At 39.7% G+C, this 144,179-nt stretch overlaps 1 protein-coding gene across 1 annotated transcript; it reads right to left on the minus strand.

The window, feature by feature from the left end:
• Window positions 1-25,549: 25,549 nt before the first annotated feature.
• LOC118675623 (phospholipid scramblase 1-like) lies at window positions 25,550-115,372 on the minus strand. Its single transcript, XM_036348491.1, has 9 exons — window positions 115,357-115,372; window positions 114,049-114,272; window positions 111,665-111,707; window positions 71,372-71,592; window positions 68,744-68,905; window positions 32,628-32,789; window positions 29,651-29,669; window positions 28,335-28,361; window positions 25,550-25,581 (listed from the first exon to the last, which is right to left on the minus strand). The coding sequence occupies exons 1-9, from the start codon at window positions 115,370-115,372 to the stop codon at window positions 25,550-25,552; spliced, it is 906 nt and encodes a 301-aa protein (XP_036204384.1).
• Window positions 115,373-144,179: the final 28,807 nt, after the last annotated feature.

Genomic DNA, 144,179 nt, shown 5'->3' on the forward strand with positions numbered 1-144,179 from the left:
ACCACACTTTTAAGGTCTCTTAAGAACTGTCTAGAAGCCGCCGATAAATGTAGTGAGATCCTCAAGAAAACTAATGAGACCCTCGATGTTATGATAAAGAACCAACTGAAATTAAGCATACACGGACTGAAATAACAAATACTATACAGACTCCCAACAGCAGACCAGAGGAGCGCAAGAATCAAGGCAAAGATTTGAAATGTGAAGAAGCAAAAAACACCCAACCAGAAAAGCAAAATGAAAAAAGAATCCGAAAATACGAAGATAGTGTAAGGAGCCTCTGGGACAGCTTCAAGCGTACCAACATCAGAATTATAGGGGTGCCAGAAGATGAGAGAGAGCAAGATATTGAAAACCTATTTGAAGAAATAATGACAGAAAACTTCCCCTACCTGGTGAAAGAAATAGACTTACAAGTCCAGGAAGCGCAGAGAACCCCAAACAAAAGGAATCCAAAGAGGACCACACCAAGACACATCATAATTAAAATGCCAAGAGCAAAAGACAAAGAGAGAATCTTAAAAGCAACAAGAGAAAGACACTCAGTTACCTACAAGGGAATACCCATACGACTGTCAGCTGATTTCTCAACAGAAACTTTGCAGGCCAGAATGGAATGGCAAGAAATATTCAAAGCGATGAATACCAAGAACCTACAACCAAGATTACTTTATCCAGCAAAGCTATCATTCAGAACTGAAGGTCAGATAAAGAGCTTCACAGATAAGGAAAAGCTAAAGGAGTTCATCCCCACCAAACCAGTATTATATGAAATGCTGAAAGGTATCCTTTAAGAAGAGGAAGAAGAAGAAAAAGGTAAAGATACAAATTATGAACAACAAACATGCATCTATCAACAAGTGAATCTAAGAATCAAGTGAATAAATAATCTGTTGATCATAATAGAATCAGGGACATAGAAAGGGAATGGACTGACTATTCTTGGGGGGGAAAGGGGTGTGGGAGATTCAGGAAGAGACTGGACAAAAAATCGTGCACCTATGGATGAGGAAAGTGGGTGGGGAGTGAGGGCGTAGGGTGGGGCGGGAACTGGGAGGAGGGGAGTTATGGGGGGAAAAAAGAGGAACAAATGGAATAATCTGAACAATAAAAATTTAATTTAAAAAAAAAGGAATTTGAAACAAGATGAACCCAAAAAGACCTACACCAAAACATATTGTAATTGAATTGGCAAACGTCAATGATAAAGTAAAAATTTTAAGGCTACCAGAGAGAGACAATAAGTTACTTAAAAGGGATCTCCCGTTAGACCAGCGGTCACCAACTGGTGGTCTGTGGACCACTAGTGGTCCATGAGGTTTGAAAGGTTGACAACTGCTGGTTTAAGGAAACCTTGGGAGCAGTGGTCACCAACCACTGGTGGTTCGTGAGGTCCAAAAAGTTGGCAACCACTGCATTAAACTGATTTCTCAACAGAAAAAATCAAGCAAAAAGGGAATAGAATGAAGTATACAAAGTGATGCAAAGCAAGGAACTGAATCTAAGAATACTCTATCCAGTAAGGCTATCATTCAAAATTGAAAGTGAAATCTGGAACAACACAAACAAAAAAGGCTAAGGGAGTTTATTAACACAAAGCCTGAAATGCTAAAGGTACAGCTCTAAAAAGGGTAAATAGAACAAGAAGAAGGAACGCAGGCATAAAGAATAAAAATGGAAACAAACGAGTACCTATCAATAAAAACCTTAAATGTAAATGGATTAAATGCTCCAATCTAAAGACATAAGGTGGTTGAATTGATAAGAACACACACACACACACGCACACACACACACACACACACACACACATATATATATATATATATATATATATATATATATATATATATATATATATATATACACTAGAGGCCCGGTGCACAAAAATTTGTGCACTTGGGGGAAGGGGGGGTCCCTCAGCCTGGCCTGTGCCCTCTCGCAGTCTGGGACTCCTTGGGAGATAATGCCCTGCTGGCTTAGGCCTGCTCCCGGGTGGCAGAAGGCAGGCCCAATCCCTAGGTGCAGCCCCTGGTCGGGCTCAGAGCAGGGCCGATTTAGGAGTTGGGGTGCCGCCCCCTGTCATGCACAGAGCAGGGCGGATTGGGAGGTTGCGATGCCACCCTCAGTCACGCTCAGGGTAGGGCCGATTGGGGGGTTGGGGCACCACCCCCTATCACACTCAAGGCAGGGTTGATGGGGAGGTTGCAGCGCCACCCCCTGTCACGCACAGAGCAGGGCCAACCCGGGGATTGGGGCGCTGCCCCCTGTCACTCACAGAGCAGGGCCCATCAGGGGGGTTGAGGTCCCTTACCCTGTCATGCACAGAGCAGGGTCGATCAGGGATTTGAGGAGCTCCCCCCTGTCATGCACAGAGCAGGGCCCATCAGGGGATTGAGGAGCTCCCTCCTGTCACTCACAGATTAGGGCCGATAGGGGAGTTGGGGTACTGCCACCTGTCACACACAGAGCAGGGCAGATCAGGGGGTAGGGGCGCCACCCTCTATCACCCACAGAGCAGGGCCGATCAGGGGGTTGGGGTGCCAACACTGTCACACTCAGGGCAGGGCCAATGGGGAGGTTATGGCTCTACCCCATCACACACAGAGCAGGGCCCATGGGGGGGGGGGTTTGGGGCGCTGCCCTCTATCACCCACAGAGCAGGGCGATCAGGGGGTTAGGGAGCTCCCCCATATCAGGCACAGAGCAGGGCTGATCAGGAGTTTGGGGTGCCTTCCCCTGTCTCGAACAGAGCAGGGTGGATAGGGAGGTTGTGGCCCCTCTCCCTGACACAAACATAGTGGAAGGGCGGTCAGGGGTTTTGGGCGCTGCCACCTGTCACGCTGATCCCAGTGCCGGGAGACCTCTCAGCTCCGCTCATCCCGGTGCTGGGAGGCATATTACCCTTTTACTATATAGGATAAAGGCCTGGTGCATGGGTGGGGCTGGCTGGTTTGCCCTGAAGGATGTCCTGGATCAGGGTGGGGGTCCCCACTGGTGTACCTGGCCTGCCTGGGTGAGGGGATGATGGCTGTTTGCAGCTGGTCACACCCCTTCAGGGTGGGGTTCCCCACTGGTGTACCTGGACAGCCTGGGTGAGGGGATGATGGCTGCTTGCAGCTGGTCACACACCATTCAGGGTGGGGGTCCCCACTGGGGTGCCAGGCCTGTCTGGGTGAGGGGCTGAGGGCTGAAGATTCCAACTGCTCCTTTTTTTTTTTTTATTCTTATTCTGGGCCAGCTTTAGCTCTGGCTCCAGCTCTGAGGCCTCTGCTGCTGAAAGCAGGTATCTGGTGTGTTTGGGTTCTATAATCGAAACAATGTATAACTCCAGCTCTGAGATCCCGGCTCTCTGAAAACAGGTTTCTGGGGTTTTGTTTAGCTTCTATATTTGTTACAATGTTTCCAACTGTAGGCTCAGAGGCTGGCAAGGCAGGTGGGGAACGTTGGTTTCCTCTGTCACTGAAGCAAGCAAGCCTCATGTTAGTTTCAAGCTGCCTGGCTGCCGGCCGCCATCTTGGCTGGCAGTTAATTTGCATATCTCCCTGATTAGCCAATGGGAAGGGTAGCGGTCGTATGCTAATTACCATGTTTCTCTTTTGTTAGATAGGATAGTTTTCAGGAGGCCCACCTCAAAACAAGGGACTCACATAGACTGAAAGCGAAGGACTGCTAAATTTTTTCAAAAAAATGGAAATGAAAGAAAAAACAAAACTGGTATAGTAATACTTATATCTGACAAAATTGACCTCAAAGTGAAGGTCATAACAAGAGATAAGAAGGCCAATTCATGATACTAAAGGGATCAATTCAACAAGAGGATATAACTCTGATAAACATATATGCAGCTAATACAGAAGTACCCAAATACATTTAAAAAAAAAAACTTTTGGAAGATATCAAGGGAGAGATTGAGAGCAATACAATCATAATAGGGGACTTCAATACCCCATTGACACCACTGGATAAATCCTCTAGACAAAATATCAGCAAAGAAATAGCAATCCTAAATGACTCACTAGATCTGAGGGAATTAATTGACATCTTTAGAACATTCCACCCCATAGCTAAGGAATATGCATTCTTCTCAAGTGCACATGGAACATTTGTAAAGATCACATATTAGGACACAGGATAAGTCTCTACAAATTCAAGAAGATTGAAATCATATCAAGCATCTTCTCAGATCACAATGGCATAAAATTAGTTCTCAACTACAATAAAAACAATAAAAAACAATAAAATATGTGGAGGCTAAATTGCATGCTATTAAACAATTAATGGGTTACCAAAGAGATCAAAGAATAAACAAAAAACATTCTGGAAACAAATGAAAGGGAAAACAGAACAATCCAAAATCTATGGGACACAATGAAAGCAGTCCTGAGAGGAAAGTTCTTAGCAGTACAGGCCTAACTCAAAAAACTGATAATAATTTAGCTAACTCAACAACTGAAAAACCTAGAAAGAAAACAACAATAAAAGCCCAGAGTAAGTAGAAAGAAGGAAACAATAAAGATCAGAGCAGACATAAATGAAATAGAGACCAAAGAAACAATACAAAAGATCAATAAAAACAAGAGCTGGTTTTTTGAAAGGAAAAACAACCATGATAAGCCTCTAGCCAGGCTCACCAAGTAACAAAGGGAGAGGACCCAAATAAAGAAAATCGGAAATGAAAGAGGTGAAATAATAACTGACCCCACAGACATACAAAGGATTGTAAAAAAAATACCAATGGCATATTTCAAAGACCTAGAACAAACTCTCCAAAAATTCATCTGGAGTAAAAAAAGACCCCGAATAGCCAGAGCAACCCTGAGAAAGAGAACAAAATTGGAGGGATCACAATACCAGATATCAAGCTATATTTCAAAACAACTCTTCTGAAAACTGCCTGGTACTATCATAAGAACAGACATATAGACCAATGGAATAGAACAGAGAACCCAGAAATTAACTAAAGCCATTATGCTCAAATAATATATATTTTTAAAATTATGTTTTATGGATTTCAGAGAGAAAGTGAGAGGGAGAGAGAGATAAAAACATCAATGATGAGAGAAAATCATTGATGGGTTGCCCCCTGCACACCTCCTACTGGGGATTAAGCCTGCAACTGGGGCATGTGCCCTTTACTGGAATCGAACTTGGGACCCCTCAGTCCCTAGGCCAATACTCTATCCACTGAGCCAAACTAGCTAGGGCATGCTCAATTAATATTTGACAAAGGAGGCAAGAGCATACAATAGAGTTAAGACAGTCTCTTCAATAAATGTTGTTGGGAGAATTGGACAGATACATGCAAAAAAAAAATGAAATTAGATCACCAACTTACACCATACATAAAAATAAACTCAAAATGGATAAAAGCCTTAAAACATAATATGGGAAACTATAAATATATTAGAAGAATCCATAGGCAGCAAAATATCAGACATATGTAGTAGTAATATCTTTACCGATACAGCTCCTAGGACAATGGAAATTAAGGAGAAAATAAACAAATGAGAATACATCAAAATAAAAAGCTTCTGCACAGCAAAATACATCATCAACAAAACAAAAAGGGAGTCCACTTCACGGGAGAATATATTTTCCAATGTTACATCTGATAAGGGCTTAATCTCCACAATTTATAGGGAACTCATACAACCTTAACAAAAGGAAGATAAACAATCCAATCAAAACATGGGTAACGGACCTAAATAGAGACTTCTCAAAAGTGAACATACAGAAGACCAAGAGACATATGAAAACATGCTCCAAGTCACTAATCATCGGAGAGATGCAAATAAAAATGACAACAAGGTAACATCTCACACCTGTCAGAATGGCTATCATCAACAAATCAACAAACAACTGCTGGCCAGGATGTGGAGAAAAAGGAACCTTCTTTGCACTGCTGGTGAGAATGCAGACTGGTACAGCCACTGTGGAAAACAGTATGGAGTTTCCTCAAAAATTAAAAATGGAATTCCCATTTTATATAGTACTGCCACTTCTAGAAATATATCCCAAAAAATCAGAAACACCAGTCAGAAAGGACATATGCACCCCTGTGTTTATAACAGCACAATATACAGTTGTTAATATTTGGAAACAGCCTTAAGTTCCCATCAGCAGATAAATGGATTAAAAAACTATGGTACATCTATACAATGGAATACTATGATGCTGTAAAAAAGAAATAACTCTTACAATTTGCAATAGCTTGGATGGATCTGGAGAGCATTTATGCTAAGCGAAATAAGCCAGTCAGTGAAAGATAAATATCATATGATCTCACTCATTTGTGGAATTTAATGAACAACATAAACTAATGAACAAAAATAGATCTAGAGACATAGAAGCATGGAACAGACTGAGTGAATGCAGGGGAGGGTGGGAGAGGATAAGAGATGAACCAAAGTACTCGTATCCATGGATATGATGAACATAGACAATTGGTGGGTAGGAGAGGGAGAGGAGAGGTCAATGTGGGGGGGAGGGGAGGAGACATATGTAAAATTTTCAACAATAAAGAATTTTTTAAAAATGAAAGATCTTCCTTGGCTGGTGTGGCTTAGTTTGTTGGGCATTGTCCTGTGCACCAAAAAACTCTCCAAGAAAAAAAGAAATAAAACAAAAGAGGAAATGCAAGGGGAGATATTATAACTAATATCACAGAAATACAAAAACTAATGAAACTACAATGAACTACTGTATACTATAGAAGTGGATAAATCCCTAAAGCATACAAACTACCGTGCCTAAATCATGAAGAAATAGAAAATCTGAGCAGATTAATTTCTAGTGAGCAGACTGAGTCAGTTAACAACCTCTCAACATACAAAAGTCTAGGACCAAATGGTTTCACTGTTGAATTCTACCAAACATACAAAGAATAATGAATACACATACTTCTAAAAAAAAAAAAAGGAAGAAAGAAAGAAAGAAGGAAAGGAGAAAGAAAGAAGAAAGAAAGAAAGAAAGAAAGAAAGAAAGAAAGAAAGAAAGAGAGAGAGAAAGAAAGAGAGAAAGAGAGAAACAACCCAAAACAATTACCAACAACAACAAAACCCCCTGGAAGATATGGAATACATACAAACTCATTTTATATAGAAAGCATTACCATGATACCAAAACCAGATAAAAACACTACAAGAAAAGAAAGTTACAAGTCAATATATCGAATGAACATAGACATAACAGTTATGAAAAAAATATTAGCAAACCAAATTCAATAATACATTAAAAATTATACACCATGATCAAGTAAGATTTATTCCAGGGATACAAGGATAATTCAAAATCCACATGTCATCTGGCTGGCGTAGCTTAGTGGTTGAGCATCAACCCATTAGCCAACAGGTTACTGGTTAGATTCCTGGGCAGGGCACATGTCCGGGTTTTGGTTTCAATCCCCAGTAGGGAGTGTGTAGGAAGCACCTGATGAATGTCACTCTCTGATCCATGTTTCTATTTCTCTAACTCTATCCCTTCCCCTCTCTCTCTAAAAAAAAGAAAAGCAATAACAATCTGAAAATTAATCCATATGATACACACATTAATAAAATAAAGGGTGAAAACTTTGTGATAATCTCAATAGATGTAAAAAGCATTTGACAAAATTCAATATCCACTCCTGGTGAAAACTCTCACATATAGAGGAGATGTACCTCAACATAACAAAGGCCATAATGGCAAACCCATAGCTAATATACTCAATGGTGAAAAACTTAAAGCATTTCCTTTAATATCAGGAACAGGACAAGGATGTCCACTCTTGCCACTTTTATTCAAAATAGACTGGAAATTAGAACAATTTAGGTAAGATAATAAAAGGCATTTAAATCAAAGAAAGAAGTAAAACAGTCTCTATTTGCAGATGACATGATTATCATAAGGAAAACCTAACACTACATAACTGAAATGTTATAACACTATTCAATGAAAAGGTTAAATTGCAGGATTCAAAATCAACATGCAAAAATCACTTTCATTTCTATATACTAATAAAAAACTATCAGAATGAGCAGTTAAAAAACAATCCATTTACAATTGAATAAAAAAATACCTAAATTAGATTTAACCAAGGAGGTGAAATACCTGCACACTGAAAACTATAAGATACTGAAAAAAGAAACAGAGAAAGACAGAAAAATGGAAAGATTTTCTTATGAATTGGAAGAATTGATATTGTTCAAATGTCACCATACTACACAAAACAATGCAACCCCTATCACAATACCAATGGCACTTTTCACTGAAAGAAAAAAAATCCTAAAATTTGTATGGAACCACAGAGGATACCAATAGCCAAAGCAATCTGAAGAAAGAAGAACAAAACTGGAGGCATTACCTTTTCAAATTTCAAACTATATTACAAAGCCATAGTAATCAAAAGAGTATGGTGTTGGCATAAAATCAAACACATAGATTAATGGAACACAATAGAGAGCCCATAAATAAACCCACACATATATATTCATTTGATATATGACAAGGGAGCCAAGAATATATAATGAGAAAAGGACAGTCTCTTCAATAAATGGTGCTGGGAAGACTGTATTACAACATTCAAAAGAATGAAACTAGACCTCTATCTTATACCATATACCAAAATCAACTAAAAATGGATTAAAGACTTGAATGTAAGACCTGAAACCATAAAACCCCTAGAAGAAAACACAGGAGGTAAGCTTCTTGACATAGGTATTGGCAATAAATTTTTGGATTTGACACCAAAAGAAAAAAAAAATTAAATAGTATTTTATCCAACTAGAAGTTTCATAAAGGAAACCATTGATAAAATAAAAATACAATGTACTAAATGGGAGAAAATATTTTCAAATCATATATATGATAAGGTGTTAATACCCAAAATATATAAAGAAATCCTGCAACTCAGTAAGAAAAAACAATTGATTAAAAAATGGGCAGAGAAGGAGAGGAACCAAGATGGCAGCATAGGTAAACGCCTGTACTTGCTGCCTCCCACAACCACATCAAAATTACAACTAAAATACAGAAACAACTATCATCCAGAACCACGGGAAAGCTGGATGAGTGGAAGTACTACAACTACAGAGGTAAAGAAGAAAATGCATTGAGACTGGTAGGAGGTGCAGAGGCGCAGAATGAGCTGGTCCGGCACCCATGTGTCGCTTTGCTTTTTTTAATTGGGAGGGAGATTGCCTCTTTGGAAACCAGCCTCACACCAGACCCCCAGCCCAGGGTTCTAGAGTTGGGGAAGAAGACCCTATGGGCAGTAAGAACTATGGACTGTAAAAACAAGTGTGGATTATGGCTGAGTGACACACAGGCTGTCGGAGACCCAGCTGCTCCTCTTAAAAGGCCAGCACTGACACCTGAATTTAAATGCTCCCACTTGCTTTGAGCTCTATGCCTGGCAAGACGCTGGGGGACCCAGAAACATATGGGGAGAAACTGGACTGTCTGGCATCAGGGCAGGAATGTGGGGGCAACTTTCTTCCTGACGGAGGTACTCTCAGTGGTCATTGTTCCCATGCTGGGACCTCCCCAGTTCTGACTTTGCACCTCCTTGGAGATACAAGAGCTAGTGCACCCATTAGTCAGTGTGAGACCATACAAGATTACAACTCTTCACATCCATAAGTGACACACTCAAGGGGAAGACTCAGTGAGCACCAAAGCCCCACTGAAGCAATCCTGCTCCATAAGGATGTCTCCTTCATAGCAGCTCTCCCACTGTATTCACAGCTGCCCTCCACATCCAATTGGCCTAGAGGTTAATTCTTCCCGGTTATACCAACAGCAATCAAGGCTCAAGTATAAGACTGAGCACACAGCCCACAAAGGAGTGCCCCAAGAGTGGCCACCTCAGGTGACTGGGGCAGCTGATTAACTGGACCCTATAGGGCACCTACTACACAAGGCCACTCTATCAATTCAAGGAGACTTAGCAGCTACCCAATACGTAGAAACAAACACAGGGAAGTATCCAAAATGTGGAGACAAAGAAACATGTCACAAATGAAAGAAATGGAAGCAAGCAAACTACTGGATATAGAGTTCAAAACCACAGTTATAAGGTTACTCAAGAATTTTCTGGAAATCTCTGAGGAACTTAGTGAGACCTTCAAGGATCTTAGTGAGAATGCCAAAAAAAAAAAAAAAAAAAAAAAAAAAAAAAAAAAAAAAAAGGAAAAGGAAAAGGACCAGTCAGCAATTAAGCATACACTGACTGAAATAAAGAATAATATACAGGGATTCAACAGTAGACTAGAGGATCCCAAGAATAAAGTCAATGATTTGAAATATGAGGAAGAAAAAAAATCCAACAAGAAGAGCAAAAACAAAAAGAATAAAAAAATATGAAGATAGGACAACTTCAATGTACCAACATCCGAATTATGGGGGTGCCAGAAGAAGAGAGAGAACAAGATATTGAAAACCTATTTGAAGAAATAATGACAGAAAACCTCCCCTACCTGGTGAAAGAGACTTACAAGTCCAAAAAGTGCAGAGAACCCCAAACAAGAGGAATCCAAAGAGGACCACACCAAGACACATCATAATTAAAATGCCAATGGCAAAAGACAAAGAGAGAATCTTAAAAGCAGCAAGAAAAAAACAGTCAGTTACCTACAAGGGAGTACCTATATGACTATCAGCTGATTTCTCAACAGAAACTGTGCAGGCCAGAAGGGAGTGGCAAGAAATATTCAAAGTGATGAATAGCAAGAACCTACAACCAAGATTACTCTACCCTGCAAAGCTGTTATTTAGAATTGAAGGTCAGATAAAGAGCTTCACAGACAAGAAAATGCTAAAGGAGTTCATCACCACCAAACCAGTATTATATAAAATGCTGAAGGGTATTCTTTTTTTAAAAAATATATTTTATTGATTTTTTACAGAGAGGAAGGGAGAGGGATAGTTAGAAACATCGATGAGAGAGAAACATCGATCAGCTGTCTCCTGCACACTCCCTACCTGGGATGTGCCCGCAACCAAGGTACATGCCCTTGTCCAGAATCGAACCTGGAACCCTTCAGTCCACAGGTTGACACTCTATCCACTGAGCCAAACCGGTTAGGGCTGAAGGATATTCTTTAAGAAGAGGGAGAAGAAAAAAGTAAAGATAAAAAATTATGAACAACAAAGTGACAACAAATACATATCTTATCAACAAGTGAATCTAAAAATCAAATGAATAAAGAATCTGATGAACAGGATAAACTGGTGAATGGAATAGAATCAGGGGCATGGAAATGGAACAGACTGGCGATTCTAAGAGGGAAGGGGGTGCGGGGAGTGTGCGGGAGGAGATTAGACAAAGATCTTATATGCATGTATGCAGTGCCTATGGACACAGACAATAGGGTGGTGAGGGCCTGGGGTGGGGTGGGAACCGGGTGGAGAGGAGCTATGGGGGTGGGGGGAAGATGGACATCTATAATAATCTCAACAATAAAGATTTTTTTTTAAAAAAGGGCAGAGTATCTGTATAAACATTTTTCCAGATAACACATACAAATGGTCAACAGGCATATGAAAATCTACTCAGCATCACTAATCAAGTAGATGCACATCATAACCACAATGAGATATCACCTCATACCTATTAGAATGGGCAATTCAAAAAGACAAGAAATAACATGTTAGCAAGGATATGGAAAAAAGGAAACCCTTGTGCACTGTTATTTGGAATGTAAATTGGTATGACCGCAAGGAAAAACAGTATGGAGATTACTCAAAAAAAAAAAAAATACCATATCACCTAGCAATTCCAGTTCTGGGTTGTTGTTTTTTCTTTTAAAAAAAAAATTATTATCACCATATATTTTGAAATTTAGCTTATTTTAAATTTACCAAATGATACAAGAATACACTGCTAAAAAATTCCAGGTACACTAATAAACCTGAAGTTCCCTTTAGAAAATCCTAATTTCAGTCTCCTTCCAATGTAAGTACACAATACTAGCCAGATTTTTATTATTTTCATTTTTTTGTTAATCCTTACCCAAGGGTATTTTTTCCATTGATTTTTAGAGAGAGTAGAAATGTGGGAGGGAGAAACATCAATGTGAAAAAGACATATCAATTGATTGCTTCCTGCATGTTCCCCAAATGAGCTGGGCATCAAACCTGCAACCCAGGTACCCCAGAACAACGATCTAACCACTTAGCAACACCAGCCAGGGCACTAGCCATATTTTTAGATGTGTGTATTTTATACAACTACAAAACAGTTCTGGATATTTATCCAAAGGAACACATCATTATCTTGAAAAGATATAGGCATGCCCATGTTTATTGCAGTGCTACTTAAAATAGCCAAGACATGAAAGCAACCTAAGTATCCATGGACAGATGAATGGGTATGAATGTTATATGTATGCAGGGTGGGGTAAAAGTAGGTTTATACTTTGTGAGTTCTGTGAGTATATTAAACACAGAGTTTACTCTTTTATTATTATTTATTACCACATTATTTTTCATATGAACAACTATAAGTTTACTTTTGCGTCACCGTGTGCGTGTGTGTGTGTGTGTGTGTGTGTAATTATTCAGCCATAAAAAAGAAGGCAATCCTACTATTTGCAACAACATGGATGAACCCTGAGTGCATTATGCTAAATGAAATGAGATAGAGAAAGGCAAATACTATATGCTCTCACTTTCATGTGGAATCTAAACAAAAATAGAATTTATGCATTGATAAAGAAAACAGATTTTTGATTTCCAGAGGTCATGGTTAGGGGATTGAACAAATAGGCGAAGGTGGACTGATGGTACAAACTTCAAGTTATAAAATAAATAAGTCCCGGGGATGTAATGTACATCATGGTGAGTATAGTTAACAATACCGTATTGTGTATACGAAAGTTCCTACTTTTCAGAGTAAGTCTGGAAAGTTCTCATCACAAAGAAAAGAATTGTAATTTTATGAGGTGATGGATGTTGATTGAATATTGTGATAAACTTTTTGCAATATATACACACTAGAGGCCTGATGTATGAAATTCGTGCAAGGGGCTCGGCCCCCTGCCCCGCTGGCAGCTGCCTCTGCCTTGGCCCTGCCGCTGTGGCTTAGTCCTGAAGGTTTTCTGGTCTAATTAGCATATTACACTTTGATTATTTAGATATAAATCATATTTATACTAAATCTAATAAAATATTATTTATTAATTATGTTTCAATAAAACTTGGAACACATTACTTCACCAAGTGCTGTCCTAAAGGATGTGTCAAGATTCTGGTGATGCTGTGACTTACTGCATCCTATCAGATGGTACTCAGTTACACTTTTCCCACTACTGAAGATGAACACTTCAATCACCTGATCACTAGGCTCTGCTGTAAAAGTTACTCTTTCACCTGGCCGGTGTGAATCAGTGGTTGAGCATCCACCCATGAACCAGGAAGTCACAGTTGAATTCCCAGTCAGTGCACATGCCTGGGTTGCATCCCGCCCCTGAATCCCCAGTAGGGGGCGAGCAGAAGGCAGCCGATCAATGATTATCTCTCATCATTGATGTTTCTTTCCCTACCTCCCTTTCCCTTCTCTCTGAAACTAATAAAAACATATATTTTTTTAAAAGTTTCTCTTTCCCTCTTTAAAATTAAAAGGATATTGTGAGGATGTAATTTGAAATTATATGTATGTTTTACTCATCAATCTTTTAATTTATGCATTTCTATCAGTAGGGATGTGTGGTGTCCTAATTTATTCAATAGGTAATGATCTCTTCCTATAAATATTTTGCTGCTCATATTTCCTTAATTTTCCTGATGGGAGCCCTTTCAATTTGGTATCTTCACCCCTTTAATACCCCACCATTATTCCTTGAACATCTCCTTGGCTTTTCCATAAGTTTTTCGAGATTCATCTTATACTTGTGCCTGACTCATTTCTGAGTATGACCAGAGAGTCCAATTCTAGTGGAGAATGGTATTTAGACCCAAGATCTAGGACTTGGTGGGCAGACAATGATTTGAGATATGCTTTTTCTTTATTCTCTTCAGGGTAGAAAAGACAGGGAAATGGAACCCCTGTTCTGAGTGAGTCCATGACACCACATCTCTATATGTCACATCATTCTGAGGTAAGACTCCCCTCAAAGGCAGGCGTAGACAATGGGAGCAAGGCATTAAGCACTGTTGTAGGATTTACCTTTTTTGTTTCACATCATTTGGTCCTTTTAAATGCCTGTGATTACAGTACTAAATTGATTAAGCACTTTTGGTAAGGTAAGAAAAAATGAGCTAGTCTGGGGACAATCATGGACATTAGGCCGTAGAAACCATTCTACTAAGGCCTAACAGTGTCTGCATAGGGAAGGCATGTAGTAATTGTTTTATAAAAAATAATCATAAATAGGCATTTTAATGAATTTTTCTGATATATGCTAAATCTATTCACCTAGAGAGTATAGTCTGTCCTTTTTGCAAATAAGTTTTCTTACTTTTTATTTTATTATTATTCTCTTGGCTCCATTGATTTCTGCTTCTGGAATTCCTGCTCTGCGTAAATTGAAGTTGATGTATTTGTTCATCCAGAATTACCTTTCTCTTTGTACATTGTGTTTATCTGACTTCTGGAAGAATTTTGAAAATATTTTACTTTCTTGTGTTATCTTTATATATTATGCAATAATTTTTCTTCATTACAATTTGAAATGTGGTAATAATATTTTTCAAATTCATTAAAATGGTATTACAGCAGAGCATTCCTTTTTCTGAATAGCCTGTTCCAGAAACAAATATGCAATGTTCCCTCAAACCTCATTGAGATTATTAATTTTCAGATATCTGTGGCAATTCATGATAGATAATTTTTTCATTTAAATTCTAATTTCTCATGTTTGAGGATTTTTCTCTTTGTAAATATTTAATGAGATTTGTTGAATATTTGAACTTAAATGGGTTCTGAAGAAACTATGTAGCTCAGATCTTCTTCACATAGTTGAAGAAGGGTGCACCTGTTTATATTGGTTGCAGTTTTATTTTGCTAAATAAGAGTTGCTGGATCCAATACAAAGAGGGTGAATGCGGGAGGGAGTGAATGAAAGCAAGCTGTAGCTGTCACAGAGATAATCTCAATACCTTTCGTCTTATTTTGAGTATGTGTGGTACCAGATAGATACCCTGGAAAGCCCTCTCCTTCTTCAACTGGCATAAATAATGCCACTAGGATCCTGCTATGCAAGGACCTCACTTTACTTGGCATGCTTGTCTGTACCAACTACAAACACAATGTGAGTGCATGGTAACTTCTCACTGGCGTTTGTCATCTGGTGAATTATTTGACTAATTAAACTTAGCTTTTCCTATAGCGCCCCTGACATCCCAATGTTCTCAACATTAGGAGCTAGTGGTGTTGGTTGTATGTTGTTGTTGCTGATGTTTACCATTAAGAGTGGTGCCTATTAGTGGAGTTCTGCTAAAGATGAAAGGGAATCTCTCCCCAAGGCTCTGATTTTCTAAGCACACTTTTCCTTTGCATGAGGGAAATTGTGGGTTGGACTTCTCTCTTAATGCAATCTTCCACACAAAATAGATTACAAAATTTCCTTTAATTTTTGATAGGTAGAAACCCTAGCTTCTAGTACTGGTATTGGTTTTACTAAGTGGTATCACAAGTTTTCCTCTCTTAAAGAAAGTTTGAAAGGGAAAAGGAGGTAAATATGCAGGGTTCATAACACCACCTGAATTGATTGTTCATTTTTTTTTCCAATCAAAAAATACAAGATGGAGAACAAGACAGGGATGTCTGGTTTCACCACTTATTTTTTTTTAACTTTGTAAAGTATTTTACTATATTTTATTGTTGACAGCATTACAGATGTCCCTCAATACCCACCCCCCTTAGGACTCCTCCTCCCAGGCCCTGGCCCACCCCAGGCCTTCACCACACTACTTGTTTTCATCACTCTTATTCAACATACTACTGGAAGTTCTAGCCTCAGCAATCAGGCAAGAAGAAGAAATAAAAGCATCCAAATTGGAAAGGAAGAAATAAAACTATCATTATTTGCAGATGACATGATACTGTATATAGAATACCCTAAAGATTCTTCCCCAAAATTACTAGAACTGATTAATGAATTCAGTAAAGTAGCTGGATACAAAATAAATATCCAAAAATAAGTTGCATTTCTATACAACAATGAACTATCAGAAAGGAAAACTAAGATAATGATCCTATTCATAATTGCTTCAAAAATAATAAAATACCTAGGAATAAATTTAACAAAGGATGTAGAAGACCTGTACTCAGAAAATTATAAGACACTGAAGAAAGAAATTGAAAATGATGCAAATAACTGGAAGCACATACTGTTTTCATGAATAGGAAGAATTAATATCATTAAAATGTCCTTACTAACCAAAGCAATCTAGCCAAAGCTACCGATGGCATATTTCACAGAACTAGAACAAATATTCTAAAAATTTATGGAACACAAAAGACGCTGAATAGCAACAGTGATCTTGAGAAAGAAGAATAAAGTTGGAGGAATCATACTACCTGATATCAAGCTATAATACAAGGCCTAAGTAATCAAAACAGGATAGTACTGGCATAAAAACAGACATATAAATCAATGGGACATAATAGAGAGCCCAAAAATAAACCAATGCCTCTATGGTCAATTAATATTTGATACAAAAGGCTAGAATGTACACTGGAGAAGATGGCGACCGGCAGGAAGGTAGGGAGGGAAAGAGTGTGAGAGTGCGAGGGAGTGATAGAGGAGTGTGTGGACATGTGTGGTGTGTGTGTGTATGAGCTAGGGACAGTTAGATGCTGGGGTCCAACCCCAGGAGGTCCAGGGGTCCCCAAAGGTGTGGACGGAGTCGGCGAGGAAGGAATGACACGGAGACAGCGTTCAGTTGTTCAGCAGCCTAGCCAGGATCTCTAGCCAGGATCTCCAGCCAAGTTCTGGTCTGTATCTCCAGCGAAGTTCTGGTCTGGATCTCCAGCCAGGTTCTGTGTCCATGTTCTCTTGCTAGGTTCTCCAGGTTCTCCAGCCAGGTTCAGTCACCAGGTTCTAGTCAGGTTCTCTTGCCAATTTCTGTAGTCAGGTTCAGTACAGGATCTTTTACCATGTTCTCTCGCTAGGTTCTGTCTCTAGATTCTGAGGCCAGTTTCTGTCCAGGATCTTTTGCCATGTTCTCTCCAGCAAAGTTCTTCTGTCTCTAGAGAATGTTCTTTGTAGGTTCTGTCTCTCTTGGTTCTGTCTTCCAAGTCTGTCTTCTAAGTTCTGGGTCTTGCTGTCTTGTTGCATCTGTATTTATACCAGTTGATTCAATCCTATCAATCTCTATTACAAAGGTTAGGGCATTTCTTATCTTCATTCCAGGGAGTAAAGATTATGTAGCTTAAGCACGATTGTTCGTAGTTAAAGTGATTAATTACCCGCCTGGCACTTAGTTAAGAGGTTTTATTCCCTCCCTAACTTCAGGGGAAAATCCCTACCTGGGGAAACAACCTTTCTCAGAGAGGAGACCTTGGTTAAAACACATAGTGCCAAGAAGGTGAGCAAACATATTAAGAACAATATGCCATATATGCCAGGTCCCTTGAAACAGCAAGGATGGACCGGCTCCCGGCAGTTAGATTCTGCAGGTCTTCTAAGGGGCTGCTAAACCAGGCAGTCTTAGACAGTGGAGCCCTGCTCCAAGCTTGGACACTCCTGGGAGGCCAGCGTGGGCACAGAGATCATGCCATCTTGAGAAACAGAGCTGCTTAATACTAGGATCCTGGCCTCAGAACCACCCAGTCTGGTCTCAGATGCAAACCAGGACCCTGCAGCCACTGGGGACAAAGACCTGTGACCACAGCTACAGACCCACGGACAACAAGAATCCAGACATCCCCCGGCAGATCTCTGTGAGTAACAGAGCCCAACCCCTCCCTGCAGGCTCGCAGGCAGTGCCATAGTAACTGATAGACCCACCCCTTGCCAGGCCTTAGTGCTGCTACAGGAACTTTAGCCTGGAAACACGCAAACACCAGGAACTTGTCCCGCACAACAAGGGCTACAGGAACCTTAGCCTGGGAGCTAACGCGTGAACACCAGGAACTTGTTCCCCGCAACACCGGTCCTGGGACCCCGATTCTTTGAGCAGGAGGCAGCACCAAGCATCAGTGACTTCACTGTGTTTCTTCTAACCTGCGCCTGGGATTCCTGATTCCCTGTGCATTCACACTAAGAGCCAGTGACTCCAATTCTTGGTACATGTGCATACAGGAACCCTGATTCTCAATGTGAGGCCATGTGAAGCAACAAAGACTCTGATACTGAATTCTTGGGGAACTCTGACTCCAGGCTCACACTAGGGGGCTCTGATTTTCAACACACCCCAGGGGGGTTTCTGTTTCAGCATGGTGCAGGCAGGGTCCCTGATTCTAAGTTCGCACATGAGCTCATATTGAGCACTGGTAACTCTGACTCTGAGCGAGCCTGGTTCCCACCAACCCACAACAACAACACATCTTTGTGTCAGAGCTCTTCAGTGACACTAGGGTGGTGTGAAGCTTCCACTGCACACGGCCCAGGCCCATGCAACTCGACGTTTGAACCATCTGGAGATAGTCAGAATGGGGAGACGACCCAACCCCCAGAGGAAAGAAAATGAGGAGTCGCCAAGAAAGGAAATTAATGAAATTGAAGCATGCAACATGACAGAAAAAGAATTCAGAGCAATGGTTGTACAATTCATTCACCAGATGGATGAGAAAATCAACAACTTATGCTAGAATCAGGAAAAAATGAAAAGTGATATAGCTACAATCAAAAACACGATGGGAGGTTTCAACAGTAGACTAGAAGAAGCAGAGGACCAAATTACTGAGTTAGATGATAAGGTAGAGAAAGCAGCTCAATCTGAAAAGCAACTGGATAAAAAATTAAAAAGCAGGAGGAGAGCCTAAGGGAGCTTTGCGACAACATGAAACAAAGTAACATACACATAATAGGGCTGCCAGAAGGACAAGAAGAGCAGCAAGGATTAGAAAATCTATTTGAAGAAATAATGACAGAAAACTTCCCAGATATTGGGAAGAAAAAAGTTACACAAATACAGAGAGTCCCAAGCAAGATGAACCCCAGAAGACCAACACCAAGACACATCATAACAATGATGGCAAATGTACACAACAAAGAGAGAATCTTAAAGGCTGCAAGAGAGAGACAGAGAGTTACCTCCAAAGGATCCCCCTCAGATTTTCAAATTATTTCTCAACAGAAACACATCAAGCTAGAAGGGAATGGAAGGAGGTACACAAAGTGTTGCAAAGCAAAGGTCTGAATCCAAGAATACTATACCCAGCAACACTATCAATCAAAATTGAAGGGGAAATCAGGATCTTTGCAGACAAAAAAAGGCTAAGGGAGTTTATCACTACCAAGCCAGCAATGCAATAAATGCTAAAGGGAATGCTGTAAAAAGAAGAAATATAAAGGTAAGAAAGAACACAGGCACAACAATAGAAATGACTACAAGCAAATACCTTTCAATAATAACTTTAAATGTAAATGGACTAAATGCTCCAATCAAAAGACATTGAACGGCTGAATGGATAAAAAGACATGACCCATATATATATATATTGTCTACAAGAGACCCACCACAGAACAAGGGACTCACACAAACTGAAAGTGAAGGGATGGAAAAATATCTTTCAGGAAAATGGAAGAAAAGAAAACCTGGGATACCAATACTTATATCAGGCAAAAAAGACCTGAAAGTGAAGGCCATAACAAGAGATAAGGAAGGCCACTTCATAATACTAAAGGGATCGATACAACAAGAGGATATAACCCTGATAAACATATATGCACCCAATGCAGGAGCACCCAAATACATAAAAAACCTCCTGGAAGATAACAAGGGAGAGATCAACAACAACACAATCATAGTAGGGTATTTAACACACCACTGGCATCACTGGATAAATCCTCTAGAAAAAAAAATCAGCAAAGAAACAGCAATCCTAAATGACTCACTAGATCAGATGGACTTACTTGACATCTTCAGAATATTTCTCCCCAAAGCCATGGAATATACGTTCTTCTCAAGTGCACATGGGTCATTTTCAAAAATAGACCACATATTGGGTCACAAGCAAAGTCTCCCCAAGCTAAAGAAGAAGGAAATCATACCAAGCATCTTCTCAGACCACAATAGCATAATATTAGAAATAAACTGCAATAAAAACAATCCTAAAAACTCAAACACTTGGAAGCTGAATAGAATGCTACTACATAATGATTGAGTTACCAATGAGATCAAAGAAGAAATTAAAAACACCCTGGAAACTAATGACAATAAAAGCACAATAATCCAAACTCTATGGGACACAAGGAAAGCAGTCCTGAGAAGGAAGTTTATAGCACTACAGGCCTACCTGAAAAAAAACAAGAAAAAATGGTAGTAAATCATCTAACTCTACAACTCAAAGAATTAGAAAGAGAGCAACAAGAAAAGCCCGGAGTGAGCACAAAGAAGGAGATAATAAAGATCAGAGCAGAAATAAATGACATAGAGACCAAAAAAAACAATACAAAAGTTCAATGAAACAAAGAGTTGGTTCTTTGAAAGGATAAACAAGATTGATGAACCTCTAGCCAGACTCACCAAGAAGCAAAGATAGAGGACTCAAATAAACAAAATCAGAAATGAAAGAGGCAAAATATCAACAGACCCCAAAGAAATTCCAGGAATTGTTAAAAAAAATACTATGAACAACTCTACTATAACAAACTAGACAACCGGGAGGAAATGGACATATTCCTAGAAAAATACAATCTTCCAAATCTCAATCTGGAAGATTTAAAAAATCTCAATAGGCCAATAACTATGGAAGAAATTGAAGCCATCAACAAAAAGCTCCCAGCAAACAAAAGCCCGGGGCCTGACAGCTTCACAGGGTAATTTTACCGAACATTCAAGGAAGAACTGAAACCTATCCTCCTCAGACTGTTCCAAAAAATTCAAGAAGAAGGAACACTTCCAAGCTCATTCTATGAAGCCAGCGTCGCCCTAATACCAAAACCAGATACAGACAACACAATGAAAGAGAATTATAGGCCAATATCCGTCATGAACATAGAAGCCAAAATACTCAACAAAATACTAGCAAATCAGATCCAGCAATACATCAGAGAGATCATACACCATGACCAAGTAGGATTTATCCCGCGATGCAAGGATGGTACAATATCTGAAAATCAATAAACGTGATACATCACATAAACAAATTGAGACATAAAAATCACATAGTCATATCAATTGATGCAGAAAAAAGCATTTAACAAAATTCAACCCCCTTTCTTGATAAAAACTCTCAGCAAGGTGAGAATAGAAGGATCATACCTCAACATAATAAAAGTCATATATGACAAACCCACAGCCAACATTATACTCAATGGGCCAAAACTAAAACAATTTCCCCTAAGAACAAGAACAAGTCAGAGATGCCCCCTCTCACCACTCCTGTTCAACATACTACTGGAAGTACTAGCCATTGCGATCAGACAAGAAGAAGAAATCAAAGGCATCCAAATTGGAAAAGAAGTAAAACTGTCCTTATTTGCAGATGACATGATACTGTACATACAGAACCCTAAAGACTACATCAAAAAAATTATTAGATTTAATAAATGAATTCAGCAATGTAGCAGGATACAAAATTAATGCCAAGAAATCTAAGGCATTTCTTTACACTAAGAGTGAACTTACAGAAAGAGAGACTAAAAAATCAATCCCATTTACCATCGCACCAAAAAAATTAAGATACCTAGGAATAAAAACTAAGGAGGTAAAAGACTTATATGCAAAAAACTACAGGACACTGAAAAAAGAGATAGAGGAAGACATAAACAGATGGAAGAACATACCGTGTTCATGGGTTGGTAGAATCAACATCATCAAAATGTCCATACTACCCAAACCAATCTATAGATTCAATGCAATCCCCAATATATTACCAATGGCATATTTCACAGATCTATAATGAACGTTTCAAAAATTTATCTGGAATAAACAAAAACCTTGAATAGCTGCAGCAATCCTGAGAAAGAAGAACAAAGTAGGTGGGATCTCAATAACAGATATCAAGCTGTATTACAAAGCCACTGTTCTTAAAACAGCTTGGTACTGGCACAAGAACAGACATACAGATCAATGGAATAGAATAGAGAACCCAAAAATCGACCCAAACCACTATGCCCAATTAATGTTCTACAAAGCAGGCAAGAGTATACAATGGAGTCAAGACAGTCTCTTCAATAAATGGTGTTGGGAAAATTGGACAAATGCATGTAAAAAGATGAAACTAGACCACCAACTCACACCATACACAAAAATAAACTCAAAATGGATAAAGGACTTAAACATAAGACAGGAAACCATAAAAATACTAGAGGAATGCACAGGTAGTGAAATCGCAAACATATGCCAAAGGAATTTCTTCTCTGATACTGCTCCTAAGGCAATGGAAACTAAAAAGAAAATAAACAAATGGAACTATTTCAAAATAAAAAGCTTTTGCACAGCAAAGGAAACCATCAACAAAACAACAAGAAAGCCCACTGCATGGGGGAACATATTTGCCAATGATATCACCAATAAGGGTTTAATCTCCAACATTTACAGGGAACTCATGCAACTTAACAAAAGGAAGATAAACAGTCCAATCAACAAATGGGCAACGGACCTAAATAGACACTTTTCTAAAGAGGACATACAGAAGGCCAAAAGACATATTATGACTTGCTCAAAGTCACTAATTATACAAGAGATGCAAATCAAAATGACAATTCAGTATCATCTCCTCCTGTCAGAATGGCTATCATCAACAAATCAACAAACACAAGTGTTGGAGAGGATGTGGAGAAAAAGGAACCCTTCTGCACTGCTGGTGGGAATGCAGACTGGTGCAGCCACTGTGGAGAAGAGTATGGAGTTTCCTCAAAAAACTAAAAGTGGAACTCCCATTTGACCCAGTTATCCCACTTCTAGGAATATATCCCAAGAAACCAGAAACACCAATCAGGAAGGATATATGCACCTCTATGTTCGTAGCAGCACAATTCACCATAGCTAAGATCTGGAAACAGCCTAAGTGCCCATCAGCAGATGAGTGGATTAAAAAACTGTGGTACATCTACACAATGGAATACTACGCTTCAGTAAAAAAGAAGGAACTCTTGCCATTTGCAACAGCATGGATGGAACTGGAGAGCATTATGCTAAGTGAAATAAGCCAGTCAGAGAAAGATAAATACCACATGATCTCACTCATTTGTGGAATATAGAGAACAACATAGACTGATGAACAGGGACAGATCCAAAGACAGTGAAACAGTGATCAGACTATGAATCCCCAGAGGGAAAGTAGGGGAGGATGGGGGTAAGGGGAAGAGATCAACCAAAGGACTTGTATGCATGCATATAAGCCAAACCAATGGACATGGACAACAGGGGGATGAGAGCATGAGTCGGTGGGGGGGAGGGATGTTGGGGGTTAGTGGGGGGAGGAGGACACATTTGTAATACCTTAACTAATAAAGAAATTTAAAAAAAGAATGTAACAAATGCAGACACAGGAGAAAATGAAGTGAGCTTATTGTAAACAAGGCCTTTTCCCACTTAAAAAAGATAATAGTTCATTATTTTGATTATTGTAGAGTGGGAGATGCAGATAAGCCTTTCATGTCTCTGAAATAGAATTTTTCTGACCCATATCTCCCTCATTGCTTGCCCTCAATTCTTTAAAAAGAAAAAAAAAACCCTTCCTACCTTTTCTTCTGGAATAATTGTAATAATAACTGTAATAATAATGTAATGTGATAAACAGTCCAAGTAACTTTAAAAAAAGAATGTACACTGGAGTAAAGATAGTCTATTCAATAAATAGTTTTGGAAAAATTGGACAGATATATGCAAAAAATGAAACTAGACCACTGTCTTACACCATACACAAGAATAAAGTAAAAATGGATTAAAGACTTAAATGTTAGACTCAAAACCATAACAATCCTAGAAGAAACATATGCGTTAAAATCTTGGACTTTTTTGTAGCATTTTTTTTTTCTCATATATCTTCTCAAGCAAGGGAAACAAAATAAAAAAAAATGGAGTATGCCTGGGTTTTGCTCAGTTGGTTGAGTGTCGACCCATGTAGCAAGACATCACTGGTTTGATTCCTGGTGAAGATACGTGCCTGGATTATGGGCTCAATCCCCAGTAGGGGGCATGTAGGAGGCAGCCAACAGATCATCCATGTTTCGATCTCTGTCTCCCTCTTCCTTCCTCTCTCTCTGAAATCAATAATAATAAATAATATAGAAAATAAATGAGCAAAGGACCTTAATAAAACACATCTCTAAAGAGGATATACAGATGTCCAATAGACATAAGAGGAGATGTTCAGCAAACCCAAGGAATCAGCCAAAGTGCAGAGATAAATAAACAAGTTACAAATGAAAGAACAGAAGAAATCTCCAGACAAAGAACTAAGTGAAATGGAAACAAGCAAACTACTACTAGATACAGAGTTCAAAACAATGCTTATAAGGTTGCTCAAGGATCTTAATGAGAGCTTCAAGGGACTTAGTGAGAATTTCAAGGAAATAAGTCAGAACATCAAATACATGAAAAAGTACCAGTCAGAAATGAAGGACATACTAACTGAAATGAAGAATAATTTACAGGGAATCAACAGTAGAATAGTGGATACCAAGAATCAAATCAGTGATTAGGAATATGAAGAAGTAAAAAACACCCAACCAGAAGAGCAAAAAGAAAAAGGAATTAAAAAAAAGTGAGGCTAGTGTAAGGAACTTCTTAGACAACTTCAAGCATACCAACATTTGCAACATGGGGGTGCCAGAAGGAGAAGAGAGAGAGCTAAATATTAAAAATCTATCTGAAGATATAATGACAGAAAACTTCCCCTACCTAGTGAAAGAAATAGACCTACAAGTCCAGGAAGCAGAGTCCCAAACAAGAGGAACCCAAAGAAGCCCACATCAAGACACATCACAATTAAAATGCCAAGGGCTAAAGACAAAGAGAAAATCTTTTTTTTTTTTTTTTTTTTTTTTTAGGTAATCATTAAAATAATGAAATTTTTATTTTTATGTACTGGTGTGAAATAAATGTAAAGCTATATTATTCAGTGACAAAAGCAAAGTATATACAAAGATATACACATAGTATGCTTCCATCTTACCTAATAATAAACAAACATGTAAATTGACCATACCTTCGTTATGCTAACAAGCCAATCAGGAGAGCATGCAAATTAACCTAACAAAGATGGTGGTTAATTTGCATACGTAGGCTCCAAGAGGTGGAGTGAAGCCTGATGGCTCAGGGGCCAGAGCAGCGATGGTCCCGGGGTTGGCAGAGCAGCAAAAGTCTCATGGCCCCAAGGCGGGCTCTGGCTGGAGGCCGGCCAGAGCGAAGGCCTGGGTGCTGGGTGCTGGAGGAAAACCGGCGCCAGAAGCCAGGGTAAAGGAAGGCCTATTACATGAATCTCTTCATGCAACAGGCCTCTAGTGTATTAATAAAAGTTATCTCTGACAAAGAGAAAATCTTAAACACAGCAAGAGAAAAACAGTTAGTTACCTACAGGGAGTGCCCTTACAACCAGCAGCTGATTTCTCAACAAAAATTTTGCAGGTCAGAAGGGAGTGGCAAGAAATATTCAAAGTGATGAATAGCAAAGAACCAAGATTACTGTACCCAGCAAAGCTCTCATTTAGAATTGAAGGACAGATAAAGAGCTTCACAGACAAGAAAAAGCTAAAGGAGTTCATCACCACCAAACCAGTATTACATTAAATGTTGAAGGTATTTTTTAGGAAGAGGGAAAAGAAGATAAAAAATATGAGCCATAAAATGGCAATAAATACATATCTATCAATGATTGAATCTAAAAATCAAAATAGGCCTGGCTAAGTGTCGGCTCACAAACTGAATGGTCCTGGGTTCAATTCCAGTCAAGGGCATATACCTTGGTTGCAAGCTTGATTCCCCGGGCGCCCTGGTCCAGGCATGTGTGGGGGGCAACCAATTGATGTGTCTCTTTCACATAGATGTTTCTATTTCTCTGTCTCTCCGTCTCCCTTCCACTTTCTCCAAAAATCAATGGAAAATTATCCTTAGGTGAGGATTAACAACAACAAAAATAAAAAATAAATGAACAAGCAATGTAATGAACAAAATAAACTAATGAATAAAATAGAACCAGAGGCATGTAAACATGCAATAGATTAATAAATCACAGAGGGAGGATGGGATGGTGGGAAGGAATTAAATAAAGAATTTATCTGCATAAATGCATTACCCATGGACACAAACAATAGGGTGGTGAAGACCTGGGGTGTGGCAGGAACCTGGTGGAGAAGGGCAATGGGAGGGAGGGAAGCCTCTATAATACTCTCAATCATAAAGATTTTGGGGGAAAAACAAAAAATAGAAATGCAAAATAAAACCACAATGAGATATCACCTCACACCTGTCAGCAATATATATATAAGCCTAATATGCAAATTGTTCCTGTGGGAGTTCAACTGGGAGACTGATCGCTTGCTATGACATGCGCTGACCACCAGAGGGTGGCGCAGAATGAAGGAAGGCCCCGGCCGGCAGCCAGAAGTCCCCCATCGGCCCTGATCACCGGCCATGTCTAGGGACCCTACCCATGCATGAATTTTGTGCTCTGGGCCTCTTGTCATCAATAAATCAACAAACAACAAATATTGGTAAGGATGTGGAGAAAAAGGAACTCAAGTGCACTGTTGGTGGGAATGCAGACTGGTATAACCACTGTGGAAAGCATTGTGGAGTTACCTCAAAAAATTAAAAATGGAACTGTCTTATCATCCAGTGATTCCACTTCTGGGAATATATCCAAAGAAACCTGAAACACTAATTCAAAAAATATATACCCACCCCTATGTTCACTGCAGTGTTATGTATAAGAGCCAAGATTTGGAAGCAGCCCAAGTGTCCATCAGTAGATAAATAGTTAAAAAAGCTGTGACCCTGGCTGGTGTGTCTCAGTTGGTTGTGCATGGTCCTATGCTCCAAAGAGACACCAGTTCAATTCCTGCTCAGGGCACATACCCAGGTTTCAGGTTGAATCCCCAGTGGTGTGCCTGCGGGAGATAACTGATCAGTGTTTCTCTTTCATATTGATGTTTCTCTCTTTCTGTCTCCCTCTCCCTCCCAGTCACTTTAAAATCAACACACACACACACACACACACACACACACACACACACACACACAATTTTTTTAAGCGTTGGTACATTAATATAATGGAAAGGAAATCTGACCCTTTGTGATAGCATGGATGGACCTGGAGAGCATAATGCTAAGTGAAATAAGCCAGTCAGAGAAAGACAAGTAGCATATGATTTCATTCATATGGTGGAATCTAATGAAAAAAATAAATAAATAAACTAGCAAGCACAGTAAAAACAGACTCATAGATAGAAGGCAGTCTGAAGCTGTTGAGAAGAGGTTGTGGGGGTAGGTATAGGGGATGGGATTGAGCAAAAAAGAAAAATAAAAGAGAAAAAAAACTCATGGACAAGGACAAGTCTGGTGATTGCCTGGGGCAGGGGTCCTCAAACTATGGCCTGCTGGCCACATGCAAATACAAATATTGTATTTGTTCCCGTTTTGTTTTTTTACTTCAAAATAAGATATGTGCAGTGTGCATAGGAATTTGTTCATAGTTTTTTTTTTAAACTATAGTCTGGCCCTCCAATGGTCTGAGAGACAGTGAACTGGCCCCCTGTTTAAAAAGTTTGAGGACCCCTGGGGGGGAAGGAGTGAGGTGGAAGAAGGTTATAGGGGGAATAAATAGTCATGGAATGAGACTTGATTTGGGGTGCTGAACACAGTATAGTTTAAGCAGATTATGTGTTGTGAAATTTTGCACCTGAATCCTGTATAATTTTGTTAACCAGTGTCACCCCAATAAATTAAATAAAAAAATAAAATATATTATGAAATATGTCATCAATTTTTTATTTCAGTTATTTGATTATTATAAACTAGAGGTCCAGTGCATGGAGTTTGTGGGTGGGTACAGTCCCTAGGCCTAGCCTGTGATCAGGGCCATCTTCCCTGGCTGCTGGCATCCAGCCACGCCCCCTGCTGCCACCCACCCAGGTTCCCAGTTTGCCAACAGGCTATTGGAGCCTGATGGCTGGGGGAGAGGGACCAGAGGTTGGCTGGTCCTGCCTGCTCCTGGCCCACCCCCTGCCACAGGTCACTCTCTGTGAGTGGGGCAACTGGTGGGGCGGGGCCCTGGTCTGGCACAGCCCACGTACCCTGCCACCCATCCTGGCTCCCCGTACACCATCAAGTGATCGGAGCCTGACGGCTAGGAGGAGGGACTGAGAGGTCAACCATTCCAACCGCTCGCTGGACCCGCTACCCACCGCCACCCATTCTGGTTCCCTGTTTGCCATCGGGCAATTAGAGCCTGCCAGCCAGCGGGAGGGAAGAAGAGGTTGGCTGTTCTGCCTGCACACCGGCTCAACTCCCACTATGGGTTGTCCTCTGTGTGTGGGGCGACTTGGCAGGGCAGGGGCCTTGGCCTGGCGCCGCCTGCATCCCCCGCCACCCACCTCCAGGTCCCTGTTCGCCATCTAGGAATTGGAGCCTGCCGACTGGGGAAAGGGACCAAGAGATGGTCAGTGCACCTCATAGTGACTGGTCAAGCAGTAGTTCTGGTCATTCTGCCATTATGGTTGTTAGGCTTTTATTATATAGGTAATAATAGACTACTATTGAAGTTTTTACTCTGTGAAAGAATATGCATATCTATTAACACGTAGAGTTTTTTATGTTCAATGGATGATAGAATGTAGGAGCTAATCATTCCATATTAAAAATTACTTCAAAAATTATAACAATACCCCAGTTTTAGAGTGAGTCTTTAAAATGTGTCCTTCTTTGGAACAGAATCATGTTTTTGTCCACTAAAAACCATAAAAAATTGGTAACTTACTGTCATGTCAGTATGAAAATTTTATTTATAATACCAGATTAGATTATAGAAGAAGTTAAATATAGTGAAAATTCTGAATTTTATTTTGTTGATAATATGTATATTAAGTATTATTTGAACATAATTATAAAGGAGACTAAAATTTTGTTAAATATTTAACTCTTGAATATGCATGATTTGCAAAATAATATTACTTGTTACAAATGAAGTAAATTATAACGATTTAATAAAGTATAATTTTATAAATTAGTAATAATCTATTTTTTATTATAAAAGTGGAAAATAAATTAGACTATAATTCAAAGTAGTTTTGCATAAGAAGTTTCATGTTCAAAGGTAAAATGTCCTATGTCATTTCTCCTGAATACATAATGGACATTCAAAGAAAATGTATAAATCTTTTATAAGCAATAATACAGAAAATAAACTATATAATTTAAAAGTGAAATCACATACCTGGACTATAGGAATCACAGAGTAATTCACATATTGTATAATTATTTTTAAAAAATCACTGATTTTTCTTTTAGACAGTCCCAATGAGTATAGAACTTCAACTTTTTAGACACTCATTAAAACACTAACACAATCTTGCTTTCAGGAATGAACCCAGTATTTGAGGACATGAATTATTTTCAAAAAACATAAAATCCTAGATAAAAACAAAAATACAGAAATGAGTTTTCAGCAGCAAAACAGGTAATCATTTGATGTAGAAATGCTAAATGTTCTGAGGAAAACAGTAATATGTCTGTTAAATAAGAAAATTTAACTGTAATAATTAAATCTGTGAAAAGTCCATAGCTATATAAGCTCTACCATCAACACTTTATTTTATTAGCAATTAAATCCTGTAATTCTACTCATTTGTTGATATCTGCATTAATTTAATGATCTGGTAATTTCAATATATTTCCTTTTTTCTAGTTCCCTAGAAATCTTCCTCTTTCAATTTTTCTTATTCAACTTTTTTAGTCCCTCTCTAGTAACAGAACTTTTTCTATGACTAGAGTTCCATGTAAAATTTTAAAAAAATTGTCATAAGAATGACAGCTTTCTTAAGAGATAGAATGTTTGTGTTAGTTTCATTTGTCTTCCAATTTTTCCACTGTGTTCCCAGCTTATTTTATTTCATTAGTATCAATACAGACCCTAACCTGATGACTTCAGCCAAACCCTGTGGAATTCACAATTCCTAAATCTATCGTTTTCCTTTATACCTTCAACAGAAATAATTTTATCCTTATTGTCAATTACTAGCGATTACACTATTGCAATTTTACCTCTCAAATTCATTTCTCACACAGACACCAAGATTTATATTTGATTTACATTATTACATTATACCTAGCTTAAAATCAACATTTAATGAAACAATTTTAATGAATTACAACTCTATAAAAAGTTGCCTGATCTTTGAAGGCCCTTTAGAGGAAGCCCTTAGTAATTTACTAATAAACCCACCACCACCCCAGTCTTATTTCCCATCAATCCAAACATCTAAGACTCTCTTCCTCAAACACATCATATATTTCATATTACCCAGCTGTTAGTTGAACTGTTTCCACAAGGTTAGATTTGACTTTTTATGTGAAATGAACGCTTATTGGAAAATTTTTTACAAAGAACCTTGGTTATATTAAGATTAATAGAAAATATTAAGCATATCCCAAATTAGGTGGAATACCATAATAAAGTCCCAACAACCCTTTGAATAATCTTTACTGATTAACATGACCAATATTGGTTCAACAATTACTGCACCCCCTATGTCTCCCTGCCCTCACCCCATTATTAAAAAAACAAACCCTGATGTACCATTTTATACTGGTTTACTTCAATATGTGCCCCTCAAATATATGGATGGTGTTTTGCTTTCACACAACCACAATGTCATCACCACAGCTTAAAAAACACCTTAATTTTTAGTGGAGGTTGGAAGGATGAGCGATAAACATGAAAGGGATTGAGTACAAATTGCTAGTTATACAAATGGTCATGGACATGTAGAGTACAGTATAGGTAATATAGACAATAATATTCTAATAAATATATATGGTGCCAGCAGGGTACTAGACTTATTGTGCAAGTCACATCATCCTATCTAATAAAAGACAAAAAGGGTAATTGACCGTACCTTTGCTACACTTCCCATTGGCTAATCATGTAGATATGCAAATTAACCACCAACAAAGATGGCGGTTAATTTGCATATGTAGGCTCCAAGCGGTGGAGCCAAGCCAAACGGCCCCAAAGCCGGCCGAACAGCGAGGCCTCATGGCCCCAGGATCAGAGGAGCAGTGAAGCCTGACAGCTGGATGGGGGCTCTGGCCGGAGCCCAGCTGGAGCAAAGCCCTGGGTCCCGGGTGCCAGAGGAAAACTGGTGCCAGCAACCAAGGGAAGGGAAGGCCTATTGCACAAATCTCTTCGTGCAACAGGCCTCTAGTTAAGTATATAAATGTCTAATAAGTATATTGTACACCTGAAACTAATATAATATTGTATGTCAACTATATTTGAAAAATAAATTTAAAAACTTTTAAAGTTAAAAATAAGAACCAAAAAAATCCAACCTTAATTCATTATCATTAAATCGCCAAGGTTCAAATTTCCCTAAATGCATTGTAAATGTTTTTTAAATTGAGTTATTCAAATCAATATGCAAACATGGTCAACAAATTTTACTAGGTTGAATTTTATTTTTATCTTTTTATTTTCCTGACATTTATTTGTTGAAGGAACTGGATCCTTTTGTTGTAAATTCTCTCATGTTTTATCTTTTTTTCTGAGTGCATCCCCAAATAAATATTTCAGATATTCATTTAGTGGTTCCAAACCATGCTTGAGTGATTAAACCAGCGGTGCCAACCAGTGGTCCGCGAGGTCTGTGAGGTCTGAAAGGTTAACAGCTTAAAGCTTGGTCCCATCTCCAGAGATTTTGATTCACTATTTGGGTGCAGTCTTGATACAGGGAGTTTAAAAAGCTACCCAGGTGTTTCTACTGTGCAGCTAAGTTTGAGAACTGTTGCTCTCTCCCAGGTGTCCTTGATTTTGGCTGCATATTGAATCACCTTCGGAGCAAAACAACAAATGTGTGAGCTTCTGACTTAATAGAATGGGGGTCTGATTTGGTACTTGAGGTTTTTAAATTTTCCCTAAGTCATGGAAGACAAGTGTAGAATCACTGCTTTATCCCATGTGTGTCAACTGGCAGTTCCATCTGATGGCCGGATTGGATGCACTTTTAAGCAGTTTTCACTTAAGTAGTAGAGCATTTAATTTAATAACGAACCAGGATGAAATCTCCCCATTTCAATGGGTTCTACTCCACCTTAGTCCATATCTGAGTGCACCTATTTTGATTTTTAAATAGAAGGCCCAAAGACCAGAGCCTCTTCTATTGCCATGTGAAACTATAAAATTTCCAGAGGAACTAGTCACCTGTGAATCCAGACCATCAGGAGAAAATGGAATTTCAGAGCTAGGATTAAATGGGGCACCCTTTGAATAAAACCTATAAGTTTAAGCAGTTCATTTAAAAAGATACACTTTACTGAATCTTTCAGAGTGATATTAAAAAAATACCCAAGATTACCAAGAATAGACTTACAATGAGGAAACACGCACCAAGCATCACAGCTTTCATTTTCACGTCAAGGTCTAAAGGGAACTGGATGTCAAAGTCACTGTAATCTGTACATGCTTCTCTCACAAAACCAGTCCACTTCTTGGAAATCTTGCCAATCACATTTTCTTCATTAAGAGATTTGATCTAAATTGAAAAAAATGACAGTCTTAAAGAATTCTAGAAAATACTAAATCAACTTTCAAATTTGGAATAAAATGAAACAAGTACTTTATTAAATTTACATGCAATATTTTATATCACTCATTAGATGCATATAAATTCCTGTGCCTACAGATACATGAAAAAAAATTGTTTCTTTGCTATAGAAAACTTATATGAAAGTTGTTTCACTGAAATATGTAACATTTTATATTGTACATTAAGACACAGTACTAAATCCTTTGAAGTGATCTAAAACAAAATTTAAGCAGGAAAAGATACAAACATGAAATGTTTCTTAGATTACATTTCTGGAAGCTATCAGGAGGGTAGCAAACTAAACCCCATGTGACATATGCTTTAAGACAAGCACAGAGTTTACATAGGCTGAGTGATTACCTGTGATGGGAAGAACATTACCACTCAATGTCAGTAGACAAACAAAAAGTGCTAAGGGCCTGGGAAAGGGGAATGGCAGTTTTGAGTGAAGGAAAGTATGTAATAAGTAACTTAAAGGGATGCCACAGGTTCAGGTAAGACTGGACAACATGCAAGTGAGGGAACAACAAAATGGGAAAGGTGTATGAAAAAAAGCTCTGAAGTTATTTTTTTTTTATTAGTGTCACCTGGAAATCTTTTTAAAATCCTGATTTCTGGGCCTCATTCTGGAGGATTCCCAGATGATTCTAATGTGCAGCCAAGGTTGAAAACCACTGTTCTAAATAAATGTGGGGAAACTAAAAACAGTTGACTCATTTCATTCCGGTGTGTGCGCTTAAGTTCTTAAACCTGAAATAAGCTTTTAATATGAAAACTGTGATAGCATGGGTTGCTGTTCATAAATATTCATCCACCCCTCCCACTGTAGGCCCAGTATTCTTCTCTGAACATTGATACTTAGGGTTGGCCATGTGACTTGTTTGACCAATGGAATGTTAGTGTATATGACAGTGAGCAGAGACCTTAAACATGGCTAAGCGGTTTGGCCTGGCTCTTGCTCTCCAGTGATCAGCCACCATAAAATCATGTAGTTCTTGCTAGAGCTCTAGAATCAGCATACTTGGAGCAGGCCCAAGGCCAACTTCAAGCCTAAATCAGTGCCATCTAGCTGAGCCTATGTGTATCCAGTGAGACACAATTAACCTGCAGACTCACAAGCATGATAGCAAATGCCTATTGTTTTAAGCCATTGATCTTTAGGGGTTTTATGTTATACAACACTGTTCTGGGAAAACAGACTAAATCTTGTGCACCCTTTAGTGTTTTATCTGCTAATAGCTGTAATCTAAATATTTGTAGCTTGTAAAGTAATCTTATTTTGTTTTTTAAGTTTATTTTTAATTTTGAAAGTGAACAATACAGAGGATAACTTATGAGACACAATAATGCTGCACTAGATTTAACAGATATTAATATTTCCCTTTTTTATTCTATAGCAAGAAATTTCAAACTTTACCAATAATCATGCAAAAAAGTAAAAAAAACAGAGGGTTTTTTTGATGGGAAGAATAAGAAATATGAATAGTGACAACTGAAAAGATATCAGGACTAGGTAATCTTAAACTAAGTTCTAGTTAACCTTTTAAAAACAGAAAATCCATATAATAAAGTTATTTCCACCTTGAAATAGTAAATTCATATTTGTGTCACAATAAGAAATATATTTTTATTTTTATTTTTTTAAAAATATATTTTATTGATTTTTTTACAGAGAGGAAGGGAAAGGGATAGAGAGTTAGAAACATTGATGAGAGAGAAACATTGACCAGCTGCCTCCTGCACACTCCCCACTGGGGATATGCCCGCAACCAAGGTACATGCCCTTGACCGGAATCAAACCTGGGACCCTTCAGTCCGCAGGCCGATGCTCTATCCACTGAGCAAAACTGGTTAGGGCAAGAAATATATTTTTAGTTTTTATTTTTGGTTCCTGAGATAAAGCTCTAAAACACTTATAACTTTTTGAGATAAGAATTATAGGAGAGCCTTTTGTTATATTTGGTCTTTCTCAGTTTCCTGGCACACAGATCCTAAAACTTGTGGATTCTCTGAGAATCTTTTGAGGGTAATGAAATGACTGGTGGCTACAGGCCCTTGATAGCTTCAGGATGGGGGCTGGTCACCAGATAGTCCAAGCAATGATTAGAGACTTGACACTTTGACCCCTTCCTTGACCAGTGAGGAGGAGACAGGGGCTTAGAGATTGACCTAATCAACAATGACCAATGATCTAATTATTCATGCCTATGTAATGAAACCTATATAAAAGCTCTAGATGATAGGGTTTGGAAATCTTCCATATTGGTGAATGTATCTATGTTCTGGAAGGGTGGTGCACCCCAACGCCATGGGACATAAGCTCCTGAACTCAGGACGTTTCCAGACCTCACCCTATATATTTCTCCATCTTGCTGTTCATCTGCATACTTATAATATCCTTTATAAAAACCTGTAAACATGAGTGAAGTATAGTTTTGAGCTCTGCCATCTATTCTAGCAAATTATTGAATCTGATATGGGGGTCACAGGAACTCTAGACTTATAGCTAAGTCAGAAGTGCACAATGTCTAGGACTTGTGATTAGCAACTGGAAAGGGGGGCAATCAGTGGGACCAAGCCTGTAACCTGTGGGGTCTGCATCAACTCCGAGTAGTATTAGTGTCAAAATTGAATTGAGTTGTAGGACATCCATTTTATGTCCAGGAAGTTGGAAAATTGTTAGGTATGGGAACTAGGGCCACCATACATTTTGTATCAGTAGTGTGGATACCATTATGGTATATTATATTTGAATTAAATGTATAAATACATAAACTTAATACCAATAATCCTATCTAATAATAGACAAATATGGTAATTAATCATACCTCAAACACACTTCCCATTGGCTAATCAAGGCGATATGCAAATTAACTGCCAGCCAAGAAAGGAGGCCAGCAGCCAGGCAGCTTGAAGCGAACATGAGGCTTGCTTGCTTCAATGACGGAGGACCCCAACGTTCCCTGCCTGCCGGCCTCTGAGCTGCACTCTAAGAAACACTGTTGCAATTATAGAAGCTAAACAAACCCCAGAAACCTGCTTTCAGCCAGCCAGGCCTCAGAGCTGGAGCTGCAACAGTGTTTCAATTATAGAAGTCAAACAAACCCAGATACCTGCTTTCAGCAGCCGAGGTCTCAGAGCTGGAGCCGAGCCTCAGAGCTAAAGCTGGCTCTCAGCTCCAGTGACAGCCATAGAAGGTAAATAAATCCCAGAATAAAAGAAAAAAAGAAAAAAAGGAGAGGTTGGTTGCTTCAGTCACCCGCCAGCATGAAAACGGCCCTCAGCCCCTCACTCAGACTGGGCAGGCACCCCAATGGGGACCCCCACACTGAAGGGAGTGTGACCAGCTGCAAGTAGCCATCATCCCCTCATCCAGGCTGGCCAGGCACCCAAGCAGGACCCCCACCCTGATCCGGGACATCCTTCAGGGCAAACCAGCTGCTCCCACCTGTACACCAGGCCTCTATCCTATATAGTAAAAGGGTAATATGCAAACTGACCCTAACAGCAGAAAGACTGGGAATGACTGGTCACTATGACACACACTGACAACCAGGGGGCAGACGCTCAATGCATGAGCTGCCCTCTGGTGGTCAGTGCGCTCTCACAGAGGGAAGCTCTGCTCAGCCACAAGCCAGGCTGATGGCTGCCAGTATAGCGGTGATGGTGGGAGCCTCTTCTGCCTCCTCAGCAGCGCTAAGGGTGTCTGACTGCAGCTTAGGTCTGCTCCCTGCTGGCAAGTGGGCATCCCCCGAGGGCTGCTGGGCTGCCAGAGGGATGTCTGATTTCCATTTTAGGCCCAATCCCCCAGGGAGCAGGCCTAAGCCAGCAAGTGGTCACCCCCGAGGGATCCCAAACTGTGAAAGGGCATAGGCCGGGCTGAGGGACCCCCTACCCCCGAGAGCACAAATTTTTGTGCACCAGCCTTTAGTCCTATATAATAAAAGCCTAATATGCAAACCGACTGAAGGGCAGAATGACTAGGGGAATGACTGGTTGCTATGACACACACTTACCACCAGGGGGCAGATGCTTAACGCAGGAGTTGCCCCCAGCCTGCAAGGCCCCAGGCCAGCCAAGGTGGGTGCCAGCAGGGCCCCTCCACCCGGTTGCCCTGCTGGTCACTCCACAGATCGGCCCTGATCGCCAGCCAGACCTACAGACCTTACCCATTCACGAATTTCATGCACCGGGCCTCTAGTTTAACAATATTGTTAAAAATATTCTTTTTATTTATTGTCTAAAGTTTTACTAGTACATATTCTCCATTTTCCCTGATTGACCTCCTCAATGTTAAAGATATTTTTAAAAGAATAGTGTAGATTCACCTATAATGTAAATACAATGCAACCCCCCAAAACAAACCCAAATATGACACTAGCACATATACCTAGATTAGCATCAAAACAATATACTGTATAAAGTATAAAATACTAGAAAATTGATGCAATTCAAAACAAATGCTCATATCACTGGCTGCTGAAAAGATATTTTATTATTTACTAATTAAGGATTTATATAACATTTAGCATATGCATGACATACAAAGACTTTATGATTGACAGGTAATTTAATGCTCAAAATAATCTTGCAAAGTATTTATTATTATTAGTTGAAAATTTCACAAAACAATTGAAAAAGAAAGGTTAAGTACTTTATCCAACATTACACAGATAAGAAATTGTGGAGATGGGTTTCAAACCCAGGCATTCTATCTTCAAAGTCTGAACTCTTGACCACTATAATATTCTTCCTTTTAAAAAGTTAAGTTTCAATTCCTAATAAAAATCTCAGTTGGGAGTCAGCAAATAATGGTCAGTGGGACAAATCTTCTTTCCTTGTGTTTTTAAATAAAGTTTTATTAGCAGACAAATATGTCCATTCATTCATATATTGTCTATGACTGCTTTCATGCTACAATGGTAGAACTGAGTAGCTGTGGCAATAGCCATATGTCTTACAAAACCTTAAATATTGTCTACATGGCCCTATACAGAAAAAAGGTATGTTGATTCTTGCTCTAGGCAAAGTAGGAAAAGGAAAATGACATGAAAAACAATAGAAATGTCTTTATAAATTATGAAATATTTTAAAAGTAATATTTTTCTAAATTATGGAATATTTGCTACTGTGAAATCATCAACTTGATAGGTATTCTCACTATTGTCATCATCATTATAATTTTGCAGTATAAGTAGGCTGGAAAAAAACCAAGTCTATTTTATATAATAAAAACATAATATGCAAATTGTCCACTCAGGTGGTCATTCGACCAAGAGACCAGGAGTTCGACCTCTCGCTATGATGTGCGCTGACCACCAGGGGGCTGAGCGGAACATGGCGGGCATTGGCGACACAGTGCTGGCAGTGGGCAGCAGTGGAGGCGCTGCTGGCCACAATGGGCCCTGATGAGAGCCGGACCATGGGAGGATAATGAAGCAGGCCAAGGCGGGTGCAAGTGGGAGCCCAATTGCCCTGCTGATCGATCTGTAGACAGCGACCAGTGGTGGTGCAGGGAGCGGGGCTGCTTCCCGAATCCCAGGTGCTGAGGGAGCTGGGTGGAGGCCTAGCTCTGATTAATCGCCCTACAGGTGGGATGGTAGAGCAGGTGAGGGGACAGTGCCAGGCCTCGGTAGGGTGCCAGACCTTGGCAGGGTGCCAGGTGGGGCTGCAGGACTGCCAGGCTGGGGGTGCAAACTGGGGCCTGATCCCCACAGCCACCCCGAGGCACCCCACCTGTGCATGAATTCGTGCATTGGGCCTCTAGTTGGTATATAATTAATATAAGAGTTACCATAATCTCATTTGCACTGTGATTTTATACTTAGAAAACCCACGTAAATTAAGCACAAACACCTAAATTTAATACTAGAATACTGTTAAATAACTAGATAAAAGGTAAATAGAAATAAATAGCTTTTCTTAAGTAATCAGCCCCTAAAAATACAAGTATTCTTCCTTATTGGTAATAAATGGCTATAAATTACTCAAGATTAAGCTTAACAAAAAAGGCAGAACTTCTAGATGATGAATCCATATTGTTTTATGAAGAATACAATCAGATAAAAATAAAAGACATAACACTCTGAGGAGCAGGATTCAAAATGGCAGCCAAATAGGCAGCTGTGTCCTACACCTTGTCACAGAGCAGATAGATGGAACAAGTAAATCGAAAAACATCCACCCGGAATTGGTGAATTAGACATAACTGGCGAGACAATCAATAGCTGGAAAGGGCAGAGGATGCCTGGAGAATGGTAGGATGAGGATGTGGGCTGAAGAGAGACATGCAGCCACCTGGAATGAGAGGGTCAGAAGGAACCTGCGCTGCACCACGTCTGCATCCCTTGGGGACAGGCGTAACACCTGATTGTGGAAGGGAGGTCCACAGGGCTTCTGGCGGCTGGGGAATCTAGATCTAAGTCCACAGCCATGAGAGGCTGTGCCCAGAAAGGCAGCATGAAGAGGTACCTGAGCTGCGTGGTGCTCGTGGGGAGAGAAACTCGCAGCTGCATGGTTGTTTTGCCTCTGTTTTGTCCTTGCTTTTATTTGTTAAATCCAGTTCATGGAACCTTTCAATTACAAACACTCATTGAGGCTGCAGTGACGGTGGAGGTGCAGTTTTGTGGAGGCTGGGGAGTGGCTGTGAAAGGGAGCAGACAGGGAGAGGTGACCAGGAATCTGGCACTGAGACATTTGGGACCCTCCAAACCTAAGCAGCCATTTTTCTCCTGAAAAGCCAGCTCCTCCCAGCAGCCTCAGGCAGGTAGTGCTGCTGCACTCAGCCATGAGCTTTGCAGAGAAAATAAAGACTCTGAATAGCCCCAGGGAACTCTTGGGGACTGGGTTGAGGAGGGGCCATTCAGACCCCAAAAACAATACGGAAACACCCCCAATTAAAGCTCTTGTCAGAAACAGACTCTTTTTTTTTTTTTAAATATATTTTATTGATTCTTTACAGAGAGGAAGGGAGAGAGATAGAGAGTCAGAAACATCGATGAGAGAGAAACATCCATCAGCTGCCCTCCCACTGGGGATATGCCCGCAACCCAGGTACACGCCCCTGACCGGAATCGAACCCGGGACCCTTCAGTCCACAGGCCGACGCTCCATCCACTGAGCCAAACCGGTTTTGGCAGACTCTTTTTTTTTAAATTTCTTTATTGGTTAAGGTATTACAAATGTGTCTTCATCCCCCCATTAACCCCCAACCTCCCCTCCCCCACTCATGCTCTCATCCCCCTGTTGTCCATGTCCATTGGTTTGGCTTATATGCATGCATACAAGTCCTTTGGTTGATCTCTTCCCCTTACCCCTCCCCTCCCCTACTTTCCTTCTGGGGATTGATAGTCTGATCACTGTTTCTCTGTCTTTGGATCTGTCCCTGTTCATCAGTCTATGTTGTTCTCTATATTCCACAAATGAGTGAGATCATGTGGTGAGTTATTAAGACTGACAGCAGGCAGACAGGCAAAGCAGGCAGATTGGTCCTGCCTACTTGTAGCCAAGGCTGTGGAGACAGACAAAGAGAAGCAGTGGATCACTTGGAACTTCAACAGAGTGCTGACTACCTAACAGGAAACTGAGAAATGCCAGACAAAACAGAAGAGTGGGGTCTCACTCTTCTATTTGTTAAATCCACTTCATGTTTTATTAACAAATAAAACCAGACCACCTGGGGCATTAAAACTCGGCTGAAGCGAACGACACTTCACTATTTTATTTTTTTTCTTTTATTTAAATTTTTTTCCTTTACTTGTTGTTTTATCTTTTATTTTCTTTGTATTATTTTTCTTCATTCTATATTTTATCATTATTTTATTTTATCTTGTTTTTTTTCTTTTTCCCCACCCTTTTCTTCCTCACTTCTCTGTTTCATCCTGTTTTCTCCTCTCCTGTACTGCTTTACATTTTATCTCTCCTTTCTTTTTACCCCTTGTTAAAAATTGATCTTTATCTTTTTTTTTTGACGTGTTATTATTTTGGTTTCTGTTAGCTTACTCATATATCTAATTTCCTCTCTCATGCTCCAAATCCATGCAACCTTCTCTTTTCTCTTTCTTGGCTAGCCAATTTCTTTATCCTTTTTTTTTTTTAATTCTCCTCTCTTGCTCTCTTCTTCTCTTAATTGTTTAATTAGTTTCACTCACTAAACTCAAGCCTATTTGCTCTCTCCTTTATTCTCCTTTTCCAAAAATAAATTAATAAATAGATAAATTTTTTATTTTATCTTTGAATTTTTAAATTTTTTATTTATTGATTATTTTGTTTGTTTGTTTTTAATTTTCTTCTTATCCAATTATTCTTTTCCTACCTCCTCTAAACTGAAACATTGTCCTTCTCATATTCATTCAATTCCTTAACCTTACTTTCTATAAATAAGCTCTGCCTCTTCAGATTATTTCCTCCCCTTTTTCTGGGTATTTGTTGTTTGCATTTTATGGTTCACTAGAGGCCCAATGCACAAAATCCGTGCAAGTGTAGGCCTTCCTTCCCCTGGATGCCAGCACCAGCTTCCCTTTGGCACCCGGGACTCAGGCTTCCCTCCAACCATCGGCAGGCACCTGGGAACTGGGCTTCCCTTGCAGCCCCAGCTTCGTCTGGAAGGTGGTCAGGAAGGACATCCAGTCTAATTAGCTATTATACTTTTATTATTATAGGTTTGTTTGTTTTATGGTGTTTCCTCCACATTAATATTTTTCTTCTTTTTTATTTTTCTTTTTAAAATTTAAATTCTTTATTGTTTAAAGTATTACATAGTCTTTTCCCCCCCAATTAACCAATCCCTGACCACTTCAAACCCCCAGTATATACCCTCACCTCCCTCTTCTTTTTTCTTTTCTCAAATATTTTTCTCCATTCTAAATCATTTTTACTCTCTTCTCTCTCTCCTAATTCTCTTTTCTCTGGTGGTCACTTTTATTGGGGTTTCAATGTCGTGAGTACACTTGTGTTTTGTTCCCTTTGTGTAGTGTCTTATTGAGTTGTATATCATGCTATTTGGTAAATGTGGTAGAGAGTGAGCTACATAAACAGACACCCAGAGAGGAGACTCTATCCATGAATGGGACAATAAAACTCAAGACCTAACTACACCAAGAGAATCCAAATATCCCAAGTAGGGGGCATCCCTAGAATATCCAGCCCAGAAGACACAAGAGATCACACCACTGGGTCCAAAAAGACATCTAGTATATAAGAAAAAATTACAAAAAATATGGGTGGTATAGAAGTTTGATCTAATACATAGAAAAAAAACAAAAAGAAACAACAATTATGGGGAGAAAAAGAAACAACACCCATAAGAAAGTAAAGGAAGAATCACCAGGAAAGGGAATAAATGAAATCAAGGTAAGTAATTTGTCAAAGAAAGAATTCAGAGCAATGGTTATAAGGATGCTGAGAAGAATAGAAGACAAATTCAGCAACATGTGTAAGAATCAAAAGGAAATGAAGAATAATCAAGAGGAAATGAAAAATGGCATTTCTGTAATTAAGATCATAATGGAAAGTTTCAATGGTATATTAGAAGAAGCTAAGGACCACATCAGTGAGTTAGAGACAATGTAGAAAAAAGAACCCACAAGAAGAGAGCAACTGGAAAAAAACAAAAACTTAAAAAGCAGGAGAGCCTAAGGGAGCTTTGGGACAACATGAAATAAAACAATATCCACATAATAGGGGTTCCAGAGGAGAGGAAACTGAGCAAGGAATAGAAAACCTGTTTGAAGAAATCATAACAGGAAACTTCCCTGACTTTGGGAAGGAAACAACTCCCACAAGTCCAAGAAGCACACAGATTGCCAAACAAGATAAACCCAAAAAGACAGACACCAAGACACATCATAATTAAGTTGGCAAACATCAATGAAAAAGTAAGAATCTTAACGGCTGCCAGAGAGAGAGACAAAAAGTTAACTACAAGGGATCTCCCATTAGACTATCAACTGATTTCTCTACAGAAAGATATCAGGTAGGAAGGGAATGGAATGAAATATACAAAATGATGCAAAGCAATGGACTGAATCCAAGAATGCTATACCCAGCAAGGTTATCATTCATAATTGAAGGTGAAATCAGGAGCTTCACAGACAAATATAAGCTAAAGGATTTTATTACGACCAAACCAGCAATGAAAGAAATGATAAGGAAACTGCTGTAAAAAGAAGTAATAGAGGAAACCAAGATGGCAGCATAGGTAAACACCAGAAATTGCTGCCTAGCACAACCACTCCAAAAATACAACTAAAAGACAAAACGGACATCATCCAGAACCACAGGAAGGCTGGCTGAGTGGAAATTCTACAACTAGAAGAAAAGAGTAAAGCACTCTGAGACTCAGAGGAGGTGCGGAAGTAAAGTGCAGAGGTACAGAGGTGCATGCCGAAAGGGCTGGCAGCTGAGGACACGGCGCAAGTGGAGGGGGCTGGCAGCTGAAGATGTGGCGCATGTGGAGAGGGCTGGAAACTGAGGACACGGTTGTATTTTTCAATTGGGAGGGAGTCTCAAGCTCCCGACTGCTCTGAACTCCAGTTCCAGGTGAGTCTCTGGGGACCCAAACTCATATGGGGAGAAACTGGACTCTCTGGCATCAGGCAGAACTTGAGGGAAGCTTTCTCTAAGAGGTGCTTGCAGCGATTACCGTGACTCTGAGACATGGGGCCTCGTAGGGTAGAACTGGGGAGCAGGCATAGCTGCTTGCTCTGCCCTGTTGATCCCCTGAGACCCCGCCCCACCCAAGCTGTGCACAGAGGCTTTTGCATATGAAAGGCCTGGCACTTTGCAACCTGAAAATTACCTAACAAACTGCAACTGAATCAGAGAGACACAGAACTTCCAAAAGAAGGTCCAAGGCCCTACAGCAGCTTGCATTGCTTCACAACTTGACCTCATCTGGGCACCTCCAAACCCCAAACAAAGAAGAGGAATCTCTCCATAGCTCCTGCTGGGTAGCCTCATGCAGAGCTAAATTAGCACCTCCTTAGAGATCCAAGAGCCAGTATACCCAGTGGTCAGAGTGGGACCATCCAGATTACAACTCCTCAGATCCATAAGGGACACACTCAGGGTGCAGACTCAGTGAGCACCAAAGCCCCACTGAAGCAAGTCTTGCCCCAGAAGGGTGTCTCCAGCACAGAAGTTCTCTCACTGCAGACACAGCTGATTCTCACAGCCAATTGGCCTGGAGGTCAATTCCTCCCAGTGATACCTACGACAATCAAGGCTTAACTACAACAAGACTGTGCACAAAGCCCACAAAGGGGTGCGCCAAGAGTGTCCACCTCAGGTAATTGGGGAGGTTGAGCCACTGGGCCCTATAGGACACCTAACACAGAAAGCCACTCTATCAACACAGGGAAGCATAAAAAATGTGGAGACAAAGAAACAGGTCACAAATGACAGAAATGGAGGAAAGCAAACTACTGGATATAGAGTTCAAAAACACACTTGTTAGGTTTTTCAAGAATTTTCTAGAAACCGCTGATAAATTTAGTGAGACCCTCAAGAAATCTAGTGAGACCCTCGAGGTTATGAAAAAGGACCAAATAGAAATTAAGCATACACTGATGGAAATAAAGGATATTATATAGACTCCCAACAGCAGACTAGAGGAACTCAAGGATCAAGTCAACGATTTCAAATACAAAGAAGCAAAAAACACCCAACCAGATAAGCAAAATGAAAAAAGAATCCAAAAATACGAAGATAGTGTAAGAAGCCTCTGGGACAGCTTCAAGCGTACCAACATCAGAATTATGGGGGTGCCAGAAGAAGAGAGAAAGCAAGATATTGAAAACCTATTTGAAGAAATCATGAGAGAAAACATCCCCTACTTGGTGAAAGAAATAGACTTACAAGTCCTGGAAGCGCAGAGAACCCCAAACAAAAGGAATCCAAAGAGGACCACACCAAGACACATCATAATTAAAATGCCAACAGCAAAAGACAAAGAGACAATCTTAAAAGCAGCAAGAGAAAAACAGTTAGTTACCAACAAGGGAGTACCCATACGACTGTCAGCTGATTTCTCAACAGAAACTATGCAGGCCAGAAGGGAGTGGCAAGAAATATTCAAAGTGATGAATAGCAAGAACCTACAACCTAGATTACTTTACCCAGAAAGCTATCATTCAGAATTGAAGGTCAGATAAAGAGCTTCACAGATAAGAAAATGCTAAAGGAGTTCATCACCACCAAACCAGTATTATATGAAATGCTGAAAGGTATCCTTTAAGGAGAGGAAGAAGAAGAAAAAGGTAAAGATACAAATTATGAACAACAAATACACATTTATCAATAAGTGAATCTAAAAATCAAGTGAATATATAATCTGATGAACAGAATAAACTGGTGAATATAATAGAATCAGGGGCATAGAAAGGGAGTGGACTGACTATTCTCTGGGGGGGGGGAATGAGGTGTGGGGGGTGTGGGAAGAGACTGGACAAAAATTGTACACCTATGGATGAGAATACTGGGTGGCAGGGGTAAGGGCAGAAGGTGGGGTGGGAACAGGGTGGAGGGGAGCTATGGCAGAAAAAAGAGGAACAACTGTAATAATCTGAACAATAAAGATTTAATTTTAAAAAAAATTAATAGAGAGGGAAGAAGGAACAAAGGCATGAAGAATAAAAATGGCAACAAACAAGTACCTATCAATAATAATCTTAAAAGTAAATGGATTAAATGCTCTAAACAAAAGAGATAGGGTAACTGAATGGATAAAAAAAATGAGCCATGTATTTTCTGTCTACAAGAAACCCACCTCAGAACAAAGGGCTCACACAGAATAAAAGTGAAGAGATGGAAAAAATTTTTTCAGGCAAATGGAAATAAAACAAAAACTGGTGTAGCAATACTTATATCTGACAAAATAGACCTCAAAGTGAAGTCCATAACAAGAGATAAGGAGGGCCACTGAATAATACTAAAGGGAGCAATTCAATAACAGTATATAACTCTGCTAGACATATATGCATTCAATACAGGAGCACCCAAATACTTAAAAAATCTTTTGGAAGATATCAAAGGGGAGATCGGCAGCAACACAATCATAGTAAGGGACATTTTTTTTTTACTTTTTAAAATTCTCCATCAAGGATATTTTTCCATTAATTTTAAAGAGAGAGGGAAAGAGAGGGAAAGACCAAGAGAAAAATTGATGTGAGAGAAACATATCTATTGGTTTCCTCCTGCATGAACCCCACCAGTTACCTGGGCCGAGGAGGAGCCCATAACCGAAGTAAGTCTTCTCGACCGGAATAGAAGCTGGAACCCCTTAGTCCACATACTGATACTCTATCCACTGAGCCACATGGGCCAGGGCATAGTAGGGGACTTTCATACCCCATTGACACCACTGGATAATACTCTAAATAAAAAATCAGCAAAGAAACAGCAATCCTAAATGACTCACTAGATCAAGTGGAATTAATTGATGTCTTCAGAACATTTCACCCCATAGCTACAGAATATATATTCTTTGCAAGTGCACATGGGACATTTTAAAAATAGACCACATATTGGGTCACAGGCAAAGTCTCTCCAAATTAAAAAAAAGATTGAAATAATATCAAGCATCTTCTCAGACCTGGCATAAAATTAGAAATCAACTACAATAAAAACAATGAAAAAAATCAAACACTTGGTGAAAAAATAGCATGCTCTTAGACAATGGTTGGGTTACCAAAGAGATTAAAGAAAAAGTAAAAAGCATCCTGGAAACCAATGACAATGAAAACACAGCAATCCAAAATCTATGGGACACAGTGAAAGCAGCCCTGAGAGTGAAGTTCATAAAGAGTGTCCCAAAATTCATGCAAGAAATAATTTTGATAGTAAACACAGGTTTATAATTAAAAATTGTAAATTTTTTATTGATTCATAAAGTATACAGTATAAGGTTATGTAAGGAATAGCATATAGGGTAAATGGCCTCCACGACTTTGCTGGCACATACGTACTCTTTTGTTGAAATTTTCTTTTTTTTTTTTTTAAATATATTTTATTGATTTTTTACAGAGAGGAAGGGAGAAAGATAGATAGTTAGAAACATCGATGGGAGAGAAACATTGATCAGCTGCCTCCTGCACATCTCCCACTGGGGATGTGCCCACAACCCAGGTACATGCCCTTGACCGGAATCGAACCTGGGACCTTTCAGTCTGCAGGCCAACGCACTATCCACTGAGCCAAACTGGTTTCGGCTTTTGTTGAAATTTTCCATGACCGTTTTGCATAAATGTGGCTGAATTTCTATGAGGCTCATTTTCATCTTGATGGCTTGGTTAATTGACAAAATTGTCACATTTAAGGTACATAAAATCCACGAGTAATTGTTGAGGAACAAATGCATCCACAACGTGTTACTGTTTGGTGCGGATTTTAGGCTGGAGACATCATCAGACCATTCTTTTTCGAAAATGCGGCTGCTCAGACAATAACAAAAGAGTGCGTATGTGCCAGCAAAGCTGTGGAGGCCATTTGCCCGATATGCTATTCTGTACATAACCCTATACTGTATACTTTATGAATCAAAAAAATTTACAATTTTTAATTATAAACCTGTGTTTTCTATCAAAATTATTTCTTGCGTGAATTTTGGGACACCCTTTAGTTCTACAGGCCTACCTCAAAACACAAGAAAAAGTGGTAATAAATTATCTAACCCTACAACTTAAAGAATTAGGAAGAGGGCAAGAAGAAAAGCCCATTTTGAAAAAAAAAGAAGAAGAAGAAAAGCCCAAAGTAGGCAGAAAGAAGGAAATAATAATGATTGGAACAGAAATAAATGACATAGAGACCAAGACAACAACAATAATAAAAAAAACTCAAAACAAACAAACATACAAACAAACAAAAAACCCTACAAAAGATAAATAAAACCAAAAGCTTGTTCTTTGAAAGGAAAAACAAGATTGATGAACCTCTAGCCGTGCTCACCAAGAAGGAAAGAGGACCCAAATAAACAAATTCAGGAATGAAAGAGGTAAAGTAACCACTGAGCCCACAGATATACCAAGTATTGTAAAAATAATTCTATGAACAACTCTACTCCAACAAACTGGAAAACTTAAATGAAATGGATGTAATCTTAGAAGAATACAAGCTTCCAAAATCAATCAGGAAGAATAAAAAAAAAAACCAGAATAGGCATATAACTACTAATGAAATTAAATCAGTAATCAAAAACTTCCAACAAAAAAAACCCTAGTCTGGACAGTTTCATAGGGGAGTTTCACCAAACTCAAAGAAGAACTAAAACCCAGCCTCCTCAGACTAGTCCAAAAAATTCAAGAGGAAGGCACACTTCCAAGTTCTTTCTATGAAGCCAGCATTACCCTAATCCCCAAATCAGAAAAAAAAAACACACTACAAAGAAAGAGAATTACAGGCCAATATCCCTGATGAACATAGATGCTAAAATCCTCAACAACATTCTAGCAAATCGGATTTAGCATTACATTAGAAAGGTCATATATATACGATGGTCCAGTGTGATTTTTTTCTGGGGATGCAATATCCACAAATCAATAGACTTTACACATCACATAAACAAGTTGAGAGACAAAAATTACATAAGCATATCATGATACAGAAAAAACATTTGACATAATCCAATCACTTGATAAGAAACTCTCAGCCAAATGTGAATAGTGCAATCATACCTCAATATAATAAAAGCCTTATACAACAAACCTACAGCCAATATCATACTGAATGGACAAAAACTAAAACCATTTCCCCTAAGAACAGGAACAAGAAAGGGATGCCCACTTTCACCAATCCTGTTCAATATATTACTGGAAGTGCTAGCCATAGTGATCAGACTAGAAGAAGAAATAAAAGGCATCCAAATTGGAAAAGAAGAAGTAAAACTGTCATTATTTGCAGATGACATGATATTGCACATAGATAACCCTAAAGACTCCATCTAAAACTATTAGACTTGAATAATTCTCCATTGATTCCAAGATGGTAGGTGGGAGGACAGCAGTGAGGGAGAGAGTGTGAGTGAGTGAGGGAGCAAAAGGGGAGTGTGTGGACATGTAGTGTGTGTGTGTGTGTGTGACTGAGTGAGGGACAGCTAGATCTTGCAGGAACTTCGGGGGCTGGCAGACCAGGTTTGAATAACCAGGAAGCCCCTGCTACTGCTGTTATCTCTCCTAGAGTGCCGGCTCTGCTGCAGAGGCCACACCATCTTGAAAGGGAGAGCTGCTGTGACTGGAAGCCCAGCCTCACCTCCACCCTGGGTTCTCTCAGACACCACCCGGGATTCTACAGCCACTCTAGCCAGGCACCTGCTGCCTCGGCTGCTGACTCAAAGACACCAGGAATACAGCCCCCCCCCCCCAACTGAGGGCTACTGTGAGTTCCAGAGCACACTCCTTTCCCAGCAACAAGATGTTTTAATCCTAAGAACAGCGACCACATGCGTGCTTGCGAACAGCTGAGCCTTGCGCAGCAAACCCGTTGTCTGAGACTGAATGCGGGCGCAGCTGAGCTTTACGCAGGAGCTCTGGGCTCCAAGACCAAGTACATGATCAGCTGAGCCTTACACAACAACCCCAGGAGCAGTAACTGCATGTGTGAACAACCGAGCCTTATGCAGCAGCCCCAGGCACCATGACCACTCCAGCAGCCAAGTGAGCAGCTGCCGCCCATGACCGCATAAGGAGCAGTGCCCCGCACCCCCCACCCAAGTAGCACCCACCCTGTGACCACCTGAGGAGCAGCTGCCCAAAACCACATGAGGGGCAGCAGCCCCACAATCTCACAAGGAGCAGCCATCACTCACGACCACTCAAGGAGCAGCTGCTGGCCATGACCACATGTGGAGCTGCTGCCACCCATGACACGTGATGAGTGGCTGCTGCCTGTGACCATATGATGAGTGACCACCCTGTGACCATGCAGATTGGCCACCCCTCAACCACACGATGATAGGCAGCTGCCAGTAACCCTCTGAGGAGAGGCCATGACCCACACACAAGAGAGGAGCAGCTGCCCTGCAACTGCACGAGGAATGGCCACCCCACAACCACCTGAGGAGCGGATGCCACCTGAGATTGCCCAAAGAGCAGATGCTGCTTGTGACCACCTGAGGAGCAGTTGCCACACATGACTGCACAACCTACCACCAAGCCCACTACTGCAGCCACACACCCTGTGCTACTCAACACCTAGATCTTTTGGTGAGAGTGAAAATGGGGAGACAGTGCAACCCCCAAAGGAAAGAAAAGGGAGAAATCACCAGAAAAAGAACAATATGAAATAGAGGCATGTGATATGTCAGAAAAAAAGAATTCATACTAAGGACCATACAGTTCATAAACCAGATGGATGAGAAAATAAACAACCTCTGTAAGAATCAGGAACAAATAAAGAATTATATAGAAGCAATAAAAAAAAAAACAATATGGAAGCTTTCAACAGTAGACTAGGAGAAGCAGAGGACAGAATTAGCGAATTAGAAGACAGGAAAGCAAAACACACACAATCTGAAATAGGAGAAAAAAATCAAAAGACAGGAGGAGAGCCTAAGGAAGTTTTGGGACAACATGAAATGAAGCAATATACATATAATAGGGATTCCAGAATGACAGGAAGAGGAACGAGATTTAGAAAACCTATTTGAAGAAATAATGTCAGAAAACTTCCCTGATTTGGGGAAGAAGAAAGTCACACAAGCACAGAGAGTCCCAAACGAGATGAAACAAAAAATATCTACACCAGGAAATGTTGTAATTACATGGGCAAACATTATCAATAAAGAGAGAATCTTCAAGGCTACAATAGAGAAACAGAAAGTTACCTACAAGGGATCTCCCATTAGTTTATCAAATTATTTCTCAACAGAAAAATATCAGGCCAGAAAGGAATGGAAAGAACTAAACATAGTGATGCAAAGCAAGGGACTGATTCCAAGAATATTCTATCCAGAAAGGCAATCATTCAAAAATGAAGGGAAAATCAGGAGCTTCACAGAGAAAAAAAGGCTAATGGAGTTTATCACTACCAAGCCAGCAATGCAAGAAATTCTAGAGAGACTGTTGAAAAAAAGAAGGGAAACAAAGAGAAGAAGGAAGATAGGCTTAAAAAATAAAAATGGCTACAAACAAGTACCTATCAATAATAATTTTAAATGAAAATGACCTATATACTCCAGTCAAAAGACATTGAGTGGCTGAATGGATAAGAAAACATGATTCATATATCTGCTGTCTATAAGAGACCCACCTCACAACAAGAGACTCACACAGAATGAAAGTGAAGGGATGGGAAAATATCTTTTAGGCAAATGGAAATGAAAAAAAAGCTGGGGTAGCAATACTTGTATCTGAAAAAAATAGAACTCAGAGTGAAAGCCATAACAAGAGATAAGGAAGACCACTTCATAATACTAAAGGGATCAATACAACAATAGGATATAACTCTGGTAATCATATATGCAACCAATGCAGGAACACCCAAATACATAAAAAAAGTTATGGACAATATCAAGGAAGAGATCAACAGCAATACAACCTTATCAGGGGAATTTAATACCCCACTGACATCACCGGATAATACTCTAGACAAAAAATCAGCAAAGAAACAGCAGTCCTAAACAACTCACTAGATCAGATGAACCTAATTGACATCTTCAGAACATTTCAACCCAAAGCTACAGAATATACATTCTTCTAAAGTGCACATGGGACATTTTCAAAGATAGACCACATATTGGGTCACAGGCAATGTCTCTCCAAATTCAAGAAGATGAAATCATATCAAGCATCTTCTCGGATCACAATGGCATAAAATTAGAAATCAACTACAATAAAAACAATAAAAATTCAAACACTTGGATGCTGAATAGCATGCTATTAAACAATGATTGGGTTACCAAACAAATCAAAGAAGAAATTAAAAACAACCTGGAAGCGAATGACAATGAAAACACAACAATCCAAAACCTATGGGACACAGTAAAAGCAAACTTGAGAGGGAATTTCATAGCATTACAGGCCTACCTCAAGAAACAAAACTGGTAATAAATTATCTAACTCTACAACTTAAAGAATTAGAAAGAGAGCAACAAGAAAAGCCCAGAGTGAGCAGAAGGAAGGAGATAATAAAGATCAGAGAAGAAACAAATGGTATAAAGACAAAAAAATACAAAAGATCAGTGAAACCAAGAGCTGTTTTTTTGGGTTTTTTTTTGTTTTTGTTTTTGTTTTTTTTTTGTTTTTTTTTTTTTACAGGATACACAAGATTGATGAACCTCTAGCAAGGCTCACCAAGAACCTGAAAGACAGAACCCACATAAACAAAATCAGAAATGAAAGAGGCAAAATAAGAACAGATCCCACAGAAATACAAAAGGTTGTAAAAAATACTATGAAAAACTCTATTCCAACAAACTGGAAAACCTAGAGAGAATATGGACATATTCCTAGAAAAATACAAGTTTCCAAAACTCAATCAAGAAGAATAAAATATCTCAACAGGATGGTAACTAAGGAGGAAATTGAAGCAGTCATCAAAAACCTTCCAGCAAACAAAAGCCTGAGGCCAGACAGCTTCACAGGAGTTTTACCGAACATTCAAAGAAGAACTAAAACTTATTCTTCTCAGACTATTCCAAAGCATTCAAGAGGAAGGCACACTTCCAAGCTCTTTCCAAAACCAGATAAAGACATTACAAAGAATGAGAATTACAGGCCAATATCTCTCATGAACATAGATGCTAAAAACCTCAACAAAATTCTAGCATAACAGATCCAGCATTACATAAGAAAGATCATACACCATGCCCAAGTGGTATTTATTCCAGGAATGCAATGCTGGTACAATATACACAAAGCTGAAGCAATATTGAGAAAGAAGAACAAAGTTGGAGGGATCACAATAGCAGATATCAATCTATACTACAAAGCCACTGTTCTCAAATCTGCCTGGTACTGACACAAGAACAGACATATAGACCAATGGAATAGAACAGAGAATCCAGAGATCAACCTAAGTCATTATGCTCAATTAATATTTGGCAAAGGAGGCAAGAAAATACAATGGAGTCAAGAGAGTCTCTTCAATAAATGGTGTTTGGAAACCTGGTCAGATACATGCAAAAAAAAAAAAAAAGGAAACTAGAGCACCAACTCACACCATACACAAAAAAAATCTCAAAATGCATAAAGGACCTAAACATAAGACAGGAAACCATAAAAAATCCTAGAAGAATCCATAGGCAGCAAATTAGCAGACATTTGTCATAGCAATATCTTTACCAATACAGGTCCTAGGGCAATGGAAACTAAGGAGAAAATAAACAAATGGGACTATATCAAAATAAAAAGCTTCCATACAGCAAAAGAAACCATCAACAAAACAACAAGAAAGCCCACTGCATGGGAGAATATATTTGCCAATGTTATTTCCGATAAGGGTTTATTCTACAAAATGTATAGGGAAATCATACAACTTAACAAAAAACCCCACAAAAACATAAACAATCCAATCAAAAAATGGTCAAAGGACCTAATAGGCCCTTTTGGAAGCAAGGCATACAGAAGGCCAAGAGACATATGAAAACATGCTCAAAGTCACTAATCATCCAAGAGATGCAAATCAAAACAACAATGGGGTACCATCTCACGCCTGTCAGAATGGCTATCATCAACAAATCAAGTTTAAAAACAACGGTTAGATTTGTTTAAAATGTAAATCAGAGGATAGATGCAGGATTGTCTACAATAAACAAATTAATTTTTATAAATTGAGAAGAAAAATGTAAACAATGCAACAGATAAATGGATATTAATAGACAATACAAAAAGAAGAAAAACAATTAGTAAACCTATAGTAAAATGCCACAAATCCCTAGAGATAAGATTTCCCCTTTACACTTGCATATTTTATTTTATTTATACACTAGAGACCTGGTGCACAAATTCATGCACAGGTAAGGTCCCTAGCCTTAGCCAGTGATTAGGGCTGTTCTCTGGGGCAACCGGCAGGTGATCAGGGTCCCTGCTCGCATCCATCTTGGCCTGACACCACCTGCTTTCCAGCCCTGACCCCCACTACTACCGCCGTCTTCAGGGAGACTGGCGGGTGATTGGGGCCCTTGTTCACATCTGCCTTGGTTTGGCACGGCCCACTCACCTGCTCCACCATCACATCATGGTTGCACTCTCCTTGGGGCCCATGGGGCCGGCAGCATCACCATTTCCACCTGCTGCCAGTGCCATGTAGCTGATGCCTGCCATGTTATGCGCCACCCCCTGGTGGTCAGCGCACATCTAACTAACGGTCAGTCGAACTCCTGCTCATGGAGATAATTTGCATATTAACCTTTTATTATATAAGACTAGAGGCCCGGTGCACAAAAATTTGTGCACTCTGGGGGGAGGGGGGGTCCTTCAGCCAGGTCTGTGCCCTCTTGCTGTCTGGGACCCCTCGGGAGATAACTACCTGCTGGCTTAGGCCTGCTCCCGGGTGGCAGAGGGCAGGCCCAATTCCTAGGTGCAGCCCCTGGTCGGGCTCAGAGCAGGGCCAATTCGGGAGTTGGGGCGCTGCCCCCTGTCATGCACAGAGCAGGGTGGATCGGGAGGTTGCGATGTCAGCCTCAGTCACGCTCAGGGTAGGGCCGATTGGGGGGTTGGGACACCCCCCCCGTCACACTCAAGGCAGGGTTGATGGGGAGGTTGCGGCGCCACCCCCTGTCACGCACAGAGCAGGGCCAATCAGGGGGTTGGGGCGCTGCCCCCTGTCACGCACAGAGCAGTGCCCATCAGAGGGGTTGGGGCTCCATACCCTGTCACACACAGAGCAGGGCCCATCAGGGTGTTGGGGAGCTCCCCCCTGTCATGCACAGAGCAAGGCTGATCAGGAGGTTGGGATGCCTTCCCCTGTTATGAACAGATCAGGGCAGATAGGGAGGTTGTGGCCCAGGCCCCTGTCACACACAGAGCCACAGGGCGATCAGGGGGTTTGGGCGCTGCCCCCTGTCACGCTGATCCCGATGCTGGGAGGCCTCGCGGCTCCTCTGATCCCGGTGCTGGGAGGCATATTACCCTTTTACTATGTAGGATAGAGGCCTGGTGCATGGGTGGGGCCGGCTGGTTTGCCCTGAAGGGTGTCCTGGATCAGGGTGGGGGTCCCCACTGGGGTGCCTGGCCAGCCTGGATGAGGGGATGATGGCTGTTTGCAGCTGGTCACACACCCTTCAGGGTGGGGGTCCCCACTGGGGTGCCTGGCCAGTCTCAGTGAGGGGCTTAGGGCTGTTATCAGGCTGGTGGCTGACTGAAGCTCCCAACCGCTCCTTTTTTTCTTTTTTCTTTTTTTATTCTGGGACAGCTTTAGCTCTGAGACTTGGCTCCAGCTCTTAGGCCTCTGCTGCTTAAAGCAGGTATCTGCTTTGTTTGGGTTCTATAAACGAAACACTTTTTCAACTCCAGCTCTGAGATCCTGGCTGGCTGAAAGCAGGTTTCTGGGGTTTTGTTTAGCTTCTATATTTGTAACAATGTTTCAAACTGCAAGCTCAGAGCCTGGCAGCAGCAGGAGGGAACGTTGGAGTCTTCCATCACTGAAGCAAGCAAGCCTCATGTTAGCTTCAACCCGCCTGGTTGCCGGCCGCCATCTTGGTTGGCAGTTAATTTGCATATCACCCTGCTTAGCGAATGGGAAGAGTAGCGGATGTACGGCTAATTACCATTTCTCTTTTATTAGATAGGATTACATTTTGTTTATTCATTTGTTGATGGACATTTGGATTGTTTCTACTTTTTGGCTATTGTGACTAGAGCTGCTGTCTACATTGGCTAGTATTATTCATATTTTTAAAATATATATTTTTATTGATTTCAGAGAGGAAGAGAAAGGGAGAGATAGAAACATCAATGATGAGAGAGAATCATTGATTGGCTGCTTCCTGCATGTTCCCCACTGGGGACTGAACCCACAACCAGGGTATGTGCCCTTGACTAGAATCACACCTGGGACCTTGTAGTCTGCAGGCTGACACTCTATCCGCTGAGTCAAGCCAGCTAGGGCTTATTCCTTTTTATTAATTTCTTTTTAAATAATTTCTTTTAATTATAGTTGACATACAATATTCTATTAGTTTCAGGTGTATGAGCCAGTGATTAGACATTATTTAACTTACTAAGTGATCACCCCATTAAATCTAGTACCATCTGACAACATACATAGCTATCAGAATACTTGAGGCCCGGTGCACAAAAATTTGTGCACTCGGGAAGGTCCCTCAGCCTGGCCTATGCCCTCTTGTAGTCTGAGACCCCTCAGAGGATGTCCACCTGCTGGTGTAGGCCTGTTCCCTGGGGGATCAGGCCCAAGCTGGCAGTCAGACATTCCTCTGGCAGCCTGGAAGCCATTGGGTGATGTCCACTTGCCAGCAGAGAGCAGACCTAAGCTGCAGTCGGACATCCTTAGCGCTGCTGAGGAGGCAGGAGAGGCTCCCAACACCACCGCTGTACTGGCAGCCATCAGCCTGGTTTGTGGCTGAGCAGAGCTCCCCCTGTGGGAGCACACTGACCACCAGGGGGCAGCTCCTGCATTGAGCATCTGCCCCCTGCTGGTCAGTGTGTGTCATAGTGACCAGTCATTCCCAGTCATTCTACAGTTAGGGTCAATTTGCATATTACCCTTTTATTATATAGAATAGAGGCCTGGTGCACAGGTGGGGGCCAACTGGTTTGCCCTGAAGGGTGTCCCGGATTAGGGTGGGGGTCCCACTGGGGTGCCTGGCCAGCCTGGTTGAGGGGCTGAGGGCCGTTTTCAGTCTGTCCAAACCCCCTTCCAGGTGAGGTTCCCCACTTGGGTGCCTGGCCAGTCTGGGTGAGGGGCTGATGGCTGTTTTCAGACTGACCAAGCCCCCAGCGACTGAAGCTCCCAGCCTTTCCTTTTTTTTTATTCGCTCCAACTCCGTGGCCATGGTGACTGGAAGCAGGTATCTGAGGTTTATTTACCTTCTATAATTGAAACTTTGTTGCCTTGAGAGGAGGCAGCAGCCGGCCAGGAACCATGGCTTCTTCCATCGCTGGGGCAACCAAGCCTCCTGCTCACTCCACCTCTGTGGCTGCCGGCCCCCATCTTGGTTGGATTAATTTGCATACAGTCACCCCGATTGGCTGGTGGGCGTGGCTTAAGGTACAGCGAAGGCACGGTCAATTTGCATGTTTATCTTTTATTAGTGTAGATTACTGACTATACTCTCCCTATGCTGTACTTTACATCTTCATGACATTTTGTAACTTTCAACTTGTACTTCTTAATCCTTTCACCTTTTTCACCCATACTTCCAACACCCTTCTGGGAACTATCAAAATATTCTCTGTATCTATGAGTCTGTTTCTATTCTCTTTGTCCATTTATTTTATTTTTATTTTTTAGGTCTATTTTGTCTGGTGTAACTATTGCTACCCCAGCTTTTGTTTGTTTATTTCCATTTTTATGAAATACCTTTTTTCATCCTTTTACTTTCAGTGTGTGTGTCTTTTGATCTGAAGAAAGCCTCTTGTAGACAGAATATGTAAGGGCCTTGTTTTGTTATCCATTCAGCCACGGTATGTCTTCTCATTGGAGCATTTAATCCGTTTGTGCTTAAAGTAATTATTGATAGGTATGTATTTATTGTTATTTTATTATTATATTTTTAATCTTTCTTCTTTTTAAAGAAGATCCTTTAACATTTCTTGTAATACTGTTTTTATGGTAATGAACTATGTGAAAATAAGCAAATCATCTTTTCTGTCAAAGAACAGTTTAGACAGCTGACATTTTGGACTGTATGACTTGGCAGCTGCCATGTTGGCCTCATGGCTTGCAGCTCCCCTGGGGGCCACCATCTTGAAACAGCAAAGGCCAACCCCTCCCTTTGAATTAGCCAATTGGGAAAGACGGTGTGCCTGAGCTCCAATCAAGAGTAAAGTACAGGTCTATGTAGAAGTAAAGATATTTGCCTCTCTGCCTGGCTCCCGAGTATGTTTTGTGTTCTACCAGGACCCCTGAACTGGGGGGCTCACCTTATTTCTTACAATCTGGGGTCTCATCCGGGATACCATTTGTCATCACAGGGAAATTGGACCCCTTTCCTGAGGAGGTGCACCCCACTACCAAGTTGCAGCAGCCTCAGAGGGAGGGACATCCATCCACCCCGGGCCACCTATGATTTCAGGATCAAGAGTCAGCCAGCAACACATGCAGGGCCCAAGCAAGACCTGTGGCAATCAGGTAAGCATGAGCCAAGGTGGGAAATTCGACTGAGTAATACGTTGGTGATTGGGTATCCTCGGAGGTCGGTCATATGTGACTGGGATGTGTCTTGGACATAAAGTGAGTGTGGAGTTCTGATCTGTGGTTCCATTCTCCTGCGAGGGAAGTGGCCAGAGAAGGATGAAGCAGATCTCAGGGAATACGAGAAACCTCCAATATGGGGGGTTGAGTACATAGTCACAAGCAACCTGCTGAGGATGGGAATCAGAAATTCTAGGCCTAGGGAATACATTCCCCAAAATAGTCCATTGGGAGAATGCTGAGATTCTGGGGAGAGGCAGTGCCCCAAACCAGGGACAAAAGACATTGCTCTGCAGTGTAAACTTTCAGTGTGGCGCATGCCTGTATGAGAGTATTTGTTGATGTTTTATGTCTTTTAGTTGTTTCTTTAGTCTGTTTAAAGATGGGGAAATTCCTGCTTTTGGGAAGCCCAGTTATGCGTGGTGAGGCTGAACACGTGACAGAGATTGCAGGATACCCCAGCAGCTGCCAAGAATCCTTATTTTTGGGGATTCATCCTGCTCTCCCTGGCAGGGTGTTGGCCAGCCAGAAACTTTTAGCTAGTGAGATTTCTGTCTGTATGTCTGTAATGTAATGTTGACTTTCGATCTTTTAGGGACTTTGCTTTCCCCTGGTTTATGAATATAGGGAACCCTCCCTGTAGGCTTTGTGCCACTCAGAACCAAAGGTCATTTTGCTGTGCTGGGTTAAGATTTTAATATTCTAAGGCAGCTTTGAAAATGGCTTTTAAATTTAAAAGCTGCAGAATAAAAGGCACACTCGTGAAATTTGTGCAGGTGCTCTGAAAGGGGCAGGGTGGAGGAATTTGCAAAGCCCCGCCTTACATCATGTCCATTAAACATCCAACAGGCAGTGTTGGTATTACAGGGGACTGGGTGGTTCAGCGCCTGCCTGTGACATCACAAACCTGCACAGGCTGGCGGAAATGAAACTGAGGCTATGGGATGGGCACAGCTTGCCACTCCTGCGCCCTTGCAACAAGGAAATGGGCGGGAGGTTGGCATGTCCTTCCAGCATTTTCTCTGAGACATTCAAAGTATATCATATCTGTGACATTATTAAAATATAAAAATGTCATAGCCAAATTGAAAATAATTAATTCTGTGGTCAAGACCAAATCTTTAATGTTACAACTGGTTTAAGTTTTAATATTTAAATTGGGTTTATTTGACAGATTTTCCGAATGTAATATTTTGAGAATTTAACTGAGAGGCAGCTTTGTGACATCTCAAGGGCCCTGAGGTGACACAAAGATCTACTCTCTCCCCCTAAAAAGAAATATTTTTGAACTAAATTAGACCAATACAATATACTTGAAATTGCATAAGGAAGTAAGCTATGCAGGCTGGGTTGGGTAACAAGATCAATGCTTCCATGAAAATGGGCAGTTCTTGCTCGGGGGCATACGACTCCCAGCCAGATTAGCATGTCCTTTCCTTGAACAGAAAAGGAAATCATGGTTATTGGTCAAGAAAATGCTTTAGGTAATGATTGGCTTTAAAATCTCAAAGTTGTTAAGATATAATAAATAAACATAACTAAAATAAAGAATTTGTGAAAAAGCTTTTCAGTAATAATTATAAATATGTTAATAATAAAAGTCTAGTCACTCAAGAAGAGACTGATTGCTCTCTGTTGGAGGAAGTGGCCAGCCTGTAAAAGAAAAAAAAAAAAAAAGCCTGAAAGAGAACAAGGGCAGACAGAAATGAAATGCTATGGTTATCTGGGAAAGAGAGCACCTGGCTGGCCCTGGTGTGCTTACAGCAGTGTAAGATTTCCAAACCCAGGAGCCCCAGTTGGACTCAGAACCTAAGTAAAGCCTTCAATATTCAGCAAGGCAAAGAAGAAGGACCTTCTGAATTTTACCAAGACTAAAAGATCAAATGAGAAAGTACTCTGGGCCAGATCCTGAGGACCTGTTGGGCCAAGAAATATTAAAAATTACATTTTGTCATCAATAGTTGACCTGACATCTCAAGAGAACTGAAAAGTTAAAGAACTGGAAGGATAAAGTTAAAGAAGTGCAGAAAAGCCATTAAAAGAGGCTCAGAAAATCTATGTTCATAAAAATAAGAAAGGCAAAAACAGAAAACTAACATAATGTTCACGATTGTAGAACAAGTGGCCTAGGGAAGGGCTGGCCTGGAGGGCCAGAAACAGAAGCCACAGCAGTAACCTTAACATGTTATCTCTAAGGAAAAATCTGGCAGTTTAAATCCAAGCAGCTAGAGCCTAGGAACAGCCTGCTCCCTCCTCTCCCTGCATTTTCTCTAGCTTCATATGCCTATACATAATTTTCCAAAAATTTTAATTAACTTAAAGGCTTTGGAGCATTGCGGGGTTAAATGATAAACATCTAAATATTTTTTTAAAAAATGAAACATTAATTGCTAGACACAGTTTAATTTGCCTGCTCTTAGTTTTTATTACAGAAGATCTCTTGTACTTTGTTGAAGGTATATTTTCTTGAAAGTAAAAGTGCATTTAAAGTATGTCATAAATGTTAATCTAAGAAATGTTGGCTGTTTACTTTTTGGTAATCATTGAAAAATTAAGATTTCTAAGAGTGAAGAATTCTAATACATTAAAAAAAGAAAGAAAAGATCTGTACAAGTTGCTGATGGTATGACAGAAAGAAAGACTATTAGAGTAGAAATACGTAATGGAAAGACTGAGGCATGATTATGCATTTTAAAGGGAAAAAAAGTGGTTTATAGAGGTGATTATTTCTGGAAGTTGTAAACATGTTTTTGAAAGTTGTAAGAATGTCTGTGGAAGTTATAAGAAGCTTATAAAAAGAAATGTTAAAAGGAAATTGATTAAATGATATAGGCAAATAAACAGTACAAGCAGAACAGGAAAGCTGAAATAGTAAAACAGCAATTTGGAGCCATCTAGAAAATATCTTCCCTAAACCAAGGACACTTAAAGAGTCAATGATTTGTATTTTGCCTCCCTAAACAGAGGGTAAATAGCTTATGCCAAAGTACTCAGGGAGACTGATGGGAGAAATCCAATTAGTGTCATTTGCTGTCCACACCCAAGGACAAATGAAGTTAGAAAATAAGCTTTATTTTGGTCAGTTCTTTTCTAATAAAACTAGAGGCCCAGTGCACAGAATTAGTGCACTGGGGTTGTCCCTCAGCCCAGCCTGCACCCTCTCCAATCTGGGACCCCTCAGGGGATGTCTGACCGGCAGTCAGACATCCCTCTCATAATCTGGTACTGCTGGCTCCCAACCGCTTGCCTGCCTGCCTGATTGCCTCTACCTGCTTCTGCCTGCCAGCCTGATTTATGCCTAACTGCTCCCCTGCTGGCCCAATTGCCCCCAACTGCCCTCCCCTGCTGACCTGGTTGCCCCTAACTGCCCTCCCCTGCCGGCCTAGTCACCCCTACCTGCCCTTTCCTACAAGCCTGGCCTCCACCCCAACTGCCCTCCCTGGCTGACCCGGTCACCCTTAACTGCCCTCCCCTGCTGGTCTGATTGCCCACAAGTGCCCTCCCCTGCTGGCCATCTTGTGGTGGCCATCTTTTGACCACATGGGTGAGGCCATCTTGTGCGAGGGTGTGGTGGTCAATTTACATATTACCTCTTTATTATATAAAATAATTATGTTATATTAAACAGGTATTTAATAAATAAGAGACCATATTTTAATCATGGGAACTGAAGTTTGCTAGCCTCTGTTTCTGTCTAATACACTTTAATATTTAATCTGGTAAAATCAAGTTTGACAATCTTCCTAAGGTTTGAATTTTAAGAAAAGTCTTATTGTTTTTTTTAACCTGGAGTTGGGTGTAGGTGATTCTAATAGACACTGGAATGCCTCAAGATCTTCCTACAATAGAAACTAGGGACCAATTTCTTAAGAAATATGTACTGGGTATCACTTCTACTTTAATCTCTCTCAGGTTAGAAGGCCTCCTGACCCAAAGCCCCCTTGAGTTTCCGGTTCATCGCCATTGACTGGAAGACTACATTTGTTCTAATCAAGATTTGGAAGGGAAGCAAGTTGAAACCCTTCTGGGAAGGACCCAACATGTGTTGTTTACCACAGAGACTGCTGTTCAGAATGCAGAGCAAGGTTGGACCCATCACACCGAGGTTAAGGGCAGACACGCCTCAACTTGAACAGCCATATAGGACATATCCCCTTGAAATTGACACTAAAAACTGTGAGTTTTCTTAATACCCATCATGTACAGGGCTCTATTTGCTTTAGGAATCTGGAAAATTACAGAGGCTTCAATGTGGGCTGGAGAAATGTGTACAACCTGGATCATGCTTACCCAGTTATTTATTATAGATAACTTGAATGACTTGGATATTTCAACCTTTAGGTCAAAAGATTGGCTAGAACTAGATTTAGGGGTAGAGATCACAGGAGAAGATCCCCTAGGCCACTGCCACCACCATGCAAGAGAAGTAGGATATAAGGGAACGAATGCCAGGGTGGAATGGACTAAATATTCTGTACACTCTCTAAATAAAAGTGGCTGTTACACTGGTTCAGCAAGAAGGCTAGAGGCCCAAGTGGTCCCATTTCCATTCAGATGGATCTCAGACAGTAACGGGATGGAATGTGTGCTTGCCTTGTACCAGGAAGAAACCACCTGGGGAAACGCTTCCTGTAAGACTCTTTCCCTATTCTTCTCATTCAACAGAGGTAAAGAGCAAGGACCCACCTTCCCCCTCCAAATCATCTAGCCCTGTCCTCTGACATAAACTATACCTTCTGCCTCTCAAAGGAGGAAACAGTGCTTGGGATTTATGAGAAATTTATCTGGATACATAAATGGCCGAGTATCCTCAGAAGGCAATCATGCTGCAATGTCAATACCCCGTGCTGATGTCTGGTGGTGTCATGAGGGACCCTGATTTGTGGCCTTGCCCAGCAGTTGGAGTGGAACTTGCGCTCTGATACAATTGGCTATCGCTTTCACTTTGGCATATCATAAACCTTTTTCAATGGACAGACAGACTACGAAGAGGAGAGAGAGTCCAGGGGGTTGCTTTGATCCTCACATATACACAGATTCCATTGTGGTTCCAGGAGGCGTGCCAAAGGAGTTTAAGGCTAGAAATCAGATTGCTGCAGGATTTGAGTCTGCCCTGTTCTGGTGGCCCACTGTAAACAAGAATGTGGCTGGATTAATTATATTTACTATAACCAGCAAAGGCTCGTTATCTATACTTGAGATGCAGTTAAAAGGATAGCTGAGCAGCCAGATGTTAGCAGCAGGATGACCTGGGAGAGTAGGTTGGCCTTGGATCTGATTTCGACAGAAAAAGGAGAAATATGTGTAATGTTGGGGGCCAGTGTTGTACATTCATCCCTGACAACACAGCAGATGGACCATCACTGAGGCCCCACAGGCACTGACAGCTTTAGTGATGAGTGAGCTGGAACCTGGAATCAAGGTCCTTTCTCTGATGCACTAGAACAGTGATGGGGAACCTTTTGAGCTTGGCGTGTCAGCATTTTGAAAAACCCTAACTTAACTCTGGTGCCATGTCACATATAGAAATTTTTTTATATTTGAAACCATAGTAAAACAAAGATTTATATTTTTGATATTTATTTTATATATTTAAATGCCATTTAACAAAGAAAAATCAACCAAAAAAATGAGTTCGTGTGTCACCTCTGACATGCATGTCATAGGTTCGCCATCACTGCACTAGAGCAATGGTGTCCACATTCACCCCTTTGATTAGAAGTTATAGTGATGGGATGTTACATCATCCCATGTATGGGGATGGGGGTTCTTATCCAAGGGTTAATTGAAACCGCATTGACCAAACAGCAAATTAGTCTTCTCCTAGACACTGTAGAGCATGAAAGTCAATGAATGTCAGCCAATTTTGAAGAAAAGAGTTTAAATAAAGGAAAGGGGGAGTTGTGAGAAAAAAACAAATCATCTTCCCTGCCAAAGAACAGTTTAGACAGCTACCATTTTGGACTGCATGACTTGGCAGCCACCATGTTGGCCACTGGCTTGCAGCACCCCTGGAAGCCGCCATCTTGAAACAGCAAAAGCCAACCACTCCCTTTGAACTAGCCAATCAGGAAAGACTGTGCGCCTGAGCTCCAATCAAGAGTAAGGGACAGGTCATGCATGTCAGAGACTATAAAGCCAAACAGACCACCTGCTCATGCACGTGCTTTCATACCATGTGTGCACACCCTTCTACGTAGAAGTAAAGATATTTGCCTTGCTGCCTGGCTCCCGAGTATGTTTTGTGTTCTATCAGGACCCCTGGATTGGGGGGGCTTGCCTTATTTCTTACAGCTACTTTAGCTTTTTCTTCTCTGTGAAGCTCTTTATCTGTCCTTCAATTCTAAATGACAGCTTTGCTGGGTAGAGTAACTTCTGAATCATTTTGAATATTTATTGCCACTGCTTGCTGTTGAGAAATCAGCTGACAGTCTTATGGAAGCTCCCTTGTAGGTAACACTGCTTTTCTCTTGCTGCTTTAAAGATACTCTCTTTGTCTTTAACCTTTAGCATTTTAATTAGTGTCTTGGTGTAGGCCTCTTTGGGTTCATCTTGTTTGGGACTCTCTGTGCTTCCTAGACTTGTATGACTATTTCCTTCAGCAAGTTAGGAAAGTTTTCTGTCATCATTTTTTATATTCCTTGATCTTTCTCTTCTCCTTCTGGCACTCCCATGATTTGAACATTGGTACACTTGAAGTTGTCCCAAGCCTCCATATACTATCCTCATTTAGTGGATTCCCTTTTATTTTTGATGTTCTAATTGGCTGTTTTCTGTTTCCTTATCTTCCAAATCTCTAATTTGATCCTATGCTTAATCCACTCTATTGTTGATTTCCTGTAATGTACTCTTCATCTCAGCCAGTGCATTTTTCGTTTCTGACTGCTTCTTTTTCATGTTTTCTATCTTTGTTGAACTTCTCATTGAGTCCATCTATTCTTCCCCTAAATTCATTGAACATCCTTATAACCAGTGTTTTGAACTCTGAATTTCATAAACTGCTGTCTCTATTATTAGTTCTTTTTCTGGAATTTTGTTATGCTTTTTCATTTGGGACATATTTATTTGTCTCCTCATTTTGCCTGACTACTTGTGTTTCCTTCTATGTACTGGCTATATTACCTGGGGTTGGTAGAGTCACCTTATGTAGTAGGTGTTCTGCAGGGTCCAGTGGCAGAGCCTCCCTGATCACCCCAGTCTGGCACTCCAGATGTGCCCTCTGTGTGGCTGTGTACACCCTCTTGTTGTAGTTGAGCCTTGATTGCTGTTCATACATAGTGGGAGGGATTTGTCCCCAAACTTATCAGTTGCAAAGATTCTCTGCTCCTCCTCAATGTGGCTTCTTCTTTATATCTTTAGTTGCAGGACTTATATTCTGCTAGATTTCAAATTGTTGTGAATGATGGTTTTCTTCTAGTTTAGTTATAATTTTGATATAATTGTGGGAGGATTCAAGTACCATGTTTACTTATGCCACCATCTTGTTTGGAACCCCACAGTTGCATATTTTATATTTTCTTTTATAATTTGAAGTTTCCTGTTTACCTTAGTTATATATGAGTGTCAGGTTTTTGTGTGTTTTTTTTTTTCACACACAGAACTCCTTGTACTTTTTGAATCTGAGGGTGCATGGTATCAAGTTAGCAACTTTCTGTCATTTATCTCTTTGAATAGCATCTCAGTGCATTCTCTTTCACTGTAGCTCCTCTTTGACATACGGAAGAGTAGTTTTTTCTTCTATCTCCCTTCAGTTTTATTTTGTCCCTTCAAATTTATAATGCTTTCCTCACCTATTTATTTTCCAAATATGGATAATCCAGTTCTCTTCACCTGTATCTAGTTTGCAGCTCAATCTTTCCAATGAGGTTTTATTAATGACTATTTTTCATTTTCAGAGGTTCTATTTGGTTTATCTTCAAATACTCCTGTCCTTTATTATTGGTATCATTCTTCCCTTTTTTGTTTAGTCTCTTTACTGTTTAAGTGTTTTTGTATGCTTGCAAGCTATTCTATTGCATGCAGTTTATTCTTGGTTCCTAGGGAATTATGCAATTTTTAAATATGTTAATGTAAAGATAGATTCCCCCTCCTCTGTAAGAATAGCAGGTTTCTTTGGTGATTAATCTCCTTCTAGTGTGCTTTCCCATTTGATCCTGCCACTCAGGATCTATTTCTATGTATTAAGACTCCTAAACATACCATAATAATGGTGTGGATTCAGATTTCAAATTCATAAAGGGGCCTGGATTGGGATATCAGTTTAATGTGTACATGTTTTTCCCTTGCCAAGAGTCTTGGAAGGAGACAGATTCCCTTATCATCTCTACAGGATGTAGATGAGAATCTATTGTCTTCTCCACACCATTGGGATAATCTTCTCATGGCTTAAACTACTATGTGTATGTGAAAACACTCCAATATTTTTCTTTACATACCTAAAACTCAACTTGACTCAAATAAAAATCAGTAGCTTGAAGGAGAAACTCAACTGTTTCTCCTTCAAGATTCTTATCATTGCCAAACACATTATTTAAGCTTCTTAATTCTCAGACATAGATTCATCTCCAGATGTTTTTTCATTCTCAATTGACATCAAATTTATGAGGCAGTCCATTCAATATATTTATAAAATATCACTGAGTTATTTCTTCCTATGGAACAACCCCTGCTGTGTTCAGGCTTTTATCTCTTTTCTACCCCAAGTTTTCATAACCACTGACACCATGATGTAGTCCATATTCCATTGTGGTCCCTCATACTCAAAATTCCTAATTTAAGTGTCAAGGGTAGGATAGAGAGGGGTCTGGTTGAAAGAAGGTGAATGGCTTAGCCAAAGAACATGCATGTATAACCCATAAATACAGACAACAGTGTGGTGGTGGCCAGAGGGTAGGGGACTGGGTGGAGGTGGGCAAAGGAGGGGAAAATGAGGACATCTGTAATAGTGTCAACAATAAGAAAATAAAGTTAAAAAAGAAAACATAAAAAATAGAGTCTATTTTGTTTTATATAAAAAAAGAAATTGACTCAAATGATCATTTCTCAAATCTCTGAAAGATGGTACCTAGTTCGCATCATTCTAGATGCATAGAAGTTAATTTATTACATATAATAAATGCTCTAAGGATTCTATTGCAAATGCATGCTGGATGCAATCTAAATTCCTTAGCATTAACTATAATAATTTCACATTTTTTTTAGTTTCACCAATTTCTCCAAAATAAATACATGACAGCTAAACTTCCATTAATATTGTTCCCCAAATGAGTAATTATCTTTCCACTCCTCTGGATCTTTGATACATATGCCATATCCTACATAAGGAATGATTATTTTACATACATCTATATAAAGTTCTTACACATGCATATTACACACACACAAACATAAACATTATACATATTCCACATAGGGGATGGGAAGAGATTCCTCAGAGAATTTATATGCATGTATGCCTAACCCATGGACACAAACAAAAGTGCAGTGAAGGCCTGGTGGGTGGGTGCAGGGCGAAGGGGGCAGTGGGGAAAAAAGGGGGACATCTGTGATACTTCCGATAATAAAGATACATTTTTTTAAAAGAGCCTTTACATTGTGTGTGTCTTCTTAGAATTGTCCATTTCTGTCATGAGCCTGTTAAATCCATGGAGGAAATAATTAATATTTACATAACCAGGGTCTAACAGAAGAATTGAAAAATCACATAGCTGGGGAAGTCAGCCAAGAAATATAAAAAAATGAAGGGAATATTGGAAAGCCTGTGGAAGTTGGGAAAGTGGCAGAGCATCCATGCTCAGTTAGTTGTAGGATATTTTTGCCCCTTCTGTGAAAATGTGAGCCCAGTTTAACAGATTTTTATGATTTTCCAAGAGAATCATGTCAAGATTAGCTCATAAAATTTCCTGATTTTTAAATATTTGCTACTAAATAATTTGGACTTAAGGCTAGACCATCTGTTGGAAAACTGCTGTGATGAAATTGCTCCATGTAGTAAGTATACAGATATATTGTGGTTTCTAACAATCAAATTTAATACAAAGGTAAAGGAGAGAACACAGAGAAGCATAACTGGGTAGCACATCTTACACTATATTTCTGAAAACTCTCTTTGCATAATTTGGCTTTTTGTAGGAACTCAAAGATGTCAGACCTTCTGAAGAGGGCCAAGAGCACTGGCAGCCTGTGTTTCAGACTAAGGAAGGATCATTAAGGCTTTGTCAGTCAGACAAAGGTTAGATGACAAGGCTAACATTCTATTCAAAACGGATAATGTATAGGACCTCTATACAGAAACCACCACATTGAAATATTACTTGTTTTGTTTATATTTATTTGAGTGCAGGGTTCCACTTTTCTTTTTTTGACTTAGCATAATCAATACTGAAGTTCAATGAGATTAATAACTTCCTTTCTGACCAAAGTTAAATATAGAGCACATTGTCTCCCGTTTGAGAATTAGGATACACATTTTTAAAAATATATTTGTAACTTCCCACAAAATTATATTTTCCCTACATTTGGAAAATGTAAGGAAATCCTATAAAAATTATCACATCTCTTACCTCAAATCTTATAAAAATTATCATATCTCTTACCTCAAAATCAACATCTCCACAACATTTGCATGCAAAAAATGGACCGATAATTCTTAGTATATCCTTTTTATTCTCATTTTGAATTGTAAACTTAGGCACATATGGGTGCTTGGTCTGAATAACATAACCTATTGGTGTACCAGGAGGAGCATAGATTTTTATCTGTAAAATAATATATGTAATGTGTAATCATTGCTGTCATAATCATCATCACTCATGTCTAATAAGAGCTTTCATTCATTAAGTGCATTTTTTGGAATGGGCAATAATTTTCTTTTCCAGTTTTATTGAGGTATAATTGACAAGTACAGTTGTAATATATTTAAAGTGTACAATGTGATGATTTGATATACATATACATTGTGAAATGATTACCACAATCAGGTTAGTTAACACATCAATAACCTCATATAGTGATGCTTGAGACCTACTCTCTTGACAAATTTCAAGTATACAACATAGTGTTATTATACTCACTATGCTGTACATTTGAGCCTCAGGACTTATTCCTCTTATAACTAAAAGTTGGTGTAGTTTGTCCAACATTTCCCTATCCTCCTCTCCCCAGTCCTAGACAACCACTATTTAAATCTCTATTTTGACGAATTAGTGTTTTTTGTTTTTGTTTTTAGATTCCATATGTAAGTGATACCATACTGCATTTGTCTGTTTCTGTCTTACCTGTTTCACTCAGCACAATGGCCTCTAGGTGCATCCATGTTGTCTCAATGGCAAGGTTTTCTTCTTTTATTTGGCTGAATAATATCCCATTGTGTGTATCTATATATCTATATCTAAATCATGTTTCTTACCCATGAATCCATCAACCAAAACTTAGGTTATTTCCATATCTTGTTTATTGTAATTGATGCTGCAATTAACATGGAAATGTAGATATCTCTTTGAAAACCTGACCTCATTTCCTTTGCATATATACCCAGAAGAGGGATTGGTGGATCGTATGCTGTTTTTCATAATGGCTGTAACAATTAATATTCCTACCAACAGTGTACGAGTGCTCCCTTATCTTCACACCCTTGCCAAATTATGTCTTGTTTTTGGATAACAACCATTCTAACAGGGGTAATGTGACATCTCATAGTGGTTTTGGTTTTAATTTTCTTAATGATTAGCTATGTTGAACACTTTTCAAACATCTTTGGGCCACTTTTATTAATTCTTTGGAAAAAATGTCTATTCACCTCCTTTGCCGACTTCTAAGTAAAAGATACTGTTCTACGCAATACTTAATTGACAACAAACACCAGATTGGTGCTATTATTCATATTTATGGAGAAAGTAACTGAAGAACAGAGAGTTAACTAACTTGTATCAGATTCTCTAGCTGCAAAGTAGACAAGATGAGTCACACAGTCGGACAGGCTGCATGCATAGACTCCACTCTTAAGCATTGCTCTCCCAACCTGTACATTTAAAAATTTCCATACTTATGAAACTTGTTGAAATTTTTTAAGGAACTCTTTTCTCAAACTCCTATAAAAACAGTGGTTTAGATGTATGAATAGAATCCTGATTGCTGGTGAAATTTTCAAATCTGAGTGGCGATGGCTCTATAATGGAAAGGAACTGGGGCCTGAAAATTTGGCTCTGCTATTAGCGGGGTGACCTAGGGAGTTCCTCAGCATGCTCATGTGTAAGTGACATTGTCCTAAACTATTTTCTAAGGTCAATAATATGATGTTTATTATTGTGCGCTTTACATTCAGAGCATATTCCACCAAACTCTGTTTTTCCTCAGGTATTCCTATGGATAGATACTGTTATACCTAAGCTAAATGACAAAACACAACATAATTCAGTAGGAATAACTTCAGTTATCTTTTGAAAATAAATGAAGTCTTAGAATTCAAATATCTATGTGCCTGTAACTCGGTCTGTGACCTGTTCTTACAGCTACTTGTCTGGAATGACTGACCATGCAAGGGCTGGTCTCAGGCCAGTAGGGATACAAGCAAAAACCAACTTTCCTGTACGCTTTCAGTTCCCTGGTGCCTCCCCTGAGATCCACGTTCTGTACCAGTGAGCTGACAAGTAATGTGAAATAGACACCTGGCCTTTATAGAACTGAAGGTACCCACACCTAGATTATACCTATTACAGGTGCACAAATATATTATTTTTTAAATGGGGAACTTAAGAACACAGGATTTGAGATTTCTCAAAGGTGATATCTCCTAGGTTTCTTCCATAATAGGTTGGCCAAAATTGTGAGATGGACATATCTGTTCTTTTCTTCATTCTTCTGTACACTTGATCCTGGAATTGTATCCTAGGATATTCTCTGTGGTGCCCTCCTCTGGCTTTAGCCAGACCTCTCATGGTCATTTAAAGTAATGGACTTTACAAACATGCTTTATCTTCTCAACTCTTCCCAAAGTCTGACTCTGAGCAGAACCTCATTCCCATGAGATGAACTTCTCAGGGCCAGGGGCCTAACTGCTCACTATTTTTCACCTGCCACCCTTCCTCTCCCAATTACTCTCAAGCATAAAACAATAGTTCATGGACCAAATTTTAGAAAATCTCATTTGATTATACAGGTTCAATGAAAGGGTGATAATTTTTGTCGAACTACTTTACATATTACCTGGATAAATACTCACTGACCTCCTGAAGGCAGCAGGGGCAACAACAATAGCCACATCTTAGTGGTCTCTCCAGAGTTACGACCTCTTGGCCCATAAGATCAAGAATCCTCATGGTAAAAGGCCTATGAGCCCCACAAGTATTTCGGGTACAGCAATTATTATCCTCGGTGACAAAGTAAATCTTCTGTCCAAGGCTGTTCTTAATTTCATATTTGTTATTTGTTTCAATATGTATGATGACTGAAAATAAAGAAGAGGACATCTTAATCACCTTTATGTTTAAAAATATAATTAATCTAAATACTTAAAATCAAATATTTTCAGATATTACTTTAGATGATACTTCATGTCACATTGGGAGATTGAAAAGAAAAGGTGTTTAGAGATGATCTAGGCAGAGAAAAATAGCCAAGGAAGAGAAATAGGAGAGGGTATGAAAGTATAAAATATGAGATCTATGTGAGACATAGAAAAGAAAACCCATATCCTCCTAATTCCATAGAGTCATGTCAGAAAGGGAGACTTAGCTGCTAAGGAATGGGCTGCACTGCAGATGGTCACAATCGTGCTTAGGTGTATGCAGAATATGTCCACTTGCTTGATACAGTTTTCAGATATTCAATTAAGGAGGGAACAGAGGATGATTGCTATGTTTATGCTCTGTAAAATAGGATATAAAATAAATTGGCTGTGGTTTTACTTTATACCATATTCATTGCTTAGTGTTTGCACTGTGTGAGGGAAGGTAATGAAGGTGTTTACTCTCAATGCACATGTGAAAGTAGAAGGTGAATCAAAACATCACACTGGGCCCAGGGCACCCTTGTTTAATGCAGCAGTTGTTCAGAGGTGGGAGGTGGTATAAGATAAGGGGGTAAGGTGCTTGGCAACCAGGCTGCAACTCATAGGATATCTAGATCACTGGCATCTTAAGTGAACACTGTATCTTATAGGGGCTAATCTTTTCACGGGAGAAAAATAAATATGCTAAATACTGACACCTGCCTGGTATCTTAGTGAAGTCTTCACAGCTGAACCACACAATGGAAACCTCTCCTTGCTTAGAGCCAGGAAGGAGCAATTCTTGGTCCCACTTGTTCAGAGCCCTCATTAATTTGGGTCATAGGATGTCAGAAGCCATCCAAATAACAAGTGATTAAAATAAATATATGGAGACAAAATTACTCTCTAATATGTGTGTGGATGGACTTTCATTCAGATAGAGACATGCTGTGCAAGTCTAGCACCATGACCTCCCTCAGGTGTCTTTCTTCTGACTCACATAGGCCCTGGATTATCTATACTAATAAAAGCCTAGGTGGCCCTCAGGCCCTCGTGCGATGCCCTCACATCATCACAAAATGGCTCCCCCCACGTCATCACAAGATGGCTGCCCCCACATTGTCACAGGATGGCTACCACAAGATGGCTGCCAAAAGATGGATGCCACAAGATGGCCACCACAAGAAGGCCACCACAAGATAGCCGGCAGGGGAGGGCAGTTCTGGGCGACCAGGCCTGCAGGGGAGAGCAGTTGTAGGTGACCGTGCCTGCAGAAGAGGGCAGTTGTGGGTGATCGGGTCAGCAGGGGAAGGCAGTTGGGGACAATCAGGCAGGCAGGGGAGCCTTTAGGGGACAATCAGTCTGGCAGGCAGAAGCAGTTAGGGGCAATCAGGCAGGCAGGCAGGCGAGTGGTTAGGAGTCAGGGGTCCCATATTGTGAGAGGGATGTCCGACTGCCGGATTTGGCCCGATCCCTGCAGGATCAGCAGTCAGGCATCCCTTGAGTGGTCCCAGATTGGAGACGGTGCAGGCGGGCTGAGGAACCCCCCTTCCCATGCATGAATTTCATGCACTGGGCCTCTCATGCCTTTATAAGAACAACCCTTGATTTCAACATCTGCCAGTCAAATGTTTCATGAAACAAACAAACAAACAAACAAACAAACTGTTTTATGACTTGGGATCTATTATCTATGTGTTTCATTAAGTAGCTAAATCGCAAAAATCTGCTTGTTTATCTGTAAAATGAGATCAATGGTGTTACACAATCTCTAAATATCTTTCCAGTTACTTAAAAATAAATAAATAAAAACAACATAGAATTCTATGGTTGGTTATATTTTTAAGGTATATTAAATATATTTTGTTTTTATTTTTTTATTTTTATTAAGTGCATTAGGGTTACCTTGGTTAATAAGATTATATAGGTTTCAAATGCATATTTCTCTGATACATGATCTTCATATTTCATTGTGTGCCCACAACTTAAAATCAAATCATCTTCCATCACCATATATTAGGCCAACTTTTCCCTTTGCTACCCACCTTTCTTCTGGTAACCACTATACTGTTATCTGTGTCTATGAACTTTTGTTTGTTTGCTTTTCTTGTTTGTTCATTTTTTGATTTCAGTTTTATATCCCGCATATAAGTGAAATAATATGAGTCTTCAACATTTCTGTCTGACTTATTTCATTTAACATGATATTCTCAAGGTCCATCCATGTCATCTCCAATGGGAGTATTTAATCTTTTCTTATGTCTGAATAGTATTCTACTGTATATATGTACCAACTTTTATCTATTGAAGTAAATTTTGTCTGTTTCCATGTCTCAGCCACCATGAATAATGCTGCAATAGACATAGGGGTGCATGTGACTTTGAGAATAAATGTTCAAATATTTCAGGTTGATACAAAAATGAGGGGTTGTTGGGTCATATGATATCTTTATCCTTAATTTTTTAAAGAACCTCTGTCTGTTTTCCATAGTGGCTGTACCAGTTTACATTTCCATGAGCAGTGAATGAGGGTTTCTTTTTCTTCACAACTCCCCAACACTTGTTATTTATTGTCTTGTTGATAATAGCCATTCTAACAGGGATGAGGTGGTATCTAATTGTAGTTTTTTAATTTGCATTTCCATAATAGCTAGTGAAGTTGAGCATCTTTTCATATATCTGTGGCCATTTGTGTGTCTTCTTGGGAGAAGTGTCTGCTCATTTCCTCTGCCCATTTTAAAATTAGGTTATTTGTTTGGTGTTGAGATATATGAATTGTTTTATTAATTTATCCTTATTGTTGAAAATATTACAGATGTTCCCTTTTTTCCCCATTGACCCTCTCCACCCTACCCCTCAGTCCACTTCCACACTATTATCTGTGTCCATGGGTTATGCATTCATGCATATAAGCTCTTTGGCTAATCTCTCCCCACATACCTCTCTCCACCCTGTCTTCCCTCTGAGATTCATCAGTCTGTTCTATGCTTCTGTGTCCCTGGATCTATTTTGTTCATCAGTTTATTTTGTTCATTAGATTTCACATATGAGTGAGATCATGTGATACTTGCCTTTCTCGATGGGCTTATTTCACTTAGCATAATGCTTGCCAGGTCTCTCAATGCTGTCTCAAAGGGTAAGAGATTCTTCTTCTTCTTCTTCGTTTTTTTTTTTTTTACAGCTACATAGTATTGTATTTTGTAATATTTCATTCAGTTTTTAACTTTAAATACTTGTTTATATTTCATATACAGGTTTTTTGTTTGTTTTTTGGTTTTATATTTTATTTTTAAATCTATATTGTAGCAAGTATTATATATGTCCCCTTTGTTCCCCCATTGACCTCTTCTAGCCTGACCTGCCCCCTACCCCAGGCCTTCAGCATTCTATTGTCTGTGTCCATGGGTTATGCATATATGTATACATGCATAATACTCTCCAGATCATCCATACTGTTGCAAATGAAAAGAGTTCTTTCTTTATTACAGCTGGTAGTATTCCATTGTGTAAATGTTTTTATAACCACTCATCTGCTAATGGGCACTTGGGCTATTTCCAAATTTAGCTATTATAAATTGTGCTGCTATGAACATAGGGGTGCATATATTATTTTTGATTGGTGTTTCCTATTTCTTAGGATAATAAACTCCATACTGTTTTCTATAGAGGCTGCACCAGTCTGCCTTCCCACCAGCAGTGTACTTGGATTTCCTTTTCTCCACATCCTCACCAACACTTGTAATTTGTTGGTTTGTTGATGATAGCCATTCTGACAGGTGTGAGTGATAACTCATTGTTGTTTTGATTTGCATCTCTTAGATTATTAGTGACTTTAAGCAACTTTTCAAATGCCACTTGGCCTTCTGTATGTCCACTTTGGATAAATGTCTATGTAGGTCCTTTGCACATTTTTAAATTGGATTTCTTGTCTTCCTTTTGTTAAGTTGTATGAGTTCCCTATATATTTTGGAAATTAACCCCTTATCGCATGTATGATTGGCAAATATATTCTCCCATGCAGTGGGCTCTCTTCTTTTTTTGTTGATGGTTGGTTTTAGTGTGCCGAAGGTTTTTATCTTGATGGAGATCAATTTGTTTATTTTCTTCTTAGTTTCCATGTCCTAGGAGATATATCAGTAAACATATTGCTCTGGGAGATGTCTGATATTTTGCTGCCTATGGTTTCTCTAAGACTATAATAGCTTCACAACTTACATTTAATTTTTTATCCAATTTGAGTTTATTCTTGTATATGGTGTGAGTTGGTGGTCTAGTTTCATTTTTTGTGCGTGTACCTGTCCAATTTTCCCAATACCATTTGTTGAAGAGACTTTCTTTACTCCATTGTATGCTCTTGCCTCCTTTGTCGAATTTTAACTGAGCATAATGTCTTGGGTCAATTTCTGGGTTCTGTTTCATTGACCCATATGCCTGTTCTGATGCCAATACCAGGCTGTTTTGAGTACAGTGGCTTTGTAATATAACTTTATATCTGGCATTGTGATTCCTCCAACTTCGTTCTTCTTTCTGAAGATTGCTGCACATATTCTGGGTCTTTTTTGGTTCCATGTAAATTTTTGGAGTGTGTGTTCTAGATCTGTGAAATATATCATTGGTATTTTAATGGGGATTGCTGAATTTATAGATAGCTTTGGATAGTGTGGACATTTTAATGATGGTTATTGTACCATTCCATGAACATGGTCTATTCTTCCACTTGTTATTATCTTCATTTGTTTCTTTTTTCAACATCCTGTAGTTTTCCCAGTACAGGATTTTTACATCCTTGGTTAAGTTTATTCCTAAGTATCTTAATTTTTTGTTGCAATGGTAAATGGGATTGCTATTTTAGTTTCTCTTTCTGAGATATCTTTATTGGGTGTATAAAAATGCCATCAATTTCTCAGTGTTAATTTTGTATCTTGCTATGTTGCCTAATTCATTTATTGAACTTAGTAGTTTTTTATGGAGTATTTAGGGTTTTCTTTGTACAATGTCATGTTATCTGTGAATAATGAGAGTTTTACTTCTTCCTTTCCAATTTGGATGCCTTTGATTTCTTTTAGTGTCTGATTGCTGAGGTTAGGACTTCCAGTACTATGCTGAACAAGAATGGTGAAAGTGGGCAACCCTATCTTGTTCCTGTACTTAAGAAAAATGGTTTTAGTTTTTGCCCATTGAGTATGATGTTGTCTGTCATTATGTTAAGGTATGCTCCCACTAGTTCCACTTTGCTGAGAGTGGTTTTTTTTTTTTTAATCAAAAATTGGTGTTGGAATTTATTGAATGCTCTTCTTGCATTAATTGGTATGATCATGTGACTTTTTGTCTTTCAATTTGTTTATGTGATGTATCACACTTATTAATTTGTGAATATTGTTTCAGCCTTGCATCCCTGGAGTAAATACCACTTGGTGTATGATCTTTTTAATATGTTGCTAGCTCAGATTTGCTTATAATTTGTTGAGGAGTTTAATATCTATGTTCATCAGGAATATTGGCCTGTAATTGTCTTTTTTGTAGTGTCTATTTGATTTTGGAATTAGGGTAATGCTGACCTCATAAAAAAAGGTTGGAAGTATTCCTGCTTCTTGAAATTTTTGGAATAATTTGAGGATAGGGATTAATTCTTACAATGTTTGGTAAAACTCCCCTGTGAAACTGGACCAAAGCTTTTGTTTGCTGGCAGTTTTTTTTTTTTTAAATTACTGCTTCAATTTCATCTGTAGTTATCAGCCTATTCAGGTTTTCTGATTCTTCCAGATTGAGTTTTGGAAGCTTGTGTTTTTCTAGGAATATGTCCATTTTGTCCAGGTTGTTCAGTTTCTTGGAAAAAAGTCGTTCATAGCATTTTATTATAGTCAATTGTATTTCTGTGGGGTCAGTTGTTACTTCAGCTATTTTTATTTTATTTTGTATATTTGAGTCCTCTGTTTGTTTTCTGAGGAGTCTGGTTAAATGTTTACCAATCTGTTTTATCTTTGAAAGAAATAGCTGTTGGTTTTACTTACTTTTGTATTGTCTTTTTTGTCTCTATGTGGTTTATTGTGATTCTGCTATTTATTACTTACTTCCTTTTACTTATACTGATATTTTCTTATTCTTCTATTCCTAATTATATATGTTGTAAGGTTACATAACATATTAAATATTTTTCTAGTTTTTTGAGGTAGGCCTATATAGTGCTATGAGCTTCCCTCTCAGGACTGCTTTTGATGTTCCATAGATTTTGGGTTCGTGTGTGCTAATTTTCATTTGTTATCAGGTGTTTTTTATTTCGTCCGTGATCTCTTTGGTAACCCATTCATTGTTTAACAGAATGATACTGAGCCTCCATGTGTTTTAATATTTTTGAGTGTTTTTATTGTATTTGGTTTCTAATTTTATGCTATTGTGGTAAAAGAAGATGCTTTGAAATGGAAGAACATACCATGTTCATGGATTGGTAGAACCAACATCATTAAAATGTCCATACTACCCAAAGCAATTTATAGATTCAATGCAATCCCCATTAAAATACCAATGGCACATTACACAGACTTTGAAAAAACTGTCCAAAAATTCATCTGGAATAAAGAAAGGCCACGAATAACAACAGCAATCTAGAGAAAGAAGAACAAAGTTGGAGAGATCACAATACCAGATATCAAGCTATATTTCATAGCCACTGTTCTCAAAACTGTCTGGTACTGGCACAAGAACAGACATATAGACCAATAGAACCGAAGAGATAACCCGGAAATCAACCCAAGCCATTAAGCTCAATTAATATTTGACAAAGAAAGCAAGAGCATACAATGGAATCAAGACAGTCTCTTCAATAAACGGTGCTGAGAAAATCGTTAAGATACATGCAAAAAAAATAATGGAACTAGATCACCAACTCACACCATACATAAAAATATACTCAAAATGGTTAAAGGACTTAAATGTAAGTTGGGAAGCCATAAAAATCTTAGAAGACTTCACAGGTAGTAAAATATCAGACATATGTCATAGCAATGTCTTTACCAATACAACTCCTAGGGCAATGGAAACTAAGGAGAAAATAAACAAATGGGACTAAATCAAAATAAAAAGCTTCTGCACAGCAAATAAACGATCAACAAAACAACAAGAAAGCCCACTGTATGCATGGGAGAACATATTTGCCAAATGCTATCTCAGATAAGGGTTTATCTACAAAATTTACAGGGAACTCATACAAATTAACAAAAGGAAGGTCAACAATCCAATAAAAAAATGGACAAATGACCTATATAGATCTTTTCAAAAGAGGACATTCAGAAGGCCAAGAGACATATGAAAACTTGCTGAAGGTTACTAATCATCCAAGGGATGCAAATCAAGACAGCAATGAGGTATCATCTCATCTGTCAGAATGGCTATCATCAACAAATCAACAAGTGTTGCAGAGGATGTGGAGAAAAAGGAACGCTCGTGCACTGCTGGTGGGAATTCAAACTGGTGCAGCCACTGTGGATTCCTCAAAAAATTAAAAATGGAACTCTCATTTGACCCAGTAATCCCACTTCTGGGAATATATCCCAAGAAACCAGAAACACCAATCAGAAAGGATATATGTACCCCTATGTTCATAGCAGCACAATTTACAATAGCTAAGATTTGGAAACAGTCTAAGTGCCCATCAGCAGATAAGTGGATTAGAAAGCTGTGGTACATCTACACAATGGAATACTATGCTGATGTAGAAAAGAAGTAATTCTTACCATTTGCAACAGCATGGATGGAACCAGAGAGCATTATGCTAAGTGAAATAAGCCAGTAATAGAAAGATAAGTATCACATGATCTCACTCATTTGTGTAATGTAATGAACAACATAAACTGATGAATAAAAATAGAACCAGAATCATAGAATTATCAAACAGACTGTCCAACCTATGAGGGAAGGTGGGGGTGAGGGGAAATAGATCATCCAAAGGACTTGTATGTATGCATATGAGCATAACCAGTGGACACAAATTGGGGGTGGCATGAGGGCATGTGCCGGGGCATGAGGGAGGCTACAGAGAAGTCAATGGGAAAAAAAGGAGACTTATGTAATACTTTAAACAATAAATAATTTATTTCTTTTTTTAAAAAAAGGAACATTTACCATTTGCAACAGCATGGATGGACCTGGAGAACATTTTGCTAAGCAAAATAAGCCAGTTGGAGAAAGATAAAAATCTCACTCATATGTGGGATTTAATGAAAAACATAAACTGATGGGGGGGAAAAAATAGATCCAGTGACACAGAAACACTGAACAGACCGTCCAACCTCAGAAAGAAGGTGGGAAAAGGGAGTAAGAGATCAACAAAAGGACTTGTACGCATGCATATTAGCATAACCAATGGACACAGACACTGGGGCAGTGGGGGCTTCTCCTAGGGGGTGGGAGTGGCCAATGGGGGTTAATTGGGGACAATGGAGACATGTAATACTTTAAACAATAATGATCTTATATAATAAAAGCCTAATATGCTAAGTGTCCAGTCATCTGGTCGTCCGTTCAACCAATCAAAGAGCAATATGCTAATGATATGCTAAGGCCACTCAGACACTTGCTATGACGTATACTGACCATCAGAGGGCAGACAGTCACCTGGTCAACCAGTTGTTATGATGTACACAGACCACAAGGGGGCAGACGCTATGACTGGTAGGTTACCTTGTTCCTTGGTCAGGCTGATCAGGACTGCGTGATATAGGCTGCACATGCTCTGGAACACTCCTTGGCTGGCTAACAGCCCGCATCTGTCCCCAGCTCCTATTTTGTACCAGTGAGGTTCCTTGGCCTGGCCTGCACCCTCTTGCAATCTGGGACCCCTCAAGGGATGTCAGGATGCTGGATTCAGCCTGATCTTGCAGGCCAGGCCGAGGGACCCCACTGGTGCATGATTTTGTGCACTGGGCCTCTAGTAATAATAATAATAAACCATGCTGGTACTTGCACAGGAACAGGCGTATAGATCAATGAAACAGAATTGTGAACCCAGAAATCAACTCAAGCAATTACACTCAATTAATATTTGACAACAAAGGCAAGAGCATATAATGGAGTCAAGACAGTCTTTTCAATAAATGGTGTTGGGAAAACAGGTCAAATACATGCAAAATAATGAAACTAGACCACCAACTTACACCATACACAAAAATAAACTCAAAATGGATAACAGACTTAAATGTAAGCCATGAAGCCATAAAAATTCCAGAAGAAACCATAGGGAGCAAAATATCAGACATCTCTTGTAGCAATATGTTTATAGATACACTTCCTAAGGCAAAGGAAATTAAGGAGAAAATAAACAAATGGAACTATATCAAAATAAAAAGCTTCTGCACAGCAAAAGAAACCATCAACAAAACAAAAAGGGGGCCCACTGTATGGAAGAACATATTTGGCAATGATACATTTGATAAAGTATTAATATCCAAAATATATAAGTAACTCCTGCAACTTAACAAAAGGGAGACAAACAATCCAATTAAAAAATAATAAAAGGACCTAAATAGACACTTTTCCAAAGAGGACATACAGATTGCAAAGAAACATATGAAAAAATTTTCAAAGTCACTGATCATCAGAGAGATGCAAATTAAAATGACAATGAGGTATCACATCACACCTGTCAGAATGGCTACCATCAACAAATTAGCAAAGAACAAGTGCTGGAGAGGATGAGGAGAAAAGGGAACCCTAGTACACTGGTGGTGGGAATGCAGGATGATGCAATCATTATGGAAAACAGTATGGAATTTTGGAAAAATAAATTAAATATGGAACTTCCATTTGACCCGGTGATCCTCTTTCTAGGCATATATACTAAGTAACCCAATACACCAATCAGAAAGAATGTATGCACCCCTATGTTCATAGCAGTACAATTTACAATAGCTAAGATCTGGACACACCTAAGTGCCCATTAGTAGGTAAGTGGATAAAAAAGCTGTGGCACATTTATACCATGGAATACTATGCTGCAGTAAAAAACGAGAAGAAGCTCATACCTTTTGAGACAGCATGGAGGGACTTGGAGAGTATCATGCTAAGTGAAATAAGTCAGTCAGAGAAAGACAAGTATCACATGAATGCACTCATATGTGGAATCTAAATAACAAAATAAACTGATGAATGGAGTGGATTTAGAGACATGGAAGCATCGAACAGAGTGCAGAATGCCAGAGGGACGGTGGAGGAGGTTGGGTTGGTGGGAGATAATCAACCAGAGATGATGTACATATATATGCATAACACATGGATAGACAATATGGTGCTGAAGGCATGGGGCTGGGATGTGGGGTCAGGCTGGAGGAGGTCAATGGGGGAAAATAGGTGACATATGTAATACTTTCAAAATTACAAGATTATTTATCTTTTTTAAACAGGAAAATATGACCCATGTATATGCTGTCTATAAGAAACCCACCTTAGAACAAAGGACTCACACAGACTGAAGGGATGGGAAAAAGTTTTCAGGCAAGTGGAAATGAAAAATAAAGCTGGTGTAGCAATATTTATATCTGACAAAATAGACCTCTAAATGAAGGCCATAACAAAAGATAAAGAAAGCCACTTCATAATACTATCGTGGCCGATACACTATAATTCTGGTAAATATATATGCACCGAAGACAGGAGCATCTAAATATATTTTTAAAAAAAAAACTTCTGGAGGATATCAAAGGAGAGATCAACAGCAATACAATCATAGAAGAGGACTTTAATACCCCACTGACATCACTTCTAGATAAAGCATCAACAAGGAAATAGCAATCCTAAATGACACTCTAGGATAGATGGAACTAATTGACATCACCAGAACATTCCACCCCAAATGTATGGAATATACATTCCTCTCAAGTTCACATGGGATATTTTTAAAGCTAGACTACATGTTAGGACACAAGCTAAGTCTCTACAAATTCAAGAAGATAGAAATCATATCAAGCATCTTCTCAGACAACAATGGCATAATATTAGATATCAGCTACAATAAAAACACTCAAAACAATCAAATACATGGAGGCTAAATACCATGCTATTAAACAATGAATGGGTTACCAAAGAGATCAAAGAAGAAATAAAAAAGAATCCTGTAAATAAATAAAAATAAACAAACAACAATCCAAAACCTATGGGACACAGTGAAACCAGTTCTAAGAGGAAAGTTCATAGCACTTCAGACCTACCTCAAAAAACAAGAAAAACTGGTAATAAGTTGTCTAACATTACAACTTAAATAATTAGAAAGAGAGCAACAAGAACAACCCAGAACAAGAAAGAGGAAGGAAATAATAAAGGTCAAAGTGGAAATAAACGACTTAGTGATTAAAAAACACACAACAATCAATAAAACCAAGAGCTGGTTCTTTGAAAGGATAAACAAGATTGATAAACCTCTATCCAGGCTCACCAGAAAACAAAAAGAGAAATCCAAATAAATAAAATCAAAAACAAAAGAGCTGAAGTGACAACTGACCCCATAGAAATACAATCCTATCTAATAATAGACAAACATGGTAATTAACCATACCTCCGCGATGCTTCCCATTGGCTAATCAGCAGGATATGCAAATTAACTGCCAACAAAGATGGCGGCCGACAGCCAGGCAGCTGAAGCAAACATGAGGCTTGCTTGCTCCAATGATGGAGGAAACCAAGGTTCCCCACCTGCCACGGCTGGTCTCTGAGCTGCACTCTAAGCAACAATGTTGCAATTATAGAAGCTAAACAAACCACAGATACCTGCTTCCAGCCAGCCGGCCTCAGAGCTGGAGCCGCAACAAAGTTTCAATTACAGAAGATAAATAAATCCCAGAATAAAAGAAAAAAAGAAAAAAAGGAGAGACTTAGAACTTCAGTTGCAGGTTGGCCCACCTGAAACGGCCCTGAGCCCCTCATCCAGGTTGGCCAGGCACCCCAGTGGGGACCCACAACCTAAAGGGGGTGTGGCCTGCCTGTAAACAGCCCTCAGCCCCTCATCCAGTCTGGCCAGGCACCCCAGTGGGGACCCCCACCCTGAAGGGGGTGTGACAAGCTGCAAACAGCCATCAGCCCCTCACCCAGGCTGGCCAGGCACCCAAGCGGGACCCCCACCCTGATCCGGGACACCATTCAGGGCAAACCAGCCGGCCCCCACCCATGGACCTGGCCTCTATCCTATATAGTAAAAGGCTAATATGAAGACTGACCCTAACGGCAGAAAGACTGGAAATGACTGGTCACTATGACATACACTGACCACCATGGGGCAGACACTCAATGCAGGAGCTGCCTTCTGGTGGTCAGTGAGCTCCCACATAGAGGAGCTCTGCTCAACCACAAGTCAGGCTGATGGCTGCCAGTACAGCGATGGTGGTGGGAGCCTTTCCTGCCTCCTCAGCAGCACTAAGGATGTCCGACTGCAGCTTAGGTCTGCTCCCTGCTGGCAAGTGGACATCCCCCGATGGCTGCCGGGCTGCCAGAGGGATGTCTGATTGTCAGCTTAGGCCCAATCCCCTGGAGAGCAGACCTAAGCCAGCAGGTGGACATCCCCTGAGGTGTCCCAGACTGTGAGAGGGCACAGGCTGGGCTGAGGGACATCCCCCCCCCCGCCCCCAAATGCACAAATTTTTGTGCACCAGGCCTCTAGTAGATTATAATAAATGCTATGGATGACTTTATGTCAACAAACATGACAACCTAGACAAAATGGACATATTCCTAGAAAAATACAACCTTGCAAAACTCACTCAAGAAGAATCAGAAAACCTGAATAGGCTGATAACTATTGATGAAATTGAAGCAATAATGAAAAAAAAAAACTCAAAGTAAACAAAAGCCTGGTCCAGACGGATTCACAGGAGACTTTTACCAAATATTCAAAGAAGAACTAACACCTCTACTTCTCAAACTATTCCAATAAATTCAAGAGGAAAGAACACTTCCAAACTCTTTTTATGAGGCTACAATTACCCTAATTCAGTGGTCGGCAAACTGCGGCCCCTTGAGTGTGACTCTTCCACAAAATACCAAGTGTGGGCATGCATGTACAGTGGATTGAAACTTCGTGGCCACACTCAAGGGGCCAAAGAGCCACATGTGGCTCGCGAGCGGCAGTTTGCCGACCATGGCCCTAATTCCAATACCAGATAAAGACATGAGAAAGAAAGACAACTACAGGCCTATATCTCTGATGAACATAGACACTAAAATCCTCAACAAATTTAGCAAACCAGATCCAGGAACACATCAAAAAGATAATTCATCATGACCAAGTGGAATTTATTACAGGATGCAAAGCTGGTACAATATTTGTAAATCAATAAATGTGTTACAGCACATAAACCGATTGCAAAACAAAAATTACATGATCATATCAATTGAAGCAGAAAAAGAATTCAACATAATCCAATACCCTTTCTTTTTTTTTAATATATATTTTATTGATTTTTTACAGAGAGGAAGGGAGCGGGATAGAGAGTTAGAAACATCGTTGAGAGAGAAACATCTAACAGCTGCCTCCTGAACACCCCTAACTGGGGATGTGCCTGCAACCAAGGTACATGCCCTTGAGTGGAATTGACCCTGAGACTCTTCAGTCCACAGGCCGACTCTCTATCCACTGAGCCAATCCGGTCAGAGCCCAACACCCTTGCTTTTTTTATTTATTTATTTTTTATCTAGTGAATACTTTATTAGTTTCTGTAATCAAACCCAACACCCTTTCTTGATAAAAACTCAGCAAAGTGGTAATAGAGGAAATGTACCTCAACCTAAGGCCATATATGACAAATCTACAGCCAGCATCATACTCAGTGGGCAAAAACAAACCATTTCCCCTAAGAATGGGAATAAGACAGGGATGCCTTCTTTCACCACTCTTGTTCAACATAGTTCTTGAAGTCCTGGTCATAGTGATAAGATAAGAAGAAATAAAAGGCATCCACATTGACAAGGAGGATGTAAAACTGTCATTATTTGTAGATGACATGATACTGTACATAGAAAACCCTAAAGATTCCATAAAAAACTACTAGATTTAATTAGTGAATTTGGAAACATAGCAGGATACAAAATTAACACCCAAAAATCCATAGCATTTTTATACACCAATAGTGAACTCTCAGAAAGAGAAATTAAAAACAGACAAACAAACAAACAAAACAAACATTTACCATTGTTACAAAGAAATGAAGATACTTTGGAATAAACTTACTCAAGGAGGTAAAAGCCCTGTACTCTGAAAACTACAGTATCTTCACAAAAGAGATAGAGGAAGATATAGACAAGTGGAAGAATATACCATGTTCATAGATTGATAGAATCAACATCATTAAAATGTCTATATTACCCAGAGCAATTTACAGATTCAATGCAATCCCTATTGAAATACCAACAGAGGGATTTAAGATGGTGGCCAGCAGGACAGCAGGAGGAAGAGAGTGTGAGTGAGGGAGGGAGAGAAAAGGGAGTGTGTGGACATGTGGGGTGTGTGTGTGTGTGTGTGTGTGTGTGTGTGTGTGTGTGTGTGTGATTGAAGGGAAGTTATATCCAGCAGGAACCTCAAGAGGTGGCAGACCATGTTCTTCTAAATGAGGAGCCCCTGCAAGCACTCCTGGGGTAGCCAACTCTGGCACAGAAACCACACCATCTTGAAGGGGAGAGCTGCTGTGACTAGAAGCCCAGACTCATCACCACCCAGACTGTCATCAGACACCACTCTGGACCCTGCAGCCACTCTGGCCAAAGTCCTGCTACTTCATCTGCAGACCCACAGACTCCGTGACTTCAGCCTCTCCAGCTGCAGGCTCCTGTGAGCCCCAGAGTGTGCTCCCCTTCTGCCAAGCCTGTTGGTACAGCTGCAGATTCCACACAACTCGGTGCCTGGACCCCTCAATGAGTCTCAGAGTGCACACCTCTCCTGCTAAGCCCACTGCTTTAGTCGCAGACCACATGCAACCCGTGCCTCAGAGACTGGACCCCTTGGTGAGACTTGGAGTGCATGCCTCGCCTGCCAAATGTACTGCTTGTGGCATAGACTCAATTCAATTCATGTCTGGGTGCCTGGACCCCTCAGAAAGTTTTGGTGTGTGCACTTCTCCTGCCAAACCCACCAATTCAGCTGCTTACCCCAAACCCCTCAAAGCCTGGCCACCTAGGTGAGTCTCAGGGTGCATGCTCCTCCTGCCAAGCCCACTGCTTCATCCACAGACCCCATGGAACACATGTCTCAGCACCTGGCTCCCTTCAGAATTGCAGTGGATGGAAACCCACACCATGTTGTAGAGGAGAGCAATGGATGCCAGAAGTGCAGCCACACAAACACTCAGACCAACCTCAGTTACCACACCTGGATCTGTGCAGGGAGCCGCTTGAAGATATAATCTGCATGGAACCACCACTGTGCCCCGGCAGTGAGCAGCATGGTACCACTCCACGGGTCTGTAGTGAGTGTCACCAGAGAGACATTCTGAGCTGTGCCTCATCACCAGAGCCCAAACTCAGCTTCACAGGATCCCATTCTACAAGTCCCCATGCTGTGAGTGCAAGCCAAGGGTGCCCACTCCTGCTCTATACCCCATCCCAGTACAGAGCCACAGATCAGTGTACGCTCTGCCCCCAGGCACAGACATAGCCTTCAGGCCAGTGCAGGATCCACTCCCCAGCAAGTAGAGAGCCCTCAGGCCAAGGCAGGCTCCATCCCCCAGCACAGACAGAGCTGTCACCTGTTAGATGCCCTACCCCTGGCCCAGGTCAGATCTGCTGGTGTGCCCTGGTGTGTTCAGCCAAAGGTCACAGGACCACACTGCATGTGTGCTTCCAGAAGGTCTTAGGGTGCCATTCTGCCTTGGGTGCCAGGGCTGCACAGTGAATTGCATGTCAGAGGACTCTGGGCTCCATGTGGCCCATGTGACCTGCATTTCAGTGACTCCCTGGACAGGGAGTCACACAGCATAGGAACTGTGTACAGGTCCCTGCCAACCTCGAGAATCTTTAGTGGACAACCAAGGGACCAGAACTGGGTAGAATGGGGGTACAACACAGAACAGAGACAATAAAGGTGTAAAACTCAAGGTAGACCCAGCCTCTGATCTAGTGAGTCCAAGATCATTGAACTGCTAGTGGCTTTAGCCCCTCAGACCCCAAGCAGGGAGCCTAGGGCCAGAAAGAGACAGAAAAATGGAGAGACAAAGAAACAACCCCTCAAGGAAAGAAAAGGAGGAATCACCAGAAAATTAACTAAATGAAATGAAGGCAAGCAATATGTCAGAGAAATAATTAAGAGTAAGAGTCATACAGTTACTAAACCAGCTGGATGAGAAAATTACCAACATATATAAGAATTGGGAGAAAATGAAGAATGATATAGCTGCAATAAAAAACACAATGGAAGATTTCAACAATAGGCTAGAAGAAGAGAAGGATCGAATCAGTGAGTTAGAAGAAAGGGTATCAAAAACACCTAATCTGAACAGCAATTGGAGAAAAAAAAAACTATAAAGCAGCAGGAGAGCCTTAAGGGAGCTTTGGGACAACATGAAATGAAGTAACATACATATAATAGGGGTGCCAGAGGGACAAGAGGAGAAAAGATTAGGAAAACTATTTGAAGAAATAATGACAGAAAACTTCACTGATTTGGGGAAGAAAAAGTCACATAAACACAGAGTCCCAAACAAGATGAACCCAAAAGACCCACAACAAAACACGTTGTAATTATGATGACAAGCGTTAACAGAAAAGAGAGAACCTTAAGGGATGCAAGAGGGAAACAGAAAGTTACATAAAAGGGATCTCCCATTAGACTATCAACTTATTTCTCAACAGAAACACATCAGGCCAGAAGATAATGGAATGAAGTACACAAAGTGATGCAAAGCAAGGGACTGAATCCAAGAATACTCTATCCAGCAAGGCTATCATTCAAAATTGAAAGAGAAATCAGGAGCTTAACAGACTAAAAAAAAAGGCTAAGGGAGTTTATTACCACCAAGCCGGCAATGCAAGACATGCTAAAGGGACTGTTGTAAAAAGAATAAATAGAAAGGAAAAAGGAACACAGGCATAAAGAATAAAAATGGTTGCAAACAAGTACTTATCAATAATAACCTTAAATATAAATGGATTAAATGCTTCAATCAAAAGACATCGGGTGGCTGAATGGATAAGAAAATGTGACCCATATATATGCTGTCTACAAAAGACCCACCTCAGAACAAGGGACTCACACAGACTGAAAATGAAGGGATGGAAAAATATTTTTCAGGAAAACAAAAGTGAAAAACAAGCTGGGGTAGCTATACTTATATCTGACAAAATAGACTTCAAAGGGAAGGCCGTAACAAGAGATTAGGATGGCTTCTTCATAATACTAAAGGGATTGATACAACAAGAGGATATAACTCTGGTGAATGCAGACTGGTGCAGCCAGTGTGAAAAACAGTTTGGAGTTTCATCAAGAAATTAAAAATGGAACTCCCATTTGACCCAGTCATCCCATTTATATGACTATATCCTATATCCTAAGAAACCTGTTACCATCATCAGAAAGAATGTATGCACCTCTATGTTCATAGCTGCACAATTTATATTAGCTAAGTCTTGGAAACATCCTAAGTGCCCATCAGCAGATCAGTGGATACAAAATCATGATAAATTTACACAATGGAATACTATTTAGAAACAAAAATGATAGAACATTACCATTTGTAATGGCATGGATGGACCTGGAGAATATTATGTGGAGTGAAATAAGCCATTCAGAGAAAGATAAGTATCACATGATTTCACTCATATGTGGAAGCAAATGAACAAATATAAACTGATGATAAAAAATAGACCTAGAGTCATAGAACCATGAACAGACTGTTGAACCTCACTGGGAAGGCAGCAGAGGGTGGGTAGGAAGAGAACAACCAATGAACTTGTACACATATATGCATAACCCATGGACACAGAAAATGAGGTGTTGAGGGCCTGTTATGGGGACAGGAGCGGGATGGAAGAGATTAGTGGGGGGGAAAGGGGGACCCATGTCATACTTTCAATAACAAATCCTATCTAATAAAAGAGTAATATTAAAATTAACCCCTATTCCATGACAAAGATGGCAGCGCCCATAGTGTCTGGGCAGGATGCTGGTGGCATCACCCTGGCAACGTGAGCCCAGCAGGCAATTGGGACCCAAAGGCAGCACCCCAAAGGGCCTCCTGGGAGGTGGCATCACAATTTACAATAGCTAATACCTGAAAATAGACCAAATGCCCATCAGTATGTGGGTGGATATAAAAGCTGTGGTTCATTTATACCATGGAATACTACACAGCAGTGAAAAAGAAGACTCTTACCCTTTGACACAGCATGGATGGACCTGGAGAGTATCATGCTAAGTGAAAATACATCAGTCAGAGAAAGGCAAGTATCACATACTCTCACTCAGATGTGGAATCTAATCAACAAAATAAACTGATGAACAGAGTGGATCCAGAGACATGGAATTATGGAACAGATTGTGGAATCTCAGAGGGAAGGCGGGAGAGGGTGGGAGGCAATCAGTCAAAGACCTTGTATGTATATAAGCATAACCCATGAACACAGACAATAGGGTGCTGAAGGCATGGGATGGGGAGGTTGGGGCAGGCTAGAGGGAGTTAATTGGGGAATTAGGCATATTTAATACTTCCAACAAGTATTAAAAGAAATAAATTGTTGTTTTCCAACTGAATTGTATGAGTTCATTATATATTTTCTGTATTCATTATATAATTATGAGATATATAATTTGCAAATATTTTGTCCCATTACAAAGGTTGCTTTTTAATTTTTTTTTCATGGTTTCCTGTGTTGTAAAGAAGATATTTAGTTTAATGTCATTCCACTTGCTTTAGTTTTTATTACCTGTGCTTTTCTAAAGTGTCCAAATAACCATTGCTCAGGCCAATGTCAAGGAGCTTATCCCATATGTTGTTTTTTATTCTCAGAGTTTTATGGTTTCTGGTCTTATGTTCAAATACTTAATGTATTTTGAGTTTATTTTTGTATATGGTGTAAAATATTGTTCCAGTTTCATTATTTTACATGTGATAATCCAGTTCTCCCAGTACCTTTAATTGAAGAGCTTATCCTTTCCAATTGTATATTTTTGTTCTTTGTCATAAATCAAGTGGCCATATATGTATGGGTTTATTTCTGGGCTCTCTATTCTGTCCCATTAATCTCTGTGTCTGCTATTATGCCAATACCATGCTGTTTGGGTTACTATAGCTTTGTAATTTAGTTTAAAATCAGGAAGTGTAATGCCACCAGATTTGTTCTTCTTTCTCAAAACTGTTTTGGCTATTGATACCTTTTGTGACTCCATACAATTTTAGGATTGTTCTTTTCTTTCAATGAAAACTGCCATTAGAATTGTAGTCTGAAGATTGCTTTGTGTAGTATGGACATTTGAACAATGTGTATTCTTCCAATCCATGCAAAAATTTTTTTTCTTTTTTGTGTGTCTTCTTCAATTTCTTTCATCAGTCTCTTATAGTTTTAAGTGTATAGGTATTTCCCCATCTTGGTTAAATTAATTGCTATGTATTTAATTCTTGTTGATGCAATTATAAGTGGGATTGTTTTTCTTTCTTTTTTCTTTTTTTTAATCCTTACCTGAGATTATGTTTTAATTTATTTGTTTATTTATTTATTTATAGAGAGGGAGGAAGAGAGAGCAAGGGAGAGAGAGAGAGAGAGATGTAAGAAAGAAACATTGACCAGTTGCCTCCCACATGTGCCCTGACCACAGATTGAACCCACACACTAGATATGTGTCCTAACCAGGAATCGAACCCACAACCTTTTGGTGTACAGAGCGATGCTCCAACCAACTGAGCCACTCAGCCAGCATGGGATTGTCTTCTTCTCTTACTGATAGTTCATCAATAACATATAAAAACACAACTTACTTTTATATATTAACTAGAGGCCCGGTGCACAAAAATTTGTGCACTCGGGGGGGTCCCTCAGCCCGACCTATGCCCTCTTGCAGTTTGGGACCACTCAGAGGATGTCCACCTGCTGGTTTAGGCTTGCTTCCTGGGGAATTGGGCCCAAGCTGGCAGTCAGACATCCCTCTGGCAGCCCGGCAGCCCTCACAGATATCAACTTGCCAGCGGGGAGCAGACCTAAGCTGTAGTTGGACACCCTTAGTGCTGCTGAGGAGGCGGGAGAGGCTCCCGCCACCACCTCTGTGCTGGCAACCATCAGCCTGGCTTGTGGCTGAGCAGAACTCCCCTTGTGGGAGCACACTGACCACCAGGGGGCAGCTCCTGCATTGAACGTCTGCCCCCTGGTGGTCAGTGTGTGTCATAGTGACCAGTCATTCCCAGTAATTTTGCTGTTAGGGTCAGTTTGCATATTACCCTTTTATTATATAGGATAGAGGCTTGGTGCATGGGTGAGGGCTGGCTGGTTTGCCCTGAAGGGTACCCTGGATCAGGGTGGGGGTCCCGCTGGGGTGCCTGGCCAGCCTGGGTGAGGAGCTAATGGCTGTTTGCAGGCTGGTCAAGCCACCCCCCGAGTGGGGACCTTCACCCCATGGAGGTTTGGCCAGCCTGGGTGAGGGGCTGATGGCTGTTTTCAGGCTGGCCAAGCCCCCCAGTGACGGAAGCTCCCAGCCTTTCCTTTTTTTCTTTTCTTTTTTATTCTGGGATTTATTTACCTTCTATAATTGAAACTTTGTAGCCTTAAGAGGAGCTCAGAGCTGGCCAGGGTGGGTGGAAGGGAAGCCTCCTGCTCGCTCCAGCTCCGTGGTCATGGCCGGCTGAAAGCAGGTATCTGGGGTTTACTTACCATCTATAATTGAAACTTTGTTGCTTTGAGTGTAGCTCAGAGCCCGCTGCAGCAAGCGGGAAGCTTGGCTTCTTCCATCATTGGGGCAACCAAGCCTCCTGTTTGCTCCAGCTCCGTGGCTGCTGGCTGCCATCTTGGTTGGATTAATTTGCATATAGTCGCTCTGATTGGCTGGTGGGCATGGCTTAAGGTGTGGCAAAGGTACAGTCAATTTGCATGTTTGCCTTTTATTAGTGTAGATTTTGTAACTTGCAAGTGCAGTGGAGCCTTGTTTCTAGAACTGAATTCATTCTGAGGACTTAAAAAAAGGATCATTTTTTCACATTAGAAATAATGTAAATTGAATTAATCTGTTCCAGGCCCCCAAATAATTTCCTGTTTTAACCATTCTTATATACAGTTCATATCTAATGTACTGTTTAATCTAAAAATAAACACTTTTTAAAAAAAGAACATGAAATGTAAATGAAACTTTAACAAAAAGGAAATGAAAAGTTTAATAATAAACAGCAAACAAATATTCACAGCACAACTTCCTGAGATGTTAACAACATGGAGTTTAGTGGTAAACTGATGCATACTTGCACATTCTCCCCTTCGTTTCCTAAGAGATGTGTGATTAATCATACAGGTATCAGAATGAAAGGGTTGTCAGGTTGAGGAGTGAATTATTCAAGACTAGAGGCCCTGCATGAAATATGTACAACAGTAGGCCTTCATTCCCCCAGCTGCTGGCACCAGCTTCCTTCTGGCACTTGGGACCCGGGCTTCCCTCACAGCCCCGGCTTTGTCTGAAAGGTCATCCAGAAGGTTATTATATCACACATATGAGTGAGATCATGTGATATTTATCTTTCCCTGGCTAACTTATTTTGCTTAGAATAATGCTCTCTAGTTCCATCCATGCTGTTGCAATTGGTAAAAGTTCCGATTTTTTTTATAGCGGCATAGTATTCCATTGTGTAGGTGTACCATAGTTTTAATCCACTCATCTGCTGATGGGCACTTAGGCTGTTTCCAAATCTTAGCTATTGTAAATTGTGCTGCTATGAACATAGGGGTGCATATATCCTTTCTGATTGGAGTTCCTTGCTTTTTGGGATATAGTCCTAGAAGTGGGATTACTGGGTCAAATGGGAGTTCCATTATTAACTTTTTGAGGAATCTCCATACTGTCTTCCACAGTGGCTGCACCAGTCTACATTCCCTCCAGCAGTACACAGGGATTCCATTTTCTTCACAACCTCGCCAGCACTTGTTGTTTGTTGATTATTGATGATAGCCATTCTGACAGGTGTGAGATGATATCTCATTGTTGTTTTGATTAGCATCTCTCCAGTGATTAGTGACTTTGAGCATGTTTTCATATGTCTCTTGGCCTTCGGTATGTCCTCTTTTGAAAAGTGTCTATTTAGCTCATTTGCCCATTTTTTGATTGGATTGTTTATCTTCCTTTTGTTAAGTTGTATGAGTTCTCTGTAAATGTTGGAGATTAAACCCTTATCTGAAATATCATTGGCAAATATGTTCTCCCATGCAGGGTGCATTCTAGTTATTTTGTTGATGCTCTCTTGCTGTGCAGAAGCTTTTTATTTTGATGTAGTCCCATTTGTTTATTTTCTCCTTAGTTTCCTTTGACATAGGAGATGTATCTGCAAACATTTTGCTACGAGAGATGTCTGAGATTTTGCTGCCTATTGTTTCTTCTAGAATTTTATGGCTTCCCATCTTACATTTAAGTCCTTTAATCAATTTGAGTTTGTTTTTGTGTATGGTGTAATTTGGTGATCTAGTTTCATTTTTTTGCATGTATCTGACCAAATTCCCAGCGCTGTTTATTAAAAAGACTGTCTTGACTCTACTGTATGCTTTTGCTTCCTTTGTCAAATATTAATTGAGCATAATGGCTTGGGTCTATTTCTGGGTTCTCTGTTCCTTTCCATTGGTTTATATGTCTGTTCTTGTGAGTACCAGGCAATTTTGAGAACAGTGGCTTGGTCATATAGCTTGATATTTGGTGCTGTGATCCCTCCAACTTTGTTGTTCTTTCTCAGGATTGCTGTGGCTATTCAAGGTCTTTTTTTATTCCAGATTAATTTTTGGACAGTTTGTTCTACATCTTGGAAGTATGCCGTTGCTATTTTAATGGGGATTGCATTGAATCTGTAGTCTGCTTTGGTTATATGGACATTTTAATGATCTTGATTCAACCAGTATATGAACATGGTATGTTTTTGCATGTGTTTATGACTCTTCTATCTCTTTTTTTCAATGTCCTTAAGTTTTCCAAGTACAGGTTTTTTACCTTCTTAGTTAAGTTTATTCCTCGGTATCTTAATTATTTGGTGCGATAGTAAATGATTTTGTTTTTTCATTTCTCTTTCTATGAGTTAATTATTGGTGTATAAAAAAGCCATAGATTTCTGGGTGTTAATTTTGTAACATGTTACATTTTCAAATTCACATATTAGGTCTAGTAATTTTTTGATGGAGTCTTTTGGGTTTTCAATATATAGTATCATGTCATCTGCGAATAAGGACAGTTTTACTTCTTCTTTTCCAATTTGGATGTTTTTTATTTCTTCTTTTTGTCTGATAACAATGGCTAGCACTTCCAGTACTATATCCAACAGGAGTGGTGAAAGTGGGCATCACTGTCTGGTTCCTCTTCTCAGGTGAAATGAGTTTAGTTTTTGCCCACTGAGTATTATGTTGGCTGTAGGTTTGTCATATAAGGCTTTTATTATGTTGAGGGATGATCCCTCTATTCTCACTTTGCTGAGAGTTTTTATCAAGAATGGCTGTTGGATTTTGTCAAATGCTTTTTCTGCATCAATTGATATGATTATGTGATTTTTGTCTCTCATTTTGTTTATGTGATGTATCACATTTATTGATTTATGGATATTGTACCATTCTTGCATACCCAGGATAAATCCCACTTGTTCATGGTGTATGATCTTTCTAATGTAATGCTGAATCTAATTTGCTAGATTTTATTTGAGGATTTTGGCATCTGTGTTCATCAAGGATATTGGCCTGTAGTTCTTTTTGTGTGTGTGTGTGTGTGTGTGTGTGTGTGTGTGTGTGTGTGTGTGGTGTCTTCATCTGGTTTTGGAATTAGGATAATGCTGGCTTCATAGAAAGAACTTGAAAGTCTTTCTTTCTTTTGAATATTTTGGAATAGTCTGAGGAGGATAGGTTTTAGTACTTATTTGAAAGCTTTGTAGAACTGCCCTCTAAAGCCTTCTGGACCAGGGCTTTTGTTTGCTGGAACATTTTTGATCACTGCTTCAATTTGTTCAGTAGTTATCAAGCTATTCAGGTTTTTCTATTCTTCATGCTTGAGTTTTGGGAGGTTGTATTTTTCTAGGGATATGTACATTTCTTCTAGATTGTCTAGTTTGTTGGGAAAGAGTTGTTCATAGTATTTTTGTAACAATACTTTGTATTTCTGTGGGATCTGTTATTATTTTGCCTCTTTCATTTCTGATTTTGTTTATTTGGGTCCTCTCTCTTTGCTTCTTGGTGAGCCTGTCTAGAGGTTCACCAATCTTGTTTATCCATTCAAAGAACCAGCTCTTGGTATTGTTGATCTTTTGTATTTTTTTTAATCTCTATGTCATTTATTTCTGCTCTGATCTTTACTATTTTCTTCCTTTTGCTTATGCTGGGCTTTTCTTGTTGATCTCTTTTTAACTCTTTGAATTGTATGGATAGATAATTTATTACCATTCTTTCTTGAGTGTTTTTTGTGGTAGGCCTGTAGAGCTATGAACTTCCCTCTCAAGTCTGCTTCCACACTGTCCCATAGATTTGAAATTGTTGTGTGTTCATTGTCATTCTTACCATGATGCTTTTTATTTTTTCTGTGGTCTCTTTGATGACCCAATCATTGTTTAATAGCATGCTATTTAGCCTTCAGTTTTTTATTTATCTTCATTGTTTTTATTGTAATTGATTGCTAATTTTATGCCATTGTGATCTGAGAAGATACTTGATATAATTTCTTTCTTTTTTTCTTTTTGCTTAAAGTATTACAAAGGGTATTACATATGTGTCCATTTTATCCCCCCGCCCTAGACAGTCCCCTAGCCTCCCCTATCCCCCAGTGTCTTATGTCCACTGGTTATGCTTATATGCATGCATACAAGTCCTTTAGTTGATCTCTTACCCCCCTACCTCCTGCCCCCCAACCCTCCCCGGCCTTCCCACTGCAGTTTGACAATCTGCTTGAGGCAGCTCTGCCTCTGTATCTATTATTGTTCAAAAGTTTATAATGGTCTCTATTATTCAAGAATGAGTGAGATCATGTGGTATTTTTCCTTCATTGATTGGCTTATTTCACTTAGCATAATGCTCTCCAGTTCCATCCATGATGTTGCAAAAGGTAAGAGTTCCTTCCTTTTTAGAGCAGCATAGTATTCCATCGTGTAGATGTACCACTGTTTTCTAATCCATTCATCTACTGATGGGCACTTAGGCTGTTTCCAGATCGTAGCTATGATGAATTGTGCTGCTATGAACATAGGGGTGCATATATCCTTTCTGATTGGCATTTCTGGTTTCTTGGGATATATTCCTAGAAGTGGGATCACCGGGTCAAATGGGAGTTCCATTTTTAGTTTTTTAAGGAAACTCCATACTGTCTTCCATAGTGGCTGCACCAGTCTGCATTCCCACCAGCAGTGCACAAGTGTTCCTTTTTCTCCACATCTTCTCCAGCACTTGTCGTTTGTTGATTTGTTGATGATAGCCAGTCTGACAGGTGTGAGATGGTACCTCATTGTTGTTTTGATTTGCATCTCTCGGATGATTAGTGACTTTGAGCATGTTTTCATATGTCTCTTGGCTTTCTGAATGTCCTCTTTTGAAAGGTGTCTATTTAGGTCCTTTGCCCATTTTTTGATTGGATTGTTTATCTTCCTTTTGTTAAGTTGTATGAGTTCCCTATAAATTTTGGAGATTAAGCCCTTATCAGATATGACATTGGCAAATATGTTTTCCCACACAGTGGGTTTTCTCGTTGTTTTGTTGATGCTTTCTTTTGCTGTGCAGAAGCTTTTTATTTTGATGTAGTACCATTTGTTCATTTTCTCTTTAGTTTCAAGTGCCCTAGGAGCTGTATCAGTGAAGAAATTGCTTTGGCATATGTCTGAGATTTTGTTGCCTTTGGATTCTTCTAGAATTTTTATGGTTTCCTGTCGTACATTTAAGTCCTTTATCCATTTTGAGTTTATTTCTGTGTATGGTTGAAGTTGGTGGTCTAGTTTCATTTTCTTGCATATATCTGTCCAATTCTCCCAACACCATTTATTGAAGAGACTATCTTGGCTCCATTGTATGTTCTTGCCTCCTTTGTCAAATATTAATTGAACATATTGGTTCGGGCCGATTTCTGCGCTCTCTATTCTATTCCATTGATCTATATGCCTATTCTTGTGCCAGTACCAGGCAGTTTTGAGAACAGTGGCTTTGTAATACAGCTTGATATCTGGTATTGAGTTCCAACCTACTTTGTTCTTTTTCAGGATTGCTGCAGCTATTCGGGGTCTTTTTTTATTCCAGATGAATTTTTGTAGAGTTCGTTCTAGATCTCTGAAGTATGCCGTTGGTATTTTAATGGGAAGTGCGTTGAATTTATAGATTGCTTTGGGTAGTATGGACATTTTAATGATGTTGATTCTACCAATCCATGAACACGGTATGTTCTTCCATCTGTTTATGTCTTCCTCTATATCTTTTTTCAATGTCCTGTAGTTTTCTGAGTAGAGGTCTTTTACCTCTTTAGTTAAGTTTATTCCTAGATACCTTAATTTTTTTGGTGCGATGGTAAACGGGATTATTTTTATAATCTCTCTTTCTGAAAGTTCACTATTGGTGTATAGAAATGCCTCAGATTTCTTGGGGTTAATTTTGTATCCTGCTACATTGCCAAATTCATCTATTAAGTCTAGTAGCTTTTTGATGGAGTCTCTAGGGTTTTGTATGTATAATATCATGTCATCTGCAAATAAGGACAGTTTTACTTCCTCTTTTCCAATTTGGATGCCTTTTATTTCTTCTTCTTACCGAATTGCTATGGCTAACACATCCAGTACTATGTTGAACAGGAGTGGTGAGAGGGGACATCCCTGTCTTGTTCCTATTCTTAGGGGAAATGGTGTTAGTTTTTGTCCATTGAGTATGATGTTGGCTGTGGGCCTGTCATATATGGCTTTTTTTATGTTGAGGTATTATCCTTCTACTCCCGCCTTACTGAGTGTTTTTATCAAAAATGGGTGTTGAATTTTGTCAAATGCTTTTTCTGCATCAATTGATATGACCATGAGGTTTTTTTCTTTCAATTTTTTTATGTGATGTGTCACGTTTATTGATTTGCGGATATTGTACCATCCTTGCATCCCTGGGATAAATACTACTTGGTCATGGTGTATGATCTTTCTGATGTACTGCTCGATCCGATTTGCTATGATTTTGTTAAGGATTTTGGCATCTGTGTTCATGAGGGATATTGGCCTGTAATTCTCTTTCATTGTGTTGTGTTTACCTGGTTTTGGTATTAGGGTGATGCTGGCTTCATAGAATGAGCTGGGAAGTGTTCCTTCCTCTTGAATTTTTTGTAGTAGTCTGAGGAGGATAGGTTTTAGTTCTCTCTTGAATGTTTGGTAAAACTCCCCTGTGAAGCCGTCTGGTCCTGGGCTTTTGTTTGATGGAAGGTTTTTGATGACTGCTTCAATTTCTTCCATAGTTATTGGCCTGTTGAGATTTTTAGATTCTTCCTGATTGAGTTTTGGAATGTTGTATTTTTCTAGGAATTTGTCCATTTCCTCCATGTTGTCTAGTTTGTTGGAGTAGAGCTGTCCATCGTATTTTTTAACAATCATTCTTATTTCTGTGGGGTCTGTTGTTATTTCACCTCTATCTTTTCTGATTTTGTTTATTTGGGTCCTCTCTCTTTGCTTCTTGGTGAGTCTGGCTAGAGGTTTGTCAATCTTGTTTATCCTTTCAAAGAACCAGCTCTTGGTTTCATTGATTTTCTGTATTGTTTTTTTGGTCTCTATGTCATTCATTTCTGCTCTAATCTTTATTATCTCCTTCCTTCTGCTCACTCTGGGCTTTTCTTGTTGCTCTCTTTCTAATTCTTTGAGTTGTAGAGTTAGATGATTTACTACCGTTTTTTCTTGTTTTTTGAGATTGGCCTGTAGAGCTATAAACTTCCCTCTCAGGACTGCTTTCATTGTGTCCCATAGGTTTTGGATTGTTGTGTTTTCATTGTCATTAGTTTCCAGGATGTTTTAAATTTCTTCTTTGATCTCATTTCTAACCCAATCTATATTTAATAGCATGCTATTCAGCTCCCAGGTGTTTGAGTATTTTGGGTTGTTTTTATTGTAGTTTATTTCTAATATTATGCCATCGCGGTCTGCGAAGACGCTTTTTATGATTTCAATCTTCTTGAATTTGGGGATACTTTGCTTGTGACCCAATATATGGTCTATTTTTGAATATGTGTTATGAGCAGTTGAGTAAAATGTATATTCCGTGGCATTGGGGTGAAGTGTTCTGAAGGTGTCTATTAAGTCCATCTGATCTAGTGAGTCATTTAGGATTGCTGTATCTTTGCTGATTGTTTGTCTAGAGAACTTATCCAGTGCTGTCAGTGGTATATTAAAGTCCCCTACTATGATTGTCTTGTTGTCGATCTCTCTTTTGATATCTTCCAGGAGATTTTTTATGAATTTGGGTGCTCCTGCATTGGGTGCATATATGTTTACCAGGGTTATATCTTCTTGTTGTATTGATCCCTTTAGTATTATGAAGTGGCCTTCCTTATCTCTTGTTATGGCCTTCACTTTGAGGTCTATTTTGTCAGATATAAGTATTGCTACCCCAGCTTTCTTTTCCTTTCCATTTGCCTGAAAGATATTTTTCCATCCTTTCACTTTCAATCTGTGTGAGTCCCTTCTAATGAGGTGGGTTTCTTGTAGACAGCAGATGTATGGGTCATGTTTTTTTATCCATTCAGCCACTCGATGTCTTTTCGTTGGAGCATTTAGTCCATTTATGTTTAAAGTTATTATTGAAAGGTATTTGTTTGTAGCCATTTCTTTTTTTGTGTGGCTGTTTTCTTTCTGAGCTTTTTATTTCTTATTTTTATACCAGTCCCTTTAGCATTCCTTGCATTGCTGGCTTGGTGTTGATAAACTCCCTTAGCCTTTTTTGTCTGTGAAGCTTCTTATTTCCCCTTCAAGTTTGAATGATAGCCTTGCTGGATAGAGTATTCTTGGATTTAGTCCTTTGCTTTGCATCACTTTGTAAATTTCTGTCCATACTTTTCTGGCCTGATGTGTTTCTGTTGATAAATCATTTGACAATCTAATGGGAGATCTCTTGTATGTAACTTTCCGTCTCTCTCTTGCAGCCTGTAAGATTCTCTTTTTGTCATGAACATTTGCCATGGTAACTATGATGTGTCTTGGTGTGGGTCTTTTCGGGTTCATCTTGTTTGGGACTCTGTGGGCTTGTGTGACTTTTTTCTTCCCCACCACAGGGAAGTTTTTGGTATTATTTCTTCGAATAGGTTTTCTAATCCTTGTTCATCTTTCTGTTGCTCTGGTACCCCTATTATTCGTATGTTGTTTTGTTTCATGTTGTCCCAAAGCTCCCTTAGGCTCTCCTCCTGTCTTTTAATTTTTTTCTCCAATTGCAGTACATTTTGGGTGTGTTTTGCTTCCTTGTCTTCTAATTCACTAATTCGGTCCTCCGCTTCTCCTAGTCTACTGTTGATACTTTCAATGGAGTTTTTCATTGCAGCTACATCACTCTTCATTTCTTCTTGGGTCTAACTTAAGTTGTTGATTTTTTCATCTGTTTCTTCTAGCTTCTTCCATATGTTATTGATTTTTTCATCTGTTTCTTCTTGCTTCTTGCAGAGGTTGTTGATTTTTTCCTCCATCCGGTTTATGCACTCTAGGACCCTTTTTCTGAATTCTTTTTCTGTCATGTTGCATGCCTCTGTATAACTTAGCTGCTTTTCTGGAGAGTCCTCCTTCTCTTTCCTTTGGGGGTTTCTTTGTCTACCCATTTTTGATCTCACTGACATATCTAGACGCTGAGTCGTTCAGTGGTTGCTCCTTTGGTGGCAGTGACTCCTTGGTCTGTGGGTGCTCTTCGGCGGTTGCAGTAGCAGCTGCTCTTCACTTGGCAGCAGCTCCTCTGGTGGGTGCTGTTCACAGCTGTGGTGGCTCTTCTGGTTGGTGGGTCGAGGTTTCACATACAGCTGTTGTTCCTCAGCAGAGGGTGTGGTGCTCAGGAGTTTGCTGTTGCTTGGATCTGCTGCGTTGATTTAAAGGCACAAAATACAACACAACAAGGCACCACGTACCAGGCACCATACACAAATATATTCACGATATTAATAACCCCAAATAAAGGTTACCACCCGAATTAATAGAATTAGGGGATAAGGAAGAAGGAAGAGAAAAAATAAAAGAGAAAAAAGAAAAGAAAAGTAGGGATCAAAAAAAGGAGTGCAAAAATGAAATTGGGAAAAAGGAGGGGGGAAAATAAAAGCGAGAAAAGAAAAGAAAAAAAAAGAAAAAGAGCGAAAAGAGAGAATGAAGTGGAAGAGGGGAAGAGAGTTTTTATATGAGGAGTATACTCCTATAGAACCGCCACTAATCCCAACAAATTCCAGCAAGAGCTCCCTGGAGATGAATGCAAACTAGAAACAGCCAATAATATAACGATGAAAATAGAATGGAGAACACTAATCCGAAAATAAAATAATGAGAAAATAAAATGGCACTTTAAAAAATGGTAAAATGGTAGCAGTAATAATACTGGTTAAAAATAAAAAGGTAGTAATTAAAAGGTTAAAATCAGGTGATGGAAAAAGAAGGAGAAAAAAAAGAAAAGAAAAAAAGAAGAAAGAGAGAAAAAAAGAAAAAAATTGGTTTCTTAGTTAAAAGGTGAAAAAAGAAAAAAAAATTGCAGTAGTGAAGGTCCTTCTTTTCTTCTATTCTTCAGTGTGGCTCGCCTTAGACCTGCCAGGTATTCAGGAGAGTGTTGAGTTTCCCTGCGATACACTGTTCCTCTGTGTTGTAAACCACAGTCTTAATTTTAAAGCAGGCCGTATTTGTTTCCCAGACTGCCTTATTTTGTGTTTAGCAAAGAGTCAGTTTGTGGGTCAGCCTCTGGGTGGCAGTGTTCTGGGGTTGGCCTCTGAGGTTATAGGGCCTGTCTGTCCAGTGGAAGTTCACTGCCCAGAGCTGGCTGTGTAATAGTTAGTTACCGGCGCTGTGTTGTTGCTGGGATTGAAAATCCCTCTATAGTCCAGACCCTGTTAACTCCCAGGGACTGATCACATTATTTTAATCCTTGATCTCATTCAGGGTGGAATCTGGGTGTGGCTGTGCTCCTTGCCTGGGAGTCTCACTCTCCGGAGAGAATGGCTGCCCCAGTCCTGGGCTCAGGGGTGTCTCAGCACTCAATTTGCTGCCACCTCTCCCGGTCCCCCTTCTCTCCTCAGTCTCTCCCCAGATTCCACTCCTCCGCACACTCTCCCTCTCTTCAGCACAGGTGAGTGTCTGTATCCGAAATGTCCCATGAACAGGATTCAGTGAAAACAAACAAACAAACGCCAGCCGCGGAAACGGGGAAGGCTTGGTTTCTGTAAGCTTCTTCTCTTACCGGGACTGCATGGTCTGGTCAGCTCTTCAGGCTGTCCCCTTTAGGCTCAGTCCTCTGTGATCACAGAACCCAGCTCTCAATTCCCCCAGCGGCGCCAGGAATCCCGCGGTTCTCCTTTCCCCCGTCAGGGGCTGTGCCTGTCCCAAGGGACATGGCTGTGTGCCACGCGGTCTCCCTCCGACCCTCTGGGCTCAGAGGTCTGGCAAACTTTCCTGCCCAAATCCCTGTTTTTTTTACCTTTCCAGGGGAGTTCTGCTCTTCCCGGCTGCAAACCGTCTCACCAGCTGAGCAATTTCGCCAATTCAGGGTGGGTGTTATTAGTTTCAGCTGTTCACTCCATTTGCACCGGGACACGACCTGGGACGCATCTGCCTATATCGCCGCCATCTTCCGTCTCACTTGATATGATTTCAATCTTCTTGAATTTGAAAAGTCTTTGTCTATGTCCCAATATGTGGTCTATCATTGAAAAGGACCCATGTACACTGGAGAAGAATGTGTATTCTGTGGCTTTGGGGTGAAATGTTCTGAAGATGTCAATTAAGTTTAACTGATCTAGTGAGTCATTTAGGATTGATATTTCTTTGCTGATTTTTTGTTTAGAGGATTTATCTAGTGGTGCTAGTGGGGTTTCAAAGACCCCTTGTATGACTGTATTGCTGTGAACATCTCCTGTGATATCTTCCTGAATTTTTTATGTATTTGGATGCTCCTGTATTGTGTGCATATATGTTTACCAGAGTTATATCTTCTTGTTCAATTGCTCCCTTTAGTATTGTGAAATGGCCTTCCTTACCTCTTGTTATGGCCTTTACTTTGAGGTCTAATTTGTCAGATATAAATATTGTTACCCCAGCTTTTTTTTTCTTTCATTTCCATTCACCTAAAAATCCTTTTTCCATCCCTTCACTCTCAATCTGTGTGAATCCTTTGTTCTGAGTTGTGTCTCCTATAGACAGCAGACATATAGGTCATGTTTTCTTATCCACTCAGCTACCCTATGTCTTTTTGTTGGGGCATTTAATCCATTTACATTTAAAGTTATTATTGATAGGTGCTTGTTTGCCACCATTTTTATTCTTTATGCCTGTGTTCCCTCTTCCCTTCTTATTTCTTATTTTTACAGCAGTCCCTATAGCATTTCTTGCATTCCTTTTTTGGTGGTAATAAACTCCCTTAGCCCTTGTCTGTGAAGCTCCTGATTTCCCCTCAACTTTGATTGATAGCCTTACTGAGTACAGTATTCTAAGATTCAGACCCTTATTTTACATGACTTTTTATATTTCAGTCCAGGGAATCTTCTGGGCTGTTGTGTTTCTGTTGAGAAATCAGTCAATAGACTGATGGGAGATCCCTTGTAGGTAATTCTCTGTCTCTCTCTGGCAGCCTTTAAGATTCTTACTTTGTCATTGGTGTTTGCCAATTTAATTATAATGTGTTTTTGCGTCAGTCCTTTTGGGTTCATTTTTGGGGGGACTCTGTGAGCTTCTTGGACTTGTGTGAGTTTTTTCTTCTTCCCAGTATCAATGAAGTTTTCTGTCATTATTTCTTCCTATAGGTTTTCTATTCTTTGCTCAGTTTCCTCTCCTTCTGTGATCTCTACTATGAGGATGTTGTTTCATTTCATGTTGTCCCAAAGTTCCCTTAGGCACTACTCCTATTTTTTAAGTTTTTCCAGTTGCTGCTCCACTTGGGTATTTTTTCCTACCTTTTCTTATAGCTCACTGATGTGGTCCTCTGTTTCTTCTAGTCTACTGTTGATGCTCTCTGTTGTTTTCTTTATTCCAGCGATGTCATTTTCATTTCTTCCGGTTCTTCTTCACTTCCTCTTGGTCTTACACATATTGTTGAATTTGTCTTCCATCCTTTTCAATGTCCTTATATTTTATGACCATTGCTCTGAATTCTTTCCCTGACATATTGCTTGCCTCCATTTCATTTACTTCCCTTTCTGGTGATTCCTCCTTTTCTTTCATATGTGTGTTTCTTTGTCTTCCCATGTTCGATCCTCTCAGGGTGTCTGGGTATGTAGCTCTATCTCTCTTGCATTGTCTTAAAGGCACAAAATACAACACAACAAGATACAATGCACAGGGCACCAAACACAAATGTATTCACCAATAACCCCAAACAATGGTGACCACCAGAGAAAAGAGAATTAGGGGAGAGATAAGAGTGCAAAAATGATTTTGAGAAAACGTAAAAATATAAGAGAGAAAAGAAATAAGAAAAAGAAGGGAAAATATATGTATGTGGGGAGAAAATTTTAAAAAGAACAACAACTAATCAAAAAAAAATGCAAACAACAAACACCCAGCTGAATCTGAGGAGGTAGAGCTCTCTCTAGATCAGTGGTTCTCAACCTTTCTATTGCTGCGACCCTTTAATACAGTTCCTCATGTTGGTGACCCCAACCATAAAATTATTTCTGTTGCTACTTCATAACTGTAAGTTTGCTACTGTTATGAATCGTAATGTAAATATCTGATATGCAGGATGTATTTTCATTGTTACAAATTGAACATAATTAAAGCATAGTGATTAGTCACAAAAACAAATGTAATTATATATGTGTTTTCCAATGGTCTTAGGCGACCCCTGTGAAAGAGTTGTTCGACCCCCAAAGGGGTTGCGACCCACAGGTTGAGAACCGCTGCTCTGGGCGATCTCTGACCTTTCTATCCATGGATTGCCTTACCAGCTGTGTTTAATTCGCCAATTCTGGGTGGATTTTTTTGATTCAGCTGTTTCTTCTCTCTGCTCTGTGAGAAAGCACAGGGCCCATCCGCATATTTGGCACTGATTTGTCTCCCCCTGCACAAACTTTTTAGGCACCTGTGGTCGGGGTGGCTGGAGTCTCGGTATTTGTGGGTTCTCAGCTGAGGCAGCTGGTCCCTGGGTATTGTGTTTTTAAGGTCCAGAGAGTTATCCAAGATCTTTCTGGGTGAAGGTAACACTGGGCTTCTGATCACAGCTGCTCTTCCCTTCAAGATCCAAACCAGAATTTCTTATTGAAATTCTCTGAGTCTTAGATCTAGATGTCTGTGTCTTTCTCTATATTACAGAAGCTTTCAGCCATTATTCTTTAGATAAGATTTCAGCCTCTTTATCTTTCTTCTCTTTCTCAGATCTCTATAATGCAAATATTGTTCTGTTGTTGGAAGTAATAAAAAAATCAAACTTGCCCTAGCTGGCTTGGCTCAGTGGATAGAGCATCAGCCTGCAGACTGAAGGGTCCCAGGTTCAATTCCGGCCAAGGGCACATGCCTGGGTTGCAGGCTTGTTCCCCAGTAGGGGGTGTGCAGGAGGCAGCCAATCAATGATTCTCTCTCATCATTGGTGTTTCTATCTCTCTCTCCTTCTCCCTTACTCTCTGAAATCAATAAATATATTTAAAGTTATTTTTAAAAAAAATCACACTGCTGGTTGACTCACAAGCTGGACCCAGTGTTTTAACCTGTCTTTGGAATGTAAGATCTACCTATCTTTCCCACAGTGGGAGCTGTTTCAAGGACATAACATTGAGAGAATAAGTTAAAACCATTTGATATATATATATATATATATATATATATGTATATATATATATATATACATACTGAATTAAGGTCTCTATATAAATTTTTCAGATTCTAGAAGCAAATGAGATCTACTCATCTTGTGGGAACCAAGGTAATTCTCATAAGTTTCCTTACTTATTAAATCTGTTACCTATCAATCTGTTGTCACCTGCCTCTTAGGCCTCTCCTTGCCCTCTGAGTAAGGAGCCAGTTTGCTAACCAGCATGGTCCACCTGATGTTATCCCATAAGACTATCTTCACTCTTTTTCATTCTTTTTTCTTTATGCTCCTATGATTGGATAAATTCTACTGTCCTATCTTAAAATGTTCCAAGTTGTTTTTCTGTTTCATATTTTCTTATGTTAAATCCCTATATTGAAATTTTCAGGTCAGTTCCTGTATTCTTCAGCTATCTATTTGTGTTTGGTACTTTCTATCCCTTGTTTAAATTTTCACTTTGTTCATTCATTGTTCTCGGGACGTCAGTGAGCATCTTTGGACCCTTATTTAGAACCCTTTTTCAGGTAAATCACTTACCTCTGTTTCATTAATGTCTTTTCTGAGTTTTTATTTATTTATTTTTGTTTATTTGGAATATAATTCTTTGTTTTTCATTTTCCTTGACTCCCTGTGTTGGTTTCTGAAAATTAAATAAAACAGCCACCTCTCTCAGTTTTAAAGAAGTAGCTTTTGTAGCAGATAAAACCTCCCATTTGACTCTGACTTACCTCTTAGTTGTTTCTCAGACCTTATAATTGCCCAAGCAGTCTTCTTATTCTTAATGGCTACCAGTAGTTTAGAATATGCCAAGACCTTTTAATCTCCCAAAGGACAGACTCTCAGTCAATGCCTAGATACAGGCTGATTGGAAGGCAGACTTTCAGGTAACAACTTTTAAAGTATGCAAACATACTTTTTTTAGGTGAAGATTGGAAAATGGGAGTTTCTCTCTTCTATATGAACTGATTCCTGGGGGAATGGGCAGCTAAGAACTCTTTCTTTGTATGACACCTTCTCCTTGAATCCATAAACACAAGCCCTGCTGGCTATCAGAGCCAGGCTACCAATGGATGTGTATCCTGAATGACAGCCACAACAGCTAGGGATACCAAACAAGTACACAAGTTCCTTTTGGGGGATATCAGTGACCTGGGGTGGGACAGAGGAAAATCATGAAGTTGGCTTCCATTGGCCTCTGTGATCTCTGGAGAGTATTGCTGTTGGCTCCTAGGTGTGTGTTAAATTAGAAACCTGTGCCCCAAATTTAGAAATACACTTTTTTTTCCAAAAACAAATATGCTACTTTCACATAAAGACTGGCTTGTGTCAATCTGTTGCTGCTGTGTGTTGAGCCATGGTAAGTCACATAGGACCTTTATTAACTGTCTCTGTGTTTGCTGTAGCATTGTGGGACATGAACACAAGCCCCCTTGGCTTTCAAAGCTAGGTGTTTTGGCAACTCATCCTGTACATAGAAATCTTAAAAGTTGGAGCATCACATGTGATGTACATACCCATTGCTACTCAGGGAGAAGCTGGGAGTTCTGAGTTCCCTCCTGGTTGTGTGTCACTATACCAGGTGTGGAGTTTATGATAACATAGTGTTACGGCCTTTCTTATCTGTTTCAATATGAGTTTTCTCTCATTTGCCCAGTGTATAGAAGTCACACAGCTAGTTTCTGGGTTTCTTTCAGAGGAAATTGTTCTGTATGTAGCTGAAGATTCAGTGTGTCCATCACTATCTTGGACTAGACCATTATAACTAATTTAGATGTAATAGGTGGTGATTTTATATTTTAATCAAATCCATTAGTCTGCTAGTACAATTAATGTTCTAAATCTACAAATATAAAGGAACTTTGTAGAGAGATAAAGGTGGATTCACTGATGAACAAAATAGATCCAAAATCATAGAAGCATGGAAAACTGATACATCTCAGAGGGAATGCGGGGGTGGGTGGGGAAAGATTAACCAAAAAACTTATATGCATTTAGGCATAGCCATGGACACAAACAATAGTGTGGTGAAGGCCTGGCGGGGTGGGGGGTATGGGATGGAGGAGATCAGTGGGGAAAAATAGGGGCCTTCTGTAATAATTTCAACAATAAAGATAAATTTTTTAAAAAGATGGATTCAACAGGTATATTCTAAAATTTAGCAGTTTTCTCAAAACGTCTTATATCTAGAAGTAAGACACTATAGTTACTGAAACTATCCAGGTCTTTGTCCTCTGTTGGTGGTCCTGAAACATCTAGTGGCTTCCAAAGTTTATTTTTGCATTTGGGGAGCACTGGAAGCATCTTGTAGAGTCAAAGGTGTCACTTAAAATGATCAGGAGTACTCTTCTAGGAAGCTAGGCTAATGGATTTGCTGGTTAGCACAGTCCAACATTGTAGGGTTGCTTAATCGAAGCTGGTAATTCACAATCCATGGAACAAAGGTTTTTCAGGGTTCATCTCAATTTTGAAGAGAAAGTGTGGGCAGGAATATGATTTTCCAAAACATACCCATCCAAATTTTAAAAGTTCACTTACTTTGGAAATATACTAATGCAACTATTAATACATGGTACTAAGGTAACATGAACTATTGCATGTGGTTCTGTGTCAATCTCAAGGTTATCACAAATTGGGGAGAAAATAGCTGAAGTGATACAAGTCAGATAAAGTAATAGAATCACTGAAGTGAAGGAGGAACAAAAATAAGGTTTGATTGTTGTCCTTCTAAATTAGGCTCAGTGTCATGAGGACAGATGCCCAAAGAAATAGCATTTTAACACTTGACTCCTAATTTCAAGGAATGAGCTGATGATAATCTTTATTATTTTATTATCAGGGAGAGAGACATTTGTAAATAATGAGGCTTAATGAACACATAACAAAAGTTGTTATATTTGTGGTTGTTGATGTGCTTTTATCTGCATAAATGTCTTCTTTTTATGAAAATACTAGTGTCCTGGTACACAGATTTGTGCACATGAAAGGAAATTAATTAGAAGAAATATTTTAATATCACTATTCGCCCTTTCTTTATAATAGAAGTGTCAACCAAATTCACGATCTACAATGACGGGTTGAAATACACATATGCGATTGGTGCCAGCAAGAGCTTTATATGTATCATGCATGTGTGAGTCATATAGACTTTTATATATATATATCGATAAACTTGCTTAATTAGACCTGCTTTCTGATTTAGCTAAACTTTTTCCAGCTCAATGAAGAACCCAAATTTTCTTTCAGGTAATTTTCAACAACACAGCAGTATATATCAATAAGAAGCAGATTATTATGGTAGATCATGCAGGTAGAAAAAAATGGTAAAATATTTAACTGTAGCAGTGTTTGACTATATTCTGCTCAGTGAGAAAACCTGTAGTCATTTTCAAGTTACACTGTTTCTTATTTCTCTTCAGTTGGGTCAAGTTTCTAAACTTTCTAAATCTCCATTGTCTTGCTAATGAAAAGAAAATAGGATTCTACTAAGTCTTCTATCTACCTAACCCAGGACTTCTGTGAGTATAAAATGAGATGAGGCATGGAAAAATGTTTCAAAAACATTTGGTTGAACTGTAAATGTTTGCACCTGGCTATATAGCAAGTCAGATTCCTGGGCTGAAGAAACTCCAAGGAAGCTAGTTGCTAGGGAGAGGATGCCAGGCATTGCTACATGACATCATTACCCAGTGCCCTCAGTGACCATTTCTGGCCTGGGCTGGGCTGTGGTTGCATTTTGTACCTTGGGGTCTTGACAGCTTTGGCTGCGATTTGGTGGGGTGTCGCTCTGGGGTGGTGGTAGGTCCTGTGTCCTACTTGGGGGAAGCCGAGTGTTGGTTTGTCAGCACCAGCCCTCTCATAGTCTGGGACCCCTCGGGGGTGACCACTTGCTAGCTTAGGCCTGCTCCCTGGGGGATTGGGCCTAAGATGGCAATCAGACATCCCTCTGGCAGCCCGGCAGCCCTCGGAGGATGTCCACTTGCCAGCGGGGAGCAGACCTAAGCTGCAGTCAGACATCCTTAATGCTGCTGAGGAGACAGGAAAGGCTCCCACCACCACTGTTGTACTGGCAGCCATCAGCCTGGCTTGTGGTTGAGCAGAGCTTCCCCTGTGGGAGCGCACTGACCACCAGAGGGCAGGCAGCTCCTGCATTGAGCATCTTCCCCCTGGTGGTCAGTGTGTGTCATAGTGACCAGTCATTCCCAGTCTTTCTGCTGTTAGGGTCAGTTTGCATATTATCCTTTTACTATATAGGATAGAGGCCTGGTGCATGGGAGGGGGCCAGCTGGTTTGCTCTGAAGGGTGTCCTGGATCAGGGTGGGGGTCCTGCTTGGGTGCCTGGCCAGCCTGGGTGAGGGGCTGATGGCTGTTTGCAGCTGGTCATACCCCCTTCAGGGTGGGGGTCCCCACTGGGGTGCCTGGCCAGTCTGGGTGAGGTGCTGAGGGCCATTTTCAGGCTGGCAGGCAATTGAAGCTCCCAGCCTCTTTTTTTTTTTTTTTTTTCAAATTCTGGGATTTATTTACCTTCTATAGCTGTCACTGGAGCTGAGAGCCGGCTCAAGCTCTGAGGCCGTTGCTGGCTCAAAACAGGTATCTGGGTTTGTTTAGCTTCTATAATTGAAACTCTGTTGCCATCACTGGCACTCTAAGCTCTGAGGCCCTGGCTGGCTGAAAGCAGGTATCTGGGGGTTTGCTTAGCTTCTATAATTGCAACATTGTTGCATCCAGAGCTCAGAGCTTGGCTACAGCAGGCCAGGCTGGGAACCTTGGCTTCCTCCATCGCCGGGGCAACCAAACCTCATGTTCACTTCAGCTGCATGGCTGCTGGCCGCCATCTTTGTTGGCAGTTAATTTGCATATCCTGCTGATTAGCCAATGGGAAGCGTCGCAGAGGTATGGTTAATTACCATGTTTGTCTATTATTAGATAGGATGATAATAGAATAAATGCATACCTTCCAGAAGATCAATTTGCTGATGGATCAGTATCTCATCTACCTAATATCATAAAAAAATTAAGCTGTTAGTATACATCATGATTTTTTAAGTTAACCAAATTAAGAATCATTTTTATATTTTAAAATGTATGTAAATAACAATATTTGTCAATATCAATATTTAATAATTGTATTAATTTAAAGTGTAAAACTAAGGTTAAATAGTTTATAATTTATAAAGAATGTTGAGTATGTTCACTATTAAGCTGAGCAAATTACTTTGACAGAAATACCTATAAAAATGAGAAAACACTATTCATTCTAAAAGATGTTTAGAAATTAGTGAGACCTTTTCATCCATTTAAAAAACTTTTTTCTATAAATTTCAAAATTATTTTCTATGTATACTTGATATCATTATTTGTAGTAAGAAATAACTTCCTTCTGAGATGTGTCAGTCTGTTCCATGCTTCTATGTCTCTGTATCTGTTTTTTTCACCAGTGAATCCATCTTTATCTCTCTACAAAGTTCCTTTCAATTTGTAGATTTAGAACATAAATTGTACTAGCAAAGTAATGGATTTGATTAAAATATACAATTACCACCTATTATATTTAAATTACTTATAATAGTTTAGTTCAAGATGGTGATGGACACTCTGAACCTATAACTACATACAGAACAATTTCCTCTGAGTCCCTGATTTTAAAAAAATCTACTTAGTTATTTCTTGAATATGTGAACTACTAAAATTCTTATATGCTGCTCAAGTGCATTATGAGAAATTAAATTAGTAAAGAGAGTAGTGATTGGCTATTATAGGAATATTTATTTATTTATAAATTGATACATTAGAACTTCTGTTTCTACTTTATCTATAAGATTCCTAATACCAAACAAATATAAAGTCTCATATTGCTGATAAACTATTTTGTAGTACATAAAGTCCAGGATTTTATTTTTTTATTGGTAGTGTTAACCCTCAGGAAGAAGATACCTATCAAGAAGGGATCCTGATGACTAACTGGGCTCAAATTTTTAAAAAGATCTTAGTAGCCATTTCTAAACAGAGGCCTCTTATGCAAGCCACACTTCAGGGAGAAGTCTGCACTAAGGTGCATGCCTCCTGCACTGAACTGCCTGCCTGCACTGCGTTCCTGTCATCTGGGCCAGCCTGTTTAAAGGAGTTCCTGGAATTGTATTTCAACCAATAGGACTGAGACTTTCCCTGTCCATTCAGAGCTGTGGAGCTTTGTTCTTATCAATATCTTTACTGATCAATCAGAGCAGTTTCATTCTGATGAATTAGGATAGGACAGCTTTTAGGATCAATCAAACTGTGAGGATTTAAAGTCCTCATTTGCATGAGGACAGACCAATCAGCAATGAGGGATAGGGAATTTATTTCTATGTAAGTCAGCTCCCCTCTGACTCAGGGAGCATAATTTCCCTTTCCACCATACACTGAAGATTGAGTTTCCCTGGCTGGAGCTGCAATACCAAAGATGTTTCACCAGACCAGAATGGAGCAGCCAGGAGTAGTGTGGACCAGAGTAGATTGGGGAAGAGCACAGCTGTCTAGTTGGAGAGAGGCCTCACCCTTGGGGTGCCTCACTTAAGAGCTGCCTCACACTGGGATGTTCCACAGCCATGCTATTTCATAATTAATTGCAACAAAATTGAGCTGTTCCACAGCCATGCTGAATCTCAATTGAGTTGTTGGCACTGATCAAAGTTTCCTTCTTCACTGTACCTTAAATAGGGAATTCCTATAGGCATTGAACTGGCACTAACAACTATTGGTTGACAATAGTTTCTATAAAACTGGGTTTTCTGAAGAAGAAAAGCATCATAAAAATGTAATTTTATTAATTAAAATAAAAAGTGAGTCATATTATATAAAATATTCAAACTCTTTTCTTGGTACCACTTATTGAAACTCAGCACTAAACTTTGTTGTTTATTATTTCCTACGCCTAGGAAATTATTAAGTATTGGGATTAGGGAACCAGGATACAGAACCAAAGTTCAAGAAGTAAAAAGCCATTCTTACTTCCTTGGCATTTTGATGCTGAACATTTCATGTAACTTCTCTGGACCTCAGTTTCTTCTTTCATAAAATGTTAATAATTATAGCACCTAAATATCATAGCATTTCTAAAAGGATTAAAGTAGTTAATACTTGTATTAGAAACAAAGACTGGAAAATGGTGCTTAATAAATGTTTGCTATTGACTGGTATCACAGATTATATTCAAGATCATAGAAAATACATGTGCTTTAAAAGTAAACCTAACCTAGAAGAATTAGAGTAATTTGTTAATAAAAAAAAATGTTGTGAATTAGCCATTTGTCAAAAGTAAACTGGAAGCACAGTTTTATTTGAGGTATTTGTAATTACCTGACTTAAATATTCCAACCCTGGTGGACAGTCTGATGGAGGTGGTGATGCTGGCATCCATGGTACCCCTTCTGGTCCACCTGGCTGATTATACACTGGCTGGTGTTGGACAGGAAAGCCCACTGGACCAGCACCTGAATAGCCAGGGAGTGGAACTGAGTAGTCAGCCTCGGGGTGAGGATAGGCATTCTGGAGGCCAGGTTGGCCACTATATACTGGAGGTCCTGAAATATGAACAAGTAAAATAGTTTGTATCTGGACAGAAAAACAGAAACATTAATCAATACATTTAGAATTTCCCCAGTTATCTACAAACTTAAATTTCAAATTAAGAAGTATATATGCAACCCTATGTTCATAGCAGCACAATTTACAATTGCTAAGATTTGGAAACAGCTCAAGTGCCCATCAGGAGACAATTGTATAAAAAGGCTGTGGTATATTTACACAATGGAGTACTATGCAGCTGTAAAAAAAAGAAGGAACTCTTACTATTTGCAACAGTATGGAGGGACCTAGAAAGTATTATGCTAAGCAAAATAAGCCAGTCAGAGAAAGATAAGTATCACATGATCTCACTCATATGTGGAATCTGATGAACAACATAAACTGATGAACAAAATAGATCCAGAGACATAAAAGCATGGAACAAACTGAAAATTTTCAGAGGGAAAGTGAGTGTGTGTGTGGGTAGGGAGAGATTAACCATGGAACTTATATGCATACATGCATAGCCCATGAACATAGAAAATAGCATGGTGGATCCATTTTTTATGTTTTCTATCTTTTTCTTAAACTTCTCACTGAGGTCATCTACTCTTTCTGTAAGTTCATTGAACATCCTTGTAACCAGTGTTTTGAACTTTGCATTTGGTAGATTGCTGGTCTCCATTTTGTTTAGTTCTTTTTCTTGAGTTTTGTTCTTTTTTTTTCCAGTTGGGACATATTTTTGGTCTTCTCATTTTGGCTTCCTCTCTGTGTTTGTTTCTGTGTATTAGGTAGATCTGATACCTCTCCCAGCCTTGCTAGTGTTCTTATGTAGTAGGTGTCCTGTGGGGCGCAGGGGCACAATCTCCATGCTCACTTGAGTCCAGTGTGTGTGCCCTCTGTTGTAGTTGAGCCTTTATTGCTGTTGGAACGTCAGTCAGAAGGACTTACTCTCAGCCTGATTGATTGGCTATCAGGAATTGCTGTGACTGCAGCAGAGGAACTGTTGTTGTGCAGGGGCTGACCCCACAGAGCAGAATTCACCTTAGGGGCATCTGATGCCTGCTGAAGTCAATTGTTGTCTTCAATTGCTGTCTTCACCTGGTGTGAGCGACATAGCTCCATGCCCCAAATTCTTAAAATGATGTAAGACTTGATTCATTTGGATGAAACATTCAAAATTAGTCACATGAAATTCTGTGTAAAACTAAGGTTTATGTTACAGAAATATTTTATAGTCTATCACCTAGCACTTCCCAAAGTGATGTGATCACAAAACATTTATGTGGGAATATGTATAACATGCTAATATCTCAATAGCTAGGCATCCTTGAAAAATGTTGTGTGAGATAAAGTCATCTATATCCTCCACTGAATTACCCTCATCATGAGTTTCTGTCAATTGCTTCTATAATGTTCACCAACACATTCCTTAATTAGGAGCTATAGAGGAAATTAACATTTCAATAATTTCCTTGAGAATGTGATATATTTTAAATTATATATTTTGCTCTCAAAAATATCTATACTTTTAGTCCTCTAATACACAAGCCCTTAATATTATTTTGCCACTTACTAGTTTTTAAACATTACAACTTCTTTTGTAAATCAATTAAGTCACATTGTTACATTATTTTGACTTGCTAGTTAGTAGAGAGAGAAACCAATACTACTTGGAGAGATACAATGAAATGTTCCAGGAGGGCATTTAAAGATGAAAATTATTTCAAAAATAAAAGTACAGATCACTTTTAAGCTACTTTTGACTGCCAAGCTAAATTTGAAATAGCTTCAGAAAGTGGAATAGATTGCCTAAAGAAAGTAAACACAGAACTTCAGAATTAATGAGAAAACGTCAATGTATATTTTCATCCTAATGGTGCAGCAGAGTGCTTTTAAAAGCATGCACACTAGCTGTTTGTGAGGCATTGTGCTATTTTCATTAGAATAAGAGACTTTACAGGATTAATAAGGCAATTATATGTTATGCTGCTTTCTTTGAATTCCCCATTATAATGTCTTTGAGGAATTATCTGGCTCCCTAAAGGTTAAACTGAACATCAGCCTGAAACCATATGAGTTCCTCTGCAACACATATCATTAAGCATTACCATCAAATCTCATGGTGGAAGATAAAAGACATGCTAACTACTGAGGAGGCTGAAGTATAAATCTGGAATTAAATATGCTTCTTTCAATACCACGAAATCTATCAAGCCACTTATCAACCAGAACACAAAAGCATTTTGTGAGCTACATAAAATAAAATTTAAAACAGATAAAAAAAAAAAAGAAAAGAAAATAGCATGGTGAAGGCCTGGGAGGGGCAGGTGCAGGGTGGAGGTAGTTAATGGGGAAAAAAAAAAACAAGAAAGGGGACATATGTAATACTTTCAACAATAAAGGTAAAAGAAAAATAAATAATTGAAACACCAAAAGCTCACCGGGAAAAAGAAAGAATACTGTTTCAACAAAGCTTAAGGTTTGTGTTTTTGTCTTTCAGCAAGTTTTCTATTAAATATCTGTGGTTTCATATATACTTCTATTATGAGGGTGGTGGAATGTGAATCAAGTCAACTTGCAGCCTTACCATTATTGTTAAAAATTTAGATATAAATGTTAGAAACCTGAGGAAAATAAATAAAGTCAACAATGATCTATAGTTGCCTACATAAAGATTCTGGAATTTCTTCATGGAAAAGAGAGACGGCATTGGGAAGAAGGCCAGTCATAGAAATTGTGAGCCAGTGTTTCCAGAACCAAAACAGACTGCAAAAAATGATATTTTAGAACTCTAACAAATAGTAGCTCTTTGATGTATAGAATTGGGGCCAGTTGTGTCCCCTCAAGGGATATTTGGCAAAATCTGAACATGTTTTTGGTTGTCATAATGGGAGGGGATAGTGATATTGACCAGGAATGCTGATAAATATCCTAAAATGCCTAAAACAATCCTGAGGAAAAGAATTTTCCATCCAAAAATATAATGCCACTATTTAAAAACCCAGGTACAGAGGTAAAGGCCTGTCATTCCATTTAGTACTATCCAGATACTTGTGTGAGTTAACATTTGCAAGAAGTTTTTGAGACCCTCTAAATGAAAAAAAAAATCCACTATGATCCTAAATAACAAAGAAGTAATAGGCAAATTGACCATCATGCCCTCGCACAAGATGGCCACCCCCATGTGGCCACATGATGGCTAGAAGGGGAGGGCAGTTGTTGGTGATCATGTCTGCAGGGGAGGGAGGGCAGTTGGGGGGACCAGGTTTGCAGGGGAGGGGAATTGGGGGCAATCAGGCCAGCAGGGGAGCAGGTTAGGGGGTGATCAGGCTGGCAGGCAGAAGTGGTTAGGGGCAATCAGGTAGACAGGCAGGCAGGTGAGCAGTTAGGACCCAGAAGTCCCAGATTGTGAGAGGGATCCCAGATTGGAGAGGGTGCAGGCTGGGCAGAGGGACACCCCCCAGTGTATGAATTTCATGCACTGGGCCTCTAGTATTGAGATAAATTTAAATTTCACAATTTAGTACCCTCAGCTCTCTTGAAATACAATTTGAGAACCAAGGTAGGCAAAACATTTATAATGAGCAAAACTGTCTTAATTACATAATAGGCACAGTGTATGTTTTCTATTCCATGCGAATTTTGATGACAATGAAGCTTCATAAGCTTATATGTATAGTGCATAGAATAATAATTTCATAGAAATAGAATATAATTTTAAAGTACTGAGCTCCAAAATATTTTAAAAGTCAGGGCAATGCAAAATTTAACTTAGAATATGCAATTTATAAAAACTGAGCCTCCTGATCACCACACTCTCTGTCTGAGGAACAACAGCTGTGTGTGAAGCCTCCCCCCACAAGCCAAGGAGCCACCACAACTGTGAACAGCACCCACCAGAGGAGCTTCTACCAACTGAGGAGCAGCTGCTACTACAACCGCCTGAAGAGCAACCGCAGCCCAAGAAGCCACTGCCACCCAAGGAGCAGCCACTTGATGACTCAACATCTAGATATGGTGGTACGATCAAACATGGGTAGACAAAGAAACCCCCAAAGGAAAGAAAAGGAGACCTTGCCAGAAAAGCAGCTAAGTGATACAGAGGCATGCAACATGATAGAAAAAGAATTCAGATTAAGGGTCCTAGAGTGCATAAACCAGATGGAGGAAAAAATCAACAACTTATGCAAGAAGCAAAAAGAAACAAATGAAAAAATCAATAAATTATGTAAGAACCAAGAAGAAATGAAGAGTGATATAGCTGCAATAAAAAACACCATTGAAAGTTTCAACAGTAGACTAAGAGAAGCGGAGGACCGAATAAGCGAATGAGAAGACAGGGGGAAAAAAACACACCCAAACTGAACAACAATTGGAGAAAAAAAAATTAAAAAGACAGGACGAGAGCCTAAGGGATCTATGGGATAACATGAAACAAAATAACATACTAATAATAGGGGTGCCAGAACAACAGAAAGAGGAACAAGGGTAAGAAAACCTAACTGAAGAAATAATATCAGAAAACTTCCCAGAAGTGGGGAAGAAAAAAGTCACACAGCCCAGAGAGTCCCAAACAAGGTGAACCCCAAAAGGCCCACACCAAGACACATCATAATTACCAAGGCAAATGTTCAGGACAAAGAGAGAATCTTACAGGCTGCAGGAGAGAGACGAAAAGTTACATTCAAGGGATCTCCCAGTAGATTATCAAATGATTTCTCAACAGAAACACATCAGGCCAGAAAAGAATGGACAGAAATTTACAAAGTGAAGCAAAGCAAAGGACTGAATCCAAGATTACTCTATCCAGCAAGGCTAACATTCAAAATTGAAGGGAAAATAAGAAGCTGCACAGACAAAAAAAAGGTTAAGGGAGTTTATCACTACCAAGCTAGCAATGCAAGAAATGCTAAAGGGAATGGTGTAAAAAGAAGAAATAAAAAGCTCAGAAAGAAAACACCCACACAAAAAAAGAAATGGCTACAAACAAATACCTTTCAATAATAACTTTAAACGTAAATGGCCTAAATGCTCCAACGAAAAGACATCGAGTGGCTGAATGGATAAAAAAACATGACCTATATATTTGCTGTCTACAAGAAACCCACCTCATAATAAGGGACTCACACAGACTGAAAGTGAAGGGATGGAAAAATATCTTTCAGGAAAATGGAAATGAAAAAAAAGCTGGGGTAGCAATACTTATACCTGACAAAATAGACCTCAAAGTGAAGGCCATAACAAGAGATGAGGAAGGCCACTTCATAATACTAAAGGGATCAATACAACAAGAGGATATAACCCTGATAAACATATATGCACCCAATGCAGGAGCACCCAAATACATAAAAAAAAGCTCCTGGAAGATATCAAAGGAGAGATCGACAACAATACAATCATAGTAAGGGACTTTAATACACCACTGACATCACTGGATAAATCCTCTAGACAAACAATCAGCAAAGAAACAGCAATCCTAAATGGACTTATTTGCATCTTCAAACACTTCAACCCAAAGCCACGAATATACATACTTCTCAAGTGCTCATGGGACATTTTCACAAGAAGATCACATATTGGGTCACAAGCAAAGTCTCCCCAAGTTCAAGAAGATTGAAATCATACCAAGCAACTTTTCAGACCACGATGGCATAATATTAGAAATAAACTACAATAAAAATAACCCAAAATACTCAGACATTTGGAAGCTGAATAGCATGTTATTAAATATTGATTGGGTTACCAATGAGATCAAAGAAGAAATTAAAAACATCCTGGAAACTAATGACAATGACAACACAACAATCCAAAACCTATGGGAAACAATGAAAGCAATCCTGATAGAGAAGTTTATAGCTCTACAGGCTTATCTCAAAAAACAAGAAAAAATGATAGTAAATCATCTAACTATACAACTCAAAGATTTAGAAAGAGAGCAACAAGAAAAGCCCAGAGTGAGCAGAAGGAAGGAGATAATAAAGATTAGAGCAGAAATAAATGACATAAGACCAAAAAACAAAACAAAAAAAAACAAAAAAAAAACAATACATAAAATCAATGAAACCAGGAGCTGGCTCTTTGAAAGGATAAACAAGATTGATGAACCTCTAGCCAGGCTCACCAAGAAGCAAAGAGAGAGGACCCAAATAAACAAAATCAGAAATGATAGAGGCGAAATAACAAGAGACCCCACAGAAATACAAATGATTGTTAAACAATACTATGGACAAATTTACTCCAACAAATTAGACAACCTGGAGGAAATGGACATATTCCTAGAAAAATAAAACATTCCAAAACTCTATCAGGAAGAATCTAAAAATCTCAACAGGCCAATAATTATGGAAGAAATTGAAGCAGTCATCACAAAGCTTCCAGCAAACAAAAGCCCAGGGCCAGACGGCTTCACAGGGGAGTTTTACCAAACATTCAAGGAGAAACTAAAACCTATCCTCCTCAGACTATTCCAAAAAATTCAAGAGGAAGGAACACTTCCAAGCTCATTCTATGAAGCCAGCATCACCCTAATACCAAAACCAGGTAAACACAACACAATGAAAGAAAATTACAGGCCAATATCCCTCATGAACATAGATGCCAAAATCCTCAACAAAATCTTAGCAAATCAGATCCAGCAGTACATCAGAAAGATCATACACCATGACAAGGTAGGATTTATCTCAGGGATGCAAGGATGGTACAATATCCGCAAATCAATAAACGTGATACATCACATAAACAAATTGAAAGAAAAAGCCACATAGTCATATCAATTGATGCAGAAAAAGCACTTGACAAAATCCAACATCCATTTTTGATAAAAACTCTCAGCAAGGCGGGGATAGAAGGATCATACCTCAACATAATAAGAACCCTATATGACAAACCCGCAGCCAACATCATACTCAATTGACAAAAATTAACACCATTTCCCCTAAGAACAGGAAAAATACAGGGATGCCACTCTCACCACTCCTGTTCTATATAATATTGGAAGTATTAGCCATTGCAATTAGACAAGTAGAAGAAATAAAAGGCATCCAAATTGGAAAAGAAGTAAAACTGCCCTTATTTGCAGATGACATGATATTATGCATAAAAAACCCTTAAGACTCCATCAAAAAACTATTAGACTTAATAAATGATTTCGGTAATGTAGCAGGATACAAAATTAACGCTAAGAAATCTATGGCATTTCTATACACCAATAGTGAACTTACAGAAAGAGAGACTAAAAAAACAATCCCATGTACCATCTTACCAAGAAATTAAGCTACCTAGCAATAAACTTAACTAAGGAGGTAAAAGACCTCTACCCAGAAAACTACAGGACGTTGAAAAAAGAGATAGAGGAAGAAATAAACAGATGGAAGAACATACCATGTTCTTGGATTGGTAGAATCAACATCATTAAAATATCCATACTACCCAAAGCAATCTATAAATTCAACCCACTTCCCATTAAAATACCAACGGCATATTTCACAGTCCTAGAATGAACGCTCCAAAAATTCATCTGGAATAAAAAAAAAAAGACCCTGAATAGCTGCAGCAATGCTGAGAAAGAAGAACAAAGCAGGTGGGATCTCAATACCAGATATCAAGCTGTATTACAAAGCCACTGTTCTCAAAAATGCCTGATATTGGCACAAGAACAGACATATATATCAATGGAATAGAATAGAGATAAAAGAAATTGACCCGAACCAATATGCTCAATTAATATTTGACAAAGGAGGCAAGAACATACAATGGAGTCAAGATAGTCTCTTAAATAAATGGTGCTGGGAAAATGGGACAGATGCATGCAAACAAATGAAACTAGACCACCAACTTACACCATACACAGAAATAAACTCAAAATGGATAAAGGACTTAAATGTACGATGGGAAACCATAAAAATACTAGAAGAATCCAAAGGCAGCAAAATCTCAGACATATGCCGAAGGAATTTCTTCACCCCTACAGCTCCTAGGGCATTGGAAACCAAAGAGAAAATAAACAAATGGGACTACATCAAAAAAAAAGCTTCTGCACAGCAAAAGAAACCATCAGCAAAACAACAATAAAGCCCACTGAATGGGAGAACATATTTGCCAATGTTATATCTGATAAGGGCCTAATCTCCAAAATTTATACAGAACTCATACAACTTAACAAAAGGAAGATAAACAATCCAATCAAAAAATGGGCAAAGGACCTAAATAGACACCTTTCAAAAGAGGGCATTCAGAAAGCCAAGAGACATATGAAAACTTGCTCAAAGTCACTAACCATCTGAGAGGTGCAAATCAAAACAACCATGAGGTATCATCTCACACCTGTCAGAATGGCTGTCATCAACAAATGACAAGTACTGGCGGGGATATGGAGAAAAAAGAACCCTCATGCACTGCTGGTGGGAATGCAGACTGGTGCAGCCACTGTGGAGACAGTATGGAGTTTCCTCAAAAAACTAAACATGGAACTCCCATTTGACCCTGTGATCTCACTTCTAGGAATATATCCCAAGAAACCAGAAACAGCAATCAGAAAGGATATATGCACCTATATATTCATAGCAGTACAATTCACCGTAGCTAAGATCTGGAAATAGCCTAAGTGCCCATCAGTAGATGAATGGATTAAAAAACTGTGGTACATCTACACGATGGAATACTATGCTGCTGTAAAAAAGAAGGAGCTCTTACCATTTGCAATGGAATGGATGGAACTGGAGAGCATTATGCTAAGTGAAATAAGCCAGTCAATGAAGGAAACACACCACATGATCTCACTCACTCATGGACAATAAAGACCATTATAAAATTATGAACAAAAATAGATACAGAGGTAGAGCTGCCTTGAACAGATGGTCAAACTACAGTGGGAAAGCCGGGGAGGGTTGAGGGGCAGGGAGTGGCACGTAAGAGATCAACTGAAGGACTTGTATGCATGCATATAAGCATAACCAATGGAAATAAGACACTGGTGGGTAGGGGAAGCCGGGGGATTGTTAAGGCGGGAAAAAAAAGGAGACACATGTAATACTCTTTGTAATACTTTAAGCAATAAAACAATTTAAAAAAATGAATGGAACACTGATGAGAAATGCATAACCTTATATTGATGTCCTTTGTTTAAAAAAAAATAAGGTTGTATCTCTTTTACCATGCTTGAGGATATGTTTATTGGAGAGAGAGAGAGAGAGAGAGAGAGAGAGAGAGAGAGAGAGAGAGAGAGAAATATTGATATGAGAGAAATATTGATCAGTTGCCTCCAGTCTTTTGGTGTATGTATGGTAGTACTCTCCTACCAACTGAACCACCCAACCAAGGCACTTTTTATTTTGTTGTTTCTGTTGTATGTTTTTAAAAAAAATCTTTATTGTTGAGAGTATTACTGATGTCCCCCTTTTTTCACCTCATTGCCCCCGTCCACCTGGCTTCCACCTCACCCCATGTGTTCACCACCCCATGTATTCACTACTGTTTGTGTACATAGGTAAGATCTTTGGTTAATCTCTTTCTGGACTCCTCCCCCTTTCCATCTGAGATGCATCAGTCTGTTCCATGTTTCCATGCCTCTAATTCTGTTTTATTCACCAGTTTATTTTGTTCATTAGATTTCTTGTTTGTTTATTTTGATTTTAGATTGGATTGCTGATAGGCATATATTTGTTGCCATTTTATTGTTCATATTTTTAATTCCTCCTCCTCCTCCTCCTCCTCCTCCTCCTCCTCCTTCTCCTCCTCCGCCTCCTCCTCCTCCTCCTCTTTCCTTCCTTCCCTCCTCTTCCTTCTTCTTGTTCTCTTTTCTTCAATAATACACTTCAACATTTCATATAACACTGGTTTGGTGGTGGTGAACTCCTTTAGCTTTTTCTTGTTTGTGAAGCTCTTTATCTGACCCTCAATTTTAAATGAGAGCATTGCTGGGTAGGTCCTTACTATTCATCACTTTGAATATTTCTTGCCACTCCCTTCTGGCCTGCAAAGTTTCTGTTGAGAAATCAGCTGACTGTAGTATGGGCACTCCCTTGTAGTTAACTAACTGCTTTTCTCTTGCTGCTTTTATGATTTTCTCTTTGTCTTTGACCCTTGGCATTTTAATTATGATGTGTCTTGGCATGGATCTCTTTGGGTTCCTCCTGTTTGGGACTCTCTGTGCTTCGTGGACTTGTAAGTCTATTTCTTTCACCAGGTAGGGGAAGTTTTATGTCATTGTTTCTTCAAATAGGTTTTTAATTTCTTGGTCTTTCCCTTCTCCTTCTGGAACCCCAATATGCGAATGTTGGTACACTTAAGTTGTCCCAGAGGCTCCTTACACTATATTCATATTTTTTGGATTCTTTTTTCTTTTTGCTCTTCTGATTGGGTGTTTTTTGATTCCTCATATTTCAAATCATTGACTTGATTCTTGGAATCCTCTACTCTACTGTTGAATCCCTGTAAATTGTTCTTTATTTCAGTTAGTGTATGTTTCTTACTGGTTCTTTTTCATATCATTGAAAGTCTCACTAAGATCCTTGAAGGTCTCACTAAGTCCCTTGAAATACTCATGAAGATCCGTGAGTAACCTTGTAATCATGGTTTTGAACTCTGTATCCAGTAGTTTGCTTGCTTCCATTTCTTTCACTTGTAACCTTTTTCTTTGTCTCTGGATTTTGTCTGTTTCTCTATGTTTGTTCCTATATATTAGGTAGAGCTGCTATGTAGAGTGGCCTTGTGTAGTAGGTATCCTGTAGGGCCCAGTGGCTCAGCCTCCCCAGTCACCTGAGCTGTGCACTCTAGTTGTGTCCCTGTGTGGGCTGTGTGCAAGTCTTGTAGATGAGCATTTACTAGTATTCTTGTTGGTGGCTCTGGGAGAAATTCACCTTCAGGCCAATTGGCTGTGAAAACCAGCTGCAACTATAGTGGGAGAGCTGTTGTGCAGGAAGTGAGGCCTAGCTGTGGAACAAGGAAGGCTGGTGCTAGTGTCAGGTGTTGGCCCTTTTATTGATAGGCTTGGGGCAGGCTGTCACCAGCTGCAGCTTGTTTGAGAGATTTTAGCAAAGTCTGAAGCCTGAGCCAGGACAAACCATTCACATGGAAAAGCTGCTGCAAACAGCTGCAAATGGGATGGGGTGGGGTCTCAAGGAATCCCCAGAGTGGAGCTAACAGTGTGCTCCAGGCTGATTGAGACTCAGCTCTGGCTGCCAATCAGCCCTGTCACAGGGGAGGCCCCAACACAGGAACATTGACACTTGTGAGTACCCTTGTCTGGGAGAAAGCTACTCCTGGATTTCTTCCCTGATGCCAGACATTCAAGTTCTTCTCCATATGTTTGGGTTCTCCAAAACTGCCCAGTACTGGAGCTCAGAAGTATAGAGGCAAGTGCTTCCACACACAAACCCTTTAAAAGGACTAGCTGGGTCTCCAACAGCCTCCCTGTCTCTTAGCCACAATCCTCTCTGGGTTTTACAGCCCATAGTTATGGGGACTTTTCTTCTCAGCTCTAGAACCCTGGGATGGGGTCTGGTGTGGGGCTCACCTCTTGTTCCTCATGGGTGGTCTCTGCAGAGATGATCTACCTCCAGATAAAAAAAAAAGAGGAACACATAGGTGCCAGACCAGTCTGTTCCATGCCCTCACCCCTCCTACCAGTCTTAGTGTGCTTTATTCTTTACTTTTCTATTTGTAGGACTTCCATTCAGCCATCTTTCAAGTGGTTCTGAATGATGGTTGTTCTGTATTACTAAACAGTTGTAATTTTGATGTGGTTGTGGAAAGCGATGAGTACAGGTGTTTACGCCACTATCCAATACTACAGCTTATATAATTCATTACTTATAGTGAACAGATATTTACAGGTGATCTATAATCTGACTCTGTTCTACAATCAGAGGATACAGCTATCAACAAGGCAACCTGCCCTCACACAGCTTACAGGCAACTTCTGGGAGATAGAAAATAAATTCTTTTAGAAAATATTTCAGATTGAACAGATGGACAAAATGCATGGGGAGAGGGAAAGATATCAACAAGTCACTTTTAAATAGGTGAAATTTCATTTGAGACTAAAAGATGAGGAGGGAAAAGCTTTGTGCAATGATCTGGTGAGAAATGTTCTAGGTAGAAGGAAAACTAAATGCAAAAATCCCCAATTTTAGAATGAACTTGGCATGTTTGAGGAAAAGAAGACCATTATAAGGGAGAGAAAGACTAGAAATGGCTGCCAGTAAAGAAAGGAGAGGTTCACCTTAATAAGGAGTTTGGATTCTACTCCAAGTGTGACTCACAGGCATTAGAAGATTTTGAGCAGAAGTGTGAGTTAGTCCATAATTTGAATTATATCTGAAGAAGTTTTAGAAGTGTGGAGCACTGGAATTTAAAATGAGAAGCACAGATATAAACCACCGTCCTCACTGCCTAATGGGAGAGAATTTGATATTCATCCTTACAGTAAGGAGATACAACACTACTGTGATTAACTGAATGGTTAGAATTGTAGAAAAGTCATTTGAAGGAAGGAACCAGTGTTGTGACTATCTATATATATAAAGAGCCAGGGGTTGTCACATCCGAAACAACCGAACGGATGACCGAACAGGCTGCGTAGGGTGGCCAGGCCAGCAGGGGTATTAGTGAGGGATGACCAAACGACTGAACAGCAGGCTGTGTGGGGCGACCAGGCTGGCAAGGGGGGGGGGCAGTGAGGGGCAACCAAACAACTGAACAGCAGGCTGTGTGGGGTGACCAGGCTGGCAAGGGGCAGGGTAATGAGGGGTGACCAAATGATTGAATAACAGGCTGTGTGGGGTGACTAGGCCAGAAGGGGGGGCAGTGAGGGATGAGCAAACGACTGAACAGCAGGCTGTGTGGGGCCACCAGGCTGGCAGAGGGGGCAGTGAGGGGTGACTAGGCTGGAAGGGGGGATCAGTGAAGGGCAACCAGGCTGGCGGGGGAGGGTAGTTGGGGGTGACCAGGCCAGTGGGGGGCAGCTGGGGGTGACCAGGTTGGCAGGGGGGACAGTAAGGGGAGACCAGGCCAATGGGGGCCAATCAGGCTGGCGGGGGGGGGGCAGTTACGGGCAACCAAGCTGGCAAGTTGGCAGGGGGGAAGTGAGGGGTGATCAGGCCTGCAGACGGAGGCTGGCTGGGGGGCAGTTAGGGGCGATCGGGCAGGCAAGCAGGTGAGCAGTTAGGAGCCAGTGGTCCAGGATTGTGAGAAGGATGTCCGATTGCTGGTTTAGGCCTGATACCTGGAGGCTAAATAGCATTAACCAACGACTGGGTTACCAGAGAAATAAAAGAAGAAATAAAAAGCATCATGGCAACAAACGACAATGAAATTACAACAATCCAAAATCTATGGGACACAGTGAAAGCAGTCTTAAGAGGGAAGTTCATAGCTCTACAGGCCTGCCTGAAAAAACGAGTAACAATGGTAATAAATTACCTAACCCTACAACTCAGAGTTAGAAAGAGAACAAGAAAAACCCACTGTAAGCAAAAGGAAGAAAATAATAAAGATCAGAGCAGAGATAAATGAAATAGAGACCAAAAACAACAACAAAAAACCAATACAAAAGCTCAACAAAACCAAGAGCTGGTTCTTTGAAAGGATAAACAAGATTGATGAACCTCTAGCCAGACTCACCAAAAAGCAAAGAGAGAGGACCCAAAAAAAAACAGAATCAGAAATGAAAGAGGTTAAAAAACAACCTATCCCACAGAAATACAAATAATAATAATAAAAAATACTATGTACAACTCTATTCCAACTAAAAGGACAACAAATGGACATATTATTAGAAAAATACAGGCTCCGAAAACGCAACCAAGAAGAATCAAAAAACCTGGATAGGCTGATAACTACCGAAGAAATTGAAACAGTGATCAAAAGTCTTCCAGCAAACCAAAGCCCCAGTCTGGGCAGCTTTATAGGGGAGTTCTACCAAGCATTCAAAGAAGAACTAAAACCTATCCTACTCAGACTATTCCAAAACATTCAAGAGGAAGGAACACTTCCAAGCTCTTTCTATAAAGCCAGTATTACCCTAATTCCAAAATCAGATAAAAACACCACAAAAAAAGAGAACTACAGGCCAATATCCCTGATGAACATAGATGCCAAAATCCTCAACAAAATTCTAGCAAATAGGAATCAGCAATACATTAGAAAGACCATACACCATGACCAAGTGGGATTTATTTCAGGAATACAAGGGTGGTAAAATATCCAAAAATAAATAAGTATGATACATCACAGAAACAAACTGAGAGACAAAAATCACATAATCATATCAACCCATGCAGAAAAAGCATTTGACAAAATCCAACACCCTTTCTTGATAAAAACTCGCAGCAGCAGAAACCGGATGGATGAAAAAAATCAACAACCTATGCAAGAATCAGGAAGAAATAAAAAGTGATATAGCTACAATCAAAAACACCATGGAAAGTTTCAACAGCAGACTAGAAGAAGCAGAGGAACAAATTAGTGAGTTAGAATATAAGGCAGAGAAACAAGCTCAATCTGAACAGCAACTGGAGAAAACAATTAATAAGCAGGAGGAGAGCCTAAGGCAGCTTTGGGACAACATGAAATGGAGTAACATATGCATAATAGGGCTGCCAGAAGAACAAGAAGAGCAGCAAGGATTAGAAAATCTATTTGAAGAAATAATGACAGAAAACTTCCAAGATATGGGGAAGGAAAAGTTACACAAGTACAGAGAGTCCCAGGCAAGAGGAACACCAAAAGACCCACACCAAGATATGTCATAATAATGATGGCAAATGTACAAGACAAAGAGAGAATCTTAAAGGCTGCAAGAGAGAAACAGAGACTTACCTACAAGGGATCCCCCATCATATAATCAAATGATTTCTCAACAGAAACACATCAAGTTAGAAGGGAATGAAAGGAGGTATACAAAGTGTTGCAAAGCAAAGGACTGAATCCAAGAATACTCTACCAGCAACACTATCAATCAAAATTGAAGGGGAAATCAGGATCTTTGCAGACAAAAAAAGGCTAAGGGAGTTTATCACTACCAAGCCAGCACTGCAAGAAATGCTAAAAGGAATGCTGTAAAAAGAAGAAACATAAAGGTAAGAAAGAACACAGACATGAAAATAGAAATGAATCCAAGCATGTACCTTTCAATAATAACTTTAAATGTAAACGGACTAAATGCTCCAATCAAAAGAAATTGAATGGATGAATGGATAAAAAGACATGACCCATATATATGCTATCTACAAGAGACCCACCTCAGAAAAAGGGACTCACACAGACTGAAAGTGAAGGGATGGAAAAATATCTTTCAGGAAAATGGAAATGAAAAAAAAGCTGGGGTAGCAATACTTATATCAGACAAAATAGACCTCAAAGTGAAGGCCATAACAACAGATAAGGAAGGTCACTTCATTATATTAAAGGGATTGATACAACAAGAAGATATAACCCTGATAAACATATATTCACCCAATGCAGGAGCACCCAAATACATAAAAAAAACTCCTGGAATATAACAAGGGAGAGATCAACAACAACACAATTATAGTAGGGGACATAAACACACCACTGACATCACTGGATAAATCCTCTGGACAAACAATCAGCAAAGAAACAGCATCCTAAATGACTCACTAGATCAGATGGACTTAATTGACATCTTCAGAACATTTCACCCCAAAGCCATGGAATATACGTTCTTCTCAAGTGCACATGGGACATCTTCAAAAATAGACCACATTTTGCATCACAAGCAAAGTCCCCCCAAATACAAGAAGATTGAACTCATACCAAGCATCTTCTCAGAAAACAAGGACATAATATTAGAAATAAAAACAATCCAAAAAACTCAAACATTTGGAAGCTGAATAGCATGTTACTAAATAATGATTGGGTTACCAGTGAAATCAAAGTAGAAATTAAAAACACCATGGAAACTAATGACAATAACAGTACAACAACCCAAAATCTGTGGGACACAATGAAAGCAGTCCTGAGAGGGAAGTTAATAGCACTACAGGCCTACCTCAAAAAACAAGAAAAAATGATAATAAATCATTTAACTCTACAACTCAAAGAATTAGAAAAAGAACAACAAAAAAAGCCCAGAGTGAGCAGAAGAAAGGACATAATAAAGATCAGAGCAGAAATAAATGACATAGAGACCCAAAAAACAATAAAAAAGATCAATGAAAGCAAGAGCTGGTTCTTTGAAAGGATAAACAAGATTGATGAGCCTCTAGCCAGGCTCACCAAGAAGCAAAGAGAGGACTCAAATAAACAAAATCAGAAATGAAAGAGGCAAAATAACAACAGACCCCTCAGAAATTCAAAGAATTGTTAAAAAATACTATGAACAATTCTACTCTAACAAACTAGACAACCTAGAGGAAATGGACATGATCCTAGAAAAATACAATCTTCCAAAACTCAATCCAGAGGATTCTAAAAATCTCAACAAGCCAATAATGATGGAAGAAATTGAAGCAGTCATCAAAAAGCTCCCAGCAATCAAAAGTCTGGGGCCAGATGGCTTCACAGGGGAGTTTTACCAAACATTCAAGGAGAAACTAAAACCTATCCTCCTCAGACTATTCCAAAAAAATCAAGAAGAAGGAAAACTTCCAAGCTCATTCTATGAAGCCAGCATCACCCTAATACCAAAACCAGATAGAGACAACACAATGAAAAAGAATTATAGGCCAATATCGCTCATGAACATAGATGCCAAAAACCTCAACAAAATTCTAGCAAATCAGATCCAGCAATACACCAGAAAGATCATACACCATGACCAAGTTGGATTCTTCCAAGGGATACAAGGATGGTACAATATCCGCATATCATTAAACGTGATTCATCACATAAACAAATTGAAAGATAAAAAACCACATAGTTATATCAATTGATGCAGAAAAAGCTTTCAACAAAATTCAACACCCTTTCTTGATAACAACTCTCAGCAAGGTAGGAATAGAAGGATCATACCTCAACATAATAAAAGCCATATATGACAAACCCGCAGCCAACATCATAATCAATGGGCAAAAACTAAAACCATTTCCCCTGAGAACAGGAACAAGACAGGGATGCCCCCTCTCACCACGCCTGTTCAACATAGTACTGGAAGTACTAGCCATCGCGATCAGACAAGAAGAAATAAAAGGCCTCCAAACTGGAAAAGAAGAAGTAAAACTGTCCTTATTTGCAGATGACATGATTCTGTCCATCTAAAACTCTAAAGACTCCATCAAAAAATTATTAGAGTTAACAAATGAATTCGGCAATGTAGAAGGATACAAAATTAATGCCAAGAAATCTAAGGCATTTCTTTACACCAATAGTGAACTTACTGAAAGGGAGACTAAAAAGGCAATCTCATTTACCATCGCACCAAAAAAATTAAGATACCTAGGAATAAACTTAATTAAGGAGGTAAAAGACTTATATGTGAAAAACTACAGGACACTGAAATAAGAGATAGAGGAAGACATAAACAGATGGAAGAACATACCGTGTTCATGGATTGGTAGAATCAACATCATCAAAATGTCCAAACTACCCAAAGCAATCTATAGATTCAATGCAATCCCCATTAAATTACCAATGGCATATTTCACAGATCTATAATGAACATTCCAAAAATTCATCTGGAATTAAAAAAGACCTTGAATAGCTGCAGCAATCCTAAGAAAGAAGAACAAAGTAGGTGGGATCTCAAAACCAGATATCATGCTGTATTACAAAGCCATTGTTCTTACAAGAGCTTGGTACTGGCACAAGAACAGACATATAGATCAATGGAATAGAATAGAGAACCCAGAAACTGACCCAAAGCACTATGCCCAACTAATATTCGACAAAGGAGGCAAGAGCATACAATGGAGTCAAGACAGTCTCTTCAATAAATGGTGTTGGGAAAATTGGACAGATACATGCAAAAAGATGAAACTAGACCACCAACTCACACCATACACAAAAATAAACTCAAAATGGATAAAAGACTTAAATGTAAGACGGGAAACCATAAAAATACTAGAGAAATCCACAGTCAGCAAAATCACAAACATATGGCGAAGGAATTTCTTCTCTGATACTGCTCCTAGGGCATTGGAAACTAAAGAGAAAATAGACAAATTGGACTACATTAAAATAAAAAGCTTTTGCACAGCAAAGGAAACCATCAACAAAACAACAAGAAGACCCACGGCATGGGAGAACATGTTTGCCAATGATATCACCAATAAGGGTTTAATCTCCAACATTTGCAAGGAACTCATGAAACTTAATAATAGGAAGATAAACAGCCCAATCAAAAAATGGGCAATGGACCGTGATAGACAGTTTTCAAAACAGGACATACAGAGGGCCAACAGACATATGAAAATATGTTCAAAGTCACTAATTATACGAGAGATGCAAATGAAAACGACAATGCAGTATCACCTCACACCTGTCAGAATGGCTATCATCAACAAACAACAAGTGTTGGAGAGGATGTGGAGAAAAAGGAGCCCTTGTGCACTGCTGGTGGGAATGCAGACTGGTGCAGCCACTGGGGAGAACAGTATGGAGCTTCCTCAAAAAACTAAAATTGAACTCCCATTTGACCCAGTGATCCCACTTCTAGGAATATATCCCAAGAAACCAGAAACACCAATCAGAAAGGATATGTGCACCCATATGTTCATAGCAGCACAATTCACCATGGCTAAGATCTGGAAACAGCCTAAGTGCCCATCAGCAGATGAGTAGATTAGAAAACTGTGGTACATATACACAGTGGAATACTATGCTGCGATAAAAAAGAGGAACTCTTGCCTTTTGCAACAGCATGGATGGAACTGGAGAGCATCATGCTAAGTGAAATAAGCCAGTCAGAGAAAGATAAATACCACATGATCTCACTCATTTGTGGATTATAGAGAACAACATAGACTGATGAAAAGGGACAGATCCAAAGACAGAGAAACAGCGATCAGGCTATCAATCCCCAGAAGGAAAGTAGGGGAGGGCAGTGGTAAGGGGAAGAGATCAACCGAAGGACTTGTATACATGTATATAAGCCAAACCAATGGACATGGACAACTGGGGGATGGGAGCGTGAGTGTGCGGGGCGGGAAGGGAGGGGGACATTGGAGGTTAATGGGGGGAATGAGGACACATTTGTAATACCTTAACTAATAATAAAAAATAAAAAAAAATAACCACAATATCTTGTAAAAAAAAAAAAAAAAAAAAAGAAGGAACTCTTGCCATTTGCAACAGCATGGATGGAACTGGAGAGCATTATGCTAAGTGAAATAAGCCAGTCAGAGAAAGATAAATACCACATGATCTCACTCATTTGTGGAACTTAGAGAACAACATAGAGTGATGAAAAGGGACAGATCCAAAGACAGAGAAGCAGCAATCAGACTATTAATCCCCAGAGGGAAAGTAGGGGAGGGTGGGGGTAAGGGGAAGAGATCAACCAAAGGACTTGTATGCATGCATATAAGCCAAACCAATGGACATGGACAACAAGAGGATGAGAGCATGAGTGGGGGCTTGGGGGGGTGGAGGATGGGGGTTAATGGGGGGGAATGAGGACACATTTGTAATTCCTTAACTAATAAAGAGTTTTAAAATTTTTTTAAAAAAGGAAGATAAACAACCCAATCAAAAAATGAACAAAGGACCTAAGTAGTCGCTTTTTGAAAGAGGACATCCAGAAAGCCAAGAGACACATGAAAACATGCTTAAAATTACCAATCATCCAAGAGATGCAAATCAAAACAACAATGAGGTACCACCTCACACCTGTCAGAATGGCTATCATCAACAAATCAATAAATGACAAGTGCTGGAGAGGATGCCGAGAAAAAGGAACCCTTTTTCACTGCTGGTGGGAATGCAGACTGGTGCAGGCATTATGGAAAACAGTATGGCGTTTCCTCAAAAATTTAAAAATGGAACTGCCATTTGACCCAGTGATCCCACTTCTAGGAATATATCCCAAGAAGACAGACACACCAATTAGAAAGGATATATGCACCCATGTTCATAGCAGCACAATTTACAATAGCTAAGATTTGGAAACAGCCTAAGTGCCCATCAGCAGAAGAGTGGATTACAGAATGGAATATTACACTGCTTTAAAAAAAGAAGGGATTCTTACCATTTGCAGCAGCATGGATGGAACTGGAGAGCATTATGCTAAGTGAAATAAGCCAGGCAGTGAAAAAAAATTCCACATGATCTCACTCATTTATGGATAATAAAGAACATTATAACCTAATGAACAAAAATATAGATACAGAGGTAGAGAAGCATCGAACTGACTGTCAAATTACAGTGGGAAGGCTGGGGAGTATTGCGGGGGGAAGATCAATCGAAGGACTTATATGCACGCATATAAGCATAACCAATGGACACAAGACACTGGGGGTAGGGTGGGGTAAGGGCATGTGCCGGTGGAGTAGGGGAAGCTGGGGGAAGGTAAATGGGGTAAAAAGGGACACATATGTACTACTATTTGTAATACTTTAAACAAGAAAATAAATTTTTTTAAAAAAACCTCTGATGAGAGAAAATATTTTTTTAAAAGCAATTAATTAGGCACGTTTTATTTTTTTATTTTTTTATTATTATTGCTTAAAGTATTACAAAGAGTATTACATATGTCTCCTTTTTTTCCCCCCTAGACATTCCCCCGGCCTCTCCTACCCCCCAGTGTCTTGTGTCCATTGGTTATGCTTATATGCATGCATACAAGTCCTTTAGTTGATCTCTTACCACCACCCCCCAACCCTCCCCGGACTTCCCAATGTAGTTTGACAGTCTGTTGAATGCTTCTCTGCCTCTGTATCTATTTTTGTTCACCAATTTATAATGGCCTTTATTATCCATAAACGAGTGAGATCATGTGGTATTTATCTTTAATTGACTGGCTTATTTCACTTAGCATAATGCTCTCCAGTTCCATCCATGCTGTTGCAAATGGTAAGAATTCCTTCTTTTTTAAGCAGTATAGTATTCCATTGTGTAGATGTACCACAGTTTTCTAATCCATTCATCTGCTGATGGGCACTTAGGCTGTTTCCAAATCTTAGCTATTGTAAATTGTGCTGCTATGAACACAGGGATTCATATATCCTTTCCAATTGGTGTTTCTGTTTTCTTGGGATGTAGTCCTAGAAGTGGGATCACTGGATCAAATGGGAGTTCCATTTTTAACTTTTTGATGAAACTCCATACTGTCTTCCACAGTGGCTGCACCAGTCTGCATTCCCACCAGCAGTGCAAGAGTGTTCCCTTTTCTCCATATCCTCTCCAGCACTTGTCGTTTGTTGATTTGTTGATGATAGCCATTCTGACATATGTGAGATGATACCTCATTGGTGTTTTGATTTGCATTTCTTGGATGATTAGTGACTTTGAGCATGTTTTCATATGTCTCTTTCTGAATGTCCTCTTTTGAAAAGTGTCTATTTTGGTCCTTTTCCCATTTTTTGATTGGATTATCTTCCTTTTGTTAAGTAGTATGAGTTCCCTATAAATGTTGGAGATTAAACCCTTATCAGTGATAACATTGGCAAATATGTTCTCCCATGCAGTGGGCTTTCTTGTTGTTTTGCTGATGGTTTCTTTTGCTGTGCAGAAGTTTTTTATTTTGATGTAGTCCCATTTGTTTATTTTCTCTTTGGTTTCCAATGCCCTAGGAGCTGTATGGGTGAAGAAATTCCTTCGGCATATGTCTGAGATTTTGCTGCCTTTGGATTCTTCTAGTATTTTTATGTTTTCCCATCGTACATTTAAGTCCTTTATCGATTTTGAGTTTATTTCTGTGTATGGTTGAAGTTGGTGGTCTAGTTTCATTTTTCTGCATGTTTCTGTCCAATTTTCCCAACACCATTTATTGAAGAGACTGTCTTGACTCCATTGTATGCTCTTGCCTCCTTTGTCAAATATTAATTGAGCATATTGTTAGGGTTGATTTCTGGGCTCTCTATTCTATTCCATTGATCTATATGTCTGTTCTTGTGCCAGTACCAGGCAGTTTTGAGAACAGTAGCTTTATAATACAGCTTGATATCTGGTATTGAGATCCCACCTGCTTTGTTCTTCTTTCTCAGCATTGCTGCAGTTATTCAGGGTCTTTTTTTTTTTTTTTTATTCCAGATGAATTTTTGGAGAGTTCGTTCTAGATCTGTGAAATATGCCATTGGTATTTTAATGGGACGTGCATTGAATTTACAGATTGCCTTGGGTAGTATGGACATTTTGATGATGTTGATTCTACCAATCCAAGAACATGGTATGTTCTTCCATCTGTTTATGTCTTCCTCTATCTCTTTTTTTCAACGTCTGTAGTTTTCTGAGTAGAGGTATTTTACCTCTTTAGTTAAGTTTATTCCTAGGTATCTTAATTTTTTTTTTTGGTGCAGTGGTAAATGGGATTGCCTTTTTAGTCTCTCTTTTTGTAAGTTCACTATTGGTGTATAGAAATGCCATAGATTTCTTGGTGTTAATTTTGTATCCTGTTACATTGCTGAATTAATTTTTTAAGTCTAATAGTTTTTATGATGGAGTCTTTAGGGTTTTTTATGTATAATATTGTGCTGGGCTGCATATCTGGTGCTTTGGCCAGACGGGTCATGCTGTGCTGTCTGTTCCTAAAACACATAGATAGGAAGGTACTGACATCAGGCCAGGCCTTGGGATATGATCTCATGGCCCCTTCACAGCAGGCAGGCTTTCTTTCTCAGAAGGCCCAGAAGTCTCATTCCAAATTTGGGAGACACAAGACTGGAAGAAGTATAAATAAAGAGAGTTTCCTCCATATGGGGGGTCCATAATTTGAAAGACACATTTTCTCTGGGCCTCCACAAAATTTAATATAAAATGTAACTCTTGCAGTCAGCGCTGCAGTTCGGCCTCTGCTCTGGCAGTGTGCTGTAACTGTAGTCAGCTGGACAGCTTAATAAAGGCTCTTAAATTTAAATTCTGAGTCAGTGGTCTATCTTGCTGAGTAAACCCATAACATTTGGAGGCCCCCTGCGAGATCCCCGGCAGGGGTGAGAGGGACCCCTTATTTAGGGCAGGAGGCTCTCCCCCGGCAGGGGTGAGAGGGACCCCCTAGTTAAGGCAAGAGACTCTCCCCCATTTATCGCAGGGCACACAGCAAGATACCCCACTTCCCTATGGGGAATGACTACCAAGGAGGCTTCCAGTCTCTGTCCCAGGTCCCAGGGAGGTGGAGTAAACTCCACCCAAAACTTTCAATTTGGAAACCGAGCCACTGGACTCTTGAGAGAGGTAAGGAAGACCGGTCGTTAATCTGGAATTGGGATGTCCCACGGAAGGACCTATATGGAGGGCTGGATGCAGCGGTACTCCTGGTCCTGACCCATGGCCACGACGGTGGCCAGCGTCTCTGGTTCGTGCAGCTGTAGGCTGCACTGTGTTTGTCTGTCTGGGTTTGTTATCTTGGTTTTCATTGTCAAACAGTCATCTGCTTCTGTGTGCACCCCGCTGCAATGTTTTTTGAAAAATTTTCAGGACTTCAAGGAGTGAGCTGCAGGTTCTGGGCAATCTTAGGTTGCATTTGTCTGGGTATTTTTTGTCTTTGTTCTTTGTTGTCTTTGTCTTTGTCAAAATGGGTTAGGGTCAGTCATCTTTGTCGACCCCCTGTCAGTCTGGCCCACTCCGAGTGAGTGGAAGGGGAGCTTGATCACCTCCCGGGAAGCTATAGAGCTCCCTTAGGCAATTAGTCAGAAATTGGTTAGATTGCTTAAACTCTGAGTAAACATTTGGTAGAAGTCAAAAAACTCAGACTGTCTGGTGAATGAATGTAAGTGTGAGAGTCTGTGTGAAGCAAAAGCTACTTTGTGCTGTCTGGCTGTACACATGAGAGTATTTGTTATCTCTTTCTGTTGTTTGTTTAAAGATAGGGCAAACCCTGTTTTAAGGGGCTGGAGAGACAGTAGAGAACTTTTAATTGCTTTTCCCTGAGGTATAATTTTGCTGTGTTAGGTTAAAATTTTAAAAGTCTAGGCTTAATTTAAAGGTATAAAGTTGCAACCAAAAGAAGTTTAAATAAAGGCTTGTTAGGTTAAGATTAGTACATTTTCTCTTTAGAGTAGGTCTCTGTTGGGGACAGCATCCACTCTAACTAGGGGAGGAAGAGAGGTGAAAACTGCTCCGGAGTGGGTGTGAGATAGGGTAGTGGCGGTAGGATTCACTAGATAGGGTAGTAGACTCTCGGCCTGCTGAGATAGAGGAGCCCTAGGCTGGGGGACAGCGGGATAGTCAGAGAGATCAAAAGTGGTAAAGGAGAAGGATTTGAGCCTCTGGGGTGTAAAGAAGGAAAAATCTAGGAGGGAGAGCAGCTAAGGAAATGGTTAATGCAGAAAAGAGGGGGACCATCGGCAGGGAAAGCAGATCAGAATTTTTTGTTGATTTTTACTTATCTGAACTATGCTGGAAGCACAGTAAGTTTTTTCTCTGCCCCGTTTTGTTTTCTTTAACCCCTCCAATACTTGAAATTGCATATGGAAGGTAGCACCTGCTCTTAGTAATCTAAGAAATACTGGCTATAAAAGATTGAGGTTTCTAAGAATAAGGAATTACTGAGTAGAAGGTCTGAGGCCTGGTTATGCATTTTTAAAGGACATAGAAAGAAGGTTTAAAGGCTAATTTGAAAGTAAGAAGGAGAAGAGAAATGTTGCAAGGAAATTAATCAAATGGTACAGACCAGTAAGCCAGAAAGAGTAAATAATTTACATTCTTCCTCCCTAAACAGAGGGTAAATAGTTATGCCAAAGTACTTAGGGAGGACTGATAAAAGAAATCCAACAGTTACTGGTTTGTTATAACTCTAGAGAGTCCTTAAAAAGGACTGGCAAGGAAAATCAGAAGATCTTAAGGCAGGTCAGTGGCTTTTTCTCCTCATATAACTCCTCCGAAATTTGGCAATACTAAATAAATCATGGCAATACATTTCTTTGCATAAATTCAATAAGACCGGTTTCCAATAGTGGTTTTATTGAACGAAAACTTGGACTGGAATATCATGTTTTAAAGAGCCCTGTCTGAGCTCTAAAGACTTGAAGCCAATACAAGTGCCATGGAGAAACCCGGTATCTTGCTTGGTAGCCCTGAACATGGCTGGTACTGGAGCGTTAGGCCCATGTCCTACCATCACTGGTGGTTGGTCAGAGTAGAAGGGGAGCACGGAACCCCCATGCACTCTGGGCCGCGACGAGTAGGAGGGCTACTGAGATGGGCCTAAAAGCAAGGACAATGGGCAGCAGATACTGCAGGAGGGCCTGATGGTGGCTGGATGGCTTGGCTTCCTGGCCCTATGGGGCACATTGGGATTCAATCATGAAATTCCAGCAAAGGTAGTCAGTTACCATTCTTGTTGTGTTTATGAAAACAATCAGGCCAAATTGAATACAGTAAATAAACTAGTATTTTAATAAATAGAGGGATAATTTTAAGGAGAAAAATTCTGTTTCAATAGAGGTTATTAAAACTGAAATGTTTTCTTTCCCTCCCACCAGACCATTTGTTACAGTTTGTCTCTGCCATGTCACACGCCCACCTCCTTCTGTGCCCAGGCCTCATCGTCCCTCTGACAGATATCAAGGATCTCTTGGCTCTGAGAGAAACTTCTGACCCTCCTCAGCTCGAAGTAGTTACAGAAGAAAATTCAACACCCATTTTCCCTGAAAGAATTCAGAGCCAGGATCCTTGAGGTAATATAGTAGGCAGTTAGACAGACATCAGCAGAGCAAGGACAATAGGCCGATTGGCACTACCAGATATAACTAAGTCTTTCCACCTCTATGCATGTAAGACAAGGGGACTCCCCAGAAGCAAGAGGGAACTAGGCTGCAGACGAAGCAGCCCGGGAGGCTGCCCTAAAACCAGTGGGGCCTTTACAGATTCTAGTGACTCTTCCAGACCCTGAACTACTCATCTCACCAGTTTACTCAAGTTCTTTCAGGCTTTACAGTCTACCCAGAAAGCAGACAAGAAGCAGGTCCGAGATGATCTGCCTGTATCCGGTTCATCCCTTCCAACCTGGTGACTCTGTTTGGGTAAAGAAATTTGCCACCCAAGGACTGACTCCTACCTGGAAAGGACCACCCCCATGGTAGTCAAGGTCAACGGGATCCTGACGTGGCTTCATCACACCTGGCTTAAGACAGCCCAAGACTCTTCGGACCCTCTGAAGATTACTCTTGGCCCTTATCTTATAAACAGGCCCACTGACTTTATTCGGCAAAGAATTAATTCTATCAAGCTTATAGTCCTCAGGGGTCAATATAACTCCCTCCCCAACAATGACCCAAAAGAGTCAATGATTTGACTCATGTACATAAAACCAGTGGGGAATGTACTGGGCTGCATATCTGGTGCTTTGGCCAGACAGGTCATGCTGTGCTGTCTGTTCCTGGAACACATAGATAGGAAGGTACTGACATCAGGTCAGGCCTTGAGATATGATCTCATGGCCCCTTCCCAGCACCCAGACTTTCTTTCTCAGAAGGCCCGGAAGTCTCATTCCAAATTTGGGAGACAAAAGACTGGAAGAAGTATAAATAAAGAGAGTTTCCTCCATGTGGGGGGTCCATAATTTGAAAGACACATTTTCTCTGGGCCTCCACAAAATTTAATATAAAATGTAACTCTTGCAGTCAGCACTGCAGTTCGGCCTCTGCTCCGGCAGCGTGCTGTAACTATAGTCAGCTGGACAGCTTAATAAAGGCTCTTAAATTTAAATTCTGAGTCAGTGGTCTATCTCGCTGAGTAAACCCATAACAATATCATGTCATCTGCGAATAAGGATAGTTTTACTTTTTCTTTTCCAATTTGGATGCCTTTTATTTCTTCTTTTTGTCTAATCACAATGGCTAATATTTCCAGTACTGTGTCGAACAGGAGTGGTGAGAGTGGGCATCCCTGTCTTGTTCCCGTTCTTAGAGGAAATGGTTTTAGTTTTTGTCCATTGAGTATGATGTTGACTGCGGGTTTGTCATATATGGCTTTTATTATGTTGAGGTATGATCCTTCTATTCCCACTGTGCTGAGAGTTTTTATCAAAAATGGATGTTGGATTTTGTCAAATGCTTTTTCTGCATCAATTGATATGACTATGTAGTTTTTTTCTCTCAATTTGTTTATGTGAGGTATCACATTTAATGATTTGCAGATATTGTACCATCCTTGCGTCCCTGGGATAAATCCTACTTGGTCATGGTATATGATCTTTCTGATGTACTGCTGGATCCAATTTGCTAAGATTTTGTTGAGGATTTTGGCATCTGTGTTCATGAGGGATATTGGCCTTAATTCTCTTTCATTATTTTGTCCTTATCTGGTTTTGGTATTAGGGTGATGCTGGCTTCATAGAATGAGCTTGGAAGTGTTCCTTCTTGAATTTTTTGGAATAGTCTGAGGAGGATAGGTTTTAGTTTCTCCTTGAATGTTTGGTAAAACTCCCCTGTGAAGCTGTCTGGCCCTGGGCTTTTGTTTGCTGGAAGCTTTTTGATGACTGCCTTAATTTCTTCCATAGTTATTGGCCTATTGAGATTTGTAGATTCTTCCTGACTGAGTTTTGGAAGGTTGTATTTATCTAGGAATATATCCATTTCCTCCAGGTTGTCTAGTTTGTTGGAGTAGAGTTGTTCATAGTATTTTTTAACAATCCGTTGTATTTCTGTGGGGTCTGTTGTTTTTTCACCTCTATCATTTCTGATTTTGTTTATTTGGGTCCTCTCTCTTTGTTTCTTGGTGAACCTGGATAGATTTTCATCAATCTTGTTTATCCTTTCAAAGAACCAGATCTTGGTTTCATTGATTTTATGTATTTTTTTTTTTTGTCTCTATGTCATTTATTTTTGCTCTAATCTTTTTTATCTCCTTCCTTCTGCTAACTCTGGGCTTTTCTTGTTGCTCTCTTTCTAATTCTTTGAAATGTAAAGTTTGATGATTTCCTACCATTTTTTCTTGTTGTTTTTTTTTTGTTTGTTTGTTTGTTTTTTGAGGTAGGCCTGTAGAGCTATAAACTTCCCTCTCAGGACTGCTTTCATTGTGTCCCATAGGTTTTGTATTGTTGTGTTTTCATTGTCATTAGTTTCCAGGATGTCTTTAACTTCTTCTTTGATCTCATTGGTAACCAATCAATATTTAATATCATGCTATTCAGCTTCCAAGTGTTTGAGTGTTTTGGGTTGTTTTTATTGTAGTTTAATTCTAATATTATGCCATTGTCGTCTGAAAAGATGCTTGGTATGATTTCAATCTTCTTGAATTTGGGGAGACTTTTCTTGTGACCCAATATGTGGCCTCTTTGTGAAAATGTCCCATGAGCACTTGAGAAGAACATATATTCCGTGGTTTTGGGGTGAAATGTTCTGGAGATGTCAATTAAGTCCATCTGATCTAATGAGTCATTTAGGACTGCTGTTTATTTGCTGATTTTTTGAATAGAGGATTTGTCCAGTGATGTCAGTGATGTATTAAAGTCCCCTACTGTTGAGTGAGACTCCTTCCACGACCCGCGTGGAGTAGGGTTCGGTATCTGAAAGAGGAGCCGCACAACAAATGAGAGAAAAAGACACGAGATAATTTTGCAATATTGGGGGACCAGGCGGCAAGTCCCAAAGGACTTCCTCCTGTGCTCAGGCCTCACCAAGCTTTTATTGATCTCGGATGCACCCATAGCATAGCCCTTAGGCAGGTGACCCCCTAGTAACAAGCAGACTAGCCCATCAGCAAGGATTTACATAATAATAAATGGGGGAGTAGTTTCAGCTACCACTGTCTGGACAAACAGAGGTGGCGCCTAGCTCCGAGCTTTGCTAGGGCTTCAAAGGCACCCAGCCTTCGGGGGGTTTCGGGGAGTTCTCTGTCTATGCTTATCAGATAGTGAAGGCAATAAACAGTTTCCCACACCCTACTATGATTGTATTGTTGTTGATCTCTCCCTTGATATCTCCCAGAAGTTTTTTTTATGTATTTGGGTACTCCTTCATTGGGTGCATATATGTTTATCAGGGTTATATCCTCTTGTTGTATCGATCCCGTTAGTATTATGAAGTGGCCTTCCTTATCTCTTGTTATGGCCTTCACTTTGAGGTCTATTTTGTCTGATATAAGTATTGCTACTCCAGCTTTTTTTTCATTTCCATTTGCCTGAAGGATATTTTTCCATCCCTTCACTTTCAGTCAGTGTGAGTCCCTTACTCTGAGGTGGGTTTCTTGTAGACAGCAAATATATGGGTCATGTGTGTTTTTTTAATATATTTTTTATTGATTGTTGACAGAGAGGAAGGGAGAGGGATAGAGTTAGAAACATCGAGGAGAGTGAAACATTGATCAGCTGCCTCCTGCACACCCCCTACTGGAGATATGCCTGCAACCAAGGTACATACCCTTGACTGGAATCGAACCTGGGACCCTTCAGCCCTCAGGCTGATGCTCTATCCACCGAGCCAAACCAGTTAGGGCTGGGTCATGTTTTTTTATCCATTCAGCCACTCGATGTCTTTTGATTGGAGCATTTAGTCCATTTACGTTTACAGTTATTATTGAAAGGCACTTGTTTGTAGCCATTTTTATTTTTTTGTGCCTGTTTTCTTTCTTAGCTTTTTATTTCTCCTTTTTACACCAGTCCCTTTAGCATTTCTTGCATTGCTGGCTTGGTGGTGATAAACTCCCTTAGCCTTTTTTTGTCTGTGGAGCTTCTTATTTCCCCTTTAATTTTGAATGATAGCCTTGCTGGATAGAGTATTCTTGGATTCAGTCCCTTGCTTTGCGTCACTTTGTAAATTTCTGTCCATTCTTTTCTGGCCTGATGTGTTTCTTTCGCCTGGAGTCCTCTGCCTTTCCTGGCTGCAAACTGTCTCCCAGTTGAATCTCCTCTGCCAATTCAGGCTGGATGT

Source organism: Myotis myotis, unplaced genomic scaffold (assembly GCF_014108235.1).
Source record: "Myotis myotis isolate mMyoMyo1 unplaced genomic scaffold, mMyoMyo1.p scaffold_m19_p_2, whole genome shotgun sequence".
Taxonomy (NCBI): Eukaryota; Metazoa; Chordata; class Mammalia; order Chiroptera; family Vespertilionidae; genus Myotis; species Myotis myotis.

Excerpts from the sequence above, each read along its gene's own strand:
- LOC118675623 (XM_036348491.1), bottom strand. Across the intron at positions 71,593-111,664 it reads GCAAATTGATCTTCTGGAAG|TCATCATACATATTGAAACA; the intron begins GTATGCATTTAT and ends CTTTATTTTCAG. Across the intron at positions 32,790-68,743 it reads GTGGAGATGTTGATTTTGAG|ATCAAATCTCTTAATGAAGA; the intron begins GTAAGAGATATG and ends TTTTCAATTTAG.